Source organism: Pelodiscus sinensis, chromosome 1 (assembly GCF_049634645.1).
Source record: "Pelodiscus sinensis isolate JC-2024 chromosome 1, ASM4963464v1, whole genome shotgun sequence".
Classification (NCBI taxonomy): domain Eukaryota; kingdom Metazoa; phylum Chordata; order Testudines; family Trionychidae; genus Pelodiscus; species Pelodiscus sinensis.
Window position 1 is genome coordinate 46,776,906 of NC_134711.1, and position 131,300 is coordinate 46,908,205.

A 131,300-nucleotide genomic window follows, 5' to 3' on the forward strand; every position below is an offset into this window, starting at 1 on the left:
GTAAGAAATCAGTGCTTCTTGCAGAAATACTATGCTGCTCCTGTTCGGGCAAAAGTCCTTTTGCGCAAAAGGGTCAATGTAGACAGCTCAGATTTGTTTTGCTCAAAAAAGCCCCGATCACGAAAACGGCGATCGGTGCTTTTTTGCGCAAAATCGCCTCTAGATTGGCCACGGATGCTTTTGCGCAAAACGGCTTTTGCGGAAAAGCGTCCGTGCCAATCTAGATGTTCTTTTCCCGCAAATGCTTTTAACGGAAAACTTTTAGTGACATGGCTGTGTCAACATGACTGTGTTGCGAAAAGCTGTGCAGTACAGACAAAGTGTAAGTTTTCTGGTGTAGAATAAAAAAAATCAGCATGGTCCCAGACACTGAACTACTCTTTTTCCTTGGGGCAAGATTCAGGCCATCTTCCCAAAAAGGGTTTCATCCCCATTTGTCTTCCACATTGAGATACTGAGGCCCTCTTCCCTTCCCTCTCCCACAAATATTAGATTTAGATTTACGACCGATTATGACCTCTGTCAAGATATACTTGCCAGCCCTGCTCCCTAGACAATGATGCAATTCTGATGAATTGCAATGCTGTAAAATGGAGAAAACAATCACATATTCATACAAGAACAGATTTTGCCTCTCTTATATTGAGCACCCTGTCACAACCCAAGTAAATACTTTTATTTAATCTTCAGCAAGGATGCTCAGACTGGGGCTGCAGACTTTAAGAGGAGCCACTGCTAAAGAAATGGTAGATCTGGGTGGAAAGGTACAAAACATCTCTTAGGGTATGTCTACACTAGCTCGTTAATTCGAGCTAGGTAGGCAAATCAGGCAACCAGAGTTGAAAATGAAGCCCTGGATTTAAATATCCCGGGCTTTATTTGCATGTTCCCGTCCGGCTGCCATTTTAAAATTCACCTTAGTTCGAACGAACTGCCCGCGGCTACACGCGGCAGTTTAAAGTTAATCTGACTAAGTCCAGCTAGCCCAATATCCTGTCTTCTGACAGTGGCCAATGCCAGGTGCTTCAGAGGGAATGAACAAGAGAGGTAATCATTAAGTAATCACAGTAGTTACACTTGCCTTAAAATTCACAAAAGTTTTGTCTTTCAAATGTAAATAGGAGTTAATACTATATTTGCAGCTACCGATTGTCAAAATATTCATAACCCAGTAAAAGAAAGTCTACAGTTAGTCAAACTACTGGTATTTATGGTACCAAAAGGGATTATAAGAACTTGCTTGATGTATAAAACAATATTAGCAGTGCTGTTGACCTTTTAAGTTCTGCCAGTAGGGAGAGCCTGGAATCTTTTCAGACAAAAGCCAGATAGCTCAAAGATCACATAGTGTATTTTCATAAAGCCATCCTGATTCAGAGAATTCACCCACCAAGATCAATGTCACTGGACCAAACTCATGTACTGACTTGCATTCCTATGTCACACCACTGAAATTTCACAGGTGTAATTTGACTCATTGCAACTGCATGCAATTTAAAATTAATGATCACATTTTAAAGGTTAGCCAAGGGCAGACAGACATTCATGCTGCTTACTGTGTATCTACCTATATTCATTTAATTACCAGGCTAAGTGCAAATCTGGTGATCATATGACACATGGGCTATCTAGCCATTTCTTAAGCAGTCACCAAATTGGTTGTGTAGCTGGGGGTGAGTATGCAGTTGTCTATACATGCAGACTTCAGGCCTCTTTTAAGTGACCATAAAATGTCTATAAACACTTAACCCAATTTTGTGTTAGAACTGTGCAACCTCATTGAATGTAATGGGTTGCAATGATGAAACAGAGAATAGAATTTTCTCCCATAGCAATCAGTGGAATTTTAATGAGTAAGGAAAAATTCAGTTCTTCAGAGGCCTGTTATTTAAACATTTGTATTCCATTAAAGCCACTACCTCTCAGGGTCCTATCTATGTAACAGACGTAAACTCAGGGTTCATCTACACAGCACAGTTATTTCAAAATAACAATACAAGTGTCTACACAGCAATTCTGTTATTCCAAAATAATTTAAAAATAATAGACAACTTATTTTGAAATCTGTTAACATCATTGCACGAGGAATAACACTTATTCTGAAATATCTATTTTGGAATAACAGTAGTGTGGATGCTTCACTGCTGCTATTTCAAAATAGATCTTGCCCAGTGCCATTCAAACTAATCAATTCCCAGTGCCTCTTAGGGCACATTAGGGAAGTCTGCCTCGGACTAATTTTGAGACTTCTCTGTAGTGTTTGACATGCTATTTTGAAACAAGCTTTCTCGGAAAAAATTCGGAAATAGCTTATTTTGAAATAAGCATACAGTGTATACACACCCTCAGAGACAACAGTTGACAGTCACATGATACAAATTACCTTAATTTCTTTCATTATTGAGAAATAACCCATAACTTTTCCAAGGTAGCTCGGGGGTGATGAAAGACATTAGCTCAAGTGAGATATGCATTTAAGTAAGCCACTCCTCAGAGAAAATGTATTAACCCATTTTAATTTGTCTTTATATTAATAACTGTCTGTAAGCATACAGCACACATAGTCATTCACATCAATGTTTCTCAAAGAAGTCTGTGAAACCTCTCTGAGAAACCTGCTAACAGCCAAGGGGAGCCACGGGAAGTGATGGCCCAGCCCACGCTGCTTCCTGTGGTTCCCCTTGGCTGCAAATGGTGAACCAGAGCCAATGCAAGCCATGAGGGGCACACTGGAGCAGTCAGTTAGCAGTTTTTCTCAGTGTGGTTTCATGGATCTCTATAAGAAACACTGATTTAGATAGATGGTAACACATTTTAAAAATATTTTACATTAAGGGGACCATTTGTCTAATAAGATGAAACACTTATTTACATGGAGTTTCAGAATCTGGCCCTAAGTAACATAAACTCACAATACCCCTTGTGAGGTGTCTGTTATTTTCACCATTGAGTAAACAGAAATACTTAGAAATTTAAGGTCAAACTGACTTCATATTAGCAATTGCCCTGGCCACCAACCCAATGGCTACGTCTACACTGGCATGATTTTCCGAAAATGCTTTTAACGGAAAAGTTTTCTGTTAAAAGCATTTTCGGAAAAGCACGTCTAGATTGGCAGGATGCTTTTCCGCAAAAGCACTTTTTGCAGAAAAGCGTCCGTGGCCAATCTAGACGCGCCTTTCCGCAAAAAAGCCCCGATGGCCATTTTCGCGATCGGGGCTTTTTTGCAGAAAACAGTACTGTGCTGTTTACACTGGCCCTCTTGCACAAATGATTTGCGCAAGAGGGCTTTTGCCCGAACGGGAGCAGCACAATATTTCCGCAAGAACACTGACGATCTTACATGAGATCGTCAGTGTTCTTGCGGAAAATCAAGCGGCCAGTGTAGACAGCTGGCAAGTTTTTCCACAAAAGCAGATGATTTTGCGGAAAAACTTGCCAGTCTAGATACAGCCAATAAGTTTGAATATAAACAGGTGGTTTAAGTTGCATACTCAGAAACTTTGCCAGCTACAAACAAGTTTTTCAAATGTTGCCCTTAATGTTCATATGCTTCAATTTACCCAATGAGTAAAACAATATTTACAGCACAAGGAGTAAATTATTTGCTTAGCATCACACAGTGAGTTAGTTAGAATATAAGACTGATAAAATCTCTGAACTGCCTTGCATATACTCATTCTTTACATAGATCTATTCCTCCTTTATAAATTGAAGGCCTTGCTTCAACCATTACTGCTTTGGGTTATGACGTAGCTTTCCTCTACTTTTAATATAAAGGATAGATTAATTTAAAAATACCTTTCATTTAAATTGACTTCCAAAGGAAGGTCAATGTCATATTTTGTTTTTCTGTGTTTAGATATCTGTCACATTTATCTCTACACACTTTGGTTGACATTCAAAAACCGGGACCTGAGAAGTGTGTCCTAGATATTAGAGCAGGATTCAAAGCCTAGTGGCTAGACCAGGAGTCAGGAAAAAGAACTTAGGGTCAGTACCGGAGTCAGAGGCTGTATGCTAGAGCCAAGGGTTAACCATGCCAGAGTCATGAAGAGTTGAACAGAGTCAGAGGTCAAAGCCAAGGGTCAGAGGTGTAGTCAGAGAATGGGGGCAGGGAAGAGGAACACAGCTTGGAGTTAAGACAGGACTGAAGGCAGGAACCAGGAACAAAGCTGGGAGTCAAACAGCATGGCGTGTAGTAGCAGTAAGCCAAGATATACCTTGTTTCTCAGATAACTGCCTGAATCTCCTTCTGGATTATATAGTATACCTGGTCCAATCAGGGGCTCCAGATCTCCTCCTATCAGCTCCCTCTGGGTGGTACCTTTAATATAATATAAGACCATATGACTCCCAATTCTTCAGCTTCTAATAGAGCTTTTGGATGGTGATGTGTGCAATAGCTGAACAAAGTAGGTATACATGCTTCCAAATCGAAATAGCTGTATTTTACACTCACTTTTCCCCTCTGAAAGTGACTACAGAGAATGCAAGGCCCTAAATATATAGATCTTTTTTTTTAAGTTCTCTAATTTAGTGGATTGTCCCCCAAAATAATATTTTCTGCTGTCTGTTTCTGTGAAGCAATGGGTGGTCCAAATGATTAGCAAGACTACACTGATATTATCCAAGATACTTGGTCAGGATCAGATAAATGTAAAATGAAATGTATGCTATGTTAATTTTAAATCTTTTCTGCTGTCATTGCATGTGACTCTATTATCTTTGGTGGTGGTTCAACTCTTTATACCAACAAAGAACCAAAAAGGTAACTACAAGTTGAACCTTTCTAGCCTGGCATTCTCAGGACCTGACTGGTGCCGAACCCGAGACTTTGCCAAACCATGAGAGATCAATATTGTCAAGCAGTGTTACCAACACTCCTACTGCTTACTGGGCTCTTAGAAGACATGTAGGGGTAAGTTAGAGTTAAATAATGAACACAGAGAGCCAGGACTGGTGGCTGTAAACAAACTTTATGGGTCCACAGGAAACTTGGCTGATAAATGGATATCTGGCTAACTAAAATCATGACTGCCGATGTTGCCAGATCAGAGACTGCTGGACTAGAGAGGTTCAACCTGCAATATTTACCAAATGAAAAAGGGAAAAATGAATAGGGGAAGATGTTCTGCTAATCCTTTAAGTGGATCATGATAAAAATGCATGATGCTAAAAGGCAAAGTAAAACTACTAGAAATATTTGATGATATCCCTGGACATTTTTAAATCAAAAGTTTTGGAGCATGTAAAAGTCCTTTTACTAATTAAATCAAATTGTTACCAACTTCAGAAATGCCAGGAAGAAAACTCAGCAGCCCAACTACAAAATTCTCGATACTGTTTTTTTATTTTGCTTTTTGTATATTTAGTTTGGAATACACATTGTTGTCTCTTTCAAATTCTTGTATAATGTTTATTGCTGCTAAAAGTCATCACACATTAAGGGTACATCTACACTGCACCCTAAACCCAACACTCAATTTGCACTACGCACATTGCATATCTTATTTTGATTGAATTTCAAAATATGCTATTTTGAAATTTGGCACATCTACACAGTGCCAAATTTCAAAATAACATGCCATTTTGAGACATTCCTTAACCCTCAGGGACTGAGGGTTACTGGGATGCCAAAATAGTACACCTGTTATTTCGAAAAATATTTCAAGATAACGGGAGGCTTGTGAAGATGTGGGGATACCTTTGGAATCCCGAAATAAGCTGTGCAGTGTAGACGTACCCATAGAGATATAATGCTCTTATCCAAATAATTCAATTTTAGCATGAACTGCAGACAGCAAATATGAGACATAAAGAATTTTGAGACTTTATGAAAGTAAGTAAATGGTATTGAGATTTTGTTAAATGATAGGCAAGAACATTTTCCAGCTATCACAAAGTGAAGTCAGAATGATATTTCTATGAACTGAGAGCAAAAGAAGATTTTCTTATAAGTTGTTAGAGGAGGAAAGGGGGAAATCTAAGTTTTGGGGGAAGTCCCGGACAAGAAAAGATGGGCACTACATTTTCCTTTTTCCAAAAAAGGGAAGAAGTAGAATCTGGGGAACTACAGACCAGTCAGTCTCCCCATAGCCCTTGAAAAAATCATAGGAATCCATTTTGAAGCACTTGGAAGAGAGGAAAGTGATCAGGCATAGTCAACATGGATTCACCAAGAGCGTGTCACACCTGACCAACCTGATTGTCCTCTGTGACAAGATAGCTGGCTCTTTGGATATGGGAAAGGTGGTGGACATTATATACCTTGACTTTAGCAAAGCTTTTGATACAGTCTCCCACAGTATACTTGCCAGCAAATTAAATAAGTATGGATTGAATAAATAGACTGGAAGGTGGATAGAAATCTGGCTAAATCGTTAGGCTCAATGGGTGTGATCAACGGCTCAGTGTCTGATTGGTGATTGTTTTCAAGCAGAGTGTCCCAAGACTTGGTTCTGGGGCCAGATTTGTTCAACATCTTTATTAATGACCTGGATGGGGGGATGGATTGCACCCTCAGGATGTTTGCAGATGATACTAAGGGTACATCTAAACTGCAGGGGTTTTCTGGGATACCTCAGGTATCCCGGAAAAACTGCGCCGCATCCAGGGAATGGGTTTGCTCTTCTGCTTTTTTTTTCAGAAGAGAAAATGCGCTCTTTTGGAAGCCCTGCCTTCCTCACTCCATGAGGAAGAAGGGATCTTCTGAAAGAGGGGGATTTTCTGAAATTTGGCCCAGTGTAGACGGGCCAAATTTGGGAAAAGCCTCTTCCTGCACTTAGGACAGAAGAATGTCAAGCCCTGCTACAGGCTGGGCACCGACTGGCTACGTAACAATTCTGCAGAAAAGGACCTGGGGATTACAGTGGAAGAGGAGCTGTATGTGAGTCAACAGTGTGCCCTTGTAGCCAAGAAGGCTAACGACATATTGGGGTGCATTAGTAGAAGCATTGCCAGCAGATGCAGGGAAGTGATTATTCCCCTTTAATTCAGTACTGGTGAGGCCACATCTGAAGTATTGTGTCCAATTCAAGCCCCTGTTACAGAAAGAATGTGGATGCAATGGAGTCCAGTGGCGGGCAACAAAAATGATTAGGAAGTTGGAGTACATGACTTATGAGGAGAGACTGAGGGATTTGGGCTTATTTAGTCTATGAAAGAGAAGAGTGGGGAAGAGGGATTTGAAAGCTGCCTTCAGATGAAAGGGGATTCGAAAGAAGATGGTCTCAGTAGTGAGAGATGACAGGATGAGGAGCAATGGTCTCCAGTTGCAATGTGGTTGGATATTAGGAAAAACTATTTCACTAGGAGCAGGGTAAAGCACTAGAATGGATTGCCTAGAGTGGTGATGGAATTTCCATCCCAAGTGGTTTTTAAGTCCTGGCTTGATAAAGCCCCACCTGTGATGATTTAGTTGGGAATAGTCCTGCTTTTAGCAGTGAGTTGGACTTGATGGCATCCTGAGGTTCTTTCAACCTTATGATTTTGATTCCTTGATATACATTCATTTATTGACTATAGTTACAACTATTTCCTCCATCCAGCATTTACTGAAATGAATGTGTAAAAGCATATAGGTATTTGAATTTTCATTCCAAATCAGAATCATAATTCTCTGTAAATCAGTAAAACCAGTAGCTCAAGATACATTAAAATGAGAGCTTTGTACATTTTAATGGAGCTATACAGCCCTCTTCCCCCAAAATCTAAGAATTCTTTACTTATAAACTGCAAAATTCACTGCATCAGTTTCTATGGCTTCCATTATACTCCTCAAGGATATACAAGAAGTGTTAACCCAAAACAAAAATGAGTTTGCAACTCAGAGAACAAATCATTTTATGGACATATCAAAAACCTGTGCCCTAAGAAAAAAACAACAAATTTATGCTAAGGAAAGAAAGCCAGTTCCTTTGCAATAAAGCCATCAGAAATTTTGGCTTATTGTACTTCATCAAGTGCCTCTTTAATCTTGTACATTTTATGCTGAAAAGTTTTTAATATTAGGGAGAAAACTACTTACAAAGGAAAATCATCATTGAGACTTACAAGCACATTTGGAATTCACACAAAGCCCCACACACAATTTGAAGAGCAGCATGTTACAAAACAGAGTGAACAGGACCGAGACAGAGCAGTGTGCCTTCTGAGATACACAGAAGGCTTTTGATTGTATAGGTCATGGGCTTGATTCTTGATTTCAATAGAAATCAAGGCCATAACTGAAAATCAGGCTGTATGTGCACAAGCAGCACACAACAAAGCAAAATACAGTAATCTCTCTGTGCATGGTAGGCAGTTTTCGATTCATGTAACTATCTTGTTTCATTAATGCTTAGTGATCACATACTTTAACACAATTCATGGCCAGTGCCTGCTTTCTTTAATCAGGCTGAGTATTATCTCACTCAAGAAGATTCCCTGCTGATTCTAAGGATGGGATTTGGAGCCCCGTGGATTCCAAGACTGGAATCTCATCAGCTGTACTCAACAGTCTACCAGTGTAATCTTGCCAAAATGTTGCGCATGTCTTTCCTCAGGTATGTCTCCATTCACTTCAGCAACTCCCTCTCCTCCCTGCCTTACGAAGTATACTCTAAAATATGTCACATGTATTGTAAAAGAATAAGAAAGAAATTCTGACCACAGGCTAATTCACCAATGGATCCCAAATGTCATTATTTAGGTTCAGAATGAGAAAAAGAAACCTGTCCATTCTCTCTACACTTGGGGTCTCAAACTCAATTTAGGGTCCTGACAATGCTCAGTTCCTCCTAGTGGACCAGTGGGCACCCCTGTCTTGCCCTGCTCTGGGAGGAGGGTCTCCATGCATTTCCCCACCACACACATCTCCCAGCCCCACCTGCCAGCCTGTGCACTCCCCCCATGCATCACCTGGCACCTCCTGATTTAACACAGCAGGGCTAGAGGGGCTTCTGGCTGCTAGCTCTGCACTACTGTTGGCACAACCCTGTGGCCCAGGGGAATTGTGTGCAGAGCCATCCTGTCCTTAGAATGGTTCAGCACAGCTGCCTTGGGCCCCACGGTTTTTGGGTCCTGCAGTGGCCATGCTAACCATCCTATAGATGGTTTCATCATCCATATTCAGGTTAGCCCACAAGGCTCTGGGCAAACTAGAGCTGGCAACAGGGGTCGGGCCCCCCCTTGCAGCGATGGGAGCCGTGGGGAAGAGGAGCTACAAAACAGCCTCTTTGCTCTTCCACCATCTCCCACGCCAACCTGTGCTGGGATTGGGGCTGGGGCATTCCGCTTCCCACCACCACAGTGAAGCAGAGTGACCTGGGAGATGGCAGCGGAGCAGAGCAGAGGCCATTGCAGTGTTCTGCTTCCTTGCAGCTCCTGCCATCACTGCTTCCACCCTGTACTGGGCCTTTGGTAATCTCCAAAGTCTCATTCCTCAAGGGAGGGGGCTTGAGGGAAGTGGTGTGATGGTGGGGCAGAGGGCAGAACAGGGGTGGGAAGACGCAAGGCGGGGGCAGAGTAGGGAATTGATTTGGGGGAAGGGGATGGACACTCCCAGGGTCACAGGGCTGGATTATGGAACTGCTCATGCTGCAATGGTCTGTGGGCCATGAGTTTGAGACTCCCCACTCTATGCTTTCATTACTGAAACCACTTGAGCAATCAGGACAACTTATTATAGATATTGCAAAACATAAATCAAAACAAAACAAAAAAACAGGCTGTGAGAGCTAGGTGGGAGGAATCCTGGGAACTATCTGGTATCGGAAGATCTAACTGCCCTGATCGCCCCCATACTCTGAATCTGAAATGCTGATGATAGAGAATATTCCACAAAATACTGGTGGAAAAAAAATGGTTGAGGACAAAGAGAAGGATTAAATAATGCTAAAATGTGTGGGTGACTGCTTAAAAATCAATGATTGCCTTCTGATGCATGCAATTTACCACATCACCAATATAAGTAACAGAAACAGTGGGAAACTGAGCAATGAAGACATTAGGCAAAAAAGTGAGGGAGGGAGGATTACCTCCTGTTGGGATCCAATACTCTTCCAAAGGAAATGGTGGAAGCCTCACAGAGCAGAGAAGTCTTCACTGGAAGGAGGATGAACAACAGAATCTCTCTGGTTCAAATCACTCCTCTAGTGCCACTTCTTTCTAAGGTTTCTCAACTGGGGTGAAACAGGCATAGAAGTGGTTCTGGCTCAAACAATGAGCCTGTTATAAAGGCAGATCTGTGTTACTGTCAATACATATGGACAATTTTCTCTGTAACACCCAAGGAAAACCATCCCTTGCACGAAATCTTGGCCCCATTGAAGCCAATGAGCGTATTGCTAATGACTTCAAGGGGGACAGGATTTCATCCCAAGCATTTGACTACTGTTTGTTTACTAACAAATACAAAACAAAAAAATCTGTGTTCCAGATGCTAAATGTCTGTGTGCTGGGTGTGCCCTGCTGGTTTACAGCACATTCAAACTAAGGCTATGTCTTTAGACTGCATCCCTCTCTTGAAAGAGAAATGCAAATGAAGCAGATCAAAAATTCAGATGAAGCGCAGATTTAGAAATCTCATGCTTCATTTGCATAATTGTGTTCGAGCGCTTTTTCGAAAAAGGGGTTTTCAAAAAAAATAAACCTGCAGTCGAGATGGGGTTCTTTTAAAAAAAATCCCCTTTTTCAAAATAACCCATACAGCTCGTTTTTTCAGGAGTACAGGTTCTTTCAAAAAAGGGGATTTTTTTTTAAAGAACCCTGTCTAGATTGCGGGGGGGGGGGAAGGTGTTTCGAAAAACCCTTTTTCGAAAAAATGCTCAGATGCGATTGTGCAAATAAAGCACAAGGTTTGTAAATCTGCGCTTCATTTGAATTTTCGATCTGCTTCATTTGCATTCCTCTTTAGAGAGGAATGCAGTCTAGATGAGCCCTAAGCTTTATGTATCAAGAAGTAGACTAGCTTTAGCCATCCCTGAGCACAGGACCTACTGTTGTAAAAAGACCAAACTGTCAGGGTTGTGCTGCAACTTTGATGTGCCCCCACAGCAGAAAAACAGCCACCAATGGGAGGCAGTAGTGCAAATGCCACCTATTTATTTACTACTAACTAGTTGTCTAACAGCATGTGGTTAGCCACATCTGTTAGCTACATCAAACAGCTCCTAAATGTTTCAGTAAGGAATTTTATGGGTATGTGCAACTTTCCTTGGATGGTGTTAGATTCATAAACTAATGAATAAATTATAAGAAGATATAATTATGGTATTTTTATCTCTGACAGATATAATTTTTCTCCAGTATTATCTTGACGCAAAAAGGGAAGCTACTGTTTTCCTCAGACCAGAATGCGAAGATTTCAAGAGAAGAGAAGCAACTCCAAATATTTGTAAAAAGTGACACATTTGGTAAATACTGCCCCAGATAATTGTTCAGATTATCCATTGGGACCTCAGCAGAAATGTGTTTCACATAATGCTTCTACTGTATATTCACAGAGCAGATGATGCGTGTTGTCAGTTACAAAAGCTGCTATGCAGCCTATTATGTATTATGAAGCCAGTCATAAATATCTTGAAGAAATAAAAATAATGCTTAAATCAGACTCTACATCCAAGGATAATAACTGGCAGAATACTATCCACATGTATCTGCAGATGTCACCCACAGTCAGAATCACAAACATAGGCTACGTCTAGACTGCCATGATTTTCCGGAAATGCTTTTAACGGAAAAGTTTTCCGTTAAAAGCATTTTTGGAAAAGCGCATCTAGATTGGCAGGATGCTTTTCTGCAAAAGCACTTTTTGCGGAAAAGCGTCCGTGGCCAATCTAGGCGCGCTTTTCTGCAAAAAAGCCCCGATCGCCATTTTCGCGATTGGGGCTTTTTTGCGGAAAACAAATCTCTGCTGTCTACACTGGCACTTTCGCGCAAAAGTGTGTCTGAAAAAGCATAGTATTTCCGCAAAAGCACTGACAATCTTACATGAGATCGTCAGTGCTTTTGTGGAAATTCAAGCCGCCAGTGTAGACAGCTGGCAAGTTTTTCTGGAAAAGCAGCTGCTTTTCCAGAAAAAGTGGCCAGTCTAGACACAGCCATAAAGTACAGTCAGAAATTCTGTCAGGTCCAGCTTGTCTTCCATGTGCAAGAGATGTGTGAAAGGGCCACTCCCTCTCCTTTTTTGTCAGATACACACTCCTGTGCAACAGTCAGTCATAACTGTAGTCCAGTTGTAGATCCAGGGTTCAGGGATTGCGCCCTTCATTCACCCCATAAGACACAAGATTCCCAACAATTCTCACAGAATGTTCAACAGATCTTTGAAGCCATACAGGTACAGCATAATGTAGACCCTTTTGTGCTCCAGAGAACTGAGGATGAATACTTTCAAATGATCCTTTTAGGAAGTGCAGTTCAGCACTACCTCAACAAAAAACTGAACCCTAGTAATCACTCATGTTGGAAAATTTAGGGTGGAATTTTGAAAGAACTCATAGGAGTTAGATGCACATTTCATAGTGAAGAGCAATAGGAAACTATATCTACACTGCACATTTATTTCAACATAACTCATGTTATTTCTAAATAACAGAGTGCAGGTCTACACAGCAAGCCTGTTATTTCAAAATAATGGGCTTTTTACTCTGACTTCCATAACCCTCATTTCACAAGGAGTAAGGGAAGTTGAAGGAGAGCGTTCTTCCTTTGACTTCCTGCTATATAGACAGTGCCAAAAGCCAAGTTAAGGTACTCTGACTTCAGCTATGCAATTAATGTAGCTGAAGTTATGTATCTTAACTTGACTTTAGCCTGCAGTGTAGACATACCTGGAGAGGGATGCCGTAATCCCCTTCAAAAGTTTCAGCCTGTATAATCCAAACCTATGTTTAAGTGCTTTGCCGAACTGGTTTTTTTGGCCCTAATAGAGGAAAGCACTTAAGCATGTGTTTACCTTTACATATACATCTAGTCCCACTGACTTCAATGGGCTTAGCTTGCAAGCTTAAAGTTAAGCACATGCTTAAACACTTTGCTGGATCATGGCCTTTTTAATAATGCAATGGCCCAAATTAATCAGTGGTGTGACTTCTGTTAAATCAATGGATTTAATGAACAGGGGCCTTTGGTCCAATATATTCTGAAAGAAAAATAAGTTTCCATTGGTTTAAAGATGCCGAATATTCTAAATAGAAAAATTAAGCAAAATTTAAATGAATGGAATGCTATAAAATGATTTCTAAATGCAAATCAAATTAAAGACTCCATTCAGAAAGTACTTAAGCAAATGCCTTGCTTTTAAACACATGTGTAGTTCTGTTTAAGTCAACAGAACTGTTCACATGCTTTACTTTAGGCATGTGCTTTAAGTACCTTAATGAATCAGGGGCCAGGTATATAAATCCTCTTTCATGTATTAAGTAAAATCCTTTAGAATTCTTAAATCATGTTGCTTTGCCTAAGAAATCAGAAGTGCTTCTCTACTCTGATGGTTATATGTTCACAGTAAATCCAGACATAAAAATCAATAGAAATATTTAAGCCTGTGATGCTGAAGAAATGTCCTCTGGAAAAAGGATCAAATGTTAAACAACTGATTCTCATATAACTATGGCACATTATTATTATAGGCAAAGAATTTTTGACATTCATATTTTTTTCTAGAAGACTAAGAAAACAGCAAAAAAATATGATTTATTTTATGACACCTAATTGTTCTAGTTTTTCTGGGCTTATCCACTCTTATGCAAATGAATATGAATATATTTATGCAAAGAATGTTGTATAAGCTACTTACTAATTGGTCATATATTTCAAATTTTATTCAAGTAGTTTGTTTCACAAAAAATTATGAAAGGAAACCAAATATAGTCAATAATAATAGGTATATGTTTTATTTATGCAAGATGTGACAACAATATGGTAAATATACCATAGGTTTATGTTATAATGACAATATGTCATTCATAGTACTGTATGTATATTTAATATTCCTCAGAAAGACCATAAGACTTATTTACATTTTCTATAGGTAGTGATGCATTAAGGATATTTTAGTATTGGGCTCTCTAATTCTATACTGTCAGAATGCTGTAAATTGAGCAAAAAAGATTAAGCAATGATCTAAGCTTACTCAAATCTATGTTCCAAATACCAATAATGATGATTTGCCCTTAACAAAGGCAGCTTCTAAAATGATGTCAGCCTTCAACTTTTACAGCACCGTGCATGCAGCATATCATACCGAAAAATATTTGAAGAGGAGCTGAATATTATACACAATACATGTGATGGCATGTGTTCCATTAATTTTAACAGCCAATCATTAAGTTTAACAAAAGTATATACATCAAGAGGAACAAATGGTTTTCTAGCTGTGAGAGTAATCCCTTTTAAATGAATCTGGCATTTAGCTGAAAAAATTACTGAGAGAAAGTTGCAATATCAAGGGTAAAAAGTTATTTTGTTTACTTTTGACATATAGTTAAAAGGCTAGAAATGGTCAATCATTTTTCTCTACTTCACTACAATGTCTGTATCTTAGTCATAGGACAAAGTATAATTGATTTGTTTTGTTTGTTTTCCCCATCCTGCACCATGGAAAGAACAAAATTTGCAGAAATTTAACTTTGATTACTAGCAGGAAACTGGTTACAACAACTAGGAAAATTTGTGAAAATTAGTGTTCACAAGATCTAAATGTATAGTGCACAGAGATGATCATCTTTCAGGATGTATGAACTGAAATGTATTTTAAAGGAAAAGCTAATACCTCCCTTTGAAATACTTGTATTAAAATAAAAAACACAACTTTAATAAAAGACAGACATAGGTACTGTATGAAGAATTACAGCTTAGAAAATTAATAAAAATAGTATCTAAAACAGTATTAGTAAGATATGAAGCTCATTCATTAATGATCTCTGTGATAATATATCACTGAAAATGTTGCATGAAGGACAGTCTTTGATAGGATTATGTATAGTATAATAGCAAGATATTGAAATTAAAATTCACTGAGAAGATACATCTTGTGAACTGAAGGGTAAGAAGATAATAATTGTAACATTAATAATAATAAATAACAAGTATAAAATGATTCACATAAATAGAATTTCCATCAGCAATCATTATTGTAATTATGGGAATGATAAAGTAATAATCTGCAATAAATAGCTAACCTTTATTGATTCGTTATTTAATTTCTTTTTTAAAAAAGCCTGTAGAATTGGTGTCAATAACAATAACGTGTACAAGGGGGGGAAGTTGCATAAGTAATATAAAGAGCATAAGTAATATAAAAACAGCATTGCATAATCTGTTTCTAAAGAACCAGTTGAAGATATTTATATTCTTTGATGAAAGAAAAGAGAAAAAACATTTTCCTAAAAGAATCTCCCCATTTATTTAATGAATGCAGTGGGATTTATCTTAACACATGGTTCTGGGGTGCTCCAGAGGCATACTGGGAAAATTCAGAAAGTTCAATGTCTGGCTTTTTAATCACAACCTTCTCCAAGGTTGGAATTGTTCTTCATCAATGGCATCTAGGAAGAAAAGACAGACCATCAGCAGTCTGACCTACAGCAGCCCTAGGGGCAGTTCCACTGCCACCAGCAAAGTTAGCACTAAAGACAACCAAAAGGCCATGCAAGCGGCCAGATAAGAAAAATAGCAAGCAACTAACTACCACTGTTAGGAAATGTATTCCAGAATTTAGCATATGGGTCCTTCACCTGCCAAACAAGCCTTCTGCTTGGTAGTTGGAGTTAATTCTAAACCTAAAGCAGATAAAAGAAAAAGGGTCAGAAGGATCTTAAAGAGTATTTAACATGAGGGGCTGACAGGATACACTGGCATAGTAATGTTGAAATTAAGGTCCTGTTTTAATTCATTTTGGATTTGAAACAGAACTTGGAAAAGCTTATGCTGAGTCTGAAAAATATATTATTATGAAGAAAAATATTAAGTTTTAATTCATTAGGTCTTGAATTTTATTTATTCTCCACCATAATGATACCTTTTTTCTTAATTAATACATGGCCTTTGAGCCTGCAAACATTGAAATGTCTTTTTCACTTATGTTATTTCAAATTAAGAAGGAGCTAATTCCTAAAAGAATATTTACTTCCATGGTATGCAGCATTTTCACAGTTGTGCTAAGTGTTGTAATACAACGCATTGTATTAAAGACCCAATTCTAAAAACACATTAGCAGGTGTATACTTCTGTAAATAGTTCATTTGAACTCAATGGCCTATTTATTTGAGCAATATTACTTATCTGCATATGTATATGGATCCTTACTGTGAAAATGTTCAAGAATGTATGGACAGTGTAATACAGAATGTGTTTCTATATTTGCAAACATTTTTTCTTATCAGTTTTAGAAAAGAAGTGAAAACCATCAAAAACAATTAAGAACAGAAATGCCACAACTTTCATGGGAAAACAACAATATGTATCTCCCTCATAAAGTTTAAATGCATATTCTTCTGGTAAGGACATCACAAAATACAGGTATTAAGACAAGAACAAATTACCATTACTGCACTCCAGATATTTGAATCCCAAGTAGATTCTGCTGCAGAATGTGGGAAGAAAAATGAAGGTCTATTTAAAGTTGAGATAGAAATTTGCTTTATTGCAAATTTGCAATACCGTTACTTCTTTGTAAGCTGTACAGTAAATATATTAAAAAGAATAGCTATTTAGATTAGACTGGTAATAGTTTGAAATATTTTATATGCTCAGAAGCTCAACAACAGGACACTGCACCTTTTGGTCAGAAGTCAATATTAAGGTTTGCATGCAGTAAAAAGCAAAATGTTTTATCAGCATGTGTACAAACGGGGAAATAAAAATAATATCTAACACAGTATTAGTAAAATATAAAGCACATTCATTAATGGTCTCTGTGATTGTGTGTGATATGTAATACTTAATGTTGTTTTGTTTTTGTTTTTAGAAAGAACATCTCACAACACGCCCACACACAAGAAAGACCAGATTGCAGATGTGGGATATGTCTAGATATGTCTAATGGCATAGAAAAAATCCATCTGAGGAGAGATTTAAAAGATTTGCACTGTGCAGTTTAAAGAAAAAATTAGTAATAGAATACATAATACACATAGTTAAAAGAATTTATGATATAGAGAATATATATCTGGAAGTCCCATTTACCCTTTCTCATGACATTAGAACAAAGAGATCCCCAATGAAATTAACAGGCAAGACATCTAAAAGTAAGAAAAATAAATACTTATTTTTCATAACCTAACCTGTGGAACTCATTACCAGAAGATATTGTTAAAAGGGTTCTAAATAGCATTAAATGTTTATAAGACTAACCCTCATAATTGCATGAGACAGGACAAAACATTGCAAGGAATATAAAAACTCATTCAGTAAGACATAAACCAGTCAATTGCATAGGGTTAGGAAAAAACTTCTGTCATAGGAAAGTTGTACCATAATTGATCTTTAAGTGGTTTATTTGTACCTTCCTCCTCTGAAACATGTGGTATTGGCCATTCTTGGAAATAGGATGGCAGACTAGATGGACTGTGGGAATTTCTATATTCCTTTCTATATTTAAAAGAAAGGGCAAGTAAAATGATTAGGGGTTTGGAATGGGTCCCATATGAGGAGAGATTAAAGAGACTGGGACTTTTCATCTTGGAAAAGAGGAGACTAAGGGGGATATGATAGAGGTATATAAAATCATGAGTGGTGTGGAGAAAGTGAATAAGGAAAAGTTATTTACTTGTTCTCATAATATAAGAACTAGGGGCCACTAAATGAAATTAATGGGCAGCAGGTTTAAAACAAATAAAAGGAAATTCTTATTCACACAGAGCAGTTAATCTGTGCAACTCCTTGCCTGAGAAGGCTGTGAAGGCTAGGACTATAATAGGGTTTAAAAGAGAACTAGATAAATTCATGGAGGTTAAGTCCATAAATGGCTATTAGACAGTATGGGTAAGGAATGAGGTCCCTAGTCTCTGTTTGTCAGAGGGTGGAGATGGATGGCAGGAGAGAGATAGCTTATGTTCTTATGTTCTTTGATATTAATATTTGCTTTGATTTTCCACAAGCACAAACCAAAATGGACTAGTTTGACTTCATGCCCTTATAGCCAGATTCCTCTTTTAATTACCCATGTTTCCTGAGTAAGGAGTTTTGGAATAACACCTTTGTTCGACAGGTGTGTCTCAAATTTGTGGGATAGCTATGATAATAGTCTATTATTCATGACTATAAGGATAATTACTATAGACAGATACAAATTGCAAGTGCCTACAAAAGAGCTGTCCCGAGGCAGACTTCTTGAATGCTATTTCCAATTGAGAAATGTTTATGTTTTTTGCCTCTTACTTGAGTTTGCATTTCTCTAATATTACCAATGTGGTCATTTTGACTCCTCCTGAAATGGATCCTGCCCATTCTCCTGTTCAGATAACGCCCTCATTGTAGTGGATTTGAGAAGTCAAAGGCTTGGGAGCCAGCCATACCTAAAAAAGAATAAAGCCCCAAAATTCTGTTTAGCCTATTGTTAATTAGATCATTTAATATATATTAAAAATAACTACAGAATTTAAACTTTCTCTATACTTTATTTCTATTGATGATTTCTTGTAGCAGTAAAATGATCTCACTGTTATTTGATAACTCTACACTTTAGTCTAGATGCATTGTATGAAATATAATGCAATACAGATGTCAAACCAAGAACTAAATAGCTTATATTTCTAAAGAACAGTGAAAAAATATTAACACTATAGAAACAATGGTTCCATAATTACTTTTTGCTGTGGAATCAGGTTAGACATTTATCCTTATAGATCCCTAATACACTCAAAGTCAGCTCTGCCCCTGTGGTCCTTTTACCTTTGTTGATAAATGTATTGTACAGGATAGCTTGTATGACCACTACAGTATTTGAGGTCATGCTAGGCTGTTAGCACAAATGGTGTGAACAATAGTTTATATGCCACTTAACTCCTTGGGAGAAACAGTTAACCTTGCCAGAGAGGATAGATCAGTCATGTATAGTTATTAAAGTCTGAAAGGTTTTGTTATTCTCTGAAATAGTTTTATGAAAGTATAGTACTATTCTGGTATTAGCTTTCCCATGTAGGAAGGCAACAAAGAAAACAATCATTTTTAGTATCTTTATGAAATGGGTATTCAAGTAAAAAGAAAAAGTTTTCACAGATGTGTCTCACTCAATACACCTGCACTGCAGAAGCTGCAAACACATTTAATGTTACTTCCTCATTAGACTTCCTGATACCTACGCTCTTCCACTGAATTAATAATACTGAGAGACCTATAGCTCTGAGAGATACATATTATGAAAGATTTATTTTTATGGCCATAGCACTGAAGTCCAAATACAAATGAAAGTGGATAATTTTGATTACAAAGTTCAAAAACCATCATAATATCCTCTAATTGACTGAGCTGTCCATAACACTGAAGGACCGTTATCATTCCTAGACATAATTTACAATTAACTAAAGAAAGTACCTTGAAAGCAATTTTAATCCCATGGTCACTTATGGATGGGGAAGTCATAGTGAACAAAGGAAAAATGGATTAGAGTAGGAATATTACTATGGACCTATCTCCATCTGAAGAACAGAATTTGGCAATAAGATTGACATTAAAATCATCAGCCACATTTTAATGATGTAATAACATAGCCAAACTACTAGGTACTATGATCCAGTGACTCTGTTAACTTAAACAGTCTAAATAGGGCTGGCCACAAGACCTCAAAGGAATACTTACTTAGCACAGGAAACAGTGCTGATGATTCAATAGGTGGCACTCTGCGTTCTAAGACAGTTATTGAAGAAAGATGCCATCTCTCAGGTGAAATATAAACATAAATGTCCTCTCTACCTGATGTCATTCAAAATTCCATGGGACTTTTGGCAAAAGTATAGTCATGAACTCTGATATTCTGATCAAATACCAACTCAGCTAGATACAACTCAGATAGGTTCAAACAGCATTTTTTACTATATTACGACAGTATATAGATGGGTTAATCTCTCTACCTGGAGGATTCAGTTGTGCATGTATTGTCCTGACCCATGGGAATGATGGGACCATAGGGAACATCTAGACATCCCAAAGGGAGGCTGTAGCAGGTGCACAGTTTCTGTATGACCAGCAGAAGGTGCATCCTCCAGGCAGTTTGCTGGCCCTAACGAAGGCTGTGCCTAACCAACATAATTGAACCAAATATGAAGACAACTTTACCCACCAGTGAAATGATTGAGTAACTGCCACCAGGCAGATTTGAACCTGGGACCTCTACAGCTTGAACTATAAAGCTCAGGGCTCTGGTTTCCCTCAGCCAAGGTACAGACTTGGGATATCAGCTTTCCGTCCCGTCCGCCCCCCCGCCCCCCCCCCCCGCCCAGCAGAGCAACACAGACACTGAATACACTCATTTCTGAAAGAGCTCAGCTATAAGGCCATTGACAGCACCCAGGAACACAGTCCCACAGAGGACCAAAACCCCAAATAAATCTGTCTTACTCAGTATAAAAGTTTTACACAGAGAAAGAAAACTGAGAAGTTTGCCCTTTTGATCAATGAAAGAGAGATATGCACACTTTTTGCTTCCTCCCAAGTAATAATTGTTTACACTGGGCTTGATAATAAACAAAAGTGTTTTATTAAGTATAAACAGTAGGATTTAAGTGATTGCAAGAGAAAATAGACAGATCAAAGTAAGTTACTAAGCCAAAATAAATAAAACACACCAGCTAAACCTAATTCACTGAAAAACTTGTTACATGTCAATTCTTACCCTAACAGTTGTTCTAATTATCTCTTTCACAAATTAGGCAGCCTCCTAGCTTGGGGTCAGTCCTTCCCCCTGTTCTTTCTTAGATGCTTCCAGCAGGTATCTTGGGTGGTAAGTGGGGGTCTCTTGGCATCTGGCCACTACTCCTATTGTTTGGTTCCCCCCCTTTATATACCTTTTGACCGAGGTGGGAATTCTTTGTGTTCAGTTAAAATTTTCTCACTTTGACTACGTCTACCCTGTAGCCTTCTTGCGGAAAAGCTTATGCAAATGAAGCTCGGCATGGAATATCGCCTTGCTTCATTTGCATAATTAATGAGCAGCCGTTTTTGAGCAAGAGGCTTTTGCGCAAAAAGGAGCTGTGTAGACAGCTCCTTGTTGCACAAATAACCCTTCTTGTGCAAGAGCCATTCTTCCTCATTTTTTGTGGCTGAAAAGCAGTGGCAACATAGCCAGACCACACCATTACATGAAAGCCAGTAGAGAGATGAAGGAGAACTTGGTGGTGGGGGTATGTTTTCTTAATCATTTTAATGGGATATCAATGTGGAGGGAGAAATAGCTATTACACAGAGGCTACGTCTACACTGGCCCCTTTTCCGGAAGGGGCATGTTAATTTCAGCTATCGTAGTAGGGAAATGCGCGGGGGATTTAAATATCCCCCGCGGCATTTAAATAAAAATGTCCACCGCTTTTTTTCCGGCTTTTAGAAAAGCCAGAAAAGAGCGTCTACACTGGCCCCGATCCTCCGGAAAAAGCGCCCTTTTCCGGAGGATCTTATTCCTACTTTGGGAAAAGAGGGGAAACTGGTAGAGGTCCAGGTAATGATTTAAATAAACATGGATGTACCTGGATATCCCGGACATCTATATAATAAAATTGTGACCTGAGTAAAATTCATATCAAATGTCTTTTGTCCTGCTTTTGGAATACCCAGACAATGTAGCCACCTATAGGATAACCCACAGCAGCTATGCAGTTGTGTACAGCAATGCTGCACAGCAGTATTAGGTACAGAAGTAATGAAGAATACCATTTTCCAAATGCATACGGGAAGAAATACCTTAAGAGGTAGACTATTGCAAAAATCAGTTTCTAGATGCTTAGGAAACTACATAAATTCATGTACACATTTAATTATATATATGCATTTTGTTATTAAGAATTGATACACCAGTAAGTGAAGTCTATTTTCTATGGCTTTAAGAATAGCAAAGGCAAAAGAAAAAAAAAGAGAGAGACTTTTACCATCACTGCCTGCTTAAATCTTCTAACTGGCAAAATTAAACCATGTCTCTTTATTTATTTATTGTACTTGTAAAAAGATTAATGGAGATGTGATTCCTTCAGGCTTTTACATATAACCCCATCACACAAAGAACAAAATTATACAGTGCGGCAAATGAACTAAATTAGCTACATTTATTTAAATAACTGCTATGGAGGAAACAATAAATCAACAAAAATCCTAACAAAAATGTGTTTATAAAGTGTCTTGTAATTTGTTTTAGCAAGGATACAGACTTTTAGCTCTTAGCTAATCTTGCTTCTAACAGTCTATTATCATATCAGCTGTTAATGAGTGTTTGCTATAGAAAGCATCAGATTCCTAGCAACAAAAAGTATGTGTAACTTCCACTGCACTGTCCTCTATGACATGGCTGCCCTCCCTACAAGGAAATATATTTTCCTAATAAACATTTTTAAAGGTTTCTAAAAACTTGTGAGACAATCAAAATTAAATGCCAGAGCTTTGTTAAATCAGAAAAGGGGGTTATTTGAATGGTCATAATCATGCAATTATCTCATCTTCACTGAATTTCAAAGGGCTTTATCTATATCTAGTCCTATATCAGGAGTAAGTGAGTAGGGGGAGCTCTAATGCTGAACCTGTGATGTATTCATAAATCAGTACTTTCAGAGCCTGTCATGGGCTCCATAATGAGGGTCATTATTCAGGCAGAGTGTCAAAACTACTATCAAAGGACCTTCTCAGAATCACAATCATTCTGTTTCTTGTTAAATAAGCAATGTAGTACACAAAAATGGCAAACAAGAAGCAGGTCAATTTGATACAGTATGAGGGCACAGAGACCTCTAGAGTAATTTACCCTCTGGGAATTCTGATGGCTTGTGAGATAAATTATATACACCCTCAAAAAAAGATTAATGGTAATAAAATCCCTGGAATATTTTCAGAAAAAAAATCCATGTCTATGTATGGCAACTTCAGTAACAAAGAAAACATTTTCTAAAGATATTTTAACTATTGCGAGTAGCTCTCTGGAAAGCTCTTAAAACTTACCAGAAAACTGGCAGCACCCACAGGCAGTGCCATATTTCAATTTTCAAGTTTATTTCAAAAACCCAACAGCTTTTCTATGTCAAACAGAGGTTTTTTTAAAAAAAAGGAGAAAAAAGGAAGACACGCTTGTTCATTGCCAAACATAGATTCACATATTTATTCACTTTAGTACAGGCAATGACAGACGCAACAGAAACTATTAACAAAATATCCTGTGGACATTTGACCAGAAACAGTAAATAAAAATTATTTTAAATGGTTTGAGATCAACCTTGCTAAGTGCTCAGCACTTACTATGGGCACATCTGTATTATGAGAAGATCGACGCATTGGAGGTCAATCTTCTAACATTCGATTTAGCGGGTCTAATACAGACCCATAAATTGAATGCTTAGAGCAACTTCTGCCAGTGCTTGGTACTCTTCCTACAAGGAGTAAAGGAAGCCAACATGAGTGTTAAGCCTTCTGCTGTGTGGATGCCGGAGTGGCTTGGCTTAAGGTACGCCAACTCCAGCTATGCATTTTACATAGCTGGAGTTGCATACCTTAAACCGAACTGCCTGGTCTAGTAGAGACCAGGCCTATGCCTTCTGATACCAACGGGGTGGTTCAGCATCACAAGCTCAGGCCTTGGCAGTACTCTGTCCACCTCATATAAAAATATCGCACACTCACTGTTTATGTGAATATAGCCACAGATGTGTGTTCATCTATAATATATATTCATATAATATATCACAAAGATTTTCAAATATAGGTGCAGAAAGTTAGGTTCTTCAGTCTAAAGTTCAGCTTCTACATTCCTACATGCAGAACCTGCAGCCAGATGCGGCTGCCTCCCCAATTTGCTCTTTCAGCTGCAGTTTGAATAAGTTTTCTGTTCTGCTCAGTAGCTGAGGTCTGAATAAGCTTCCTATTATGTGAGTAGTGAAAAATCTCCATAATGTTAGATGCTTGTTAAAACCATGTTGCCTTAATAGGATCAATTGTATTCATACTTATGAATATGTAACCTGTATGCATGAGGAAGTATGAGTGAGAAATTGCAATCATAAAACAGCACAGCATGTGTTACCTTTTATGGCTAAGGAAAACTCCTGCAAAGTGAATAATTGGTTTGACAGGTGGGCGGGGAGGAGAGGATATTCTCTTTGAAAGAGATAAAATAGCTTGCCAGACTCGGGACCAGACCGGAAGCAGCAGAGCCCTCTCATAGATCTGAAGGGACTGCAGGGTCTCTCATTGACTCACTTCCGATTCCTGGAAGCTGTCACCTGGCCAGTCTCAGCCACCTGTGAAATCAAAACTATCTCTTGCCACACCTGCAGCCTGCCTCTAAACTACCAGCATGAATGTGATATGTGTGTGAGTATTGCCGTACCAATAAGAACCTGTACTAATAAACAAGTCTCAGGGCTCCTCCAGTTCATCCTTTGTCTGGGCTTATTTGTTGACTGATTGCAAGAGTAGGTAACAGAACCATACAAACTTACTACTCTGAACATGCAGCACTACCTTGACCTTGATGGAGATGCAACATTCCATTATTCAGAACAAATCGCACAATGTGGGCCAGCATCTAAATTAGGTTGCTGATTTTTAAAAGTGGTTTCATTGGGAGCTTATGGGTGCTCCATACAACATTTGAAAATCAGGCCACTTAATTCATCCCTAAGAATTTAGGGGGCCTAACTTTAGGCACTAGTTTTTTAATATCTTGGTCATGTGTATAAGGTGCCCTCTAAGATGCACAGTAGCACGGCCCCACAGCTACTTAATGAGCATGGAGCTGCCTGGCTTAGGGGAGGGGTACATCTCCATCCCACAGCAATAGCTCCCACAGACAAGTTGCTCTGTGCGGGGCAGCCCTGAGCCCCTGGCTTGGCGGGGCTCATTAACCAGCTGAAAGGCAGTGACTACCCAGCAGCTTAGAGGGAACCTTTCACATGTATATGTTGCATGTGGTGTGTTTGCATACTGTGTAAAACTCAGCAATCATTGCATTCAACCAAAAGTATAAAGAAAATATTGCTCCAAAAAGTGGCAGCTTGATTCTTATCAAGGTAAGTAGTAGATTGAAAAAAGAGTCTCACTAAATTCCTTATAAATCCCTCAGCTTCACTTTACCAAACTGAATTTTGTGTGACAATCAGTCCTATTCCTGTCCAGATTTATTGTTTAAGTAAATTTGTGTCTGTGGAATAATCAAAAGCAAACCAATTATATTCAGGCATCTTTTTTATCTATCTGTTTGGATATAACTGTCTATTAAATGGTGTTTGCATATGAAGCAATGTTCTATTGTATGCATAGATACTCAATTATTTAGATTTTACATTTGAATAAACTGTGCAGTTAAAGGAATACCCTTGTAATGTAGGACAATTACATTTTCTATCATGGTTTATAGGTTATTAAACTAATATTAATTTGGCCCACACTACAGAATATGGGATACTAACCTTCACCTGTGAAAGTTCTTTTGTTTATACCCCTATAGTTAGCAGCCCTTGTAAGTCACTTCAAATTATATCAAATTATTTAAAATACTCATTGAAAAGCTGCATAAATAGAGACTACCAAAAATTAATTTAACCAAAGTGTGTACATTAAAATGTAGAATAGCCAGTTGTAAAATATTAGCTATCCATGAGTTGCCTTCATTTTTAACTATAAGAAAATCACATTATATGAATAAACTGTCCATCTTCCAGCAAATCAGAGTGACTTCAGAGGGGAATCCAGCTGTTTTTTGTTTAAAATAGGGAAGAAGTTAAATAATATTCAACCCATTAAAATCTCCAATTCCTACATTCTCTATCTGCGGGGAAGAAAGGAGAGCCCAACATCCCATGGAATAAAGAAAGCCTCTGTGTCCAGCTAGCCCTGCCCAACTTTACCTGCAATGAAAGCCAAGCCTGGAGGGAGGAGAAAAGGAAGGAGCCTGGCTCAATTTGAGGCTGACTAGCAAGGAGGCAGGAGCTGGATTCAACACTCTAAAGATATGAACCAGAGCCTTTCTGCCCAGCAGCCACAGGAGCAAGTAATCTCCCATTTTACCCCTCTGGGGTAAAATACAATTGACTGAAAAATGTGTCTGGGATGGAAGCTGGAAGCATGAAGGTAAGTGTAGTGGTCGGTAGGTTTCCGATATCGGGTGGTAGAAATTTGTCCATTATTTAACTCTACTGTAGTGTCCAGGAAGTGGATTTCCCTTGTGGACTGGTCCAGGCTGAGGTTGATAGTAGGGTGGAAGTTGTTGAAATCCTCGTGGAATTCTTCAAGAGTCTCTTTACCATGGGTCCATATGTTGAAGACGTCATCGATGTAGTTGTGGGTGAGGACGAAGTCGCAGAGCTCTGTAATCAGGTGTGCAGTGCTGTTATCGGGGATGGTGTTCCTGATGGCCTGTAATCCGCCTTTGTGTGGATTGTTGGTGTAGAGGGCTTCTGCATTCATGGTGACTAGGATGGTATTTTCAGGAAGATTATTGATTTTTTGGAGTTTCCTCAGGAAGCCAGTGGTATCACGGAGGTCGATTTTTCAGTCGATTGTATACAGCCAAGCCCTATGATACAACTGGATTTGCTCCGACCCCATAGAGAGAGACAGTCACCTACAGGATCTTTACAGAGCATTCCTAAAACTGAAATACAGGCAGTCCCCGAGTTACGCGGATCCAACTTATGTCGGATCTGCAGTTACAAACGGGGTTTGCTGCCCGTCTCCCTGGTCTGCTGAAGACAAGCAGACCAGGGAGACGGGAAGCAAAGTCTCTGAGGACGCCGGCAGCGGGACAGCTGCGGCGTGTCTGGACTGTCCGCTGCCCACGTGCTCCGTGGCTTTGCTCCACGTCTCCCCAGACCAGGGAAATGGGGAGCAAAGCCGTGGAGCACGCGGGCAGCGGACAGCCCAGATGCGCTGCGGCTGTCCCGCTGCCGGCGTGTTCCGCGGCTTTGCTCCCCGTTTCCCTGGTCTGCTGGAGACCAACAGACCAGGGAGACGGGGAGCAAAGCAGAGCAAAGCCACGGAGCACGCGGGCAGCGGACAGCCCAGATGTGCCGCGGCTGTCCCGCTGCCGGCGTGCTCCGCGGCTTTGCTCTGCTTTGCTCCCCGTCTCCCTGGTCTGCTGGAGACCAGCAGACCAGGGAGACGGGGAGCAAAGCCGCGGAGCATGCGGGCAGCAGGACAGCTGCGACACGTCTGGGCTGTCCCGCTGCCCCCGTGCTCTGCGGCTTTGCTCCGGACGCCTGTGGTACAGCAGCTAGGGCGCTGCCGGTTGGTCCGGTAGCACCGCTCTGGGCACTCCTGGACCAACCCAGCAGCACCCAGATGCTCTGCCTCAGGCGTCCTGATTCAGCCACAGCTGGTCAGTTTCAGCAGCGGCTGAATCAGGACGCCTGGGGCAGAGCAGCTTGGGTGCTGCTGGGTTGCTTCAGTAGAGTCGAGGAGCGGCGCTACTGGAGCAACCCAGCAGCACCCAAGCTGCTCTGCCCCAGGCGTCCCCAAGTCAGCCACTGCTGAAACTGACCAGCACTGACTACAGGAAGCCCGAGGCAGAGTTGCTCTGTCCCGGGCTTCCTGGAATCAGCCGCTGATCAGTTTCAGCAGCAGCTGACTTGGGGACGCCTGGGGTTCTTAAGTTGAATCTGTATGTAAGAACTGGTGTCCAGATTCAGCCTGTTGAAACTGATCAGCGGCTGATTCCAGGAAGCCCGGGGCAGAGCAACTCTGCCTCGGGCTTCCTGTAGTCAGCCGCTGGTCAGTTTCAGCAGCGGCTGAATCTGGATGCCAGTTCCAATTTACATACAGATTCAACTTAAGAACAAACCTACAGTCCCTGTCTTGAATGTAACCAGGGGACTGCCTGTACCCATCTGGGAAAGTGAAAAAAATTGACAGAGCCAAAAAAAACACCCAGACATGAACTACTTCAAGACAGACCCAAAAGAGAAAATAACAGAACTCATCTTGTTGTTACCTACAGTCCACAACTCAGACCCGTCCAACGCATTATACACAATCTACAACCCATCTTGGAAAATGATCCCTCACTCTCAGAGGCCTTAGGAGAAAAACCTATTCTTGCTTACAGACAACCCCCTAACCTAAAACGTATTCTTTCTGATAACCATGCCACGCAACCACATCATAAACCTCCAGGAACCCAGCCCTGCAACCAAAAAAGATGCCAACTCTGCCCACATATCTACACTGGCAAATTCATTACTGGAGCAAACAACATAAGCCACAAAATCAAAGGGTCATTTGACTGTACATCTAGTAATTTGATCTATGCCATCAAATGCCAGCAGTGGCTCACTGCTATATATATTGGACAAACTGGACAGTCTCTGCGGGAAAGAATCAATGAACACAAATCGTATATACATAAAGGGAATATACAGAAGCCTGTTGGTGAGCATTTCAGCTTGCCTAACTACAGTCTGAGAGACCTGCAAGTAGCTGTCTTGTCACAAACCAGCTCTATAAACCAAATACACAGAGAAGCCCTGGAATCCCAGTTCACCCACAAATTCAATTCACATGCTAATGGACTCAATCGTGATATGTGCTGGTGGGGACTCTACCTACCTAATAACCACTGAAGGTGCTAACAGCTCCCTGAGTGGTATCCTTCCTATTTTAGGAACCTATCTATTGACTTTGATTTTTATCTGCTTAGGTTTAAGTACCCATTCTCCAGATACCTAATGATGCTCTGTCTCCCACCCTCCTCCAATTTTCTTTCTGTCCCTCCTCCCCTTCCCCTTTCCTATTTATTTCAAGTTTTCATATCCCCAACTCATAACTCCAATCATCTGAAGAAGTGTGCTGTGCCCATGAAAGCTCATGATACCATCGTTAATCTATAAAGTGCTACCAGATCATTTGTTGTTGTTTTTTTAATGTTGGTGTTCAAAAAGCAGTTTGTTTGGTTACCAAAATTATAACCCTCCGTAGCTAAACCTCAGCTGTGGCTGAAATATTTTGCCACTGGAACCCTTACTTTTTGTTTGTGTCTTTATTGCAATGTTGCCTCTGTACTTCAGGAAGCAGAGAGAGACTTGGGTTATTAGTTATATAACAAGATGAATTCTACAAATTCCAAGCCTGCACCCTGAGTATTCCTGAATTATATGAAAGACTCCTTACAGAGGAAGGAGGAAGGCCTTCTGCTGCCTACACAATTAGTTTTAAAGAGACAGTACCACAGTATACCCACACAGGAATCCCAGGTATAACTTTGTTTTGTTGTTAATATGTCAAGCCAATGTGAAATCACAGTTATGGCGAAGTTCTTCCTGGATATCTCACAGCAAATAATTTAAGGATCTCTGTATGTCCACTCAGTAATGAAGCAGCTCGCCAACATATAGTATTGCTGATTTTTCATAGAGTGCATCTACACAGAACCCTTAGCTCGAAATAAACTACGCAATTTGCACTATGTAAATTGTGTGGCTTATTTCGATGCTATTTCAAAATAGCTTATTTTATAATTTGGAGCTATCTACACAGCACCAAATTTTGAAAAAACCTCTGGCACAATGCCGTTCTTCCTGAAAAGTAATAGGTGTAACAGCAATGCTCCTTCTCTGATTGGCAGTGTGAATCATAGAAACATCCCAGAAAACCCACAGAATATGTGGGAAGGACAGCTCATCCCATAGTGGCTACCATGTCCTCCATGGCCACATGAAAGCTAGGTCTGTGCAGCTATGAGAGTGTATGGCCAGAACAAGTATGAAAAGAGCCAACAGTCTTCATTCCATGATGACTTCTCAGTGTAACTTATGATGCATTTGTGGCATTGGCTTTGCCTACTAAAGATCCAATAGCCTAAAGGTTGCAGAACCTCTGAAATGAATCTGTATCACATATCACTGTAGGCAGACACACACACACTGTCCTTTTTATATGCTGAGGAGAGGGTGTGGGACTTAAGGATCTATGCACGAGTAACTCATACAGTGTTTACATGGGGATTTTACGTAGTTTGTTCAGAAGGGTTTCTGCATTGACTGCATGTAATTGGTATTTATCAGTCTGAGGTTCTCTGAAATACACTGGACACCTTGGAAATCACCACAAAATGTGAGAGGTCTGCATTCTAAAAGAAGATCAGGGAAGGGATGATCAGATGGAGGTGGGGCATGACCATGCGGCCAAAGAAGGGCCTCAGAAAGGGACTAAATTGTTCAACTGAAGCAAAATGAAATGTTTTCATAAGGTATTTGTTTTAAAATAACAATCTAAATGCCTTGGGGGCTGACACTTTTTTTTGTACTCTAGGCATGAGGTGATCCAGAATCATATCAAAAAGAAAAAAAAATCAATCCTGAAATGCTGAAAAAGTAAATACATTACCATTACATTGGCCTTATATATAGTATTGATGTCCAACTCTCGGAATCATTCTTTCAATAGATTGATCACTGAGATTATACATATTTGGTTTTCTTTTTCTATCCTGTGATCCTCTTACTGTATCCCACTAGAGATGTCATGTCTCCATTCTTTTTTATCTGCTACCTCCCCACTCTTCCACCCACTATACCCCATCTACTTTTCTGTCTTCCTTTTACTTCCTTCTTCTCTTCTTATATCCTGTTTTTGTTTTTCTGTTTTAGCACCAGACCTCATTGCTCCCCATGATTTTCACATCATTCACAAGATGACTATATGGGGGGCATCCATTGATGAGCTTGTGGGGCTAAGACACATGCTCTTGCAGCTGTTATGAGAGCAGAGATATAAGCTTGGGCCAGCAAACTGCTTCCTGACCCTGAAGACTGGAGTTGTTCCTGTGATTAGAGATCACCAAAAGAGATGAAATAAAAGGTGGCTTTCAAGAAGGAGTCACACACTTTATTCAGAGCACCCTTTTGCAGTGGGAAGTCTGAGTAGAATCAGAGTCCAACATGGTTCTCCTTGTGTCTTCTCCCAAAGGCCCACCCTGGACAAATCAGTCTTACTCCTATTAAATCCTAATTTAAAATAGTTATTTACTGAGAAAGTAGCCACCAGAAAAATAATGCTCAATGTTTCAGCTCCTCACTGCTTCTTTCAAAAGTAGCATACATCACACACAGTAACTCTATGCAGAACTAAATAAATTACTTAGTCTTTATCTAGACTATGTACTTTTAGTTTTAGTGTCTTCTCCTCAGCTGCTTTGAGGCAAATCCACAAAGCAGACAGAATTTACATCAGTGGAACATGATTTGTACCAATACTGATTAGCCTAATATGACAGTCTGTACCCCTATTTTCACCTCTTTTACAAGACTATGATGAATTTTGTACATTGTGAGGTACCATTTAAAATGATAGTTTGCTAATCATTGTTGTCCTTACATACTATATGTGGAAGCATTGCATGTACAGTCATAGGATTCCTCTGTCTGGTATTAATCATGTTCCAAATCTGAAGGGAACAACCACAGAACAGTCCCCCAGAGACCAAAGGTTATCCAATGTCTCAGTCAGGTGTCAACAAAATCAAATGGACCATTGCCTGGTTTAAGTGGCTGTTCTTTGGTAGGAAAGAGGATGTGAATGATAACCTACATCACAACAGAGAAACAGGTAGGGGTTCCTATCCCCACACACTCTCCATCTCCTAAAATTTAGCTGGAGAGGAATCTCAGAAAAGAGAAAGAAACACTCCAAATGATTCCTCCCTTTCTCTCTATTAATGGCATTGGACAACATTTGAAGAATAAATGAAGCAGCATTGGACTGAAGGAAGGATACTGACAGAAAGGAATTCAGTCAGGAAGGGCTTGTCTACACTGGTAAGTTTTGTGAAGGCAAAGTGCCTTTTGTCCACAAAAGTGCATGAGCATGCACACTGCAACATCACTTTTGTCACCAAAAATGTCCTTTTTCATTGACAAAATCATCCAGCTCCACAAGGGGCTTGTCTTTTTCCCTCCATATGTTCTCAACAAACATTGCAATGTAGACACCTTGAAGTAATTTGTCGCTGATTCTGGCCTTCATGAATGGCCTACAATTCCCAAGCTGTCGCTCTGGTCAGCAGTTTGAACTCTGCTGCTCTACAGCCAGGTGATCAGCTACTCGCCTTGCCCCACCCCCTTGCAAGCCCCATGAAGTTTAAATCATGTTTCCTGCTGCCTGAGCTCCTAGAACCTCTCTCCCACCCCCCACCTCCCCACAGACCCCACATGCTGCCTCAGCATGCTATAGTCTTGTGACATCTTCCCAAGTGCCCAGGCCTGGCCATCGCACCATACACTCCCCCCTCCTGGACTGCTGTGGAGCAGTTGGATCTGATCAGTGTGTGGGAAGAGGAGTTGTCCAGTCCTAACTGAGACTGAACAGTAGGAACTGTGACATGTATGGGCACATTTCTCTAGTCTTGTGTAAAAAGGGGGTGGGACACACTGCAGTGCAGAGTGAAGGCTACAGAACTCAGACAAGCCTATTATAAGATGCATGAGGCAAACCTTCTCTACAGTACTTCACTGAAGACTTGCTATTTCTGTAAAAAGCTGGAGGCAATCCTTGATGGTGATCCCCCACCCCCACCCCAAGAGCCCAGAGGATACTTTGTGGGACACAGAGCCAGTACACAGAGGAACTAACCCAGAGGATGAAATTGTAGATGCAGAGGTTGAGGAGGACCAGAGGCTTCTCCTCCCCATCCCAGGATCGCTGAGTATGTCTGGCAGCCAGGAATTGTTCTCCACTGAGTTTCTGGGAGCAATGCATATCTCCGTTTAGCTAATTGATATGGCTGAGCAGCATGTTGATGCTTATGATCTCAGAGGAATCCTGTTGAGAGAGGATATCAAGCTTTTGGGAAATTTCTACTTATGATTCCATGGCAGTGCTTCTTTCTCCCCTCCCCCTCTATAAGACACTAGCCAGTACCATTCAACAGTCACTTGAGCAGTAACCAAAGCAAACCATTGGTGGACTGCACAAGGAGCAAGGTGAAAGCCACAAGCCTGGAGCATCTGTGCCTCCATTTCCTTGCTTACTCTGAGCAGGACACAATATTATCCACCTGTGAAGAAGCAGGGCATAATTACAATTATGTTTGCTCCTGCAAAGGGAATTTTCCAGCCCTGGCTGCAGTTTCTGCTGTCCATATGCACAGATGCCACCACTCCTTTCCCCTCGCTCACCACGACTAAGGGACTTGGGAAAATGCATTCCTTTCAAGGGCCAGTGGGACAATGAGTGAAAATGGTGGGAAAGGGGGTTGTATCAGTGAAATGTTACCATATAGGACTTGATGTTAATAGATAGATGAGTCACCGACTGAGTGCAGATGTCAGGAATGGCACTTGAAAAGGGATCTCAGGAACTTCAAGGACAACCAGGCGCTTTGTCAGGCAAGCCACAGAATGTATGAACAGGGTCATGGAGAAACAGACTGAGATCCTAAAGTGTGTGGTAAAGTAGCACAGTAAGCAACACAAGTCCCCCTCCCTCTCTCCTGCAGATTCAAAAATCATGTCCAGCAAACTCCTCTGCCAATGTGCTCTCACATTCCTTTGCCTTCTCTGGGAGTCCAAATCTTCCTACGCCCCCCACTCCCTCTCCCAGTTATGAAGATGATACCTGGACCTACACACATCTGTGCATTGCAACCCTTTGCCAGCCCCTCTGTGACTGTGGGGAGAGGAGCTGCATTGGGTTTCAGTGCACTGCTTTCTCATGAATAAAGGCACACTTTTACAACAATTCTATGCTCTTATTTACTGTTTTACAATGTCACATATCAATCACTGCAATCCCAGCCACAGGCATTAAAGGTATTATGTGTTGCATTTGGGAGGGCGGGGGGCACATGGAAGCAACCTTTACAGAAGTTTATTTCAATACCCCTCATTTTCAAAGTGCACCCACAAATCCGCCCTGGTGTTGACAGCAGCCCTTTGAGCTCCTCTGACAGCTGTAGGGTCTGGCTGCTCAAACTCTGCAGCCAACCACTGTGCCTCAGTGCTCCACCCCAAGCAAACAATTCCCCCTTACATTTACACAAACTATGCAAAGTGCAACCAGCCATGATAACATCATCCTTAGTGAACCAGGGGCATCTCCATCTTGCCTTCAATCTCCCAAAGGCACAGAAGACCATCAAATGGCTCCTGCTCAGCCTGGGTTTAAAAAGCTCTTACTGCTTTCCGGGTGCCATGTGTAGGGCTGCAAAGAATAAGTCAGGTCTCTTAGGATCACAGTTGGCATTTCCATACCCGTCACTGTAATCTTGTGGTCCGGAAAGAAAGTCTGCTGGCAGCTTTCTATATAGGCCAGTCTTCTTGAAGATTCATGCATCATGCTCCATCCCGCATGGATGTCTTTGAAACACACCTGGTGATCTAAAAGTGCCTGCAGCACCATCAAAAAGTATCCCTTCATACTGATATACTCGGTGGCAAGGTGGGCTGCTGCTAAAATCTGAATATGTGTGCTATTTATGGCCCTCCCACACTTAGGAAAGCCAATGTCCACAAAGCCAGCCACTATGCCATGCACATTTCCCAGGATCATAGTCCTTCGTAGCAGAATATAATTTATTGCCATGCATACTTGCAGCAGAAAGTTCCAATGGTAGACTTCCTCACTCCAAACTAATTTGCAACTGTCTAGTAGTAATCAGGAGATGCCAGCTTCCATGCAGCAATTGCCAAACACTTATCTACCAAAAGGGCAGCTCTCATTCTGGTGTCCTGGTACCACAATTCAGAGGCCAACTCAGCACATAGCTCTAGGAAGGTTTCTTTACACATCCTAAAGTTCTGTAACCACTGCTCTTCATCCCACACCTGCATGACAATGTGATCCCACCAATCAGTGATGGTTCTCCTAGCCCAAAAGAGATGCTCTGCCCTGTTTGGCTGCTCTCCACATGCCAAATGTAATGATATGTTGCTGCTGTGAAGCTCTTCTGAGTCTTCTTCCTCTCTGTCAATAACTTCAAGATGATCTCCACTGCCATGCGTGAGGTCCTAATGACAGTTAACAGAACATATGAGAGAATTGCATGATCCATTCTTTCTCAGTGCAGATGCCAGAGTACATAGAGGAGAATGGCAGTTTAAAAAGGGGTGCAAAAGTATACCGGAAGACCTTGAACAAAGGGCTCCTGATGGGACATTTTGCTCTGTTTTGCTGTCCCACAACATCTATCCACAGATGATATAGCCAGACACTGTGGGATACATACTCACAATGCATTGTTCCTGCCGTTGACATGGGAGCTTAGATGTGGACACCATCTGTTGTAAGAGGGAACAAGTGTAAACATGCTTTGGCAACTTTTTTTTTTTTTGTGTGACTTCTGCATGCTGACATTAGTTTTTTTGACAAAACTTGGTAGTATAGACATATTATAAGATTCCTGGGACATGTGATGAGAGAAACCTTTGCTTTACATTTACTTAGCTTCTTAGTTAGGCATTAATTGTGTTTTACTTTTATTTTCTTGTAACCAATTCTGACTTATGCCTCATTACTCATAATCACTTAAAATCTAACTTTGCAGTTAACAAACTTGTTTTATTGTTTTATCTAAACCAGCATGCTTGGACTGAAGTGTTTGGGAAACTCCATTTGGTATAATAGGATTTATGTATATCATTTTATCTGAATAAAATTATAGACTTTATAGTATGTATTGTCCTGGAGAAATGGGGTTAGTACAGGACACACATTTTTGTGAAAAATCTGGGGCTGGGAATTTGCTGGCATTATTTCTGCAGTGTAATTCAAGAGTGGCTGGCTATAGCACTCATATACTATGGCCGGGAGCAACTTGCATGCTGGTTGCTATATGTGAGGAGACCAGGAGTAGTAACTTTCATAGTGAAGGAACATAAAGGGCATCCCAGACTGGAAATTTGGAGGGGACACAGCTATTCATTGGTCTAGATTGTATCCTGAGTAATGTCACACTTCGTTTCAAACCCCATTGCACTGGCATATGGCATGTTAGCACTAGAGGTTTGCAGTTGTGCAGCCAGACCATTGACTAAAACTCAGTGTAGACAAGATCTCAATCAAACCCTTTAATTATCTGTAGAACTGATATTATACATTTAGGGAGCTGACAGCAATATTCCAAATCTTAATACATCAAGACTGTACATAACTGGGTTTCCTATAAATCTGTAAAAACTTGGTGAACCATCCTCCACCACAGTTAAAAACAAATAAAACAAATAAACCCAGTCAAGTATAACCTGAATGATTTATACTGCAGCATTTAATTTTTAAATCCCAAGAAATGGAGGGAAGCAGTGAAGAGGATATATGGATTTTAGTTTGACTATTTTATGCAGTGAGCAAAGAGGTGCAACTCAGCTAGAAGAACTTAGAAACATGCAGAAGCAGAATAAAGCTGATACCAGACATATTCAGTAGCTCTGAAGCTAAGACATTTTCACTGAGGGCAAGCAGTCTTACAGTTTTCACACTTGGGGTACGTCTAGAATACATGGCTCCATCAACGGAGCCATGTAAAATAGTTTATTCGGCATAATCAAAGAAGTGGGGATTTAAATAATCCCTGCTTCACTAACATAAAAATGGCTTCCACACTGTGCCAGATCAGCACACAGTCAACCTCTGGAACTCCTTGCCAGAGGATGTGGTGAAGGCTAGGACTTTAACCGGGTTCACAAAAGAGCTAGATAGATTCATGAAGGTTAGGTCAATCAATGGCTATTAGCCAGGAATGGTGTCCCTAGCCTCTCTTTGGGTGTGTCTAGACTACAGAGTTTTGTCGACAAAAGTGGACTTTTGTCGACAAAACTATACCTGCGTCCACACTACCGCTGAGTTCTGTCGACATAACGTCGACAGAACTCAGCAGTTTTGTCGACACTGGTAAACCTCATTTTACGAGGCATAACACCTTCTGTCGACAGGGTTTCTGTCGACAGAAGGTGTTATTGAATGGAAACTGTCCTTTGCGTCCAGACTACCATGTCGACAAAAGCAGCTTGCTTTGTCGACAGAACTCAATGTAGTCTGGACGCGCTTTGTCGACAGAAGTTTTGTCAACAGTATCTGTCGACAAAACTTCTGTCGACAGAAGCCTGTAGTCTAGACGTACCCTTTGTCTGGAAATGAGTGACAGGGAAGGGATCATGTGAAGATTACCTCTTGTGTTCCCTCCCTCTGGTGCAGCTGGTATTGGTCACTGTCGGCACACAGGATACTGGGCTAGATGGACCTTTGGTCTGACCCAGTATGGCCGTTCTTATGTTCATCACAAGGTTCACCATGCCTCCTAGAAACTTTGATGTGTTCTGGCACAGCCCTATTGAGGACCTTATGTTTAAATGCAAGCGACAATATGGGGAATTCTGTATAAGGAGAACCGGTAGATTAACTATCTAATAATTTTTATTTAAAAAGCTATTCATAAATATTCCAAATACTTTTTATGACAATTTTGTGTGTATTAATAAAGCTTGCTTTTCTGCTTTGAAGCAGACTATGAAGTCTTATTATCATTTGGGGGTTTACATACAGTAGCCCTTAGATATATCTCGGTATAATGCTTTCTAAACAGTGCTATGAAGACACAACTCTGATCCTTCCATTAGCAAAGAGTAAATAAGAGGTGCTGGAGTGTAAGAGCTATACATAATATCGCCTTAGCATTCCCCTATACAAGCAGGAGAACTGGGTGAAAATATTCCAACAGAGCAAGAAGCAGGAACCCTGGTTAAAATCAATGTGGCGGGAGTGGGAGCAAAAATTCCAGCAGCATCCTTTGTCAAGACAGGAGACTTTCTAGCTTAGCATTTGAATGATACAGATGACCATGCTATGTATATATTGCACACAATTACAGAGTACAAAATTCCAGAAACAAAATGTTCTCCCTGGCATCAGAGCAGGATTTTGTGTTTCTTGCAAATAAATGGCTGCAGCAGCAGCACCAATAAACACTGTAGCTAAGGCTGGGAAAATGCTGTCTTGAAAATATCTACTTTATATCTTGATCTGAACACTCTTGGGCATAGGTTCAGTCTGTGCCATTCTGGCAAGCAATTATTTATGGAGCAACAGCAGTACCCATGTTCCCTATTAGTGCCCTGAAGTCTGATCATGCAGACTTGTTAGTGTGAGAGAGTAGACCTTATATAAGGAGTCCCACTTATCTCATCTGTTCCCCTTCCTTTTGTCTGCACATCTGATGCCGTATGAGTCTGAGTGCACAGCACCTTGTCTTCTAAGGCACCTGAAGAAGCCTTCTAGACAGTCCCAAGTAAAGCAAGTATAATAGAAAAAAATGACCATCAAAACGGACATATTGTTATTTAAATAACTAAGTTTATTATAAACAGAACAGACTAGGCTGAAGGACCTGAAGAAAATGTATCTAGACTCCTGTGTCCATCACAACATCATTGTGCTGCCTTTATCTTTTTGCATATGGGGTGTCTAATCAAGACGAGTGTAGGGGATGGGGAGGAAGGTATTTCAGGGTGCATATCTGTTTTAGGGGAAGAGCCACAAAACAGACATTTGAAAAACAGCCAAAGTCATGGCTTCCAGATTATTGTTATTTCCCCATTTCGGAGCCAGGGAAAGGAACAGCCATGCCCCATGGTGTGTGCAGACAGCCACCAGGCAAAAACAAGATTTGGAATCCCTCAGTCCCTCTAACAAAGTGCTCTCTTTAATAGGAATGTGAAGGGTGCACTCTAACAGAAGCACAGACTCCTTCACCAGACAGAACGCTGCTAACAATGCTGTCCTCTATCCCTCCCACAGCCACAAATGACAATGGCTGCAGCTCTTGTGCCATCATCTGCAGGGCCTCAATAACTTATAGCACCACCGCCTCCACCATCAGCACCAATGAATTTATCAGTATTACTGCATCTGATTCAAGTCAAGCCAGCAAGCCTTTTTTAAACACCTTTGAGCCCTTCCTCTGTCTGTTGCACATTGAAAATTTCAGCCAACAGTCTATTTTTTAAACATTCAAGTGCTAGTTTTAAACCATTTGATGTGTCTAGCATTTCAGCCCCTTGCTTCACACCTCCTGGTCATAGGGCCAAGTGATATGTGAAGAATTTCTTTTGGTTTCCCAAAATATCCTTTGTTTTCTTTTCACAAAAATTCACCTCAATGCCCATGTTTGGCTGAAATGGAGTGAAACAAAAATAAACTCGGTATAGCACTATCAGCAGATAGCTACACAGTGCATATGTTGAATTGCTGAAAGAAAGCATTTATCAGACTAAAAATGTTTTAAAATATGTTAATACTGGACACTTGCCAGAACAGTTTGCTAGCTAATTGAAACATGGAACGCAGACTCTTAAATGTGCAATTTGCAAGACCTTTTCAAATATCAAAGATATTTTTTCTTATCTGCTTGTATCTTTTTAAATTAGAAAGCTGTTATACAAATTAATAATTATTATTAGATCAACACTATCCTTGTTGTAGGGGGATCTTATGAGGAGAGGTGAGAGATTTGGGCTTATTTAGTTTACAGAAGAGAAAAGTGAGGGGAGCATTTGATAGCAGCCTTCAAGGGGAGGTTTCAAAGAGGATGGAGAGAGGCTGTTCTCAGTGATGACAGAATGAGGAGCTATGGTCTTAAGTTGCAGTGGGGAAGATCTAGGTTGAATATTAGAAAAAACTGTTTCACTAGGAGTCTCTCTCACCTTGGCTATGCCTAGACTGCATCCCTCTGTCGACAGAGGGATGCAAATCAAGCACATCGAAAGTGCTAATGAAGCAGGGATTTAAATATCCTGCACTTCATTAGCATAAACATGGCCACTGCTTTTTTTCGACACGGAGCTTTGTTGGCAAAAAGCGGCAGTCTAGACGCGGATCTGTCAAAAATAAACCCTTTTTCGACAGATCCTGTATTCCTCAAAAAATACTGCTCCATGTTGAAAAAAATCTGTGGCCATGTTTATGCTAAGGAAGCACGGGATATTTAAATCCCTGCTTCATTAGCAATTTTGATGTGCCTAACCTACAACTCTCTGTCGACAGAGAGGTGTAGTCTAGACACACCCCTTCCATCCTGGTTCTGTTGCGATGTGGTGGTGAATGAGGAGTAACGGTAGTCTGAATTAGGGGCTTTAGTTCGAACTACCTAGCCCATGCCACGTGTAGCCACGGGCACAGAGTTCGAACTACCGGGCATCTAAAAATGGCGGCGCCCGGTGTCATGATTATGAGGGTTAGCCAGCAGCCTGGGGATTAAGGGGTTAACTACACCTAGCCAGGTGGAGTGACCAATAGGAATGTAGGTGGGACTTTTCAAACTGGGACAAAGGAATTTGGGTTTTTTTCCTTTCTCCCTTTTGTCTCGCTGAGAGAGCTCTCTGCAGCTACAGAGAGGGACAAGCATGTCTCTCTCTCTCCAAGACACCATTCTTCATTTTCTGTAAGTAGGGTAAAGTTTAGGCAGTTTCGTTAGGTTTTATTGTTTTAAGGATTGGGTATGGGATCTGAGGTCTGGCACTGTTTAAAAGATGTTTTGGCTTTTCTTTGTAACTAAGTTCTAGGCCCATGGAGTTTCTCCATGAGTATATTTTGTTACCTCCCTATCTAGTCATTATGTTTGCAACAGGAATATTGTTGTAATAATAAAGGTTCTTTCTTTTCTTTTTATTAACCTGGCAGTGGTTAATTGTGTGCCTTGTTTTTTATTTTAGGGGTAAGATTTCCCAAATGATCTTTCCCCTGATTTCTTTATCAACATTTGGGTGGTGGCAGCGGAAGTTTTATTCCCAAGATCTAGGTTTTTAAGATCTTGGGGGGAAGTTTATACCAAAGCCTGGTAGATAAGGCTTTGGGGTACACTTGCTGGCCCCCACTTCTGCATTCATCATGCCAGAGTGGTGAAGGAGCCATGACATCCGGGAACATGCAAATAAAGCCCGGGATATTTTAATCCCGGGCTTCATTTGCAAATTCGAATGACTACATTAGCCACCCTAGTTCGAACTAGGGTGGCTAGTGTAGACATACCCATAGGATGTATACCAGAGACTACTAAGCTAGCAGTTTGTAACATCTCTGCTAAGAGCCTGCATCAAGAACTTGGTGATTGGTGTATGTAATGTATTCTCCTTCACAATCTTACTCTCAACCTTTTCTCTCTTTTATTAATAAACCTTTAGATTTTAGATTCTAAAGGATTGGTCCAGCGTGCTCTTGTGGGTAAGATCTAAAGTGTAAATTGTCCCGGGACTGTGGCTGGTTCTTTGGGACTGAGAGGATCTGTTCAGAATTGGTGAGATCAGGTTTATAACCTCTCACCTGTGTGTCAGTTCTGGGGCTGATTGTGGTACAAAGAGAGCTAGAGTGTCTGAAGGGTTTTTCTCATGAGGCTTCCTGCTGGCAAGAATGGCAGCTGAAGTGCTCTGTGTGACTGGTTTGGGGCCTATTTGGGAAAGGTCTCCAGTTGAGAGCTATAAGTAGCCCTGGTTTTGATCAATTCACCCTGAGCTGATGCCCTCAGCAACGCCCCGACCCATCCCAGTCCATCACAGAGACGTGACACATATTGGGTGGATCCTATTACCTGAGTCTCCTGAGTCTCCCAATCCTCCCTTAACAAGTCAAGGATCCCTCAGGGTTGTCTCCTGTAAAGGAGTTCAAAAGGAGAGAACCCTTTCAACTTGGAGGACTTTCTTTATAGCAAAGAGCAGAGCCGGTAGGAGTGTGTCCCAGTATTTTGGGACATCTATGAATTTACATAGCATTGATTTCAGGGTACCGTTAAATCGTTCTATGAGTCCATCTGTCTGGGGGTGGTATACAATGTCTGGAGGGTTCGAAAGTTGATGAGCTGACACAACTCTGCAATTAGCTTCGATGAGATGTTGGTACCCTGATCTGTCAAGATTTCTTTGGGTATGTCCACCCTTGCAAATATCTTCACCAACTCATTTGCAATATTTGTATCAGTCGCTAATCAAATGGTACAGCATCTGGATACCCGGCTATGTAATTTACCATTACCAGGATGAATCAGTTCTCTGTCTTGCTCTTCTCTTGCTCCATCAAGATCCATCCTAATCCACTCAAACGGTATACAGACACTTGGTAGAGGCATGAGGGGAGCCTTGGGTATGCCCTTAGGACCAGCTCATTGGCATTCTGGGCATGAAGTTCAGTAGTCTCAGACTTTTTTGGTGTATGCCAGGCCAAAGAACTGGTGTGCCACTTGCTGGAGGGTCTATTCCCTACCTAGGTGTCCTGACCAGGTGGTGGATTGTGCCATATGTAGGAGCCTCCAGCATAGCCTCCAGGGGATCAGCAGCCGTGAATCTCCTCTCGTTTCTGGGGGTCTGCCAGAACCCAGTATAGTCAGTCTCTCCAGATCTCAAAGTGTGGGCCCTGCAGGCATCTAGTCTCCTTTGTGTCCTCTGGGTCATGGACCTGGGCCTGCTCCCATGCTCAGGGTTTGGTCTTCCCTTTTCTCTTGCAGGAAGTCTATGTCCCTTTCTAGTTCTACCTGGATATCTTCTTCTGATGTGCTTTCCCCTGAGTCTAGGTCTACTGCTGACCCTGGACAATTGGAGAGACCTTCCTGGGGGTTTGTCTCCATGGGAAGCCTCAGCACTCTTCCTCCCAGAACCCCTAGGATGCTGCCTTCTAGGGGGCAGTAGTTGCAGTCTCTCACAACCTCTTTAAACTTGGGCCAATCTCACTTTAACACCACTGGGTAGGCTAGCCAGGGTGCCACACCTTCCAGGAGCTCCCTTCTGCCCCGGACCTCAAAGTTTATTTGGGCCTTTGGGGAAGGTTGTACATCTCCATGGATACACTGGAGATGGATCGTGTCCTCAGCAAACTGGAGGCCCGGTATTAGGACCTCCCCTATAATTGGCTGGCTGTAGCCAGAGTTCACCGGAGCCGGGGCCTTAATGCCAAGGATCACCAATTTTCTGTGTTGGGATTCCTGTGCTTGATGACCTGTAACCCAGACTTGTCTATAGTTGCAATCCATGTAGGGGCAATCTTTCTAGAAGTGTCCTCTTTGTTCTCACTCCCAACAATGGTCCTTGGAGCCTGTAAATCGGGGGACATTATTGGGTGTACTCCTCTCCACTTGGAGGAGTCTTGCTTTCCCTGTGGGACTCTGGGTCACTGCTCTTTGATGCTTTGTCCTGGAGGTCTTGGGGTGCTGATTATAAAATGTGCACCGGAACCCCAACGGTTCTGTCTTCTGAGGTTTCCCTTGCCCAGTCCATCTCATCTCCTGGAGCTTTCTGCCTACTAAGGTTGGGCTCTGGTCTCTTTGCTGCCAGGTATTCCTCCATTAAGCTCACTGCAGTTGTCAGTGTGGCTCTCTGGTGCCATTGCCCCCTCTCCTTGCCTCCTGTAGGGAGTACCTGTACAAACTGCTCCAGGGCTACTATCTCTGGAAGTGTCCGGTTAAGCCCTTCTGGCTCACCCACTTCCAGCAGTAGTCCCTGATACTCTTGGTGACAGCTCGTGGCCATGTGCCAGGCCACCCTTCTTTATGCAGCCTCTGCCAGTATGTCTCTGGGTTGATACCAGTGCTGACTAATATGGTTGCCTTCACCCATGGATATGCCATTTCACCCAGGAAGTCCAGATTGCTATATGCTATCTGAGCTGATCCCATTAGATAAGGGGCCAAGTAGCCCAGTGTTCCTGGGGCCAGCAAGCAGCCACAGTGACCCTTTCAAAGGTAACTAGAAATGCTTTGGGGTCATATTAATCAGCTGAATGGGCAGTTCTCATCTGGTGTCTCCTGTCTCTGTCGCCATGGAAACAGGGTTTGGTGGACCCCTTGGCTGTAACAACACAGATACCTATTGAAGCAGGCCTTCTTGCTGGGTCTGGTGCTGGGTGGTCAGCTCCTGGAGCAGCAGTTGCTGCTTCTCCTGCTGTTGCATCATCATTAGCTGGTGTTGGTGGGTTAGCTGCTATATTAGCTATGCCTGCTGGTGTTGGTATTAGGTTGTTTACTGCTGCTAATTTTCCACCATCCACTGTAGGAATTTCTCCATATCCATCTTTTCACCAGACCACAGGGACTGGAGTAGGTGGGGGAGACTTCCCTGTCCCACACGCTCTACTGGGACCTCTCAGCATGTCCTGGATGTTGCTCATATTCTCCACCATGTTCTCACACCCTGGGTTATGAGGACTCAGGGCCATAAATGCCGCCCTGTCGTCTGTTGCATTGCCGGCAGGCTCTTTCAGGCCATAAAAACAAGCCTCAGTCTAGGGTAGTACAGCCTAATGGCTAGAGTCAATACAGTATGGTCTTTAGTTCAGGGCAGCATGGCCTAATGGCCAGAGTCAATAAGGGGTATCTTTTCATTCTGGGAAGCGCAGCCTAACAGCCAGAGTCAATAGGTAATGGTCCTTAATTCAGGGCAATGCAGCCTGATGGCCAGAGTCATTAAAGGGGGAGCCCTTAACTCAGGGCAGAGTCAATAAGTTGGGGCAACAGTCCCAGTAGGAAGACCTGGGCCCACCCTACTCCACTCGCTCAGCAGGGAATCCGACCAAAACATGCGAGCTCACCTGGGTAGGGGGTACCACTCCACCACCCTCCCTGGGTCACTTCCTACCGGTATTGGTGGGGCAATGTCCCATGTGGTTTCTGGGTCCTCTGGTTCCCCTGCATCTGCTTCTCCCTGGAGCTCCTCCGGCACTGTTAGCTCGCAGCAGTCTCTGGGATTTCTGGCTCCTGTTGTCTGGGTTTCTGCCTAGCATGACTCTGGAGCTCCTTCTGGATGTCCTTCTCCTCTGGTGGCCAGCCCAGAATGAGTTGAGCAGCTTTCTTTTATACTGCTCCAGTATTTGGAGCATGTCCAGTCTGGGTGGAGGGGCAGGACTCCCCACCTGGTTTAGTGCAGGACATGCACACCCCATCACACCATCTATTAAATGTTTAAAACTACTGGCCAGATCACTTTCTCCCATGGGCCAGGGTATGAATTTAGGACTATATTCTACCCTCAACTGTCATCTGACCTCTTAACGGGAGATTTACCCAAAGGATTAGAGTGAACTTCAGCTTATAGTTAGTAACTGAAGTTTATTTATTTGAATCTTGTGAGATTTAGTACAACTTAGGGGGTAAATATACTCCCTTTTAGAACCAGCACTATTTCTGCCCTTTGCTTAATGCTGACCTTGAAATCCGTTTGATTAAAAGGAAGTAAAAGAGCTCATGTCCCTCAATGTCATTGTTTCAGGTTGTCTGCCCATTCAGAAAGCCATCACTGAATTGGCTGACACTCATTCACATTTGGAATGGGCAGAGGAGGAGGGGAGAGGTGTTAAACAAGAAGGTTTAAATATTTTTTTTTCACACTGAAACCAATGCCAAGGTATTCAAAGATAACTAGTGATTTTGGGTGCCCAAAGGGATATCCCTTACAGAGACACAATTTTCAGAGTTTAGGTGATCGGTACTTTTTGAAATAGGGCCACTTAACGCTGTCCCAAGTGGGATCCTCTAAATCACTTGTCACTTATTAATGTCTTGCCTTTAATTCTGCTAAATCTCCAATGTGCCATGCAAGATGCACAAAATACATGAAACAGGCCAAGAGTTTGATGCCACCGACATACATAGATGGAAACCTGAAGATAAAAACTATACCTGTCTTCCTATGGGCAGCCCTCAACCACTTTCCAAAATCTTGGAGTGCCCCCCCCCCCAAAATTATTGCCCACTTCTGCTCTACAGCATCTGATCCAACCTCTGAATGAGAGAAGGGCCTGGTCTATACTAGATGAGGCAGGTTGGCTTAAGGAAGGGGTGAGCAATAATTTTTGATGGGGGGCCATTCCAAGAAATTAGAAAGTGGTCAAGGGCCACATTCTTCCATGATATTAATGGAGGAGGTGCAGGATCTGGGATGGAGGTTGGGTGCAGAAGTAAGCTTGGGGTAAGGGATTGAGGTACACAAGGGAGAATGGAGTCTGGGAGGGAGTTTGGGTGAAGGAGACAGTTGTGATCTGGAGCACTGAATTAGGATTCAGGGGGTTGGGTTGTGACCTAGGGCAGAGGAGTGAGGTACAAGAGGGAGTGCAGGGGGTTGAGATGCAGGGGGTTGGTTTGTAAGCTAAGGCAGGAGGGAATCTTGATCTGGAGCTGGGGATAGGAACTGCAGGAAGGGGGCAGGAGTGGGAGGCAGAGGGTTGGAGAAGGGAGGATTAGGGTGACAGAGGCAGGCTCTGGCCAAGAGTCTTACCAGCCAGCAGCCCAGCAGTTTCTCGGGCTGACAGGCAAAGAGTCTGCCCCACACCCACACCCACACCGGCTGCAGCTGCTTTGTGAATAACTATTAGTGAATAACTGAACCCGGAGGGGAGAGGGCACGGTGCTTCATGGCTGCCTGTTATTCAAAAAGGCAGCTCCCATTTCTAGTTTCTGGCCAGAAACTGGCCAATGGGATTGTGATAAGGGAAGGAGCAGCACTTGAAGCCTTCTCCCTTCCCTTCAGGGCTCAGAGTTTTAAAGGAAAACCACCCTGCAGCCATGTTTCTGAGCAGGGTGCAAGTAGGGTGAAGCAAGCATGGAGACTGCCTGCCTGAGGCTCCCCACAGCATTTGTGGGCTGGATACAGTGGCTTGGCAGACTGGATCCGGCCCATGGGCCATATTTTGCCCAGGCCTGGCTTAAGGTATGCCGTTTATCTACAATGAGGAGTACAGGAAGCCAGTGGGAACTGCCCTCAGTGTTTGATCTGGGTGTCTACACTAGACCTGCTAAACTGCACAATGGAAGATTAACCTCTAGAGGGTTGATCTACCCCATAGTGTAGAAATGCCCAAGAAGAGCAATAGAGCTACTTTTGAGTAGTGCTAATATGTCTCCCCAAGTGTGTGGTATAAGGGCCCCTCCAGGAAGGCAGCTTCTGTACAAGGGAAAGAACACCACAAAACTAACAAATCAGAGAAGTAACCCTGCAGTGCAGCCATGCATCCACTCCCCAGGCCCTTATCATTGTAATCACAGCTAAACTGATTTTTTTTCTTTTTATTTGCCTGGCCCAGTGGCACCATGAAGTTGCTGAAGAGCTCATTCTGTGCCCTGCTCATGACAGGGTGACTAATTTAACTCTTACACATTCCCTCTTCACTGCTCACCTGCAAATTTGTTGTTAAACTGCCCTTGAAGGCCCAATTTGTGATCAATGGGATGCCCAACTCGATCCAGGTCCTGCACCCTTTCAGATTCTAGTGAGCTTCCTCAGCTCTCCTCCTCATCTTCATTCTCTTGGTTCTCTAAGTGTCCAAATAATTGGCCAGCTCCATTTGAGACACAGAGTGGGCTGCTTGGGCTCACACAAGCATGTTCAGGAGCATGGTCCAAGCCATTCATTTGCAGGCCCAATCCTGCAAAGCACGTCTGGGCTGATTGATATCAGTAAAACTCCATGTGAGTGTTGACTTCCACTAGATCACTTAGCAGGGTGAGACCCTTAAACTATAACTGAACTTCTACCAAATACCCTCATTCCATTCTCTGAGGGAACTGGTTCACCCTGAATAGCTCGTTCTGCCATGGGCATTCATTTACCATTTTGACATAATCTTGTTCTGCACTGCATGATGCTGATGATGTTTTTGTCAGCATGAGGAATGCAGTGCAATTGTTGCAGAAATCGTCTAAGAAAGGAGACCTTAATATGTACCATCTGTTTTACAAAAAACCTCAATGTGTTAATGCATTTGCAATACCAGAAGCAATATCTCTAAGACATGAAATGAACATATGTTGTCTAAGAGCCTTCAGGCTGACATTGAAAAAAGAGAAAAGATAGTACTTCAAGGCAAATATTGTCCCAATAGAAAGACTGCCAGAACCAATATGGCTCAGTCTATTGACAAGTCTCTAGTGAACAACATCATATAAAGACTCGCACATTGTTATGGGTTATACAGCTCTATGCCCCCCCCCCCCTTTTTTTTTTAAGCTTAGGAAAAGAGTAGAAAACACCTTCACTGTCACACTGGGTACTCTCCTGTTTTATATCAACAGATGTTGTCAGATGAAGAGGTACTGTCCAGTATTCTTTGATTAACCAATTTAAAAAATAAGTCTGTGAAACTCACACTGGCTTCTTGTGCCAAACTAAGCAAGCAGTGTGTTTAGAAGAAAAGGGAAAACTAAAAGGGAAATCAAAGATGATTTCAAATACTTTTTTTGGTTGTTGTTAATATGCATACTTTTTTTGTGACAAGTTTGAAGGTCCCTACTTCACTACCTTCTTCATGAAATTACATGATTGTCAATACAGATCTAAGAATGATTTTGTTATAATGGTTGAAATGAAATCCTCTGATTTATTTTTCTGTCAGACATACTTTAAATAGTTACAATGCAGCAACCATAAACCTTTCAGAGAAAAACAAAAACAAAAATGTGTTGTGTTACATTATGTGGATTTGAAAACTTTGCATAAATTGGAGCAATCTTTTTTTCATTATAAACCAAATTTGACCTGTCAATCAAAACTGGAAAAACTGACCAAAAAATTCTTATAAGTACTCTGCCAGAAAGTATTCACCTCTTAAGTTTGAAAGTAATCAGATAAGGAATTAATTAACTAGTAATATTCTCAACTTTTTTTCCTTCTACAAATAATTGTTAACAAAATTTTAATAGTATCAGATGGTTGCCATGTTATTCTGTTGCTATGTCTACACTGCAGAACTTTTCCAGGATACTGGAGGCATCCCGGAAAAGCTCTGCCGCATCCAAGGAACGCGTCTGCTTTTCTGAAAAAAAATTCAGAAAAGCAGACGTGCTTTTTTGGCATCCCTATAAACCTCAATCTATGAGGAAGAAGGGATGTTCTGAAAGAGGGTTTTTTTCCTCACATTTGGCCCTGTGTAGATGGGCAAATGTCAGAAAAGCCTCTTTTGGAAGAAAAGCGGAAAGAGATACGCAAATTGCAAACTGCAATTTGCGTATCTTTTTCCGATTCCTCCCTGCAGTGTAGACATAGCCTGTATGTGCAAAAAACAACAAAGAATCCTGTGGCATCTTAAAGACTAACAGATTTAGTTGGGCATAAGCTTTTGTGGATGTAGTTGTTTTTATTCAGGAAAGCATATGCCCAAATAAATCTGTTGAACTTTAAGTTGTAACATGACTCATTTTTTTTTATGTTTTATATGAGAAATGGCTTGGCCCAAAAGCTCCATATTTACAATGTTTACAATGTTTTGTCCTAAAGAAGGACTGGTACCTTTGACCTCATCTGGAGATGTTTGGTCAGCTAACTGTAGTTAATTGCTATAAACGAGATTTTGCTACTATTATTCATATTACTCAGTGTAATTCCATTTATTTGAGTCAGACGTCTTCAGAAGTAAGATACTATTTAAAGTGAGTGTTTTTATAATCTGTACTATCTGTTTTATATATCTGATTTACTGCTGTGGTATTCAAGTTTTAGCTCCATATAATTCCATTGATTTAATTCAAATAGGAAATCTGTCCCAACATTTGTAAATCCAACAATTGTATGTGATGAAACTTAACACATGTTCAGCTACCTGCATCCTTAGCCTCTGTAGCCAAACTGGGGTTTTGGAACTTCACAGCATTTCTCTGTTGGGCTATATTCATTCTGCAAGAGGGAGTTTTTCTCCTATAGATTGTAGATGCTGCAAACTCTCTTTTGACATGTTTATAAACAGCACAGAAGGAATCTTTCCTCCCTCCGATCTTATAAACACTGCAGGAGGGAACTCTTCTACTGTGAATCTTAGAAGCACACACTATTTCTAAGCATAGTACAATTCTGATTATCTTCACCACCTGTTTATGTAACAACATGTGTTCACTGACCTCTGAGTAAGGAAAGAGTCATGGAGGTTGAGAGCTTGCAAACTCTACAGGAGAGAGAACCATAACTACCTCATGTTGTCTTTTATGGAGTTTTTTAAACTCTGTATATACCACATCAGGAGGAATTTATAGGCCCAGCATACTCCCTTGTTACTGAGCTGATAAGATATCCTGGTTCCAGCATATATATACAGAAAGGCAAACCAAGACCCTCTTCTGAAAGATCTAAGGTAATTTTGAATAAGTTACTGTTGATTATCAGATACTCTTCGAAAAAGGGCCAGGAAGAAAATTTACAATATTTTAGAAATGTAGGGTTTTCTTTAAATAAGAAAAACATCGAAAAATTTGTTGTTAGCTACTTACATTGGGAACCATTATGTAATGACATTACAGGCAGTCCCCGAGTTACGCGGATCCGACTTATGTCAGATCCACAGTTACGAAAGGGGCTTGTCTCGCCCTGGAGGATGTGAGCGGCGGGACGCCCAGATGCGCCGCGGCCCTGCCGCCCGCATCCTCCGGGGCGAGAAAAGCTGCTCCCCGTCTCCCTGGTCTTCTGGGGGGAGCCCCCCCCAGCAGACCAGGGAGACGCAGAGCAAAGCTGCGGAGCACGCGGGCAGCGAGGCAGCCCAGACGCGCCGCGGCTGTCCCGCTGCCGGCGTCCTCCGAGGCTTTGCTCCCTGTCTCTCTGGTCTGCTGGGGGGAGCCCCCCACCAGAAGACCAGGGAGACACAGAGCAAAGCTGCGGAGGATGCTGGCAGCGGGACAGCCGCGGCGCGTCTGGGCTGTCCTGCTGCCCGCATGCTCCGCGTCTTTGCGCCGCGTCTCCCTGGTCTGCTGGGGGAAGCCGCGGCGCATCTGGGCTGTCCCGCTGACCGCGTGCTCCGCGGCTTTGCTCCATGTCTCTCTGGTCTGCTGGGGGGACCCAACACCCCCAGCAGACCAGGGAGATGCAGAGCAAAGCCGCGGAGGAGAGCAAAGCCGTGGAGGACGCTGGCAGCGGGACCGCGGCGCATCTCGGCGGTCCCGCCACCCACATCTCCCTGGTCTGCTGGGGGGGGCGCAGATAGTGCGGCCCCCCCCATCAGACCAGGCTTTTCTCGCTGACGATGCCTGGGGTAAAGCAGCTGGGGCGCTGCCGGGTTGGTCCCGCAGTGCTCCTCCTCGGTGCTACTGGACCAACCCGGCAGCACCCCAGCTGCTCTGCCCCAGGTGTCCCCAAGTCAGCCACTGCTGAAACTGACCAGCGGCTGACTACAGAAAGCCCGAGGCAGAGTTGCTCTGCCCTGGGCTTCCTGGAATCAGCCACTGATCAATTTCAGCAGCGGCTGACTTGGGGACACCAGGGGTAGAGCAGCTGGGGTGCTGCCGGGTTAGTCCCCGCAGGGCTGAGGTGCAGCGCTGTGGGGACCTACCCGGCAGCGCTCCAGCTGCTCTGTCCCAGGCATCCAAATTCAGCCGCTGTTGAAACTGATCAGCGGCTGATTCCAGGAAGCCCAGGGCAGAGCAACTCTGCCTCGGGCTTCCTGTAGTCATCCGCTGGTCAGTTTCAGCAGCGGCTGAATCTGGACCCAGTTCCGACTTACATACAAATTCAACTTAAGAACAAACCTACAGTCCCTATCTTGTACGTAACCCGGGGACTGCCTGTATATCAATACTTCAGAAAGCTGAAATGTAGAACATTCAGAATTAATGCCTAACCTAAGTAAGTGCTGCAAATTTAAATAACTATTTCCACACCTTACAATGTTCAGGGGGTATTGAAAATACTGGTAGAATAGTATAACTTCATGAATGACAGCCTTTTTTAATATAAGGTCAGGATTTTAGTAATGTTTAAATGAACAGATAACTCTTTTGAATTGTGGTTTTATCTTGACTAAGCTTTTTGTCAGTAAGTAGTTCAAAATCAATGTAAAATAAATTGCAAACACCAACAACAAAGCAAGTGAATGGATTTTGTCAGAAAACACATGATGAATTAATTTCCAATGAGATCCCACTATTGAAGTCTACAGTATGAAAAGTGAAGGGAAGACAATTAATAATGGCTCTATCAATTTTCCCCAAATGCTGTCCAAAAGAACAGCATGCATATAAACCTTAAAAAAAAACCACAGAATCCAGAGAAAAAAAGATATGTGATTCGGTGTACGTATTATTAAAGTGATATTGTTAACTTAAAAATCACATGGTGTAAACATATATTTTAACCTATATAACTATTAATAGTGATTATTTATTATTTTCATTGTAGTAGTTACTAAGGAGCTCCTGTCATGGACAAGGACTCCATTGTGTAAGGAGCCAAATAAACAGACAAAAGCCAGTCACTCTTTCAAAGATCTTACAATTTAACATGTCTTGAGTCCTAAGTATGTGCACAGATCCACCAGAGCAGAATCTGTTGTCTATGGAAAACTATTGGCTTTCTCCAGAATTGCTATATTTTTCACATTGCTCCCTCCATGACCTTTGTAAATACATTGTATAACCTGACTTTAATACAACTGACTTTAATATAAGAATTACTGAGGTCCATGCAAGTTGAGCCAGTTGGATTCTTTCCTTAACTTAATGACAGCACAAGAATTTTAGAAATCCAATTTTTTTATAACTGTGTAATGTGCCTTGCATACAACACTACAAAAAGGCAGCACAGAACACTTGTAGTTCAACTTGCTCCACAGGCATACCTTGACTAAAAAAAAAATATTTTTTGGACTCTGGAATGATTTTAAAATGAATTCCATATTTTACAGTTTAATTCTGGTTTGAAACAAATAGATATATAGGTGGGATGATGAAAAGTGGCCACAATTTACTCCACAAAAGCATGTTTTCTAAATAAATACTTTAACCAGCTAATTTTGATATCAATTTTGCCTGAGTAAGAGCTGCATGATTGATCACAGAGTTAGTCTATGTGGCGTCAATATTCTAGAATTTTTATCTACTATATATTTGAAAGAGTTTGTCTGTATGTATTTGTCTCAGAGTTTGTCTATTTGTTTGTCTGTGTGTTCAAGAACTCCTCCTAAATGGTAAGAGCTAGGACCACCAAATTTGGTATTCAGCTTCCTCTTATCATAACTTAAAGTATGATCAAAACTAAAAGCAACATTTGGTTATGCCAGGAAAATGGGATGTGTCTAGAATGGGATTGTTTTTCATGAAAACATACAGAAAACAGACAGAATCACTAGGCAGACAAAAGGGGCTGTGTGGGGGCACTTCTCTGCCCTCCCTCCAGTCTGGGACTGCACCAACTCCGAGATTCCCAACTCCCAGGCACCCTTTAGGGAGGGGGCGGGGCAGACTGAAGCTCTTCCTCACTCCGGGAGGCATAAGGATCTTGCACAAAATGAACCCATCTACACTGTTCGTTCTTGCGCAAAAACCTCTTGTGCAAAAACGGATCGGACAAGATTGTGCAAACGAAGTGCAAGAAAATGCTAATCTGTGCTTCATTTGCATTGCCTCCTCCGACAAAAGTCATAGTGTAGACATAGCCCCAATTTGTACGGGGAACATTGCTGGCTGTTGCCTTTCATCTGGAAGCAAGGAGAAAGTGCACATTTTGCTGCATGCCTCACTTTGGGTGGGGAGTGCAGAGGGCAGACAAGCTGTAAACCTTGCTCTTATTCCCTGGCAGGGACAGGAAGGGGAAGAGCAAAGAGTCCTAGTACATATCTTGGGGGTGAAGGGCCCACCCCTCTACACACATACCCACACACACACATATCCCCTGCCCAGAGCACCTCCTCAATCCCAACCCTGACTCTTTCACCCCCTATGCCGCCAAACCTCTACCCTGAGCCTCTCCTTAAGGACCCAAGCAACTCCAGGTAAACATGCTAGTATATATATTAAATCTAAAAACTGTTAGCATTAATGTCTGAGTAGCACATATGCCTCAGTAATTTTTTGATGGAACAATGTGAAGAGATTTGTATTTAACAACATGAATGCTAGATTTTTGCCTCATTTTCAGTACTCAGATACATACTTTGTGCCAATGGGATTCAATTTTTCTGTCAGTTGGAAACAATTTGTCTTCTGTGCAGCACATTGGTTCTAGATCTGAACATCCAAGCTGATATACAGTCTACTGCACGATTTACAGTTAATCTGAAAATCACCCAATTATCTACACACCATTGCCAGAACAGTTGATAAGGTTGCATTAGTAGGTACACCAGTAACACTGGGAATAAAATTTGTGAAAACCAAGATATAAACCGAAGGCATTTCAGTAGGAACAGGGATCATGTATGTGAGGCTAGAGTTCAACCCTATTCAGAAGCATAACAATGTATTAAATTAGAATGGACAAAAACAAATGAAGATGAACATATTAAATAGGGGAGGAGTTGAAGGTAGTGTCAACCAAAAATCTAAGGGTATGTCTACACTAGCCCCCCAGTTCGAACTAGGGAGGCTAATGTAGGCATTCGAACTTGCAAATAAAGCCCGGGATTTAAATATCCCGGGCTTTATTTGCATGTTCCCGTGTGGCCGCCATTTTTAAATGCCACTAGTCCAGACTAACTGCCTGCATCTACACGTGGCAGTTAAATGGTAATTCAAACTAAATCCTTCGTTCCAATTACCTGTTACTCCTCCTGGAATGAGGAGTTAGTCCCGGGCAGTTAGTCCGGACTAGTGAGATTTAAAAATGGCAGCTGGACGGGAACATGCAAATAAAGCCTGGGATATTTAAATCCCGGGCTTCATTTGCAAGTTTGAATGCCTACATTAGCCTCCCTAGTTCGAATTAGGGGACTAGTGTAGACATACCCTAAATGATTAATTTAAGATTGAGAATGTAGGACTAAAGCAAATTCCTCTGTACCTGCCTCTACTAAACTTGTCTGATGTGTGTCTACTTTGCTCATTGTCTTATCTAGTGTGTTTAAATGAATGAATAAATGTATTCCTTTTTTTAACAATTTGATATTAGCTTACCTTCTGGTTTATTAAAGAACTTGTTTACTGAGCAATTTCCTAAATTGTTTCTTCTGAGCCTTGGATTATGAGTGCCACATCCACATATATCTGCTGTATGCCTGCCATTTCAGAAGTGTAGGGGCTATTGGTGTAAAGAGCTCTATAGAGCTCCAGAGGGTAATTATCATTCTTCTGAAATGTAGACCAAGTGCTATAACTCTCAGACAAGTCAGGTTAAGATAAGAATTTTAAAAAATATTTTTTTAAATAATTTAAGAATGTCTCAAATAAGGAGGCTCTACAGAAGGAGGTCTCTGGAGGCCACGCAAATTGTTAGGTATGTTGATGTGATGGGCTTAGTCCCATGCCAGCCATTTATACATCTGATTCTTTTCCCAGAGATTCAGGAAGACAGAAGTCCCATCATCGACTCACGGACCATATTAAACATACGGGTATGTATCATATTTTGCCACAATTCAATCATCACGTAACTTACTCTGAATCTTTGATGGTAGAAAATTCCAAAGAATCCTTCAGAACTTTGTAAACTCCTCTCCATTTTCTCACTTCATGGGGCTGTCCTCTGTCTTCATATTGTACCACTACCACCAACACTGAAAAGAAGTTATTTATCAATTCTAATTTTAAAAGCAAGAACTGTAAGGATCACAAAAAGAAATGCAATGGTTTTATTCCAAGTATGGAGCACATTTTAGAAATGGTTTCTTTGCATTTTCCTTTGATGGACTGACCATCATCCTTTACCATCTGAATTTTCTCATTTGTGATAATGACCTCTGTGTAACATGTGAGAAGATTTAGATCAAGTGCAATAAAAATCTTAGGTTAAACTTTGACCTTCTTCTGGGATCCTTCATGATGTGCTGTTCTACTAGATGCACAACAGTTTTTACAGGAAAAGCAGGCTTCTTTTTATGGAATTTTCTCTCTTCCCCAATTCAGGAAAATGAATGAAAAAGCCAATTGATTACTTTTGCTTTACAGCAAAATATGTTGTGCAATTGTACTGGTTTTGTTGTAACTGGAAAGAATAAAATTAGAGTAGCCTTTGTTCATTCCATGATCCAATACATATAGCTCATACAATGAACAGTAGTGGGTCAAATAGTGATGACTAATAAGACTAATAAGACTTATTCTATGTTGGAGCTATGAAATCCTTTATCAGTACTTCAACCATTCTGCTTATGTGGCCTCATTGTTAAGATTATGCCTTTCATCTATGGGAACTAATCCCTTACATATACAATTTTAGCAAGAAGCTTATAAAATGTGTATTAAAGCAGTATTGACTTGTCTAACAATAAAAAGTACAATTAGGCTTCCAACACACAGCATTACTAATTTGCATAAAAACCTCTCTAACCTATTCCTTTTACTGAAGAATATAACCACAAGGTTACATTCTGTACCATGCACCAGTAATTTACTGTAAAATCAGTAGATAGCAGTACCTATGTAATAGTGTTCACTTTTCTTTGCGCAAATCTTTTAAAAGTGAATTTACATGCTGCATATATCAATAAGAAATAATACTAAAGATCATTATACTGAATGGCCAAACACAATGGATTCCTTTGATAATGTCACATAATGCAATAATTCAAGCCTGTTACTTATCCAGAGTCACTGTCCTGATGGAATCACCCTTAAGGTCAGACTGTAGATACCGTTTTATCACACCTTCCAGTTGTGGTGACTCATTTTCATAATGTACTATTTAAGCAAGAAGCTTATAAAAAACCACAGAAGAGTAATAATGACCAGTCTGTGCATAAAAATGTATAAATAGTTAGGGATCCGACACTGAGCATTTCCATCTAAGAAGATTACTAAATATCCCCTCTCCAACATTCTTCATTTCCATAACCAAATAGGTGACATTGTCTATTCACTCTCCATGTACTATGCCTGTTTGTAATATTATAGTAATTCTTTTTCTTTGTGTACTACAGCAAATAGTAAATTAGGCTTGTAAAATATATAACCAATTCTAAGTAAGAGTAATAGGTGATTTATACTGGTTGTAAGTTAGAATTCTCCAAATAGGAACCAAAAGAACAGGCTGCTTGCTCCCAACCGCTTTTCCTTTACTGACAAATAGCATAAAAATGCTTCCTGCCCACAGATGATTAGCCTTCTACTAACTTATTTAATAAAGAACAGTATTTCTTTACCAAGGTAACACAGAATGACATTGCCTCAGGTCATGGCAGGGCATGTCACATCATGTAACACAACATAGCCTGATGTAACCTGATCCAACAGACCATGTGCCTGTTGCCTATTTGTAGAAACCACTTTTTTTCAGAAGAGAGGGCATGTCACCACGGATAACAAAATGTTAGCTCTCTCTCTGGGTCCCAGGGCTCCCTGTGTTCACAATTAGCTTGGATTTTAAGTCTGACTCACATATAAAGGGAATAATTTCCTTCCCAAATAAAGGGGGTTCTATTCAGCGGTGACCTGTTGTTAGTGGCATTGACATGAAAATTGCTATGCAAATAGTAACTAAATTTTATAAAACTGCCTTTAATCAACAAAAGTTTTGAACAATTGGACAATGGAAGCTATAACTATGTACAGGAAGGTGAAACCATCCAAATGCCAGCAAGGAAGCAGGGAAATGAGGTGAACTCATCAAGAGCTAGTAATCAGTAATTACTATAACTAGTTACTCTGTCATTGCAATTGCTGGATATATTATGGAGACCTACACATCTCTTAAAATGCATATTTTGATGTCTGCTCTTTCCTAAACATTTCCTATTTGATTATTAAGTGATAGCACATTTTACAAGAATATTATAATCAAGGTACATTTTAAATTGCAGATTTGTTTATTCAATTTTTAAGCCAAGGAAATATCAGTCTATAATGGAAATTTACAACTGAGATGTTATCGATCAAATAATCACATGGGCAGTGAGCTTTAAAAAATGTCTAAAATTAGCAGTCATGACAAAGTGATTTAATTTAAAAATATAGGGGTCCATACGTTTAGCATTACTTTGAATCTATAATTTTCCTGAACTCATCAAAAGAATAAATATTGAGATCTAAGGAAAATATTTTTAGAAATCAATCAATTAAAAAATAAATTAGCATTCTTCCAAAAGAGTCTAACAGTATATGAAAGGTTAGCTACATGAATTCGGTAAAGCAGTACAAATTTCTCTGAGATTTGCATGAAATGAAGTACAGATTGTTAAACAACCAACTTTGTGCAAATTATAGATCTGGTTTTGCAACTCTTACTCAAGTGAGTGGGCATTACATACAGAAGTAGTCTAACCTGCTTCCAGAACTCTTGTTATGTTATGTCCACAAGAAGTGAGTCAGCAGTATGTTCAAAGGAGAAAACAACTTTTAATAAAGCCATTAAGATATGAACATGCCTCAGCTGAGTAACTCCCTGACCTGACTGCTGTAATTCCTGGCCTTCAGAACTCTATCCCCTCTTCTTATCTCCTCATCATGTCTAAAATTACACTGAATCTTCTCAAGGCTGTGACGTTTCCTTTTTTTACATAATGCCTAGCACCCTGTTGGGAGCTTTACAAATAACAAAGGATACTACTAACTCACATGATAATGCAAACATAATACTCAGGTGAGGTAGATTTTCAGGATCAAGCTATACATTATTTTCCATGCTATACAACATACTACAAATACTTATTCCATTAAAAATGATAGGCTGATCTGACATTCCCATGCTCACATAGGCTGTGTCTAGACTGGCATGATTTTCCGCAAATACTTTTAACTGAAAAGTTTTCTGTTAAAAGCATTTGCGGAAAAGAGCGTCTAGATTGGCACAGACGCTTTTCCGCCAAAGCACTTTTTGCAGAAAAGTGTCCGTGCCAATCTAGACGCACTTTTCCACAAAAAAGCCCCGATCACCATTTTCGCAATTGGGGTTTTTTGCGCAAAACAAATCTGAGCTGTCTACACTGGCCCTTTTGCACAAAAGCTTTGTGCAAAAGGGACTTTTGTCCGAACAGGAGCAATGTAGTATTTCCGCAAGAAGCACTGATTTCAGACAGTAGGAAGTCAGTGTTCTTGCAGAAATTCAAGCGGCCAGTGTAGACAACTGGCAAGTTTTTCCGCAAAAGCAGCTGATTTTGCAGAAAAACTTGCCAGTCTAGACACAGCCGTAGTGTTTCCTTACATGAGATGTCGCCATATAGATAATGAGACCATCTGAGTGAGAACCACATCATATGAATGGGAATTCCCAAGGGCAGGCCAATTATGGGCACTATTAGGCAGTTGAACACCTAAACTATGTTATTTGCACCTGCACTTAACTACTTGGGCCACCAATGAATAGATACTAATAGGTGCAAAATTAGAGGTTTTAAAAAAATATTTCAAGCTATTTTTATGCATAGTTAAAGCCCAATACAAGTTCAAAATGTATTGAACAGAAATGATCTCAACTGAAAAAGGTGAACCAGAATGCCACTGATCTTTGAAACAAACCAAAACTGAATCTGAACATGACTTCACAACATTGATATCCACCATCAGTTCTAATGAAGTATCGGTTTAGATCTGAACTTTCCTTCCTGGGTCTCTCACCTTTATCAGTTATGAAATGTTATGAATACTACAACAATATACAAAAGGAGAACTAGAATAAGCATTGACATGGCAGAAGAAAAACAAACAAACAAGAAGGGATTTTTCTCCTACAAAGTGCTATTTTTCTATTTCCCAGCAATCTGACCCTAACTTACATGCATGATTCAAAACAAGTGTGTGAAGATTTGCACAGACATGTGCTAACAAGATTTAGTTTGATTTACACGAGGGAATCAGCAATGAGACTAAAACCTCTTTTTTGTTTATGGAAAGAATGATAAACATGTGGCCAACACCTGGCTTTTGTAAGGATTCTGATTCCTCGCTCAATAAAGCTACAACAGCCACCTTCTTAGGCATTCAAACAATAGAAACAAAATCACAGCACAGGAGAAAGCTCCCACATGTATTTTTCTTCACCTCTTTGATTGATTTAAGAAAAAAGAGTCAACTTTATAAAATGTGTTTTGATGGATGGAAACACTTGTATGCACAGCATATGTTTTTTCTCAGATACATTTTACACTTTAAAAATGTCATACTGCTGAATGCATTTCTGCACAACAATGCTTTGCAACTTGCATATACCTTAAGGTGATTGCAAGAGGCCACAGTAAGTAGACACTGAAAAGCAAATGCTTGTAGATTTCTGTGCTATTCTGCTGACACCTAAGGCTGAATGCAAACAGGTCCTTTAAGCATAAAATATGGTTATTTAGTACAAATAAATATAGGAAACAGAGCCTGTGCTAATTTAGGACTATGTATTAGCTAACCTTTACACTAGTGGTGGCCAACCTGAGATCTAGATAAAAAAAAAATCAGAAGTCTCTTTTTACATGGAATCTAGTAGTTTCCCCTTCCATTACTCCTCTTATCTCATCTATTAAAGTTATCTGCTTTGTGTCAGTTTCAGCTTAGCACATCTTGGCTTCAGTTTCACGTTTGACTACTAAGCTAAACAAAGGAGCGTATGATAGGGCCTATCCAGCTAGGAGGGCAAATTAGCACAGAGACAGTTCAATAACGTTTACATTTGCATCATACTTTAAAATCTTAGATCCTATCCTGTAGGGTGCTGACTGCCCTTATTTCCTATTCACTGCAAGGACAATTGATTTATACAAATCGAAGCGGCATACTCTATACACTGCATTGTTTACCAGATATTTATCAATCCGAAACACTGGCTAACTTGAAATGCTCCATTATGAAAGAGCACAAAGAGCATGAAATATCTCCTCTGCTATTAACAGATATAATTCAGTTTTATTGGATATGTCAAGGAGTCAAGTAACAAATCTTTGTGAGCACAATATTTGAATCAAGGAGTTTTCTACAAAAAAAACTAAAGTTACCAAAGAGAACAATGAGTTTTATTTTATATTTAAAGAGGTGGTTTGCAAACTGAAGCAAGCTTAGTAAAAGAGAATATTTATGGCAACAAAACATGTAGCTAGATGTTGTTTAGGTATCTATGTTAGGTTATTTCTACATTGCAACTGAAGATGGATTGCAGCTCATAGAGACAAACCTAGACTTGCTTTAATCTTTCTTGCACAGCTTAAAAATGGCAGTGAAGATGCAGCAACATAAGCTTCAGCATTAGACAGTCCATTCATCCAACTGTAATCCAGACAGTCCCACTTTTCTAAAGTTTGTCCCCCATCTGGTACTGAGACAACACAAAATGTGGCTTTGTCTGGTAGTGGACATGGATTTCATTTTGAGGAGGACTCCACAGTACCTGTGCTGGTGTGACCTCACACACAACATTCATTCAAAATCTCAGTAGTTGGGCAGCATGTTCTTCAAAATACTGTCCCCCTGTGGCATGACCTCCCATGAGAGATGCCAGGGATGGGGCCATGCAGGAGCCAAAGGGTCCATGCCATTCTTGGAAGTACTAGAATATCCTGTTTGTAGGGATGCACAAGAGATCATCCTATTCAGTATGGACTCTACCAGCATGTCTGGAACTGTCAGTACATAATCCTGTTGTTAGCCCATGCTGAAGCTTGGGCTACTGCTTCTACATTTCTATTTTTAATCATGCTAATTAAATTAATGCTAATATAAGACTTGTGGCATTACACTCCATACTGTTTCAGAAAATGTGCTTATAAATATGACATAACTGAGATGTACTTGATGAAAGGTATCCTTGGAAAGCTTATGATTTACTGACTTCAGTTATCCTATTTGTATACATCTCTCTTTTTTTGTATTTGAAATTAGAAGCATTGACTGTCTCTGTATTTTAACTATGATACTTTGGGTGATACCCAATGCTACTCTTTCAGGTATAAAAATGGAAAAGCCAGATAGGGATGATGGCCCATCAGCGAGGACAATGGACTGTGAAAAGATTAGGAGACACTGTCCCTGACTCATGGACACTGTTATACTATAGAGTCAGGTAACTGGGTCACCTGATACTAAACTCCATTTTGGACTGCTGAACTTTTCTATTGGGAGGTGGGGGAGTCCAAAAAAGGATTCCTGCCTTATGGAAATCTGTTATAACATGGGGGAGGAAAATAATCTTCAGTTTATTTATTCTCCCCTTCCCTACTTGGGGAATTACTTGACAATGCTTGGAAATAAAAGGATTGGAATGGAGAGGAGGATGGGACAAGGGAGAAGAACTGCTTTGAACCAGGCTGGAAAGGTATCTGGCTTGTGAAGGAATCTATCTAAGACTATCTCTAAGACGATATATTACATTTGTAACCAATTTCTTCAGTGAATCAGGCTTAGTTTGTGTGCTTTGTTTTATTTGCTTATTATCTACCTTCTCAAGTTAATACACTTATTTCTTGTTTATAATATAATCCAGTTTGTGTAATTTCTTATGAGGGAGCAAGAAGTTGTGCATATCTTCCTCTACATTGAGGGAAAAGGCAATTTTCATAAAACCTTTAGGTTTATACCTTTTAATGGGAGTGGACAACAGAGTGCTGGAGCAAACCCTTAAAACCAAATCTTTCCAGGGCCGATCTTTTTCTCTCTCTGCAGCTGGATATAACCCTGTCTGTATGCTTTGTCTGGAAGAGGCTTCTGAGGGGTAAGGAAGGACCCAGGCTGGCAGGTTAGGATGATTCAGTGACCTTGCTCCTTAGGTGGCACCCCAAAAGGCCCAAGGCTGTCAGGTATGCTGACCTGACCTGCAGTCACACCTCTGATTGCAATGCAGACATCCCCTAACTGTTACTAGTCTGTGTCTAGAGGAGACATAAATTGTTTCATGGAGACTCCTGTTTTGTTGTTTACTCTTCATCTATAATAAATGTTCATGCTAAAACGTTATAGATTGTGTATGGAAAGTAAATAATTCTGGCAGTGAAGTGATGACAATAACATTAATTCAAAGTAATAGGAAACAGCAGTTGTGTCCACCCTATCAGCTCAAAAATCGTAAAACAAGCCCCTTAAAATCATGACTTTGGCTTTAAAAAGATATTTTGAGTTCCTTTATTTACCTTTGATTTTCTCAACCTTTAATATTCATATTAAAGTTTTCATTTATCATTTTCACATATCTTCACTGGAAGCATAAATACTAGACTAAAATGCAATAATGAAAGCTGAAATTCTCTGGCATTGATGACTCTGGAGTTAGAGCTTTAAGAAAAAACACCAAACATCATGAGGCTCACGCTAAAATCACAAGAACTGGCTCAGTGAAACATTCTTAAAATTAAGAAAAAAGAAGACAGTCCAGAAAGGCTCCATGACAAACCACTGTGCATACCTCTTCTGTAATGTTCTGCATCTGCAAACAAAAGTTTCACCGTTACATGCCCCATTAGTATGAGACTCTTTTTTGTACCCCCTTTGCAAGTAGCTCTGCTTTTTGTGTTTGGTAACAGTTTAGCCCCAGACAATCAAGCTTCCGCTTCTATTTAAACCTGCTGAGAAAACGAAATGCAAGCCCTTGTTTAGACTAGAAATGAAACTGAGCCATGAAATTCAGCTCTAGATCAAGATCCCATTTTTCAGGGGCCAGGGTGTTCAGACACAAAGTTTTCATTCAACCCTTTACAAAACAGGGATCAGCCATGAAGCTTGGATTCAGATCAGAACTTTCCCATAGTTGGCAGGTGGCGTGATGTTGGGTTTCTTTGAGGCTCATTTCTAGTTGAATAAATATTGGCAGTACCGTTAGAGGCTAGCCATAGCCTCTCCAAAGGAAGCAGGATGCTGGGTGGGGGAGCATATGCTGCATGATGCTAAAAGATTGCACAGCAGCCATGTTCTCCTCTGTGTTCCAGATGGTGGTGCATCTATTGCTGTCAGCATTCCCTATGTACCATTCATTTATGATTTCCATTGATTTTAATGTTTGGGGCTTTTATTAGGCAAATGAACCACATATAGTGAAATTAACCATAATTTAACGCAGGTTTTATATCAAAATCTCCAAGCTGTGGTGGTTTTTTATATCTACGATATTTATGAGAGAGTTTGTCTGTCTGTTTGTTTGTTCAAGAACTCCTCCTAAATGGTAAGAGTTTGCACCACCAAATTTGGTATGCAGCTTCCTCTTCTCCTAACTTAAAGTAAGGTCAGGGTTTGATTGTGCCAGGAAAATAGAATGTGCCTAGAATGTGATTGTTTCTCATAAAACAGAAAGAGAGGGCTGTGCTATATAATGACCACATGGGGGCAGCAGGGGATATGGGATGGAGAGCAGAGACAGTTATACTGTATAATGACAATAAGGGAGCAGCAAGGGGCCAGAGATGGGCAGAGATGAGGACTGGCACAGTTATAACCCCATTGGGTCAGCAGGGGGCAGAGGTAGAGAAAGGGGGAGCTATTTACTATATATTTGAGAGAGTTTGTTTGTGTGTCTGTCTGTTCCCTAACCAGCGGACATGCACTTCTCCCCTGGCTATGCCTGCTGCAGCTGCAGTGGCCATACAGAGGCACTTCTCACCTGGCCCCAAGCAGCTGCGGTGAGAGGACTGGGGCTGACCTCTCTCCCTGGGGCAGCCTGAATTCTGAACCCCTTGTTCCCAGCCCCACCCCAGAGAAATGATTTAAATGAAGAAAAACAAAAATTAATTGAGTTAAGGGCCCAAGCAATGCCAAGTAGATCTTCTAATAAATAAATATAAATATCAAATAAATATCAAATTAGAAAAAGGGCTGGTGTTAGGCAAGAGCACTGATTTGCCCAGAGAGCTAAGGTTGCAGTCTGTCAGGAAAGAGAGAGGATAAGCCACATCTGAATCATAGGGGATAAAATGGCAACACATGTTTCAAGGCTAAGAACTCAAGGTTGGAGACAGGCTGAGAAAGTAAGCAGCAGAGCTAGCAGGACAGGAGATAACTCAAGCCCTGGAATGAATTCCAGAATTCGAGTCTGATAAATAATAACTTCCTGACTCTCACTCTTGGTGACTCTCCAGTTTAAGATTCACAGTCACCCTTCCCAGAGAAATGGTCCAGCACTACTTATTAAACAGTTTATAACAATGTAGGTGGTCCTCCACTCAATTGAGTAAATTAATAATCTTCCTATGGTAAGGGAAAGACACTACAGTGCACCATTTTAACATAGGACATCACAGTGATTCCAGAATTTTCTTCTGAAATTACTGACCAAGCTTCTCTTAATGTGATAAATGCTTATGGATTCTTCTATTTACAGGTCTGGTTTAAAGCTAAGGCATTCTGAGACTATGGCTCTCATTCATAAAGTTTCCAAGGTTTTTCTGTAATAATCAATTACCATAATGAGTTTTTTTAAAGCTACCATTTTTCATTTTCTTAAAATATATAAACTACCCAGTATAAAGATAAATAGCTAGAGCTAGCCTGCCCTGAGGCCCTCTACAAAGGGCCTCCATTAAATAAAAATCAACTAGAAAAACCTGTTGGATTTTATTTCAAAGTCTCTTTTGCTTGAGCGAAGTGAAAATCTGTATAACAATTTGTAAGCCCATTATTAGTGGCCTTATTTATGGGGCCTGGAGCAGAAGATGCTGGTCTTTATCCTTGGCAGCAACTAAGAACCACCCTGTGCAACACAGGCAGGGTGAGCAGGGCAATAAGTAGCAATAAGCCCCACACATTTAGAGTCACTATGCAGAATCAGAGCACCCTGAACAGTGATACAATAGCTATCAAAGGTCCCATGTGGCCAATCAAACAGCTGTGGCTACCACTATGCAGCAAAGCCATGACCATATACCCTTTGCAACAGTCACACCTTTTATGAAGCCCAGGGGCATGGGCAGGAGCAAAAGAGCCATTACGTCAGTGCTGCATTGCACTGGGTAGACCCTTCTGCTTTGGAGTTTCAGCATGGGGGGGAACAGGGCAAAGAGGTTCCAACACAGCCCATGATGAGAACTAGTGTTATTTTCTGCAATTATCATTGTCATTTACATCCCTGATTTTAATAGGAATGATAGCCTATCTACTTCCTTTGCAAGGGTACTTTGCCAGGGCACTGTGTGATAGGAATCATATGATTCTGAGGCTGCAATATTTCAAAGATCATAACTTTGGTATACCTTACAAAAACTATCCACAGATACTCTGGGCACATATACACTGTACTTTGCAAGATTTCTTGGGTCTATGGTCAGATAATTTGTCTCAAAACATTAAAAATGATATCTCTCACTATATATAAATCTTGTGCAAAGGATACATGTGAACACACCAAGGCATATATTATTAAAACAATCATCTAAAAACATTTTTAAAAGTTTCAAGAACAATATTAGATCAAAACAGAAAATCACTCTCACTGATACCCTTATTGGCTGGATTGACTCAGAACTTCTCTGAAGATGAAAATGGTTTAGTTTCTCTGCTATCAGGATAGGCGCCTGTTCTGTGAAACAAGAAAAGACTTCAATTAATTTCCTGTGATGTCAATCTGGCACCTTTCATGAGAAGAAAAAACATCTAACGTTTAATCCAAAATCAAGACTGCACTGATACACATTCATACTTCATAGCTAATGCCAACACCTTTTTACATAAATGTAACAAATTATATCAACAGAATAAAGAGGTACTTTGGCTCACATGTTCATAAACAACATAAAATATAGATGTTAGGGAAGGGCAGCTCCACAGTTCTTTTCAAAAGTTTGTGTTGTGTAAAACCAGTGACCACAATAAGATTCACTCATTTTAATGTTGCATAACTCTGAGAAATATCTTTAAATCTGCAGAAACAGAGGTTTGAACATTGTTTGGATAGCCTGTATTACTGAGCGGAGAGAAGTTTGTATCATTATAGGAGAACTGTTGTCTCAGAGGTAGGAAGGACAAGAATTAACACTTTGAAACAGTCATTATTGTTTGTCCTGGTTGTCTACTAATCAACCACTTAATCAAGTGCTGCCCAAATTTTTCCTGCCATGCCTCTCCTTACCAGTAATGGAATCTGTCCATGACTCCCTACATTACAGCACAGTTGACTCAGCAGAGGATCCTGGACAGAAGACAGAGTTAGGGGCAGAACTGGAGTTGGGAGAGAAGCTGGGGCTAGGGCAGAGCTGGCCTGAAGTTACAGAGGGAATAAGGGCAGAGTTGGGTTGAGATAGAGCAGGGGGAAGAATGGAGCCTAAACTGGGCTGGAGATGGAGCAGGTGAGAGAGTGGAACTGCAGCTGGAACTTGGATGCGAGGTCAAAGTGGGAGCAGAGCATATCTGTGGCATGGGGCAGAGCAGGGCTGGATGGCACTCCCTCATCATACCCTGCCATGCATCCCACTTTGAACTCCTCCACATCACTGTAGAAGGGTACCCCCAACAGTTTGTGGACCATTGGCTTAATCAAACTGCATGGCTCTTATTCCTCTGCCCGCTCTATTGACAATAAGTACTTTGGATCACAGTAGCAGAACTAAAGATTGCTGTCCATAAACCAACAGAAACATTGCCTGCCATTTAACATAACCTGCAGCTTTTTGGCCTGTGATATCATCCAGTACTTCGGAAAACACTAGCGTATTATGAACATACACCTGTACAGAGCCATCCGTGTTGGATTATGACATAGTGAGGCCCTAAGGTGTCTGAAGTATAAGAGGCCCCATACCATAAAAATAAATTTATTATTGTCACAGAAATGATATTGAATATATAAGAAAAAAGCTTTATATTCTCCCAGGAAAAAATAGAGGATATTTCATTTTTATGCCTAGAATAAGGAAAATCATCCTTTTAATATGAATAAAAGAAAAATATTTTAGTAATTTTCTTAGGAAACATTAAATTTTACCAGACTATACATAAAATATATTTATAAATGTTTATTCTGATTCAATTGTTGCTACCAAATATGTATTGTTAGGTTTTTTTCATATGCCAAACTATAAAAATACACTGAAAGTCCCTGAAACTGATGGAAGGAAGCCAACACACATTTATCCTACTTGAGATCCATTCGACCCAAGTCCATGAGAAGGTTACCTACAAAGTCAATCATGTGAAGCATAGTTAGCACATGAAGCAGAAAACAGCATGTGCATTAAAATACACAATTGTATGTATGTACAAACCAAAAGAAAGGTCAGAGTAACACTTAAGAAAATGAAGAAAAACAAGAGCAAAAGCACTATACGACTGAGCCTGCTGGACCATGAACAAAAGATGGGAGCCTTCCAGCTAAGGGGGACATGACATGACTTCTAGGATGAGTCTCATTCAATATGGGCATGTCTAGACTACGTTTTACTTTAGAAAGAAGCTATGCAAATTCAGTGGGAATTTGCATATCTTCTTCTGATCGCTTAGTTGAAAGAGTTTTTTTCAAGAAAGCAAGCAGTCTAGATGAGGGTCTTTTGAAAAAAAAAAACTTTTTTTTTAAAGAACCTTCTTCCTCAAAAATCCAGGATTACAAGTTCTTTCGAAAAAAGGGGTGGGTTTTTTTTTTTGGTTGGTTGGGTTTTTTTGTTTGTTTTTTTTTTTTCCAAAAAAACCACATCTAGACTGCTGGCTTTTTTGAAAAAAACTCATTCAAAAAAGTGATTGGAAGAAGATATGCAAATTCCCTCTGAATTTGCATATCTTCTTTCAAAAGTAAAACGTAGTCTAGATGTGCCTTATGAGCTTTAAGGGATTGCTTCATTTATTTAAATACATTACAAAGGCCAGGATTTACCAGTAGCAGCTGGTCAACCAAATGCTGCCTTAAGTCTGTTGAAAGACTTATTAGTAGAAATATTAATTTTACAAGTGCAATTATCCTTTTTTCCCAGCCTTAATTATCTTCATAACACACATTTTCCTGTGTAATTACCCAGAGTGCATCTGCAAATGAGGGTGTTGTGCTGTACAAGATGGGTATGCTCTCCTGTTCTCTGAGTACAGCACTTATGTTGACCTTTGAAATTAGATCTTGCTGATATCTTCAAAAATAATGCTGTATATTACTCTGCATATCCACACTCAGCACAAGTTATTGTACTCTGAAAAGGCATCATAGCTGGGATACCTTGAACGGTGGTCACACTCCTAAATAGAAAAAGCATTACAAATTCTGGACATTGTTTGGATTAATGATAACAAGTTCAGAAAACATCCTTGAGGGAGGGAAACTGTCTGTATTGCCTCAAAATAAAATAGATGGTATCACAGTGACTTATACAGAACATTGGGCTTATAGAAAAAGCACTGATCCAGATAAATACCTTCTTTATTTATGTCAAGAATTTTAAAAATGCTACATTTAATTTTAATATCATGATGAGAAGTATTCCTCCTGCTTGATAGGCCTCATTACACTACAGCATGTATAGTGTTTGCCTTATTTAACAATTTTTATCAATCATTTAACAATGGATAATCCACTCAATATAGACTGAAACATAAGCGATGAAGGCACAAGGGTACAATCTACTAGCAAAAAACAATTCTTGCTTTAGGGTATGACAATCTTAAAAAAATGAAACAAGGGAAAACATTTCAATATAACAGTTCAATTCTAAGAGTACAATTGTTGCCTACCAGCTCTGTGTTCTTGGGGAACCAGAGCGTGATACTCATGGAGAAAACACACACACACTCACATACACACACACACACACACACACGCCTCTGCATGAACCAAATCAAAGCAATGAAAAGCCAGAGGAAGACACACCTAAACCTCTTCAGATAAGGGTGATAGAATTAAAGAAATACCCCTAGACTCATCTACATCAAAGATAGAACAGCCAACCATCTACATTAGCATACAGAATGGAGATCAGCACTTCCAAGGCAAGAACTGCACTGAACTATAGGATACCAAAAAGAGAAAAGCACTTCCTGGTGAGAAATCTCTGCGCTGGATGATAACGAACCCATGGCTGCTCTCACCCAAATCAGTAATTATCAGACCAATTTTAGTAATAGTTCCTCTATCGACATCCAAAATACTGTAACTGCCTAATTGCATTATAAGCTCTCTCAGGGTATGTCTACACAGCAGCATTATTTCAGAATAAGCTATTTTAGAATAAAAACTCTGAAATAGCTTATTTCAAAATAGCTCATCTACACTGCAAATGCCCATTGCAATAGCGCAGAGCTATTTCAAAATAGAGCATCCACACTAATTGGATTGCATTTAAGACACCCCATTCCCCAAAGCACATTGGACAGGGCATCAGGACAGCGCTCACTTCCTGTAGCTGCTGCATGAGGCTGTCTGAGGCTTGTGCCTAAAGGGACCCCCTGTACAGCTGTGTCCCGGGTGCCTCTCCTTTGCCTACCTCGTTGATAGACAGCAAACCCATTCCACTGCATGCTCTGGTTGCCCTTGCAGACACCACAGCACTTCTGCCAAGGAACTGGATCTGCTGCAAAGGAATCTCCAGATCCTGGACTTTATGCTGCCATCCTGGCACTACAGAACCAGGATCTGCAGCTCCCTGTGGGGCACATCCTCACCTCTTTCCATGTGCTGCTCAGGCAGCACAGCTCCTCCCTACCTCCGTGCACTGCCACTTCTGGTGCCTGGACACCAGTTCCAACTGGTGGGACCGGCTCATCATGGAGAGGTGGAACAACCAGCACTGGTTCCAGAATTTCCACATGCAGATAGATACCTTCCTGGAGCTCTGCGAGTGGCTCGCCCCTGGACTCAGGTGATGGGACATCCACAAGAGACTCACCATCCCCAGGCCCAAGTGCATGGCCATATCTATTTGGAAGCTTACCACGCTAGAGAGTTACTGTTCCATTGGGAACCAGTTTGGCATGGGGAAATCAACTGTCAGGTTCGGGGTCATGCAGGTCTGACTCTCTTACTATGTTATTAGGAGAGTGGTGAATTGCTGCAATGGGATTCCCTTGGGAAGGGGTGGTGATGGTAGAAGCTCCCTCCCCAGGAGGGCTTCACAAAGCCATGCCAGGGGATGGGGTTAGTTAGGGTTGGGCCTGGTGTGTGGGGGGAAGGGGAGTTGGACCTCCCAAGGGCTCTGGCAACCTTGTAATTCCCTGTCTTCTTCTCCATGTGGCAAGGGCCATCAACACCATCCTGCTGTGCAGGGTCATCATCCTGGATGACATGGACTCCATTGTCACTGGCTTTGCCGCCATGGGCTTCCCCAACTGCAGGGGGGGGGCATTGACAAAACCCATATCCCCATCCAGGCCCCCGACCACTGGGCCTCAAATTTTCTCAGACGGAAGGGGAACTTTTCCATGGTTCTGCAGGCTGTTGTGGACCACTGTGACAGGTTCACAAACATCAATGTTGGATGTGCAGGTGCATGATGCCCGCATATTACACAGCTGCATCAAAAGTTGCACACTGGCATTTTTTTCTCCCACCACACCATAAGGATCAAGGATGAGGACATATTGATGTTCATCATGGGGGATGCAGCCTATTCTCTGCTCTCCTGGCTTATGAAGACCTACACTGGACACCTGGACCCCACCAAGGAACGGTTTTAATGCCAGGCTCAGCAGGGCCCGCATTGTGGTGAAGGGCGTCTTCGGACATCTCAAAGGGAGGTTCTTCTGCCTCCTCACTCACCTGGACCTCAGCAAGCAGAATGTCCCCCAGGTGGGGGTGGTGTGCTGGGTCCTCTACAATAGTTGTGAGACTAAGGGGAAGATATTCCTACCAAGGTGGGGGGGCAGAGGCTGAGCAGCTTGCCATGGCTTTAGAGCAGTCACGCACGGCTGCTATCCAGCAGGCCCATCAGGGTACTACGCACATCCAGGAGGCCCCAAGGGAGAATTTCAGACAAGGGCAACTGTGAGACTCTCCCCTGTGCCTCTCCACAAGGGGCCTCTTCAGTGCCCCAGTGTGCCTTTCCTTCTTCACCCCTCCTCACCCCTGACCTCCCTTCTCCCCCCCCCCCCCCCCCGCTCCTCCCCTGCCGATACAATAAAGCAGACTTTTTGGTTTGGAACAAAGAACTATGTTGTTGAGGTTTCTTGGAGTAACGAAAACTGGGGAGGGACTGGGGAAAGAACTTGGGACGGGACAGAGGAAGTGGTTCAGCAGTGGAGAACCAAGAAAAGGGCAGTCATCCCAGGAGACAGGGTGCATGAAGCCTAGCCCTTATTTCTCAGCCGACACTGAAAGGCCTCGGAACAGATGAAGGTGATGTGCTTGGAGCAAGGCCATCTGTAAGCTACACAGTGGGACCCTTTCTGCAAGGGCACAGATATCCCCCAGGGGGAGCCTCACCACCCCCACATCCCAGGGATGAACAGGCATGGGAAGCTGCTGGCCAGACCAGGAGCCTGCAGACAGGAAGGGAGAAACGGGTCAGCTTGGCTTCCCTGCATGCTGCGTACATACTGGGTCTGGTCATGGTGGTGTTCCACAGGGAAGGACTTCTATCCCTGTCCACTGGAGGAGAGCGGGGGAGAGTGCTGAGGGAGGGGTATGTTAGCAGCAGAAATCGCTTACCAGGGAAGTGGGTCCCCTCCACTTGCTTCCTCTCCCAGCAGGATCCTCTTACAAGGGCTCAGTGTCCCCTGCCTCACCGTGCTTGCCCAGGAGCAGATGCCGCCCTGAGAGTGCAGGCATGCCTATGTGCCATAGGCACTGCTGAGTGTGTATCCATGACCCCATCCTCTTAGTGGTGGCTTGTGGTGGGAGGGTGTCCCACCACGGAGTCGGGAGTAAAGCAGGCCTCTCCAGAAACCCTGTGAACAGGAGCACAAGGGTCCCTCTGAGGCAGCCTCATTGCAGCTGCCTGCTTCAGACTGGCACTCTATGTGCACCCACATGCACAGGCTGCTGCACGATCCCCAGGCCAAAAAGGCCAAGTGAGGAGTGAGTAGCCCCAAACCACCCACCGCTTCCCCCCATGTGTGTCTAGGGAAGGTAATGGAGCTCACCTGATGGGCCTTCCCCAGCTCTGTCTGATCCATGGGCAGCATCCTGGGAGCATGGTACCAGCTCCAGGGACTGGCTGAGCTCCTGGCTGATAGGTATCATGGTGTCAGTGGCCTGGACCTGCTCCTCCTCCTCTTCCTCTTGCTCCTTTTCGGCCACAGGCCAAGATGACAATGGGTGTCTCTAGCCCAGAGACCACAACAAGGATGCAGGGGAGCTGGTCAAAGTAGGGACAGGTCTGGACTGCTGCCCCTGAGTGGAAGCTGTGATCCCTGGCTTGGGTATAGGCCTCCCTGAGCTCCTTTACTTTAATGCGCACCTGCTTCTGGGTGCACACGTGGCCCCACTGACCCAGGCTGTCGTCCATCCAGCTGAAGATGTTGCCATTCCTGCACCAGGTGTGGGGATCCTGGAAGTTTTCTTCATCTCCCCAGACCTCAATGAGATCCAGGATATCTGCACCAGTCCAGGATGGGGCCTGCCTCCTCCACCCCTGGGCAAGGAAGTCAGAGCTGGGCACTGCTGTGTGGCATGGTGCTACAAGGGCTCACGTCGTGCCACAAAATATTTTCCCTGAGGCTGCAGTTTTAAGGGCTGCAGGGGAACAGGAGCGATAGAATTCTGATGAGTGTGGACAGAGTGGCTACCAGGGCAGCTGTCAGAATCCCTGGAGGCCACTTATTCCTCAGGTGCCCCATCTGCACATGCCCTATTCTGAAATAACTATTTTGAAATAGGCATTATTCCATGTAAAATGAGGGTTACAGAATTCGGAATAAGACGCCTGTTATTTCATAGCTATTTCAAAGTGACAGGCTTGCTGTGTAGACATTCACCTACTTATTTCGAAATACCACAAGTTGTTTCGAAATGAGGCTGCGGTGTAGACATGCCCTTAAGGAGCACCACCCATAGGCAGGAATGATCAGTTTCTATGGTCTAGCCTAAACAAAACCACTTTAGAGTACTCCCTTGAACCATCTGTTTTTCCAGAAACAAGCACAATGTTCCCTTTGAACCATTGTTATGTCTCTACAAAAACTTCTACCCTTGCTTAAGAAAAGCATTCTGATGGCTGGATCTAAAGTCTGAATCAGTCCCACTGAGACATCATCATCTCCTGACTGATCATGTTGGGGGTTCTGCTCTGCTTTGCCTGTCTTCAGCACTTTGGACCCCCAGCTACCATCACCATCTGGGAATCCCAATCAGTTTACGCTTCATGGAGTGGTGAGATCTCTCTTCTCCCTCCCTCTCTTTCTCTTCCTACCCAACCCCATCTCTCTCTAGGTATAGCTTCCTGACCCTACTTATGTGATCAGTTCTAGTTTGCTGGCTTTAACATTTGTAATCAGAGTTACCGGTAAGTTAGATTTAATATAGTAACTGTTTTGTTTGTGTGGCTCCCCTTGTATAGTTATTATCTAGAAATAGATAACTTTCATTGTTAAGCTGATTGCTTCTCTCTCTTTTCCTCTTTCTTTCACTCACTCTCCCTGAGGTCTGTTGTTTTGGCTTCCCCATTCGCTCTGCAACAACACTTCTTGTACCTAAGCCAGAGATCTATGCAGCGCCCAAAAATCCTATGGGGTTTGCTCATCAAGTAGGCTATTAGCAGAATAGTTGTGGTGTGAAAGTGGGGATAGAGAGGTGCTGAAACTGGGGGCATATGAAGGTAGCAGCTTAAAGTGCTGTTAAACCTAACCACTGAGTCCAAAGGCGCATGAGGGTCACAGCTTGGCATTGCTGTGCAACCAGCCTACTGAATCCAGAGATATATAAGGGGTCAGCTTTTTTAGTGCTGATTAACCAGTCCTATCAGATGTGCTCTGTTAGTGGATGTGAGTGACTATGTGTTCCTTGATTCTAGGGTGGGAAGAACCCAGTCCTGGAGAACATAGTTCCTGCAGAAGAGCTCAGGGAGAAGTATAGCTCCATATGAGAGCACAAGTAGCACAAACAGCACACTGATAGAATTATTAACTTCTCCCTCCCTCATAAGAGTAATAAATGAAACTACCCCAGAATAATGGGCAAATCTGGTAACACAATGAAACCTGTTCAAAAGGATTTTATTAAGGTCCCTGTTCAACAGAAAAGTATTTAAGTGTATTTAAGTATCCTTTTGAATTTAATGAGAGTTAAAAATAGGCTCATAAAATTTGATTAATTGGCTAATTTGCATTGACTATTCGATTAGTCAATAAGGATGCCTCTTTCAAAGATGAAAGTTCAGGGGGGAACACGGGGCCAACAGGGGACTTCACACTGGCCCGATGCTCCCCGCGGTGTTTCAAAGTGGCAGTGCCTCATGAAGCCCAGAGTCAGCTGGGGACTCTGAGTTTCAAAGCACCATTTCAAAGCAGCAGCGCCGCATGGAGCACAGGGTCAGTGTGGGAGTCCCTATCTGACCCAGGTTCCACACTGCACTGCTGTTTTGAAATACCGCAGGGAGTCCCCAGCTGGCCCCAGGCTGCATGCAGTGTTTCAAAGTGACAGAACCCAGCTGGCTCAGGCTGCATGCAGCATTTCAAAGCGGCAGCAACACATGGAGCCTGGGGTCTAGCCCCAGGCTCTGTACGATGCAGCTGCTTTGAAGCACTCTCTCCTCTTTCCTCCGCCAACTCTTTCTGATAGACAGTAAGGGGGTGGGAGGGAAAAACAACTAGTCAACTAACTAGTTGACTATAAGCATTTGCTTATCGGATAGACGACTAGTCGACTAGTCATTCACATACCTAGTTAAGAACCTAAATAATCTAGCCTTAAGTGCTTTGGAGCTTCATCCAAAGCCTAAAGTAATAAATGGGAACTTTTTCCATTGACTTTACTGGGCTGGGCTTTGGATCAGGTCTTTGCTGAATAGGGCTGTGCTTAACCATTGCAAGTTGTGATGCCACTGACTCAATTTAGGGCAATTATTGGGTGTGTAAAAGCTGCCATTTTATTCAGAAGAACACATAGTTAGAGTTTCTTTGCACTCCATCAGTCCTTGCAGTCAAAATCAAATCACAGTGCAGGCCCTAAATGTCCCCAGCAGTCATGTGAGCTAAACATTCCTGCTCCTGTTTACGTGGATAAGAGGAGAAATGTCCAACTATCTACTGAGCATTTATGATTCTGTAGGAATCATGATAATAATAACAAATATCTATTAATCAGGGATGTAACCTGGCAAACAGAATATTTCTCTCCCACCAGCCCTTTAAAGGAATTAGTCAGTCAGGGGAAAGAAGCAATATCAGACCTCAACAGACTATAGAGAGATCACTTTGCTGCCATTTCAATTAATTCTCACATTTGTTATGCATTACATGTTACAGAATATTATTTCTTTATGGGTAGGCATGTTGTTTAATAGTTAGATCAAGGGACTAACACCTCAACCTCTGCAAGTCTATTGTGGTATTTACAAGCTACACCTACACAGTGAGGGGGCAGCAGGTCAGCTCGAGCTGTGGCATAATCAATGGTCGTGTAGACACTGCAGCTCGGGCTGAGTTCTGGTTCTGTAGCCCACTCACTGACCTAAGCTTTAGCGTTCAAGTTCCAGCCTGAGCTGCAGTGTACACAAAGCTATTTTTATCATCATAGCATAAGCCCAAGTCTGTTGACCCAGGATCTGAGTCTCGCAGACTGACCATCATTGTAGTGTAGCCATACTGGCTCACTGTGTCCCCTGGGGCAAGCCACCTAAATTGCTTGCACCTCAATTTACCCATTAACACTTACCTGCCTGAAGGATTGATGTGAAATATAATTAACTAATGGCTCTAACATACTGTGAGATACTCCAATGAAATGAGCAATAGAAGTGCAAGTTATTATTTCATTACTATTTGAAATCTGCATATAAAAAGAACCTCTGTCAACCACGTATGGAACCCAGTAGATGCTTTTGATAAGAATGCTGACAGCCAATGCAACTACTCTGCCACATAGATGATCTACTGAAGAATAAAATGTTTTGTGTGTCTAAGCAATAAAAAGCCACTCTGTGATAATTTTGCAAAATGTTGCATGGGGTTTTAACTATGTGACTCTTATTGACTTAAATGGGAATCATGCAGCTAAAAACCCATACAACACTTTGAAAATGTATCCCTAAGTGTTTTGTCAATAACCATATGTAAGTAATAAAATGGGATTCATTTTTTCAAGACATATAAACATTATGTTTATATCAGCACAATTACTGACTTTTTGTAGCTTGATAGCCAGTCTTTAGTCATATAATAATTGGCATCCTGATTGTATAATGTCATTTTAATGTGTTCTGAAGAACACACATTATAGTATTAGATTCTTGCTGTGCAAGAAGTGCAGAACAGCTATATCATAAAAAACAGCAATAACATTTTCTGTAAAAATCAAGCTCTAATTCAAAATTATTGATTTGTGTCTAACAATTTCCTAGATACATTTTATCTGAATGATAAAATAATAAAAACAATTTACTCCCACTATGCGCCACCTACATACTAGGAAACAAAACACACAGGAATGTACAAAAAGGAATTTTCTGAGCCAACTGAAGTGCAGGAATATTGTAAAGTTACTGATACGTAACGTATTTTATATGAATTTTGCAGCTATGCAAACTCTGTAGTGTGCTTAACAATAGCTGTCAGCAAATCAAAATGAAAGGACCTGTATAATAATTACTCTTTCTCAATAACAATGCTCATTATTATTCACATTCATGTTCTCCAGCTAGATGAAGACACTTATTGTTGATCTATTGTGATTGGTTGAGGCAGCCAGAGTACAGAAATTTACATACTGGCTTATTCATATTATGATTATTTGAAAAATTGTTTCTCAATAATCAATTTGTTATTTAATCATTAAGCAAATCCTGAACTCTGATTAGTTACTACATGCGGAAATCCTTAACCACTTAGCCACAACAGAATAGGGCTACCTCGAGTATTGGCCATCTCTCCCTACTGGATCACTCACTCAGGCATTAAATGTAATTTAAAAAATTAATAAGGAGATAATTTGGGAGGACTGGGGACTAAGCCTTCACTAGGAGAACAAAAGGAGACCCTGAGATAAATAGTCATATAAGATTTGTTCTGAAGCTGAAGTGGTTATTTGTTGTGGGCACATGGATGAAGACTTTTAAGGGCATCCATTCAGAGCAAAAAGATTTATGGTAGCCAGTCAGAAGAGCACAGAAATGAGATGATGTTGTAATAGCTGCTGAATATTGTATTTACATTGCAGCAGGAACAGTTTGTGATTACTCAAAAGTTTGTTCTCTTCAGCCCATGAGAGGGACAGTCTCAGCTACCTGAAGAACCCTGAGTATTAGTTGGCTCTAGGAAGCCAGGACTAAACTGGGACTTTGTGACATACTGTTATATTCAGCTGGGAAATGGCTTAGTAAATAAGGTGTCTTCTTTGCAGGAAGGGTCATTCTGTGTGTCTCAGTGAGGCACACCTGCCCATGCTTCTACCATACTTTCTGCAGCCAAGCTGCTTTTCCCCTCCTTCTCTAAAACAGGGTATTGATCCATTTTCTCTGTGCATGAGGACTTCTATTTCTCTCCTTCTAAGAAAAATTGCCATGGGTGAAGTCAGCTGCCACTCCTCTGGGGCTGACTCCCAAAGCCTCCTGACCAGCTCTTGACTTGTTCCTCCCTCACCCCCAACCCTTGCACAAGTTCCATGTGCTCTTTTCACAAAGAAAGTGGGGATGACAAGCATGATGGAGTCCACAATTCTTTTGCTATCCTTTTGTAGCCTCTGACCCGAGCCCCATCATGACTATGAGTGGCAGAGACTCCAAATGGTTAGTACTTTTTTCTTTGTGTCTGGAGGAGAGGAACCCAGGGAATTACATAAACAAAACATAAAAGCAATTGTTTTTCAGTATAAACAACAGATCAGGTATATGCGGTTCCTCTTCATTCTGCCACATTCAAGACTGATCTACAAAGAATAGAATGCAAATCTAAGAAGCCAGCTGAATATTTCAGGAAGTCACACAGTACTGTGTGTTTTTTAATCCTGCCCAAACATATGTTTTATACAAAATGAGTAGTGATGGAGTGAATACAAAAACAAAGTACTAAAAACCAAATCATATTTTTATAAATGTAATTCCTGTTTTCAGAGGAGGCTGAAACTCCCATTTGGCTACAACCATAAGATTACTGTGGTATTTTTATAAGAGTAAAATCTATATTCTGGGATAGCCTGTACCTCATCATTTGGATTCACTGTGTATTTAATGCATGGTACAATATTATCTCATAAATAGAAAATATCCATGAGTTAATGTTGTAAAAATGGATTTTAAGTGAGACAAGTCAATAATAATTACTAATTTTCCCACACAGCTGTTCCTATATAAATTAGTCATGACCCCTACTATTTCAATCCTGCTCATTTGCTGAACAGAAGCTGCCAATTCTGCTAAATTGTATGGTGGTTTTAAGATGTGGACAAATGTCTTCTCAGAAACAGAGTGAGATCGTTAGAAAAGAAAAAGAAAAAGAAGAAGAAGTTGCGCTGTTGGCAAAGCCTGATATTCTATAATATATCTCATGGTAACTCAGGATATAACTTGTCTCAGCACTGTAAAAATAAAAAAGGTAGAGTATATAATTAACACATGAGCACGGACCTGTTAATATCATTTGCAGCATATTAAGATATTATCACACATAGGTCTGATGTTTCAGCCTCTCTCTAAGCAGGATTCTGAAGAAATCAATGGGAGTTTTGTCTGAGTATAAAACAAAAAATAGGATCCTCTTGGAAGTTTTCCTTCTTTCCTTTCCTTCTTCCCAGACAGATTGCGAAAATAAATGTAAAATTACCTCTAAGTCTGATATGAATTCCGAGTCTTCAAGTTAGATTGTTGTTGTTGTTATTCATCTGTCTTTCTTGAAAAGATTAAATAACCTGCCATAGTAGTAATAGTAAATAACAATACATTTATGGAGCTGAGCACAAATAACTAGAATGATCTGATACAGTTAGATTTTAAATCTTAAGTCATTGATATGTTTTGTCATCCTTATCTTCAGCATAGTGAACTCTTTTATCTGGGAATTTCTATAAATTTTAAAAAAATGTTTTATGTGTTCATGGCGTGCTTTGGGATTTCAGTGGTATAAAGCAAGCATGATCAAATGGAGAAGTAGAATAATACATATGACAGATTGAAAGGGACATCCAGGATCCATCTGTTTCAGCCATCTAAGCTGAGGAAGGACCATCTATACCTTGAATGTCCTTGAGAGGCCTGTGCAATCTGTTCGTAAGAACCTGAAATCACGTTTTTAAATACAAGAATACAGGTTGAAACTCTCTGGACCAGATGTTGCTGGACCTAACAGCCCTTGCACCAGTGAGCCCTGGCAGGGAGCAGCTGGCTATGGAGTCCCAGCACCTCGGTGCAGCAGAGTCCCAGCAGCTCCAGGGCTGCCCCAGAGCTAAAAAGTCCCAGTGGGCCAGGGGCTGGCTGTGGAGCCCCAGTAGTCCCAGAGCTCAGCAGCCCCAGGCTGGCTGTGGAGCCCCAGTGGCCCAGGGCAGAAAAGTCCCAGCAGCTGTGGCACAGTGGAGCTTCAGCAGCCTTCAGACAATGGAATTTAGCACCCTAAGGCTATCCTCACAGCCAGGAGCGTGGTGGCAAGAGGGGCCGACCTACCCTGGTCCAGCAAACTGCCTCCTTGGGTTTGGGACCAGGGAGATACAACCTGCAGTTAAATACTCCCTTGGGTAGTATTTAATTATCCTTATAGCAAGAAAGTTTTTCAAAATATCTAATTTAAATTTCCCTTGCTTCAGATTGTACCCATTGTTTCTTAACTTTCAGTGGTTGTAGAGAATAATTGATCATCATTATCTTTATAAAGCTTTTAACATTAATTAAATTAATTGATATTAATTAATGTTAAATTAATTAAAAACTGATTTGGAGGGGAAGTGAAAACATCTGTAAAAAAATTAAAAAGGGAATAAATAGGAAGATGATAATAATGAATATAAATCAGAAGTTCAGAATTGTAGAAAACTGCTAAGGGAAGCCAACAACTGAAGGAGAAATCTATCGCCAGCAGAGTTAAGAAGAATATGAAAGTGTTTTGTAAATATATTAGTAACAAAAAGAATTCTAACAACGATACAAGATGGAAATTATAGCATTATCAATAGTAATGCAGAAAAGGCAGATGTGATCAGGAGATATTTGTGTATTTGGGGAAAGAAGATGACATAATCTCATCATTTAATGATAGCATTCTTTTCCTTCCCCTAATATCTCTGGAGAATATTAAACAGAAACTATTAAAGTTATACATTTTTTACTCAGCACGTCCATCTAACTTGCCCATCTAAGTGTTTTAAAAGATCTATTGAAGGGACTTCTTTGACTGTTAATGTTGGTTTTCAATACTTTTTGATTTCCTGGAAAAGCTTCAGAAGGGTAAACTAGGATAATCCAGGTAACTATAGGTGTGTCAATCTGACATCAAACCTGGGCAAGAAAATGAAAAGGATGATGATATGAGACTCAATTAATAAAGAACTAAAGGCAAGTAATGTAATTAATGAAACTCAACATGGGGTCATGTCTAACTTTTTCTGATATAGTACACTCAGACTTCTGTAAGGCTTTTGACTTAGTACTACATGACATTTTGATTAAATACTAGTATGATATAAAATCAACATTGAACACACTAAATAAATTAAAATCTTGCTAACTGATCACTCTCAACAAGAAAATTTCATTGAGTGTGTCTGTTTCCAGTGAGGGCCTGCAGGGATCAGTTTTTGGTCCTAAGCTATTTAACATTTTTGTCAAATACCTGAAAGAAAACAAAATTATCACTGATAATGTCACCATTTAATGGACACAAATCAGATATTCGAAAAGGTAACACACAGAAACCCGTTGGGGAACATTTTAACTTGCCCAGGTACTCATTAATGGATCTCAAAGTTACAATAATATTACAAGTGAATTTCAAAACCCAGTTTGAATTGGAAGATACAGAACTTAATTTCATTTACAAGTTTGATACCTCCAATAGAGGTTTAAACAAAGACCTTGACTGGATTAACCACTACATTCCATATCCTAATGACATAAAAAGCCGAGCACTGGGTACCTAACAGTACTTAGAACCAACTTTACCAGCTTCATTGAGCATGGACACTCTAACTGACCATTTTTCTCATCTTTTTTCCTTTCTTTCCCTTCCCATCCTGTCTCTTTCTCTACTATTTATTTTTCAACCTAGACCCCTTAACTCCATTCATCTGAAGAAGTGGGCTGTGCCCACAAAAACTCATGATGCCATCTACATGTTTTGTTAGTCCCTAAGGTGCTGCAGGATTATTCATTGTTTTTTAAAGTTTTTTAAGTTACAGTCTAACACAGCTACCCCTCTGAAACTTTAAAACATGAGAAATCATTTTTCCTCTCTACTCCTTACTGGTTAAGCTTCAACTAGAGTATTAGAGACTGTCACATAAACACCACCCTATACCAAAAGCCTACCAACCTCTATGCTTACCTGCATGCCTCCAGCTTCCATCCCGGACACACCACACGATCCATTGTTTACAGCCAAGCACTGAGGTTCAACCGCATATGCTCCAACCCCTCGGACAGAGATCTACACTTACAAGATCTTCAACAAGCATTCTGTGTCAAACTACGATACCCACACGAGGAAGTGAGGAGACAGATTAACAGAGCCAGACGTGTACCCAGAAGCTTCCTGCTACAGGACAATCCCAAGAAAGAAACCAACAGAACACCACTGGCCATCACCTACAGTCCTCAGCTAAAACCTCTCCAACACATCATTAGTGATCTACAACCCATCCTGGACAATGATCCCTCAATTTCACAGGCCTTGGGAGGCAGGCCAGTCCTCGCCCACAGACAACCCGAAGCATATTCTCACCAGCAACTGTATACCACACCATAATAACTCTGACTCAGGAACCAATCCATGCAACAAACCTCGGTGTCAACTTTGCCCACATATATACACCAGCAACACCATCACAGGACCTAACCAGATCAGCCATACCATCACTGGTTCATTCTCCTGCACATCTACTAACATAATATATGCTATCATGTGCCAGCAATGCCCCTCTGCTATATACATCAGCCAAACTGGACAGTTCCTACGTAAAAGAATAAATGGACACAAATCAGATATTAGGAATGGCAATATACAAAAACCTGTAGGGGAACACTTCAGTCTCCCTGGACACACAATTGCAGATTTAAAGGTAGCCATCTTGCAGCAAAAAAACGTCAGGACCAGACTTCAGAGAGAAACTGCTGAGCTACAGTTCATCTTCAAGTATGACACAATCAACTCAGGATTAAACAAAGACTGTGAATGGCTTGCTAACTACAAAAGCAGCTTCTCCTCTCTTGCTATTCACACCTCCAGATCAGCTACTAGAAGTGAGCCTCATCCTCCCTAATTGGATCCACCTAGTCATCTCTAACCTGATTCTGGCCTGCATATTTATATCTGCCTCTGGAAATTTCCACTACATGCATCTGACGAAGTGGGTCTTTGCCCACGAAAGCTTATGCTTCAACACTTCGGTTAGTCTATAAGGTGCCACAGGACTCCTCATCGCTTCAACTAGAGTATTGTGTTCAAAGCCAGCCCAGTCATTGGATGGTTCAGGGCAACTTCCTCAGGCCCTACAGTGTGGCATGCCCCACTGGGCCCAGGATGGCTCGGGGGGCTTGTGGGAGGGCATAGTGCTGGGCTTGTCCCTGCACTCCATGGTGGCAGCAGGAAACATAGCAACCCGGCCCTAGCTTGCTCCTCTCTCCAGCTCCCAGCCACATTGTTCAGGGGAAGGGACTTTGCAACCTCCCTGCACTCTCTAGCAGTGGGAAGTAGAGCAATGCACCTTAGAGTTGGCAGAGCAGAGTGGGCTGGGGACAGGTCGCTCCACTTCTCACCATTGCCGGTGGGTGCAGAGGTGAGCCAAGCCCCCTGTTAACCTATGGGTCGCATCACTTGTGGGAGGGAATTTGGGGGAAGGGCCAGAGCAGGGGCAGGGAGGAGCACAGCAGGGGCAGGAAGAGGTGAAGGTTTGGAGTTTAGGGTGGGGCTAGGGGGGTGGGGCTAGGGGCGGATAGGGGATTGTCCCAGGCCCCATATACCTATAGTGTTGACCCTGATTGTATTCAGTTCTGGGCACCACATTTCAGATGAGATGTGGACAAATTGGAAAGTCTAGAGAAGAGTACAGAAATGATTAAAGGTCTAGAAACATGATCTATGAGGGGAGACTGAAAGAACAGGGTTTGTTTAGGCTGCAAAAAGAAGACCGAGAGAGGATATGATAACAGCTTTCAAGTACATAAAAGGTTGTCACGAGGAAGAGGAAGAAAAAATATTGTCCTTAACCTCTGATGACAAGAAAAGACAAATTGTGGACAGGGAGCTGTAGGTTGGACATTAGGAAAAACTTCCTAACTGTCATGTGGTTAAGCACTGGAATAGATTTCCTAGAGAAATTGTGGAATCCCCATCACTGGAGAGTTTTAAGAGCTGGTTAGACAAACATCTATCAGGGATGGTCTAGATGGTGCTTAGTCCTGCTGTGAATGCAGAGCACTGGACTTGATGATCTCTGAAGGTCACTTCCAGTTCTGTGATTCTATGATTCTATTCTCTAGGAATTATTCTGGGGAAGTTCCATGAATTGTGATAAGCAATAGTCAGAATAGTTTATCACAGAGCCCCCTGCTTTCCTCCAAATCTATGAGATGAACTGGATCATCTGTTCAAGGGCTGCCCTAACCTTTGGCTGAAGGGAGGGAACAATCTTGGCCAACTAGGACTCTAACAGGAAGCTCCTAATCTGTTCAGTGTTTGTTTAAATGTGTAGATTGGTTTCCCCCTCTGTAACGCTTTTTACTTGAAGAATAAAGGTTCTTACTTAGGAAGAGCTGTATGGTAACTTGAAACTGCTGGAAATACACTATTCACAGCACTTGCAGAGAAATCAAAGCATAGGCCTTGGCCTTTAGGCAGACTGGTTGGTTGAGAGTAGCACAGAATAAGCAAAGGAGTGGTGGAGTTTTAAAATCCCCAGTTGAAAAGAAGTGAACCATGAATGTCCACCTTAGAAAGGTGACAGTTGGGATCCAGAAATGTTAAGTGGGCACCCTCAAACTACTACAGACTGGAAATATTGGTGCAGTTGCAGTGAGACTGTGACAATGGAGAAATCTGAAAAGGTTCAAAGTTTGGATATTTACTGTTTATATAGCTAGGATAAGCCAGTCTTGTATCATATTTTTCTGATATTTCAATGCAATTTGAAAGCAGTTTCCAAGTAGGAATAAATGGGATTATTCCTTTTTCCCTGCTATTACTTTTTCATACATATGACTAAGCTGATTTTATTAAACTACTCATTAAATGATAATTTAATGTGTCCTTCCAATTTGTCATGATATTTCTGACTTTATAATAAAGTGTGTTTTCCAAATGAAATAACGTGTATTTCTAAATGAAATGTCATTAACACAGGCAGCCGTGTGTACAATTTATACCCCACTTTTAAACTGCCCTACCTTTGCAATAGTGTTTCAATTTATTTATTTCATAAGTAGTTGATGTGATTATATAAGAGGTGTGTAATGATTTAATATGATTAATAGCTGATTTATTTTATTGTATATTTCTTTTCACAAGAAAAGCATGTAACCATATATGAAATATCATGGATTTTCTAAACTGTAGCAAATAAAGTGTTGTTAAAGTAGGAGATGCATTTGCTGTAAATGAACCTCTTTAGCTGTGGATTGACTCACATGCTTCTTACAGTTATATGCAGAGGCAAATAATAAAGGTAGTGAGGATATATGTTTCAGACAGGGATAGAAAAAAGCATTTATAATAAAAATTCTCATAAATTATTTGACTCACTAGCTATACCATAGAACGGAGCAGGGCTTCATCACTTGCAAAACATATTTAAGACATAGAGATGCAAACATGCAGGGCCAAATTCATTGCTGATGTAAACATGTATAACTCACTTGACTTTAGCTGCTGAGTTAAGCCAGCCCATATTACATTTGGCCTACACTATGTAATGTTTGACCTCACTGTAGGAGTTTGTCTCACAATGAGCTCAACAGGTACAGTTTACACCATTTAATAAATCTTTTGGCAGAACATAAGAAAAATAATTACATGCAGAACTAGATTGTAGCCTTTAGGCACAGCCCATGGTAAAAGATAAGATGCACTAGGTCTGGAGCTGCACCAAAAGAGCCCTTGACCCAGCTCCTGTATGGAAATAGAGACACAGTGGTATCTATTCTTTAACCCCTGGTCTACACTAGAGGATAAGGTCCAATTAAAACATATAACTTCAGCTACATTAATTACTTAACTCAAATTTTGGCACTCTCCACACTGTAGGAAGTTGAAGGGAGAACACTCTCTCTTCGACTTCCCTTATTTTTCATAGAAGCAGGACTACCAGCATTGAAGAGAACACCCTCTCAGTTTGAATTAGTGTGTCTTGACTAGACCCGCTAACTTGAACCCCAGAAGATCGGTTGCAGCTGCTTCAATCTCATCTGTAGTGTAGACATGGCCTAAGAGTACATCTACACTTCAATGGAGTTAGTGGAACTAGGAATTAGTGGAACTCGAGTCAGTTGACCCGTGTTAGAGAACCAGAGTCTTGAGTATCTACATTGATTCTTAAACACTATGTTAAGAATCTTCTATCAAGACTCAGTCAGGGGCTCTGGTAGCCATACTGCAGCATTCAGACTTCCATTTTAAATAGATTTTTGCAGATTCTTCCATTTTGCAGATTGTTATGACAGAGAGGAATTAGGAAGTTGTCCCAGGGAATTGTGAGGTACTTTTGAATGACTCCTGGGACTAGAATCAAGCCGGGTTGCAGCTATACTGCACAGCAATAGGACTCAGACCTTGGATCCCATCTTAACTGGAACTTGGACCCTTCAGCTTGCAAGATCCTGGGACCCTGGTTACAAGCCCTGTGTTAGTGCAATTGCAGTAAAGACTCAAGTCTGGGCTTACATTGCAGTGTAGACATACTGATAGACTCATAACACTGTTTCATGGGAAAAACATACTGTGAAATTGCATCTAATCTTATTGCATAATTATGGTCCACTAAAACAATGGCATGAATTGACAGGAGACAGCTCAAGAGAATAAAGATTAGCTTTGGACTTCATTGTTATTGTTGTGCATTTAACTTAGAGAGAGAAATTCATCAAACTGTGTGTTGGTAAACTGCATCTTCAGAAGCCACTGAGAGGATGAGTTGTTGGGTTTGCAGTTTACTGAAACACAGACCAACAAAATACGGCTGGTAGGCCCAGAGTGGTGTCATGCACCATGTAGACAACTTCACTGCCAAGAACCAGGAGTCAGGCCCTGCTCCGGGCTCTCAATAGTGTTCTAAAATGGGGTTCAGGGCTCTGCTGATGGCTGGAGCCTATGCTCTGTTCCCACCCTCAGCACTCACCGCTCTGTGAACTTCACCAGACCATCAGGCCTTACTGCTATACCTATCATGCGGATTAAGACATTCACTCTTCATTATTAGTGCTGATTAAAGAGATTCTACAGAATTTAATGATGTTAAGTATTATTCACAAACTGCATATATTTTTAGTTATAATGCATTGCTTAGGCAATAATTCTAGAGTTAAATCAAAATATGGAGTTGACCCCACATTTAGTTTATAAACAAATTATCTAATTATTTCACTTATATTGTATATATGCATTATTATATTTACTTACCCTGTATATTCAGAAATAGCAAAAGAATCTCAATGAAATATTATGGAATTTCACAAGAAAAACATATCCACCCCCTTGCTACCACTGAGAGCCCCAATAACCCTAAGTTAATTCTTGAAAAATTCAAACCAAAATCTAACTAACAACATATAATATATTCAAATTAAACATGAATTAAAGAGTTCAGCATTAGTGTGAATGTTACAGTTTTCGAGTAAATTAATCTTCAATGAAACAAAAACAAAAACCCCTCAAACTCCAAAACAAACACATTTCTTAATGGAAAGCATCTGTCTAGTCTGCCTGCAATATGGAAGTAATTTGCTTCTGTCTGGAATGCCTGCTTGTGCAAAAGAACCAGAAAGCCTGCTAGTAGATGGGACGTAGTATGGTTCATTGGTATTACAGCTATAATGAACATAGGTTCTGGAACTATAAGTGTGTGTGTTAGGGTGGTGGGGGGAGTGGGGTGGGGGGTGCTACAGCACTCTCTGGCTTGAAGTGGTTTCCATTATACTCAGGTTTTACTGTTTGGTTCAATGTCACTCAACACCCCTACAATACAAATTATTCCAGCACCTCTGATAATGAAAAATGAAATGTTGCAGATAAAATTCCTACTTTCTCCTATTTTGGCAATTTGTTCATTTACTTGATGACACCAGCACACAAAGCAAAAGAGGAATACACTACACTGCACAAAATTCATTTTGAAGTTGTCATTGAAATAACATCTCAGGCTTACTAGAAACATAATAGAGAGCAGAACTATTTAGATTTATAGTGAAATTTCCTATCTTTGTTACCAAGTCGAATGGAAAATAATTATACAAAATGGAAACAAAGACAAAACATTAGACTTCTATGAACTTCTGAAAGGAAAATATTACTGAAGTTCAAACTTTTGGCAACATAAAAAAGTCATTTGAATGTTTGGTTGAGAACAGAGAGGAAACAAAATTAAAGCGAACAATAAATAAACACAAAAAGAAGTATGGCAAGAAGACAGAATTGTGGAAGCACTGTAAACTTCAAGAAAGATACAAATATTAGGGCCTACAAATGTGTGTCTACTGGATTCTCACATATTAAAATAAATGCGCCATACATGTGTGTTCAAGCCTCACTTTCTTTTTTTTTTTTCAGCAAGGGATTAAATATAAAAAACAACAACCTTAAGGCTGAGATTTTAACTGGAGATTCATAAGCCAAATTCTGTTCTCCTACACACAGGTGCAGTAACTCCTTGAAAGATATGTCATGATGATGGGAGTTTCTGCTGTATCTCCCTGCTGTGGAAGAGGAGGGGGTGAATATACTATTGGCTGGACTCTGCTTTATTTAAAGGAACAAAATACTATTACTCCATATATCTGGAGAGGGAGTAAAGATTCTTCCACTGAAAAATCTGATCTATGAGATTTACTCCCATCAATCTCTGATGGAAACCTTGTGTAGACAAGGATTCTACTGAGAGGAGAAGGAAGAAACTTAAATAATTGATATTATGGACTCAAGGGTGGTTTACGTCTTCATCCAACCCCTCTCAAGGTTGTATGAAGATCTCTTTGAAAGCTTCTCCTCCACAAAGTTACAAGATCGCATAAAAAAGTCCTTCATTTGACCATCAAGAGTGCTAGCTACTAGAAGCAAGAAATCAAGGCAAGTACTCAAGAAATGAAGGATCAGAGGGGTAACCGTGTTAGCCTGAATCTGCAAAAGCTGCGAGGAGTCCTGTGGCACCTTATAGACTAAGTGAAGTGTAGGAGCATAAGCTTTCGTGGGCAAAGACCCACTTCGTCAGATGCATGTCGTGGAAATTTCCAGAGGCAAGTATAAATATGCAGGCCAGAATCAGGCTGGAGATGACGAGGTGGATCCAATCAATAAGGATGAGGCCCACTTCTAGTAGCTGATAGTTTTCAGTGAGAAGAGTGGTTTTTCTTCTTTTCTTGGCAAATTCTTTTTATATTTGGTTTAATACTAGAAAGTTGGATTCGCATATCTGGCGCAGCATTCAGTCGATTTCTGTATTTCGTTTTCATTGCTGCATAGTTCGAGAACCCAGTTTCGCACAAGTATGTACTGGCAAAGGGTAACAACTGACGAGTTGCACGTCTTGATAAAGATGAATATTCTTGACTTTGACATAAGTCACTCCAAAATGTAATCAGAGAAACTTCTTTAAATTTTTGTATTAATTGGCCATCTGAAGCGATTTCAATTTGGTTTTCATAATCTTGTGTAAAAAAACTGACTGGCTTTTCTGTTAAACTTAATGGATTTCGAATCCAGTTATTGTTGTCATTGATGTTTGGAAAATACTTAATGATGTTCATGTATAAATCGTGGAGATGATCTGCAATGTCGCTGCGAATATCTTCATCAAGTTTGTATCCATTTTCTTCAAGGAAATCATTCAGAGTTGGTAAACAATCCAAATCACTTCATCCTACAGATGAGATCCAAAACTGTAGCTTCCGTGACAATGACAAAATTTTGTCTTTCGCATTAAAAATATTTACATTCTTTCCTTGCAGCGACAGATTTACTTCATTTAGTTTTGTAAAGATGTCTGCAAGATACGCAACTCTAGATGACCACAAAAAGACTGTTAAACGATCAGACAGTTGGAATTTGTGATCCATCAGATTTGCGGAGAGCTCATGATGCAATTCAAATAATCTAACCAGCACTTTTCCTCATGATAGCCACCTGACTTCTGTATGTAGAAGCAGGGCTGTGTGCTGACTACCCATATCTTCACACATAATTTTGAACAGTCTTAATTGTAATGGTCGAGTTTTTATATAATTAATAATCTGTACTGCTTCGTCCGACACATTTTTAAGAGAGGGAGAAATATTCTTAACTACCAGAGCATGTCTGTGGAGAATGCAGTGACTGCTGGTGCAGTTAGGTGCTACATTTTTTATTCGTGTTACAGCGCTAGCCACTGTTCCTACCATTGCTTTGGCACCATCACTGCACACATCAACACATTTTTCCCAGCTTATTTGATGTGTTTTCATAAAGTTATTGATACAATTGAATATATTCTCACCGGTTGTATTGGTTTGCAAAAATTCACATAAAAGTAAGTCTTCTTCAATAAAACTATTAAAATCATAACGGACAAATACAAGCAGAACTGCAAGACCTGCAACGTCAGCGGACTCATCTAATTGTAATGCATATGCATCACATAAATGCAGCCGAAAAATAAGCTCCTTCTCGATGTCAGCAGCAAGATTGTGAAGACGACGTGTGACAGTATTGTTTGATAGTGGCACAGCCTCAACTTTTTTACTAGACTCCTGATCCAACATACACATCACAATATCTTTTTTACATGGTTTTATGAGTGATTCCCCAATAGTGTGTGCTTCTTCGGCGAGTGATATACGATAGCTTACTTTGTAAGATGCCTCTGTTGCATTTTCATTATCAGATTTGGCAATTTTTGACATGAAGAGTTTACTTTTTTCAAGCGATTCAAGCTTTTGCTTAAAAAAACTAATGTCTTTATCTTTGTATTCTGGATGATTTGTTTCAAAATGTTTTCGCAATTTAGCAGGTACTAAACAACTATTAGATAATATTTTGTTGCACACTACACACTGGGCACCTGGAGCATCTTCATTTCCATTGCTTGTGAATCCAAATGCCAAATAGTCCTCACAATACCTGCATTTCTTATTAGTCAGCTGAAATTTTTCATAATTAACTTGAGCTGCCTCAGTATTTTCCTTACTGGTTTCAGTAAAAATATTGGAGTTTGAAGTACTCACTTTTCTCTTTAAAGTTCCTTCTTTTAACCAACGATCCATGGGGAATTTTGATATTAGATTGAATTCTTAAACTTAAAGTCACACACAGGAGCCACGTGTCCTCACAGTGTGTATGGGGATTTGTTCCGATCCTCACAGTGAGTAGGAGTTCCAGTGTTCCACTCACTGATAGTACTCCCCCCCTCCACACACACACATGCTGCCTTTATCAAGGGACCTAGCAGCAGCAACAGCTGCTTGTCCCACTTCTGCCCAATCAACCCAAGATCCCTCTCCCACATCCCCCGCTGCCACTCTGCTTTTTCCGGTGGTAAAAGCAGAGCGACAGCGGGGGATGCGGGAGAGGGATCTTAGGTTGATGGGGCAGAAGCAGGACAAGCAGCTGTTGCTGCTGCTAGGTCCGGTGGTAAAAGCAGAGCGGCAGCGGGGGACGCGGGAGATGTCTGAAAGGGGAGCGGGGAAGGAGCCAGCGTCTTTGTGCGCCGGGCTCCTCTGTCTCTTTATGGGCGGGGAGAGGGGAGCGTTCGGGTTCTCGTGGAACCCTTACGTTCGCTTCGCGGAACCCCAGGGTTCCGCAGAGCACCATTTGGGAAACACTGCTGTATACTATATACATCTTATGTAGTATGCATATTTTCAAATATAATAGTACAGTAAATGTAAACTATTCCTATACACATAAAAATAAATATAGAATCCTGTGGAAGTTGTCTTTGTGCTAAAAATTATTGCAAATAAAGTGAATGTGATATTTAGTATTGATCGGTTTATATCAAGTTTCTGTAAAAAAAATATAAAGTCTCTTATTCAAAAGATCTAGCGGGAAACAGAAGAATATTAATTTTATGGTAATCCATTCCAGTATTTCTATAAGGAGTGTGTGCGTGTACACATAAAACAGTTGCTACAGACTAATGCCAATATAGCTGAAAACGTTCCATGAATTGAGCAGGAATATTTCCATTCAAAATGTGCCAAGTAACAGGTCACCTCAACCGAATGGAGAGAGGTATAATTATGAGTGCATTTAATACATGTAATGAATCCAACTTTACATTGTTTATATGTTCTATACCAGTTATAAATACATTTTAAAAGGTGCTGTATACTTCAAAAAGAACATTAAAATTTAAAAGTAATATATATGTTTCTTACGTTACTATGACATACTATGTTGTGGAGATGTATAATTTTCTTTGCCAACAAAAATATATTTACAAAGTGTGAAATTATGAATTATTTTTTTCTTTACTCATAGTTTAACTTGAGGTTTATATTTTCCAGTAAAATTTCACAAACTGCTATGGTTTGGTAGAGCCAAACTTTTAAAAACAGCATCCATTCATCCCAGATAGTACTTCACATAAGAAAAACAAATTAGCAAAATGCCTTGACTAGAGATATTAAAAGGAATAGCCAGTAGAGCATGACAAACCCTATGTCATATTCTACCTTCCCTCTAATTTTTTCCATCCACAAGCAGAATAAATGTTTATGTGTTTTGAGGCATGTGCAGATGTGTACCACCGGTACAAATACATGCTGCTGACTGTGGGTGGTTGTGAGAGCTTTACTAATCAGCTGGGCAGCATTTGTATTTTTACTGGGTGGCTACCCAAGTACTCAGCTTACAGGGAACACTGGTGTACCTAAGGAGAGTTGGGAGCAGAGGGCTCAAACTGTGACCCTGAACTGTCAATCCTGGAAAATGCTAGTGGCCAAAAAATCGTTTTTATAATAGGGACGTTCATAGCCCCAAACCCACCTAAGCCTGTAAGGAACTCCACTGAAATCATGTTAAGTATTTCATCCATTTTCCTCGATTTGGTAATAACCTCCTACACAACTAGCATAAGTGGATTCAGGTTCATTTAAATTAGCAGTAGGAAATGGGATGCCTAATGTTTTAAAATAGAAATACTGAAATCCTCCCAGGCGCCTCTATCCAGGGTAACTGATACTAATAAGCTTTGCTTACCACTTACTGCAGCAATCTGCAGACCCCAAAATTTAGGCAATCTCACAATGTTCTGATTAAAATGCTCCAGACTATGCTGTTAGCTAGAACCAGGGGTACACCACAGACATCTATATGAATATTGCACGTATTCACTCAAAATGTAAAAGTTTATTTGCCCTGGCCACTCTCAAAACCTTTTTGCAAACATCTGAGTGATGAAATATCACTCAAATGAATGCTTGTAGAAAGCATAAGAGCATGCTTTGTACTCATACAGTTCAGTATTTGCACCAATAGTGGTATTTTTTCATATAGGGCACAGCTTGAAACAGCATGGAGGAATATGTCAAACTCACAACAAATTAGATAGATAGGAGTCCGAATAAGCCTTCACACCAAGAAGATTCATTCACTTACCTGCAGTTAGGCTACAAGCCAAGCACGTTTTGGGCACATGGAACCTCAGTGGAACTACACAAATATTCAATTCCTTTACTAGATCAGGACTTTATTTTGCATCTGTTATTTTGGTGATGGGAGAGGCACAGTCATGATCTAGTAGAATGATGCTGACACTAGATGATAGAAAACCTGAGTTCTGGGCTCCAACGCAGACAAGTTTGGTAACATGGGGTGCCATGACATCTCTGCATCCCTCTGTAAAATAGGGATGTGAATGCCATTTTTGGTGTAGGAATGCTAGATGTTAATTCTCACCCAATGCACCTTATTTATCTAAGTTAGACTGTCAGCTCTGGAAGGCAAGGACTGTGTTTTTTATAAGTTATGTAATCTTTTACTGTGTTGTAAAAATGCTTAATAACATTAAAATAAATATTAATATGAATGTTGGTATTGGCATCAATATCAATATTAACAATAACAGGAGAACTATAGATCTGCAAGTGTGGTAATGAGCTTGGTTTATTTCTAATACAGCAGAGGCACAGGTGTTCTAGTCCCTCACAATTAAATCAGCCATTAGCAGGATTTAAACTCTTAAAAATCTTTTAGGCACCTGTGAAATCTGTGCTAGTCCCACTGCACTTTATTTCATTATTTCTTTCCCCCTCCTCTAGCTAACTACCTTTGTGACTTTTTCTTTTCTTTCGGGACTCCCTCCATCAAGTGACATTAGAATTGATTAAGAAAGAATGGAGAATGGAGTATGTCAGGTGTCCTGCTTTCTTCACCCACAGCACAATGGATAGGACTCCCTTACACTAACCAGACATGAAAAATAAGAGTCTTGACGTTCCAAATGGAACTTCCCTTCAACAACACTTCTGTTAAATCTTCCAACCTAAAGTGACTTTTTTTCCTTAATTTCCCTTCCAAAAAACCCACCACCACCAACAAAACAAAGTTCCGTCAGAACGCTTACCAGGCAAGCAGGATTTTTTACTAAATCACACAGAAACAGGAGGTAAAAATATATTAAATACAGGAACTCTGTAATTGACTAAAAACAAGTCAAATTTGTTGAATTTTATTATTTTTGCTTTTCAGAAACCAACAAATATGTGTTTATTTGCTTGAATTAGACTGATGAGTAAATTACTAAGCACACTACAGTAATGTGAAACTATAAGAAAAAATAATTTGGCTGTTACAAATATTTGCCAAACAACACTACCTTTAATGTAACTCTTCAGTAATTAGAACCTCAAGGGACTACCTTCCCACCTTTATCAAATATTCGGGTATGTTAATTTCCATCATAGTGATCTAATCAGTTTAGGTGTATCATCCAAGTAGTTTCATTAAGCAACTGAAAGTGTCACTTGTAAACATAGTGCACTTCAGTGTGTCAAGGAACAGGGCAAAGTACACTGCACTCAAAAAGCAAGTGATATTTTACATACAATCCCATGCTAAAACAAGAGTTTATCTGGGATTTAAATGGGTGATACATGTGCTATTAAATATGGGATCTTCCTAGAGATGTGAGAAGTTTCTCATACAAAGGGCCAAATGTTTGCAAAATGTTTCCACAAAACACACACAATTTCCCCTGCCTGGCAAATATAGTGCTGTATGCATGTGCATGCTTGTGCGCAAGTTCCCCTTCTCCTGTCTTGCTATCTGTTCCAATGTGTCCCATTATGTGTAGTATGCATGGATGGGAATATCGGCTTTGAACGAGTAGCAAATGTAAGAACATAATTTGAAGAGACAATTTTGTGCTTGCAAATTGGCCTAAAATGTGACTGAACATAGTTTTAATGTAAAGGCCAATGGAAATTTGAAGAATATATTCTTTTCTTTTTTTTCTGATTGTAAAGCAATAGTATCCTAAGAGGAGTTAAGTCCATATCCTGATCTCAAGTATGTCAGGTGGAATCCTTGCTATTGATTTTAACAGGAAACTAGGTAATGCATGTCATTCATTTTTGCCAGGTGGGGACAAATCACTCTGACAAGACTGCTAAAAGGTTGAAGGTGTTACCTGAAGTCTGTATTAGAAGATTAATTTTATATAGATGACCATCAGATGTTACAGCGCAGAGAAAAGCGTCCCTTGGCAGAGATTCCCCTTTCTACTTTCACAAAATTAAGTTCTTCAAACATTTTGTGTAATGGAAAGAATCAAAGCAAGAGATAGAATACAATGTCCTTCATGCCCAGAATATCTCCTCCTAAAAGTTCCTTTAAGTCTCTCACTCCTTCTTATTCAAATGCCTTCTAAAAAAAATCTTACTTTTGTGTTAAAAAGTTAAATTATATATATTACATTTATATTTATATATAATTTCATATTTCATGCTTGTTCTTGCTGTGAGTGCAGGACACTGAACTTGATGACCTCTCGAGTTCCTTCCAGCCCTATGATTCTATGTTTCTATATTAATAAATCACAACAACAATTATGGAATGGAACTATCAAAACGTGCATGTGCCCTATTGAGTATCCCAGGAGGTGATCGGTGCAGCCCTTGTTATTCTTTCCTTCCCTCTTTTTCTCCATGTGTGCTCCTCCAATTGTTATGTCAACTCCAAATTTCAATTTTAAATGTAACTTTGGATGAACTAGAGTTTATTGTTTATGAACACAATTCCCACAGAAAAGTACATAAAGGCCCAAGAAGACTGACTGAGAATTTTCAACAAGTATTGGATATGGTCATTTTCATCACAATCAAATCCAAAAAGACCAATAGGAATGAACTTAATTCTTAAGTATCAACTTTATCAAATCTTATGATAAAGAAAATAAATAATAATAATAATTATAACTTTATTTCTGTGACATAACATGGCTCCTTTAGGATCCACATACATGATCATCACAATTATACATAAACATAAATGAAGAAAGCAAATTAAATCTAAACAGGTTAGTCACCACAGAAACATAATGAGAAGTAACACAAGAGTTCCCAAAAGCTTAAGTTGAGTTTACCTGGGTTTCAGTTACAGTGTTTGATGACCAAAATCTGTAAATCTGCTGAGTCAAAAGTATTGTAACATTTTCTCTTGCTCTTAGAAATCTCTGGAATCTACCCAGACGCTTTTCCCTTCACTGCTGAAATCACTCTGTTACCTACTCAGCTAATTAACCAATGTACAGGCTACTTCTAAACTGCATCCCTCTGTCGACAGAGGGATGCAAATCAAGCATGTTGAAATTGCTAATGAAGCAGGGATTTAAATATCCCGTGCTTCATTAGCATAAACATGGCCGCCGCTTTTTTTTCGAAACGGAGCTTTTTAAAAAAACGGCAGTCTAGATGAGGATCTGTCAAAAATAAAACCTTTTTCAACAGGTCCTGTATTCCTCAAAAAAATAGATTTAAAGGATCTGTAGAAAAAAGGTTTATTTTCGACAGATCCGCATCTCGCCTGCCGGGGTTTGGGGTTTTTTTTCAAAAAAAGCTCCATTTAAAAAAAAAAAAGCAGTGGCCATGTTTAGGCTAATGAAGCGCAGAATATTTAAATCACTGTTTCATTAGCAATTTTGACGTGATTGATTTGCATCCCTCTGTCAACAGAAGGATGCAGTCTAGACGTAGCTTGTGAGGGGCAAGTACCATAGGCTCAGGAAGGCTTTGCCTTCCCAAACTGCTTATGTGGCGCATTCTTGCTTCACTTCCAGACCCCTTCCTGCATGCTGTTCTAATGCCTGAGGCTGGGGCAGACAATCTGGTGGTCACACTGTCCTTCGGGTTCTGGGGCTCATAGCTCAACTACAGGAGGGTGGCTTGATGTGTGGGCATGTCTGTTGGACCAGCAGGGTCCAGGAAGGCTGAGGCCACACCAGCCGACTTTCCAAAGCAGAGGGAAGCTTGAACCATGCCTCCCAGTGCTCTGGGCTCAGGGGAGTCTGGAGCCACGCTGCCCAGCTCTCAGGAGCTGCGGGAGGCTGGGGCCATTCTGCCCAGTTATCCAGGGTCAAGAGAGGCTGGGGTCATGATGCTCAGTGCTCCAGAGCTGAGAGCACTGACTACCTTGGGGCAGAGACCAGTGGCCATAGTGTGTGTGGTGGGGGGTGGCTAGAGGGGCTGGATAGGGGCCAGCAGCTATAGTGGGTCTGGGGCTGGGCTCTGGTGGGTGTGGAAGGGGCAGGGCCTCAGGTGGAAAGGGTAGGGCTGTAGGGCTAGCCTCCCCAAGCCAAGGTTTCACCCTCCACACTTGTCATGCCCCCCCCCCCCATGCTTTATGACAATTGGCCTATGAATATGCATAACTCAAAGATGCATAGACAAAATATATCATGCAACAGATAGCTTACAGCACATCTGTGTTGCTCTGCATGCCGACAGTTACCTCAGTTCTGTGCCTTGGCTGCGGGAGAGCAGAGCTACTGGCTCAGCAGGACAGGGTGGTGGGGAGCTGCAAAGGACATGAAGGCAGGCATCAGTGTTTTGATCAGCCCACCGGGGGATAACCCCAAGGGGATTTCTGTGATTGAACCTGTCACAGTCCCTGTTAGACAACCAATTTAAAGACACAGATTTTAGAAAAACTTCTGCAGAATGCTTCTAGGTTAGGTAAAAAACCCTGCTTTCTGCTCCCAAGGCTCAGCGTCTTCCAACCCACACATGGTACGTATAAAAGCAGCTGCCCTGACTACTTGTGGTCATGGTGTCTATTGGGACCTATTGAATATACCCCAAACACCCAACCCCAGAAACTTCTGACTATGGCGTGTTAACTGTGCAGCAAATGACTACTAATTTCTATCCCTCCCTTCCACAGATCTCTTAAAGAGATCTCTCTCTATTGGGCACAGAAGAAGGGACCTTTGGGTGAAATCCTGGAACACTGAAGTCAATGTCCAGCTTTCATTAATGTCAATCAGGCCACAATTTCTTCCTATGTCTTTAACTCTTGGATGCCATAAATACTAAATAATAAGACTCATGCTGCAATAGTTGAAGAAGGAGCAGCAGTTACTTACCATCATACACCAACTGTAGCTATGTTGCTAGAAGCACAGTTTTTTGTTATCGGATGCCTTTGGTAACAAAGTAGGACAAAATATCCATTGGCTTCTAGTATTCTGAATTAGCCTCAGCCCCAGCAATGACTCATATGAAACAAATAATAATCACATAAGGGGAGCCAAGAAGCAAAGCCAAAACTCAGCGAGGCACATAACAAAACCTTGACTTTTGGTATAGTCCTCATGGGTTCCATGATTTTCTTACTTGAAAAAGATCCATGACTTTTAACATTCTGAGATTAATGCATATGATTGGGTGGATATGGTAGTTACAGTCAAACAAACTTTAGCGAGAGCCTTGGGCTGCACAGGATACTAAATAGGGATTCAGAGAACAACAACAGCATAATAGTAACACAAAGAAAAATGCCAATGACCTATCCTTGAACGTTTATTTTCCAGTGAGTCCTCATTTCCCAGTTTTTCCTGCCTCGCAACTTTACACTGATAAATAGCTAGGAATGCAATATGCTGAGAGGCAGGCTAAGTTTACAGAGTACTTCTCTATGGCAATTTTTCTTTTTTAAAATTGTTATCAATAGCAATAAAAAATAAAGGCTCAAAGAGGTACAAGATAATATTAAAAACATGAATTTGAATTCCCTTTCCCTGTCTTTTGCATCATGAACATCATTTGCTTTTTCCAAATCACTACTATGGGGGAAGGGAGAAATGGTCTTACATGTGGCTCCACATTGGCTCATTGTGCCCTCTCTTACATTTTTAGTCAGTGGGACTGCTCACATTGAGCTCACATAGAGCTGTAGGAATACAGGAACCTCGTTTGTTGAAAAAGGCACTACAGACAAAGGTTTTCAGCACTTACCATGAAATTCACCCCTGAGTAGGGCATAAGACCTATTCACTGCTTAAATTCCACTTCAGCTGGCTTTTTTCTAAAGGGTGCAGCACTGAGCACTTTTGAAAATCGGACCAGTTATTTTAGATTCCTAATGGAGCTGTGCTCTTTTGAAAACCTAGCACTTGGGGTACGTCTACACTACAGCGCTAGTTCGAACTAACTTAGTTCGAATTAGTTAATTCGAACTAAGCTAGTTCGAACTAACGCATCTAGAACTAAAAACTAGTTCGAACTAGCGTTTTGCTAGTTCGAACTAGTAAGTCCACATTGAGTGGACTCTGAACAGGGCTTAAGGATGGCCGGAAGCAGTGCCGGCAGGGCATAAAAGGAGGACTTAGAGCATGGAGATACTGTCTCAGGCTAGCCGAGGGCTGCGCTTAAAGGGTCCCGACCCCCACCCCGGACACACAGTTCTAAGGGGTGCCCCGCTTGCAAAGAAGTTCTGGCTTGGAGTGCCCTGAGTGCCCACACTGGGCACATCACACCACTCGGCCATCAGCCCGGCTGCACTTGCCGCAGGCTGCCATCTGGGGAGAGGGAGTAATTGGGGGGCTGCAGGAGAGCTTCCACCCCCAGAAGCCCGCAGAGCCAGCCCAGTCCTCCCCATCGGGGGCTCGTACCCCATTCCTCCCTCACCTCCTTCCACTCGCCCTTCCCTAGCCCCCCTTCTTCTTGATGTACAAAATAAAGATAACGTTTCTTCCAACATTGACTCTGTCTTTATTGAAAAAAACTGGGGGAGACTGGGAAAAGGAGGTGGGAGAGGGGAAGAGAAAGGCTGGGAGAGGGGAGGGCAACTAACATGATCAGGGGTTGGGAACAGGTCCCAGATGAAGAGAGGCTACAGAGACTGGGACTGTTCAGCTTAGAAAAGAGGAGACGGAGGGGGGACAGGATAGAGGTCTGTAAAAGCAGGGGTTGGGTGGAGAGGGTGCATTCAGAAAAGTTCTTCCTGAGATCCCATAAAGAAGGACTAGAGGACACCAAAGGAAAGGAATGGGTAGCAGGCTTGAAACTAGTAAGAGAAAGTTGTTCTTCTTGCCAAAGCAAATAGTTAACCTGTGGAACTCCTTGCTGCAGGAGGCTGTGAAGGCTACAACTAGAACAGAGTTTAAAGGGAAGTGAGATCAAGTCATGGAGGTTGGGTCCATGGAGTCCTATTAGCCAGAGGGTAGGAGTGGTGTCCCTGCCCAAAGTTTGTGGAAGGCTGGAGAGGGATGGCACGAGACAAATGGCTTGGTCATTGTCTTCGGTCCATCCCCTCCAGGGTCCCTAGGGTTGGCCGCTGTGGGCAGACAGGCTACTGGGCTAGATGGACCTTTGGTCTGACCCAGGACGGCCATTGTAAGCTCAGGGCTCAGTGTCGGGGGTCTCAGTGGACCCCCTTGATTTTCATGCACACCTGGTCCTGGGTGGCCAGGCTGGCAGCTCTCCTGCCCTAGACGGCCACTTTCCTGTGCCTAGTGCGGAGATCGTGGACAAGGTCCACGATGTCCGCACTAGCCCAGGAAGGTGCCCGCCTCTTGCGGTCCAGGGCAAGCTCCCGGGAGCCGCCAGCCTGGTCCCGGCAAGAGGGGGTGGGCTGGGGGGCATCGGGTGGGTGGCTCTGTGCCGTGCCAGGTGCAGGGTCTGCTAGCTGGGTGCTGGCAGGCTTGCACCTGGCACGGGCACCGTAGCCAGCCCGTGCCCCTTTAAGGGGTCCGGGGCCGGGAGGGGGGCATAGAGTTTCCCTGGTGTTGGCCAGAGTGGCCACCAGGGAAACCTGGGGAGGGCTAGCCTCCCACTAGTTCGAATTAAGGGGCTACACAGCCCTTAGTTCGAACTAGCTAGTTCGAACTAGGCGTTAGTCCTCGTAAAATGAGGTTTACCTAGTTCGAACTAAGCGCTCCGCTAGTTCGATTCAAATTCGAACTAGCGGAGCGCTAGTGTAGCGCATAGGAAAGTTAGTTCGAACTAACGTCCGTTAGTTCGAACTAACTTTCTAGTGTAGACATACCCTTAGGTCTTAAGTGGGACTTCAGCAGTACATTGGCCTTGTACTGATTTCCTCCACCAGCATGAATTTCATCCTGGGGGATTAAGGGAAAGGGGTGCAGCTCATTTCAATTGCTGTCATTTTTTTCATGAACATATTTTGTTAACATAGACATCAGAAGGGACTATATATTTCCACAAAAGTGGGTTGCCTTTTGATATATAGTGAAAAGTTGCACTTACACTTCAGTTTACCGTAAACTAGTAATAGCCAGAAAGTTTCACTGTGCAGGAGTCGATACCATGCACAGGAACATCAGTGGTCACCTGTTATTTTTGTTATTAGCTGTTTGATTTATTGAGTTGCTCAGCTGCAGCTGGCAAGGACCCAACTTTTTGTTGATGGTTGATTTTGAGTGTGTGACAAAGTTCTTTTCTCCTTCGCAGAGGATACCAAAAGGCCAAGCCCTATTGCTTGCTTATGAATGGGAGGCTGGCTTTCACCATCTGGCCTCTTTTAGTGTGATAAGAGCTGTAGGCCAGATGCTTGGTTTGCTTCAAAGAAATGAGATGAATACTGCTTCATTAGGGGCAAGATTATCCCTGGTTTCTGGTCAGGTACATAGAGTGTGGGAACAAGGAATCTTCTCCTTCCAGCATATCTCCACCATACACCACCTGTGCTGTGTAGGATAGAAGGATTCATCTCTAATCCATCTGTGGGCTAATTTGACTATGACAAATCAGGAAAGGGATCTTGGAGTTATCGTGGATAGTTCTCTGAAAACTTCCACACAGAGTGCAGCGGCGGTCAAAAAGCCAAATAGGATGCTAGGAATTATTAAGAAAGGGATAGAAAATAAGACGCAGAATGTCTTACTGCCCCTGTATAAAACTATGGTACGCCCACATCCTGAATACTGTGTACAGATGTCGTCTCCTCACCTCAAAAAAGATATTTTGGCCTTGGAGAGCGTTCAGAAAAGGGCAATTAAAATGATTAGGGGTTTGGAACGGGTCCCATATGAAGAGAGGTTAAAGCGACTGGGACTTTGGAGCAATTTGCACCGTCATGGGCTTTTTTGTGCAAAAGCGCATCTAGATTGGCCACGGATGCTTTTGCGCAAAACCGCTTTTACGCAAAAGCATCTGTGCCAGTCTTGATGCTCTTTTCCGCAAATGCTTTTAATGGAAAAACTTTTCCATTAAAAGCATTTGCGGAAAATCATGCCAGTCTAGACGTAGCCTTTAAAATGTTCCACCTGTTTTGTTGCAACTTCAGACATCAGAACTATCAGTCCATAATCTTTCCTAAGCATTAAATTCACTCATATTTTTAGAAAAGAACACTAACAGACTCAGCACAAGAATTCAAAATGACACATGCAGTTTTGTCCCAATACGCTAAAAGTAACAGCTACAATAGCTCATGATAAAGAATGATATTTGCATAATAGTGCAACATATATGTGCCACTACTTTTATTATTCATCTCTTGGGGGTTTTTTTATGCATTTTCTGTGTAAACTTCTTCTGGTGGAAACCAAGGAAGGTATGCCTTATTAGAAAAGGTGTTACTGATGTGTTCACTGAGCCTTTTTTAATAAGAGATATGACAGAATACCTTTATTTGTACCTTTCATTTAATGTTAAAGGTAAATTTCTTTTTTCTCTGTCAAATGCAATTTTTACAAGCATCTCTCCATTTAACAGGTTCTCCTTTCAAAGTCATCTTACCAAAAATAAAACAATCAGCACTTCTAAATTCATTTAAATATACCAAAGAGATGCCACCAACATATTCTGTGGACACTTCAAATTCTGAAAAAGAGCAGATGATTTTAACAGTTTTTCCTCACACAGTCCACTTCAGCAAGATTCCCTGGGGTTTACAAAACTTGTGCATTTATTGCAGACAGTTAGTTTCATTCACCAAACACACAATATAAACCATTCTGTTCTGTACCTTCGTTAAAAAAAAAGCAGCAGCAGCACAGAGATAATAGTATATCTTGAAGAACATGCTTTTTAGTGCTTGGTTGTTCAAAAATGAAGTCACACAAAAAAACTGTCACAGTAATTATTTATGATTAAAAACATGTGAAGGCTATGGTGACTTTGTATTTGGAGTCTAGTATATGTCAATTGTTTTATTCATGATAAACAGATCATTTAGTTGGAAAAATCCCATCTGCCTAGATATATCTCTTATTATTTATGAGAACCATGTTTAGGAATGCAGGCAGCACATGTGCATAATTAATCCTGAAGAGAATTAGACATTGTTTGATTCACAGCTGAATGCAATTAGCATTAGGAAGTTTACATATGTTGGCAATAACAGAGATTAGCAACTAAAGTGCTTGTTAAAAAATTTAACCTGAGGCTGCTGGAGCAGACCTCTCTTAATGATGCTTTAAATGTTGTTGATGAAGTAATAATCAATTTTGTTTTATAAATAGTAAATCAAGAATTTAGGTCTAATTAGCAGTGCTACAGATCACTTCACTTACATATCCAGTGAACATGTGATGTGGCTATGAACTTTCTTTGAGTCTGGTGTTCAAGCAGTTGTTAAGGGAAGGATGCAATCCCTTTTGTAGAAGGATGGGGGGGTGGGGAACCACAGATGGAGAAGAAAGAGATGTCTATGATGGGAGTTGACTCTGTGTGAGAGCACTCAAGAAGAGAATCATTTTTCCTTCATCCTTCCAGAGCTTTTTAACTGAAGGATGGAGAAACAATGCCTTGTCTGCCTTTTTAAAATATAATAATTAGATTATAATTCACCAACTGTGAAACGAAGTCCTCTAATGGAGAGGGAGGAGGAAGAGAGAATGTAAGTGATGAAAATGAGGAGGCAAAGTAAAATTGAGCTGTAATTGTTTTCACTTCAACTTTGAGAAGTTCAACATTAATTAAAATGTTTCTGCACCACTCACCAGCAGATTGGCACAAGAGAGGACTAGCTAGTATGTGCAGCTGCTGACTGGCAGGGATGTCAAGGAGACCGCTGCCAGGAAGGCTGCAGTTTGACGCAAATATATATATCCTAAGGACTATTTCAATTAGAGCAAGCAATTCTGTTTAATTCAAGTAACAACCTAATTCTCCCAATTTGGAAAGAAGCTAACTCTGCCCTGATGCAGCTGATGACAGTTTGAAAATTATTGAAAGGGTTATCTTCACTATTATTTATGCTTGGGTTATTTCTCTTCTCATAAGTAGGAGTTTATGGGGGTGACTTTCAGAGGTACAAATACCCAATTTGGAACTTACCTCCTATTGAAAGCCAGTGGGAGCTGGCTGCCTAAAGTGCCTCACTCCCTGGGTGCATCTAGACTGGCAAGATTTTGTGCAAAAGCAGCCACTTTTGCGCAAAATCTTGCCACCTCTCTACACTGGCTGCAAGTATTTGCGCAAGAACACTGACTTTGTATTGTACAAAATCAGTGGTTAATGCGCAAATACTTTGACGCTCCCACTCAGTATTGCGCAAGAGGGCCAGTGTAGACAGGTAAGTTAATTTCTTGTGCAAGAAAGCCCGATGGCTAAAACGGCCATCGAAGCTTTCTTGCGCAAGAGCGTGTCTACACTGACATGGATGCTTTTGAGCAAAAGATGTCTTTTGCGCAAAAGCATCCATACCAGTGTAGATGGTCTCTTGCGCAAATACTTTTAACAGAAAAACGTTTCCATTAAAAGTATTTGCGCGAAATCATGCCAGTCTAGATGCAGCCCCTATGTATAAATTTCTGATCCTGCAAATGCTCATGCAGGTGAGCCATGAGAATCTACCTTACGTTCCCCCCTCCCCAATCCTTCCTTGCACATCATCTACTCTAGAAGCACATAAGGATACAGAGGAAATGGCTAAACTTAAAAAAACAACAAATGCTCTGGTAGCACTTTATAGATTAACAAAACATGTAGATGGTATCATGAGCTTTCATGGGCACAGCCGATTTCTTAATGCTGCAATCAGTGAAAGTCTTGTAGGCACTGAAGCGTGCATCTCTTCCCATTAGTGTCTGCATATTCCCAATGACAACTCTGTGTTGGAGCCTGAAGAACTGGTAAATCACTAGCAGTGACCCCTAATACCCCACCAACCCTCTGCAGCCAGTCTAAGGAGATCTGCTCCTCCACTTCTTTCATACCAGCTGCAGATCTGTTTACTTCAAAAAATCTAATGGGAACTCATTCCCAAAGCAACCATGCAGCCCCACTGACTGACAGGGTGCTTCTTCACTCAACCAATGATCACACAGCCAGAGACTGCAGGTTACTGTGGAAGGGCCTAGAAGAGCTCAGAGAACAATGGAATTTAAAAAAAATGCAATTTCAAAATAAATTTTAAAAAATTCATTTTTATCAAACCAAAAATTAATTTTTCAATATTTTTGGCGAATTGCAAAGTGGAAAATATGTGGTTTTGTGTCAAGCTAAACATGTAGTTTAACCCAAAACTGCGTAAACATTTCATTTTGATGTCAAGCATTTTAAAATAGTGTTTGTATTTTTCTAAACTGAATTTGAAGGAAAGTCCCCAATGGAAAGTCATTTCCAATGGGAAAATCAAAATATTTCATTTCATAAAGCTCAAAATGAAATGCCTTGACTTTTCCAGATTCCTCCCTACTCCCCTCAAAACAGGAACAAATCAGAGAAACCAATATGAATTCACAATATGTTTTGTACTTTTCACTGAAAACATTTCAGCTGAAAAAATATTTCCCACCGTTACTCAGGGCTTCTTCTTAAACTTTAGGTATTTAGGAGCCTAAAGTTGCAGAGTAGTACGTAGTAGGTTTTTCACAAGAACCTAGGTATCTAATGTCGAATGAACAGTGGGTGTTTAAGGCTTACGCACATTGAAAAATCCCATTAAATGCCCATATGGAAATTTAGGCTCCTAAATACCTTTTAAAATATGGTGCTTTGAGATTGCCTGTCCACAGCTCTGGGTGCCCTGACAGTTATTTAGAATCTTATTCTGCTCAGGAATGACCACCAAGGCAGTATAAGTGTTCAATAGATCATATGTTGAATTCGAGTTTTCAGTGCAGTATGAATTAGAAAAAGCAGCCTGATTTTCAGCTACGTATGCAGAGGCATCGCTTTACAGACAAGGCAGATACTAGCCCCTGTCTACGTGGTACCTAGACAATGGAGATCAGTTTTTGGATAGAACCGTGCAAACTACTCAACCCTACCTAAGTTCAAAACTCAAAATTATTTTAGCTTGAACAACATTTGTAAACTGGCTGAAATATTATGCGTGTCTGTGCAGAAACTTTTACCTATTTTTTCCTCTCTGTTCCCACATACAAAAACTTCACCAGGCTGATATTTGCTCTGCAATTTGAGTTCAAGTCTGGTTCACTGGATAAACACATGGGATAAGTGATGGGTTATTTCTCCTTTGTCTGTTAGGGTGCAAATACTCTATGTGTGAGATATTGCAGTCAACTCACAAACAGTTTTATTTGGCTCAGCAACAGGGGAGACATGTTAGTTGATCTCTTTTATACATAAGTCAGATAGAAAATCATTTTCGCACAGTGATAAAGTGGGTGAGATATATTTTACTGGACCATCTTAAGTTGGTGAAAGAGACAAGTTCTGAAGCAGCACAAAGCTCTTCTTTAGTCCTGGATCAATATGGCTACAACCACGCTACAGTGTCTCCTTGTCACTGTTGTATCTGAATGAGACATACAGTTGCCTAATACTTTATCATCTACTGGGATACACCATTATTAGGAACTGTTTTTTATAAGTTAATATATTACAGGATTGCCAGTCCAAGTGCTCAAAAACCTGAATCAGATCCCCCAGATACCATGGGATTGGCTTACAAATAATGAGACAATAATAAATGTCTGGGCCTTTCTATTTTCCTTAAATTTTTAGGCTTTTGGGGTATACTCATATGATGTTTTTAAAAGCATGTCAAATCAGAATGTCTGGAAACTTAATTTTTTAATAAAAAGACAGCAAAAACACATTCTCACATGAACTCAGGAGTTATTTATTCTTACATGTAAATAACTCAATACCAGGGAGTTATTTTGAAATACTCCACCTTATTTTGAAATAACAAGCAAAGCATACACACTACTAAGGCTGTTATTTCAAAATAAAGGGCTGGTTATTTCAAAATAATAACTCCTGCTTTCCTTGGGGAATAAGCTTATTTTGAAATAGTTATTTCGGTAATTATTATTTTGATATAAATTATTTTGAAATGATTTCTAGTGTAGACATGCCCAAAATGATTGCTCCATATCTGAGCTTTCTGTACTCCTCAAAGGAAACCTGCACAACACCTTCAAAAGATGGGCCTGGCAGCTTAAACTCTCATCTTTTCGAGATACTAAAAATCACAAAGGTAATAAATCATGGACTGAATTTATGGCTCATTACAACAATCTATAATCTATTAACCCTCCCTTCTTCTACAACTGCAGAGGTATCTCTCACTTCATCTTGAATGATGCCTTACAAAACATTCACTTCTTATGCTAAACAATCTGTTCCTCTTTGTATTTAGCTATGACACTCTGAGTACCTTTCCTATACCTAAAAAAAGAATTCTATGTAAGCTCAAAAGCTTTGCTTTCATCAACAGAAGTTGGTCCAGTAAAAGAGGTTACCTCACACACCTTACCTCTTTTCATAGTCTTAAGAACATGTTTAAGTTCTTTAGTGAACCAGAGTGTTAGGCAGAATACAGTTCAGTTTCACTGGATCAATCAATGACTATGTAGAGACTAGAAGAATGACTGAAAACCTAAAACTAGCGTGATGTGGAGAACAACGATTGAATATTTAGATTTTATATTGCTAACAGAAATATTACAATAGCATCTTCAAACTGGAGAAGCGTACTCATAAGTGGAGAATAAACAAAAATATTGACTTTCACAGTCAAAAATCGCTATATTTCACCACTGGACAAAACCAAAAACATTTGCATTTTTACCGTTTCTGATATAACATATTCCACAAAATGAGTAAAATCAGAAAAAAATTACTCTTTTATTTTTTTCATTTGATGTAAAAGTTTATTTTACTATAGTTTTTTGTGTTGACTTAGATAGCTTAAAATTTGAACAATAATATTCCAGATAGCCCAAGTGAATATTGTTACATGCACAATAAATAATAGAAGGGCATGGTACTTTCAACTAATTACTGTAATGTGGATATATTCCACATAAAATATGAAGAGCTGTCACAACCTAAATTATTCCATGTTGGCTTTAAGAGGACAAATATTTGTTGTTGACGAGTGTTTGATCTCTCTCATAATTCTGTCTCAGTGACAAACTAAAACTATATTTTATTCTCTACTTCTGTGATCTTTCACCTTGATAAGAACCAACACCTGGCATCTTTTCAAATTTTCTTTTTTCTTTACATCAGTGGCAAAAGTTAAAAAGATAACATGAAAAGAAAGATGAAAAAGGAATGCTGTTCAAATTGAAGGACTGTAGTTTCAACTTTCAATCCTGTATCAAAATATCTCCCGCCTTATCTTTTTTCCCAGTCATCACAAATGAGAAGTACAAAGAAGTACACAAACATCAGTACAATGCAGTGTGTGTACTGCTATCCAAAAATCAGAGTTACAAAATTATACCTGACATATCAAAAACTGACAGTCACATCCTCAAGATTTTCCTCTGTTCATTCCCATGGACCTTCTTTATTAATAAATCTGACACATAAAAAGCATCTGTATGACTAAAGTGTCAGTTACTGGAAAGACCGTTTTGATCTATTCCTTAACTTTTAGAAGAAATATTCTCTTTTTCATGAAGACAGGATCCATTCACTGTCTGCCAGCTTTCAAATGACCACCTCTTGAAGTTTAATTTTAAGTTTTAAATAAATATTGTATGCATGCAGAATAATTATGATGCTCTAGAGAGACACTGTATAATGACATTGATTCTTTTTTATCTAAAAATGCCAAGCCATTGAGGCTGCCAAGTCTGTATTTGCCACAGATATATAAAGGTTCATTCAGTGGGTTGTTCATGTTGCTATATTAAGTTGGTAGCATCACTTTTGTAAACTCCAATTTTCAGGAATTTAAAACTGATTTGTGAAAATATAATGGGGTTTAATGTTTGGCATAGAAGATGTCACTTTTGGAATGATTTTCAAATTAAAAAATTGAATAATCCTGGTGGTGATTGTGGGATTACAGAGAAGAAAGAAAAAGGAAAAGTTTGTTGGTTCCGGATGCTTTTTTCCATTTGTATAATTAAAGCAAGCATCATCCATTACAATTTAATTTTGCATATACATTATATTTAGAAGTATATAGTTTGTTTTAGTTTTTTTTAAAAAAGAGAAATACCTAAGATTTTAAGGTGGAAAATCAGTCACTTACATATGCAAAACACCTTTTCATAACTGATGCATTTATCTACATAGACACTAAGGCTACATCTACACTGCACAGTTATTTCTGAATAAGCTATTTTGGAGTAGTTATTCTGAAATAGCTTATTTCGAAATACCATGTCTACACTGCAGGGAAGCCTCAAAATTAGTCCAAGGCAGGTTTCCCTAATGTAGATGTGCTATCTCTATTTAACGCCCCAGGAGGAATAACTTAGAATGGCCCTGGTGAGGGGCTATTTTGAAATAGCAGAAGTGGAGAGTCTACACACACCTTATTTCGAAATAGCTATTTCAGAATAGGTGTTATTCTTCGTAGAATGAGGTTTGCAGAAGTCAGAATAAGCCATCCGTTATTTCAAAATTATTTTGAAATAATCGAATTACTGTGTAGACACTCGCATAGTTATTTGAGAATAATGACAGTTATTCCGAAATAATTTTGCTGTGTAGATACACCCTAACTATTCATTAATGAATACAAACACCAGAATGGCTGCAAAACTATAGGCAAGAAGTATATACTATAGCTCCATGTATTGTTTAGTTTTCGGGTAAGCAGACTTTTCCTAAATATATATTTAATCACTAGAAATGTATATATGTGCTTTTGTGACAAAGCACCTGATTTAGCATTAACACTACCTGCAATACCTTAATGGTATTTAGTAAATAGATGTTTCAGAGCAATCTGGTCTCTATTGTACATAGATGCATTAATTATTATGATTACAATGAACTGCTTTTATTACACTAGTGCCCAAAAACCCTGTTTAGTTTTGGGGCCCATTTCAGAAGATGTACAAACATAACTTAAGAGATAGGAAGGCTTCCATAGTTCAGGCCTGCAGACCTTACTTACACAAATCTCCCACTGGAATCTTGCAATTTACAAACTTCCTTGAAAAATTATTTTGTTTTACAAAGAAAAAAAAACTTAGGAAATTAAAGGTTTGATCCTGAATTCTGTATACATAGAAAACTCCCTCTAACTTCATTTGAGGGTTTTGGTGTATAAGGAAAGCCAAATCTGAGCTGGAGGTGTAAATTCATTTGCACATATCAAACTAAAATAATCAGGATATGCTTTGTAAATCTAATGGGAGGGAAGAATGGAAACTATCTCAAAACTTGGCATACGCCTATAGGCTGGAATAGCACCCACTACTTCTTTGATGTGGGTGCAGGGGCAAAATGAGGACAACCTCATGGAATTAAAGGGTAGCAGCAATTTTTATTTAACTTTAACATAGGCGAGAGGGCATACCAAGCATTTAATTGGTTCCTGTGCAGGAGTTAGAGAGCACCTTACCATATAATCTATAATGCAGGATAGGGTCTCCTCAACTTATCCCCCATGATTTTGAATCCTACCATACATACCACAATGCGAGAGGAACAGAAGATGGAGCAGGGTGGGGACCTCAGCCCAAGAAGGCCACAAGGTCTAATCTCAGCACAAGCTGATGTCCTATCAGCAAAGTCCTGGGTCTTTCATCTCTAGGAACCAATCATTTTATTCTCTTAACCACACTGGAAACAGGCCTTAAGGGAATGAACATCTTCATCCCTCTACCTCAGTTCAGTATTAACCGTGCTCCTACTTAACCCACTGTGGCTCAAAGGCAAAACAAAAAAAGCAAAAAACTCCCTAGTCCTTGACCAGCTGGTCCATGGAAGAAAAAAACCTGCTTCCTGATGCCCTAAACATGAGATCAGCCAGATGTAGAACATCTGTCAGATAGGCTTCCCACTCCCAGTTTTGGTGGGCAGGTTGGGTTGTTGGAACAGAGCTGAAAGAGATTCCAAATGGCCCCTGCACTGGGTTTAATCCTAGAGGTAGGGATTGCTGGCCAATCAGCACCCCTCTTTCCCTGTTGGGCCATGGATGCTAAAGACTCATCAGGAGAGGAGCTACCTATTGTTTCTTGGTTAGTGTCCCTTTCATACTGTTAGTGTCCCTATGACTGTCCCTTTTCACTGCTGGCTGCATCAAGCTTCCCTTCTTCTGTGTGGCTCCAGAGACGTTTCCTCCAGCAGATTCCCAGAACTCTAACCCTGATGGACATAGTCAAAAGCTGGGATAGAATATGATTCCAATTCACCCAAACACTAGGCTACCCAAACAGTAGGCTACCGTGAGACTTTTATCCCACAGAGAGTTTTTCATGGGACCTCAAATAAGGGTTTGAACTAAAATGTAAATGCATAAATCACTCTCTGTTTGTATAATGTTATGGTTGGAACAAACTGACAAAAGCCTTGCCTACTCCCACCCCTACACATAGTCAATTTAGTCTTATATTTTTATTCAGTAGATTTTGTTGGCTGAGAGCTTTTTGTTTATCACCACATTTGTTTAGTATTTTATGTATTTTGCAAGTCTGTATTTACCATACCTTTTTAAATCAGAGATTTAGTTGTGGTCAAATATTAGTTGGTTTAACAGACATACAAAGAAATGTAGATAATCACAATTAAGCTTCCTGCTATAAGCTTTGCAGAATGATGACTTTTTTGAGTATTACTCACTCTAGAGATGAAAGGCTATTTAGAAAAACTTAAAATACAACAAATAATCTTGCAGCACCTTAAAGACCAACAAAATATGTAGATGGTATCATGAGCTTTTGTGAGCAAAACTCTTTTCATGATACTGTCTACATGTTTTGTTAGTCTTTAAGGTGCAGCTAGATTATTCGTGGTATTTTAAGTTTTTTCCAGTTACAGACTAACTTGGCTACTCCTCCGAGACTATTTAGAGTTTATCCACTTAAAAGTTTTGATGTCATATATCAGGTACCAATATATGGTGGGCCACATTTTGCCCACATTTTTCAAGTTGAACTCCCCTTTGACTGCAGGGGGAAGTTCTTGACCCCTTTCATTTTGCAATGATCAGATTAAGATGATCATTCTTCTTTATTAATATTCTTGCTTTTCACTTCAGAGCCCCTCTATTATTCATTTATTTCATATTCATTCACTACAATTACATTGAGTATAATTGTTTTGTTATTCATGTGGCTGTCAATTGGACTTTCATAGGCCTTGCATGTTAACATTTTTATAAAAGCCTGAATCTCTGGCCCATTTGTACAGAAAGGACCCCGTAATGTAACATGATCCCAACACATCATTTTGAGATGTCATTTTTATCTCTGAAGTTTTAAAATGAAGGTCCTTTTCAAGGATCTTGAATTTATTCTGCAAAAGCAGTGAGGAGTCCTGTGGCACCTTCCAGACTAACAGAAGTGTTGGAGCATAAGCTTTCATGGGCAAAGACCCACTTCGTCAGATGCATCCAGACTGCAGAAGCCAGATCCGAGTCAAAATAACTATAGTCCAGGTCCTTAGTGCCTCCACCAGGCCCACTGATGGAGGGGGGTGGGCGGAGACAAAGGGGTAGCTGCTCCAGGACACAATGATTTAAAGCTGTCCAAGGGCACCTGGCTTCCCCCAATATTTGTCTGTTCTAACACTAAGATTGCGGTAAACTGTGGAAAAACTTTAATGCCTTCACTTTACCAGGAAGCAGCTCTCCATTGTAAATCCAGAAGGCTCTGTTAATGTGCTTGCAAAATAAGTGTTCAGAGAGAATGGAGCTGCTGCCATTTGCAGAGAGGGGAAGGCATCCCTTTCAATAGAGTGATATGCTGATTGTTGTGATGGAGAGGACTTAGGACTTCAGCCCTGGCCTACACTAGGACCTTATTCCAAAATAACAGTCTCCCTCCCACCCCACAAGTTTGAATTTATAATTGGTGCATCCACATCACCATGCCCGTTATTTCAAAATAATGGGCTACAGAATTGGAATTCTGTACTTCTGCTTTTCATGAGAGGTAATGCTAATTCCTAAATACTAATTTCAAAATAACAGTAGTGTGGATGATCTGGTGCCACTAAGTTGAAAATATTGGCCTTTGAGAGGCCTCCTGCAGCTCCCCAGTGCTTCCTGGGGCTCTATGTCCAAGATAGCATGTCCACATTAACAGAGACTGCCTCGGACTAATCTCAATGCTTCCCCATAGTGAGGACACACTAGTTTGAATTTACTATCGGGAGTTCTGAATTCAAATGTAATTTCAAAATAGTTTCCTAGTGTAGATATGGCCTTGGAAATGTGAGATATTTCCTGCTGAATCCCAGGACTCAAGTCTAAGTGAGGCTATGTCTATCCTGCAAAGTAACAGGGCTCAGACCCTGAATTCCAGCTTAATCAAGCTTGGATCTGCCCGCTCTGCGGAGTCCTGAGACCCTGGTTCCAGGCCCTGATTAGTTGCAATTGCAGTGTGGAACCATGAAGGTTAGGCATGACCCCAGGCTCAAATGTGGGTTTATGTTAGTGTATACATTCCCTCAGAGACCCGGGGTAAAATATAATATAAGTGCAGTGTCTACTACGCCTTCATGATGGGATCCCAGTCCACAGAGAGTTCTGGAGTAGTAGTCAAAAGTAGGATACCACTGCCAAGAAGCAAAGAGATGGCACTTACATGGATAGCTCTGGCCTCTCATCAATTTCTGTGGATATCAAATCAAAATATAATTATGGACTATGTGATAGAAAAGCTGTGAGGCCTCTGTTGGAAGGAATCATGAGTTGGGCAACATGGATGTTGGAATCTCATTTAAATGAGGACTTCTCTTTCTGTGTTGCTATCCACATTTCATGGAGAAGTTTTTTTTCCCCTTGAGAATAGTCTTTTATGGCAGGCTGGTCTTGTGCCCTCATAGTGCAATCTGCTGTAAGGTCAAATGTGTGGCTTTTCTCTTTCCTGTCTTTTATGACTTTGAGGAATGGTCCGGTCTTGCTAACTAGCATTAAACTGTAATATAAGAAAGAATTGTTTTGAGGAAGTTCTATGGCCTACATTATACAGGATGTTGGACTATCCCATCACAGTGCTCTCTTCTGGCCTTAGATTCTATGAAAGACTTTATTGGCTGAACTGAAGAAGAAGAATCTGGGTAAATGTGCACAACCAAGCAGCACTGAGACAACATATAAAACAATAGCCCTTTCTATTCAATTTAGCATATTCCTTAGCCTACTGCAATCAAATAACCACAAGTATCAAAGCCAATATACTTGAGTAGGAAATTCCAGATCAGATAAAAGAATTCCTTCAGTATAAATAAACCTTCTTTGTATTGTATCCTTCAAAAATCTCTTCAGAGATATGAGGCTAAACCAAAAGAAAACTGCTTATTAAAATACATTGCTTAGCATGTCTGATGTAGCAATATGCAAAGGGGTTTACTTCTTTTTCTAATGTTATTTAAAACAATTACACTTCAAGTTCTAGCAACTAGCTCCCACAGGAATAGTAATTTATATCCTTTTTTTACTATAGGACACATAATTCTGGGACTCTTGATCTTAAAACATTCTGCTCTGTAGTGATACCAAGTGTTTCGGCATGAGATTGCCTTATGCATCTTTCAGAATAAAGGAGAAAAGGATCACTATTGCCATATACTATCAGCCTCACTAAATGGGCGTTCACGCATTCCCACAAAGTTTCAAGCAATATGACATAACCCATTCAAGCAGCAACTTGTTTATGTCTGAGGCCCTATCTCTGAGAGGTGCTGAGCAAATTACTTCAAGGCAGGTAAACGCCTCCGGCGCTCTGAAGTGAGCAAAGTGACAAGAAAAAGTTCAGTTTTGTGAGTCATTTTATTTTTCTAAAAGATGGGGATTTTTCATAGCTAATGCAATAAAGGAAATTTGTTACAAAAGATATAATTGAACAGTAGACTATAATAACTGAGCTACTAGCCCACCATGTGACTTTTTAATTATATTAATTACAAATTAAGGAAACATAAAAACAAATCACATTGTTACAAGCTGATTACATGCTGGAAAATACAGAAAACTTTGACTTTCTGTTCCCTAGCCAAGCAGCTTTGCAGGGGTTTTGTTTTGTTTTGTTTTGTTGCGTTGCTTTTTATTTTTTAGTGCTTAACAAAAGAAGCAACATTTCAAGAAGAACAATTAGGTTGGTTTGTGACACTAGCCTCCTTGGGGACAGTTTCAGAGTACTGCTATGAGTAAGCCTGTAGGACACAGTTTCAAACAAACTATGTTCCTACAAAGGATTTTTCTATTCCCAGTGCCATGTAATGCACACAAGGAGCATGTATTTAGGACAGGGAATGAAAATGAATAAATGGAACAGAAACGATAAACAATCTTGAATGATATATAATGGAGCTATTGTATACATGCTCTTTCCTTAGAAGTGACCATTTATAAGTGCAGCTCTTTTTCCTCTGGTACGTCTTAATGTGACACAGAAAAAGTCTAGGTCAGGCATAAGGTGACTGAAAAATGTGTAGTTAATTTATTCAGATCTTTTATTGTAAACTGTATATTAGGATGAACTAAAATCTAAAAAAATCCTATTCACAACAGCCAATTACTCTGGTTTTCCTAAATATCTCAGATGCATTTATACATTTCCATTGTTCTAAGGGTTAAAAACTTCACCATCACAATGACGAGCCTTATTACTCAGTCAAAGTAAATGGATCACCATATAACCTTTCAGAAATGTTCTTCCTTAAGCTATTAAAACATTTCATGCCCTTAGATGACAACAATTTCTCAGCCTTTTGAAATTTCTTTTCTATCCTGCAGAGTTCATAGAGATATGCTTGGTTAAAATCAACTTATATAAAACTATGCACTGTAAATTCTGACACTTCTGTTTGAATCTCTTTTCAAACACTTGTCTTTGCTCACCATAATAGATGTCAGTTCTTCTGATGTAGTTCAAGCATGAGCTTCGTATGAAGACTCAGCTATGTCTATTGCATTTCTGAAGCTACTACTCACTGAAGTTTTGTGCTGTTTGACATCAAAGATAGGCAAGAATCACCTGCTGAGTTCACATGCATGGAGCAAAACATCTTCAAATCACTTGTGCTAGACAAAAGTTTTTCATATTAAGCTTTCACTATCATGTGGACTTAAAGATAAATGTAGTCCTTGTTAAAAGTTGCAGAATCGTGTTATTAAACTATGCATTTGGGCCTCATGGTTTATGTAACTTTTCAGAACTAAAGATAATTCATTTGGCTGATTTATATTTTGGCATCAACAGCAACAAATTCCATTGAATAAAAAATTGTTTTTCATTTGCTATGCAGTGAATTTGCTCAAAGGTAAAAGCAATTTGAAAGCATGGCTTGCTCTAGCTTAGAAAAAAACACAGTGCTCTACTTTTTTTTCTTTCAAACTTAACAGAGAAGCTGCTTCATCATTTGGGAAACCAGAAACAGGTAAGAGTTAAAATACACATTGTATATAGAAAATATAAATGGATTGTATTCTTATTCAAAATGTGTCTTAATATTCCCAAATAGGCATTCTGAGACCATTCAAATAATATATGCTGAATAATAAATACCAATTAGTAATAAAAATGTTTATTAAGAATCAAGAACTACTGTATAATTAAAGTGTGTTTAAGATAGATATGTACCTACCACAGTAACTGTGTCAGAGCTGTAAAACCTCAAGGACTTCAAAAGTTAGTATATAAACCAAATGCATTATTAATATGTATAGAAAGATGGCTATTGGAACAGTTACTGTTTGTTAAATAAAATTTGTTTATATTAATTGTTGTCTAATACAGTTACTCAGGCATTTAAGTAAAAACTAAGAAACAATAGGGTGTGTGATTGTTCTGGGATAATCTAATGTCTTGGGTATGTGAGTTCACTCAGCAGATGCTTGACTCAGCTGCCAATTTTAGCAGACTGCAGGTCTTAGCATTCCAGGGCCTCCAGTGATTTTTTTAGTATTATAATTCATTTTAAGTCGCTTGAAATGAATTTAAAAGAAAAAGTGTTTTTCCCCTATCATTGTTTTTCCACTTCTGTAGTATATGGGTCCAAGAGAAGCCAATATGCCTAACAATTTCCAATCTGTGCAGTTGTTCCATAGCTGCAAGGTTAAAACCTGAGCAGGCTAGATTTTTAACTCACTCCTGACTGTTTTCTAAACCTTACCACACACACCTCAGGACCTTACAGCATTAACTTGTTTCTTGATTCATATGCTTTCTAAGCAATGTAGCTTTAATATAGCGCAAATAGCAACTGCAGTAAGATTGTCTCTAGCGCTGTCATGCCCATACATCTGGAGAAAGTCACTCCTTGTGTGATCCAAGTAAAGGCCATGGATTCAACCATGAACTCTGGACACAACTTCTGTGCTGGTTCCTAAAATCATGTCTGTTTGTCTCCAATTTGGTTGTGTGTGATTACAGAAAGAATGGCATATGCTGTGCCTAGAACATCTCCATTCACAGTTGACATGGATTTGGAGCAGCCGATGCTCCGTTATGAGATTAAAGAATAGATAAACACAGTATGTTGGGTGAACAGACAACATGGCTTTTGTAAAAGGAAATTATATCTCAGCATTCTAGCGGTGTTCTTTGAGGAGGTCAGCAAATGTGGACCAGTATGATTCAATGGCTATATTGTACTTTGACTTTCAGAAAGCCTTTGACAAGGTTCCACACCCAAGGCTCTTAAGCAAACTAAGCTTGAAAAGAGGGAAGTTTCTCTTAACCAGTTACTGGTCCATGAGAGACAGAGGAAAAAGGATGGGAATAAATTGTCAATTTTCACAGTGGAGAACAGCAAATAGCTGGATCCCCAAAAAATCTGTGTTGGAACCAATTCTACATATTCAAGGATGACACGTAGGGAAACATGAGGGGACATGTGCCCCCAGAATGCTGTGGGTGGGAGGGGCAAGCAGCCAAAGCCTCTGAGTGGAGCAACTTGCCCCCTTACCAGCAACGTTTAGGAGAGGCAGAGTGATACAACCTTAGCCCGCTCCACTCCCCCCAGCTGTTTGCCTTGTCTTTTGGGTCAGAAGGCAGGACTGCCCTCCACACTCACCAATGGGAAGTAGAGCAACATGGCTAGGAACCAGGGGAGCGATGCTGGGTCCACATTGCTCTGCTTCCCCCTGCCACTGCTAGTGAGCGCAGCTAGTCCAGCATCTGCTGCCAGTGCCAGCCCCCTGATAGTGCCCCAGGCTGCATTACTCAGATTAGGAATATTGGGGAAAGAGGCAGGGTAGGGGTGAAGCAGGGGCAGAGAGAAGGGTGGGTAGGAGGAGGAGCAGGGGAAGGAAGGGTAAGATGCAGGGCAGGAGCAGGAAGAGGTAGGACAAGGGTGGGGCTTGGGGTCATAGGGGTGAGGTCTGGGGTCATACAAAGGCCACAGGAACTGTCCCAGCCCTTCCCCAGGCTAGGGGAAATGTGGAGAAGTGTCATGTGGAGGGCAGTCATGTGGTCAGTGCCCCCCGTGTCCCTCCTCAGCAGTTGCTCCTCAATATATCCAAAAAAAAGAGTGAACAGTGAAGATAGCCAAAATTGGAGATGATAAAAAATTACTCAAAATAGCTGAATGTAAAGTTATAAAGGGATCTGACAAAACTGGGTGACTGAGTAAGAAAGCAGCAGAAGAAATTCACTATTGATAAATTATGCACATTGGCAATAATAATCTCAACTCTCCATAAAAATGATGGGGTCTACAATTAGATGAAGAAAGATTTTGAAGTAATCATGGACAGTTTTGTGTCAAAAAAACTAACAATTTCAGAACCATTAAGAAAAGGCTAAGTAATCAAATAGAAAATATCCCACTATGCCACACTGCATGCATTTCTGGTTACCTAATCTCAAAAATGTATATTAGAACTGGAAAAGGAAAGGAAAGCAACAACAATGATTAAGAGAATGGGAGAACTTTCATATAAGGAGGGATTAAAAAGACTTGAACTAGTCATCTTAGAAAAGAGATGATTAAGGTAGATATGACCGAAATCTAAAATCATAAACGTATGGAGAAAGCAAGTAGGAAATGTTATTTGCAGCTTGTCAAGGCTGCTCCCCACCCTACTCTGGCACTTCAAGACCTTTAAATAACTTGCCACTAAAGACGCCTGTTTAAATACTCCCAAAGATCACAAATTCCTTAACCTTGAGTGATACGCTACAACTAACCAAATGCAAAAATAAAAAACAAAAAGCCCTTTGAGAATCTAGGAAAATGAACTTGGGAATTTCTTCCTGTGGGCTACCCCCAAGCTCTTCAACCCTTCCTCTGGAAAGACCTTGAAAAATAAACCTGTATCCTTAATACCTGATCTTTCCATCTTAAGCGTATGAACACAGAACCTTCTGCCTTCTAGGACACAAAAATCAGATCATGGTATTTTTAAAGGTGATTTTATTAACAAAACAAAGAAGACATTGTACGTAAAGCATACTTGATTGCTAGGTGTTGCAGAGCAACTAAAAAAAAGGCAGATTAAAACCTCAGAGAATTGCTTCCTTGGGATTCAATTTAAAAGTTACAGTGTAGAGGAGGGGAGATGCATATGGGCTCAGCAGAGAGGAGTTCAACAAACCCAAAATAAAGACAATAATTTGATTGTGTGTAACTCAACATTTCCTGCTCTGCTTGCAACTCTGTTGTTCCAAAGTTTTGATCATTCCTGGGCATGGGTATCACTGAAAATTCCATGCCTTGTCCCATCTTAACTCATCTCTTCCAGCTCTTGCTTTGATCACACAAAAAACTGCAGCAGGTGGATACTGTTTCCATTCAAAATTCGCACTCTCTTTTCATTGGCTGTCTTGGCTCCCTACTAACACTTCCTGGAGACTCTCAGGGACCCACTGTCTCTGGGTTTAACCTTTAGGGGCAATTTAGATAACTGAATGGCTAGGATGTCCAGAAAAGCATAGTACCCCTCATCTTCATCACACTCCTTTACATAACATAAGTAATAGCAGATAACATTAAATAGGCTGCAGGCTTAAAACAAATAAAAGAAAGTACTTCTGCACCCAAAGCACTTGTGGAACCCATTGCCAGGAAATGTTGTGAAAGTAAAAACTATAACTCAGTTCCAAAAAGAATTGGATACATTCACGGAGGTTAGGTCCATCAATGGTTATTGCCAAGATAGTCAGGAATGCTATCACATGCTCTGGGTCTCTTCAAATCCCCAATTGCCACAACCTGGAAGAAAGAGATGGATCACACAAAATTTCCCTGTTCATCTCATTCCCTCCAAAGTATGTGGTACCGGCCTCTGTCAGAAGACATGTTGCTGGGCTAAATAGACTAAAGGCCTGAGCCAGTATGGCCATTTTTACATTCATACCAATGAATCTGGTTGTCCGAGTCCCTATACAGATGATCCAAAGTGCAAACATTAAAAGATGCACAAAGTGCCAGACATAAAAACCAGATGTACAATTGCGGCGAGGAGTCCTGTGGCATCTTATAGACTAACTGAAGTGTAGGAGCATAAGCTTTCATGGGCAAATACCCACTTCATCAGATGCATGTAGTGGAAATTTCCAGAGGCAGGTATAAATATGCAGGCCAGAATCAGGCTGGAGATGAGGAGCTGGATCCAATCAAGGAGGATGAGGCTCACTTCTGGTAGCTGAACTGGAGGTGTGAATACCAAGAGAGAAGAAGCTGCTTTTGTAGCTAGCTAGCCATTCACAGTCTTTGTTTAATCCAGAGTTGATTGTGTCAAACTTGAAGATGAACTGTAGCTCAGCAGTACATTGCCATTCCTAATATCAGATACCCTGTATATCAGATACCTAATATCAGATAACCTGTAGGGGAACACTTCAATCTTCCTGGACACACAATTGCAGATCTCAAGGTAGCCATCCTGCAGTAAAAAAACTTCAGGACCAGACTTCAAAGAGAAACTGCTGAGCTACAGTTCATCTTCAAGTTTGACACAATCAATTCTGGATTAAACAAAGACTGTGAATGGCTCGCTAACTACAAAAGCAGCTTCTGCTCTCTTGGAATTCACACCTCCAGATCAGCTACTAGAAGAGAGCCTCATCCTCCTTGATTGGTTCCACCTTGTCATCTCCAGCCTGAATCTGGCCTGCATATTTATACCTGCCTCTGGAAATTTCCACTACATGCATCTGATGAAGTGGGTCTTTGCCCATGAAAGCTTATGCTCCTACACTTCAGTTAGTCTATAAGGTGCCACAGGACTCCTCGCCGCTTTTGCAGATTCAGACTAACACAGCTACCTCTCTGATACTTGACAGATGTACAATGTACAAGATAAAGAATGTTCATGCTAAACAATACTATGTAGAAATATTGTACCTATGTAAGCCAACATAGGTATGAATAGGGATATAAAGTATCTCACCCTCCTCAAAACATAACAAACCAAACAACTTGTGTTTGCCTACTCACCACAGCACCACTGGATCTATCATAATACATTTACTATGTCATTCTTATGGTCTATATGTGTAGCAGACATCTCATTCATTTGAAGCTACTGCTTAAATTTAGTCAGAAAATTAAGATATAGTAGATATAGAAAAATACTTTTTTTGTGATTCAACCTTAATTCAAAGAGAGCTGTGTAACCATTAACAATCCAAAGTTCAGGGGAAAGAAAAGGTAAACATGGTAAAAGAAAAACTATCTGCAAATGTAATCATAACCAGACTGACATGCTTCTCCAAAAGCACTACAAAAACCCACTGTGGAAGCAACGAAAAGACTAACCAGTTTGGCAAATGCTGCAGTCAGATAACTAGATTGTAATACTTAATATTAGAGTTTAGCATCTGTGAAGTTCACTACAGAAGTGACCTTTATAGTTGGCTTCCCTGTCAGAGGAAGCCAAATGAGACATTTTATTATCAAAGGGGAAAAAAATCAGAGTCTACTCTATTATGGTTTTTGCATTGTACAACTCTGATTTCCTCATATTTTACACAACAGAGACAAGTTACTGTATACAGAAATGGTGCTGTACCCAGATAAAAATGGAGTATTATGTCTTTAATGAGTTTTGTCACTCATTATGGCATCTGGGTGCGGGATATTCTCTCAAAACACGCAACACTTTAAACTATCTGCAAACAGCAGGCAGATCAGCAATACCTCATTTATAAGGCATCAAAGGCTGCTGATAGATCTAATAAAATTACTATGAACACTTGACCTTTGTCCAATGGCCAGAAAGAATGCAGTTATACTATAGGGGAAGGGGAATCAGGAGTGACAAAATGTGGTTTCAAATAAACTCTGTTTCCAGTGGATTTTTTTTCTTTTTCCAGTCTCCAGTAATATACATGGGAATGTACAGTATTTAGTTGGAGAATTGAAGGAAAGTGAAAAAACGAAAATAAAACTGACACTAACACTACTTAATGGAGCTCCTGTGTATGTACTCCTGCATGTAACAGATCACTGTAAGTGTTTAGAGTATCTAATTGTACAGTATGTCTTAATAAACAGCAGGATACAGAGACTCTAGGTCAAATGTTAGACAACAGAAAGATTTTGTCTATAATTTATTCAAAAGTTTGATTGTATCATTGCACATTAATAACAAATCAAACCTCAAATAGAGTTATGAGGCTAATTACTGCCAGGTTTGCAAGTATCTCTGCTATTGCCATTTTCCCAGGGGTTGAAAACATCATCACAGTACTGATAAGCTTTTCTAATGTGTAATTTATTTATTTGACTGTTGGTATAAGAGGCAAACATTAAAATATATATTATTAATTATTGCTGTTATTTAAAAATGGATAACGGTGGCAGTTTTTAGAATTTCTCTGTTTACAAAAAATGCTGTATCAAACCACATCAAGTATATCTGTTCAGTTCAATATGATTTCTCCCCATCTTTCATCTGTAGATGTAGGCAATGATCCTGCAATCAAACCAAGCAATTGCAAACGCAGGCACCTACACCAAACACCAGTGAAGCAGGAGACTGCACTAGTGGATCCAATTGTAGTGTCTACAAGGCAGGTCCATTGATCCAGATTCTCTCCTGTACTGACAGGTGCCTAGTACAGAAGGTGGAGAGGTTATCAGCAAGCAGCAACATAGGTCTCTCTGATCCTCACAATATATATGAACTGTTGATAATTCATCAATGTAAGTTAAAACTGTTGCCAGTTGGTTCTGGTTTAACTCATGCCAACTTGTTATGATCTTTTTAGAACCCTACACCAATTGTGAATATTTGTAGCACAAGCTGAAAAAAGGCTAGCATAGAAAAGGGTTCATATGGGCATCCTATGAAGTAATAAGTATCCAGGAGAAGAGTATCACACTACCAGTCTTTCTCTTCCCCTAAAACACAACAAAAAGTAAAGATTCACCAATTCGGATAATTCACTCTGACCTGCTATAAAACAGGGTGCAGGGAACACCTCCATGATAATTTGCTATCTTTCAGAAAAATACTTCAGCTTGATTTAAAAGCTGTCAGTAAATAAGGGTCTTGGTGGACTCTCCATAAGATATTCCAATGGTTAATTACTCTCGCTGTTAAAATTTTACACATTATTTGCAGCTCAATTTGTCTAGTTTCAACTTCCAAACATTGGATCATGTTATACCTTTCTCTGTTGGTGTGTCTATACAGCAAAGTTATTTCAGAATAACGGCCATTATTCTGAAATAACTATTGCGTCTACACAGCAATTCCGTTATTTCAAAATAATCTCAGAATAACAGACGGCTTACTCCAACTTCTGTAAACTTCATTCTACGAAGAATAATGTCTGTTCCAAAATAGCTATTTCAAAATAAGGCGTGTGTAGACGCTCCACTTCTTCTATTTCAAAATAACCCCTCACCAGGACCATTCTAAGTTATTCCTCCTGGGGCTCTAAATTGAGATAGCATGTCTACATTAGGGAAGCCCGCCTCAGACTAATTTTGAGGCTTCCCTGCAGTGTACATGTGCTATTTCAGAATAACTATTCCAGAATAGCTTATTCCAAAATAGCTGTGCAGTGTAAACATACCCTGACAGACTGAAAAGCTCATTCTTAAGTATTTTTTCTCCATCAAGGTATTTAGAGTCATCCCTTAACCTTTTATTTGTTAAACTAAATGGATTGAGCTGTTTGAGTCTATCACTATTAAGTATATTTTCTCAATCCTTTAATCATTCTCCTAGCTCTTCTATGAATCCTCTCCAACTGATCAACATCCTCAGAGCTTGAAACATAGTATTTCAGTAAAGGTCATCATACCAGTGCCAGATATAGAGATAAAATAACCTCTTTTCTACTCTCATGATTTCCCTATGTATGAATCCCTGGATTCCATGAGCTCTTTTGACCACATAATCATACTGGGGTCTTATACATACGTAAACATATATATAATAATAGGAAACTTTTGAAGGAAATTGACACTAGGGTTGTCAGCCTAAGACTTCATCCCTAACAATTCTAGGAGTCCAAGAATGTATCTGTGCACAGGGGAAGAAGGAAATGCCAGGACAAGAATTTTGACCCAAAAATGTGGTGACATTCAGAACTTTTTGTGGGATTTTACTTTTTTTAAAAAGTATTTATTGTATTAGGTGCACCCAAATAAAATAGGTGTGTTTAGAATGAAAATAAAACACAAAGGCTGTGTCTAGACTGGCAAGTTTTTCCGGAAAATCAGCAGCTTGAATTTCCAGAAATTCACTGGCCGCTACACTGGCCGCTTGAATTTCCAGAAAAGCACTGACCATCTCATGTAAGATCGTCAGTGCTTTTCCGTAAATACTATGCTGCTCCCGTTCGGGCAAAAGTCTTTTTCCGAAAGACTTTTGTGCAAAAGGGCCAGTGTACACAGCACAGTACCGTTTTCCGCAAAAAAGCCCCGATCGTGAAAATGGCAATTGGGGCTTTTTTGTGGAAAACCACGTCTAGATTGACCATGGATACTTTTCCGCAAAAAGTGCTTTTGCGGAAAAGCATCCTGACAATCTAGACGCTCTTTTCCAAAAATGCTTTTAACGGAAAACTTTTCTGTTAAAAGCATTTTCGAAAAATCATGCCAGTGTAGACGTAGCCCAAGTGTGCGTCTAGACTGGCAAGATTTTGCACAAAAGCAGCCACTTTTGTGCAAAATCTTGTCACCTGTCTACACTGGCCACGAGTATTTGAGCAAGAACACTAACTTTGTACTGTACAAAATCAATGGTTCTTGCGCAAATACTTTGACTCTCCCGCTCAGGGATAAGCCCTCTTGCACAAGTATTCTTGCACAAGAGGGCCAGTGTAGACAGGCAAGTTAATTTCTTGTGCAAGAAAGCCTGATAGCTAAAATGACCATCGGAGCTTTCTTGCGCAAGAGAGCATCTACACTGGCACGGATGCTTTTGCGCAAAAGATGTCTTTTGCGCAAAAGTATCCATGCCAGTGTAGACACTCTCTTGCACAAATACTTTTAACAGAAAAACTTTTCTGTTAAAAGTATTTGTGCGAAATCATGCCAGTCTAGACGCAGCCAAAGTGTTTAACCTAAATAATAAGACTTCCCATAAAACAAATCCCCAATGTCCATCAAACATTTGAAGAACATTCTACACAAAAAGATATGCAGTATGCCCCGAGGGCCATACTTTCCTTCTTGTTTTTGTTATTCCTGATATGATCTCTGCCCTCAAAGACCTTTAAAGGTAGATTTCCCTTTCTACTGTTGGCATTGAGGGGAAAAATATTCTACTAAGAACCCACTAATTACTCTGAAGAAAATTATTGGCTTTTGATATAGCTAATCCTAATTCACTATTTGGGATAATGGAGCTAAAAGTGCATGTGCTGAATTTCTGCACATTCCATGTTGTATCAACACTCAGCTTGGTAGCGTTTGACTTTTCCACAATAAAAAGAATGTTCACAACAGATTGGCTGCTGGACATTTCAAGCACTGAAACAGCATGTAGGGAATTAAGACAGTTACATGAAAAACACAATCTGCCATTTCATTACCTGAAAAGAACGAGGGGTCACCAAATGAAATTAATGGATAGCAGGTTTTAAACAAACAAAAAGAAGTATTTCTTTACACAGCGCAAAGTCAACCTGTGGAAACTCCTTGCCAGGGAATGCTGTGAAGACCAGGACTTTAGCAGGGTTCAAAAAGAACTATATAAATTAATGGAGGATAGGTCCATCAATACTTACTAACCAGGATGAGTAAGAATGCTGTCCCTAACCTCTGTTTGTCAGAGGCAGGAAAAGGATGATAGGAGAGGGATCAGTTGGCAATCATCTGTTCTGTTCACTCCCTCTGGGGCACCTGACATTGGCCACTGTTGGAAGACAGGATACTGGGCTAGATGGACCTTTGGTTTGACCCAGTATGGCCGTTCATATGTTCTTATGTTAGGACTGCAGCCCACAAGGGATATCACCTTAAGAACATAAGAATGGCCATAATGAGTCAAGAGTCCATCAAGCCCAGTTATGTCTTCCAGCAGTAGTCACTACCAGATGCATCAGAGGGAATGAACAAAACAGGGCAAATATTTAGTAATACATCCCTTGTTATCCAATCCTAGCTTCTGGCAATCAGAGGCTTAGGGTCATCCATTGCATAGGGCTACATTCCTGAACATCTTTGCTAATAGCCAAAGATGTCCTCCATGAACATATCTAATTCTTGTTTGAATCCAGTTATACTTTTGTGCCTCCCAACATTGCCTGGCAATGAGTCCTGCAGGTTGCCAGGGCATTATGTGAAGTACTTCCTTATGTTTATTTTGAACCTGCAGACTATTAATTTAATTAGCTTAGCCCCTGTTTGTGTGTTATATGAGGGGGTAAATAAAGCTTCCTTGTTCACTTCTATCATAGCCTTCCATTAGATTTCTTCTTTTTTCCCAGCCTGAACAGTCCCGGTCTTTTTAATCTCTCTGCATATGGAAGCTGTTCCATACCTTTACCTTTTAAGTTGTCCTTTTCTGCTCCTTTTCCAATTCTAATGAATTTTTTTAAGATAGGGCAATCAGAACTCCACACAATATTCAAGGTGTGAACATCCCATGGTTTTATATCATAATATTATGATTTGCAGAATGGCATTTTCTTTTCTTAGTCTCCTCACCAGAGAGCATTCAGTGTTGAACAATATGGTACACAATAAGATGTTCACAGTTAAATTCATGGTATGCTATGTAAAATGCAGATACCCTTAAGAAATCAACAAATGAGGGACGAGCAGCAAAGAACAGCATCAATTATCACAATAACTTGTGCTAACCCAAAGACTGCCAATGCAACAAGCAACTTTGCTACATTTAAAAAGTGTTATAGTCATGTAGGTCCTCTTCCAACATCTCTCAGCAGATCTTGGGCAGTCAAGGATGCTACAATGTGACAAGTGTTGCATTGCAAAGATGTTAAATTAGTGGTCCCCAACCTTTAGTGGCTGCCGGGCACACGGGGCGGGGCCGCTCACGCGCCGGGCATCCGGGGGCTGGGCCGCTCACGCGCCATGCTTCCGGGAATGGGGCCACACATGCGCCGAACACCTGGAGGCACGGCCGCCCATGCGCCATGGGCCGGCACTGCGCATGTGCCGCGCACCGGGGGTAGGGACCACTCACTCGTCCTGCTCCCAGAGCTGGCACTGCGCATGTGCCATGCACCAGGCGTAGGGGCCACCCATGCGCCCTGCACCCGGAGTTGGAACTATGCATGTGCCGCACACCTGGGGCATGGGTCACCCATGCACCACGTGCCCGGGGCCGGCACCATGCATGTGCCGCACGCCAGGGGCAGGGGCAGGGGCAGGGCCAGCACAGATGTTTTGGCGGGCGCACGTAAAAGCCCTGGTGGGCACCACGGTTCCCACGGGCACCACGTTGGGGACCACTGTGTTAAATCCTTTTCTAGAGCAGTTTGGTACACTTTTTGTGCCAATATAAATGGCCAAGTAGATGTTTTCCCCACTAATTGTTTGCTGAAGACTAAACAGCAAGGAGAAAAAGACCAACATCTAAGGAGGATGACCATACTCCGATGCTCTCGATATCTTCCGTGAAAATTTAAATATACAGTTAATGACTAATACAGACCCCAGTCCACCATGGAAATTGAAAAATACAGCCTTTTTCCTTTCATGAAAATGAGCATTCCTGTTCAGTGTCTAATGGAAGCCTATTTTTAAAGAAAACAAAGGACATTGACTATCAATGTGAGGCCTCTGCCATAACAACAAGGAAACTGAACTCTGTGGTCACCCTTATATAGACACTGTAGTTCAGTGGCCCATCAATCACTCTATAATCAGAAAGTAGTCACAGCACCATTGGGAGATTTCTAAAGGAATGATGGTTCCCATTATGTTCATCTTTTCACAAACTTTAAGGAACTTATCCTCACTTCACGCCTAGGGAGGTAGGGAAGTCTTTTTTAGATGGGGAACTCAAGCAAAGAGAGATTAAGAGACTTAACCAAGATCACACAAGAAGAACTAGATCCAAAAAGCTTCCAAGCCCAGACCTGTAAGGTAACAACAAGAATCCTTTCCTGATTTATTCTCTTATTTCTGATGGAGCTGAGAAAGTGGTTATTCAAGCTGTGAACAATTATGCAAATATAAAGGCTCTTGCATTCCTAAAGGTAAATATGGAGACTTTTTTGTCCAGATGACACTGCTGCTTCTGCTACAACTAATGACGCTGCTTCTGATACTGACACTGTTTTGAGTGGGGTGTAATGTCAGTTCTGGATGACAGGCTACATTGCAATGAAAATTCTGATCATGAATCCCATGGAACCATATCAGCATTTAAGAGCCCTGGCTTTCATGCCTAGGAGATAACTGACTTTTAAAAAGCCAAGAAAGAATCAGTGACATTATTTTCACATGTATAATTTTTTAACAGAACAAAGACCAATCATTATTAACTAGTGATTGCCATGTGAAATAGAAAGGGAATAATTATACATGAGGATATGTTTATCTCCTCTTGTGTGTGTGTGTTTTTTTTTAATTCTTTGTCTTTACTTTTCTGAACTAGAATGTTGTTTTGTTGTTAAAAGACAATTTTCCATGTTGGGCAGGTTTTCCTGAGCTCCTGCAGTAATAAAAATATTCATGTGTAGTGGTTCCCATTTAAATGTTAACACTGGAACCTGACATGCAGCATTGTTTTCTTATTCTTAAATCCCCATTCCTAAAAAATTCTTATTTTATTATAATTAAATATTTGCACCAAGGTCAATCAAATATTGTGACCCCACTGTTCTGGATGTTGTACACAGACAGCATAAAGAGACAGTCCTCACCCTGAGGAGCTCAGAGTCCATGAATCTTTTAAAAAATGATCCACGCAATAAAACAACTTAAATTTCAAATTTGGTGTGCTTTGTTTTGTTTATTTAGGTAACATGTATTGAACTTCAAAAAACAATTTACATTATGAATAAATTAAATCTTTTATTAAAGGCTTACTACTCTCACACCTTCAATTGAGGTGTGTTAAAAGATCACAGTAAATGTCCCTGAGATCTCTCAGTGGTCCTCCAACAAAACTAAAGTAAACCAAAAATATATATTCCTGAACATTCTAAATTAAAAAAGCAGAAAAATCTTGCAAAAAATAAACCACTCAGACTCTTCTTATATATCAGAAAGAAACAAAAGAGGGTACAAACATATATATTTACAAATCCATTGCAATTTACCCTTAAACTAAAGGTCATTAGTTGAGAATCTACAATTTGGAAAGCACTTGAACTGTTTAAGAGCTCATCTTGTCTATATTATTCATGTATGTTTGCTGATTATAAACCACAATGGACTGAAATATTTCAAGTCTTTTACTTCAAAAGGCTTTCAGATAGTAGTGTCTTTTGTTTACTGACCATGTTAAAAACAGCACACTTTTTCCTTATTCTATAATAATATGCTGTCTGACCAGTTCTGAGAGATCTCTAATAATGTCTCAGTCCAACCATGGGTCTCATTAGGGCAGAAGGAACTGTCATGCAACTCTGAATGTGCAATAAGTGTAAAGGTACAGTAAATGGGAAAAAATATGAAAAGCATTCTACCTTCAGATGCTGACACCAAGCTATTTATTCTTCATACATTGAATGAACTAAAAATTGAGGGTAGAAAATGAGAACTTTACTGCATGGCCTTCTAAATTGAAACAAAGAGAGGTTTTAAATGTACCTCTTACTGCAGAAAATGGGAAATATTATAAAGAACAAGATGCACAATTATCTTTTCTTATATCCCATCTATTTTTAAGCACAGCTCCACATTGATTTCAGTGGGAGTCCAGCTTAAAAATCAATGGT

The 131,300-nt window shown here is 40.7% G+C and overlaps 1 long non-coding RNA gene across 1 annotated transcript; it reads right to left on the reverse strand.

The window, feature by feature from the left end:
- Positions 1 to 16,552: 16,552 nt before the first annotated feature.
- LOC112545695 (uncharacterized) lies at positions 16,553 to 99,053 on the reverse strand. Its single transcript, XR_003089241.2, has 5 exons — positions 98,820 to 99,053; positions 98,186 to 98,251; positions 66,298 to 66,377; positions 55,410 to 55,527; positions 16,553 to 18,503 (listed from the first exon to the last, which is right to left on the reverse strand). It is a non-coding gene; the product is annotated as an uncharacterized LOC112545695 (long non-coding RNA).
- Positions 99,054 to 131,300: the final 32,247 nt, after the last annotated feature.